Below are 142,758 nucleotides of genomic sequence, written 5' to 3' on the forward strand. Positions count from 1 at the left end.
GGGTGACTCAAGTTTGTCACTGTTCTACCCATGTCTGCAAAAGACTATGAAAGTGCCATGACCATTTTTAGTGAATAGGGAAATTCACAAACGAATCCACAGATAATGATTGACTGTACTTGCATGCTTATTTCTCCTTTATAAGCTCTAAGGTGGTGACTGTCTCTGATGTCATCAAACACACTGCCTGACCTATGGCAGGAATGTGATACTGAAAAGCATTTGGGGAAAATCATAGAAAAATTAAGCTAGACCCTGTCATCAAATTTATAACGTAACATAAAATTTGTTGCCCACCTACTATGTGCCAGATCTAAGCTGGAAGCAGGCTATAAAGCAGTGAAGAAAATGAGAGAATGTGGATAAGATTATGAAGACTAGCAAAAGGAAGAAGTAGCAAAGTCAAAATGTGAAATTTTTGAAATATAAAGATGATTCTGCAGATTGAGAACTGAAAAATTACTATCGCTACCTTAGAACAAACTGGAATCAAAAGGACAAAATGACAGTTGGCCTAAGGTTTTCAGTGAGTACTACTTATTCTTTACTTGTTTCCAAATTTGGGAGCCCCTTGTTTCTTGTAATGTGAAGCCAGTAGTTACCTGTTAACTGTTAGCATATTAATAATAAACAGTGGAGGCCAGGCGCAGTGGCTCACACCTGTAATCCCAGCACTTTGGGAGGCCGAGGCGGGCGGATCACCTAAGGTCAGGTGTTCAAGATCAGCCTGGCCAACATGGTGAAACCCCGTCTCTACTAAAATACAAAAATGATGGCAGGTGCCTGTAATCCCAGCTACTCAAGAGGCTGAGACGGGAGAATCGCTTGAACCCAGAAGACAGTGGTTGCAGTGAGCCGAGATCGCGCCACTGCACTCCAGCCTGGGTGGCTGAGCTAGATTCTGTCTCAAAACAAAAACAAAACAAAACATAACAAACAGTAGAAAAGAAAGAGATTGTGGTTAATAAAGAAAGCAATACAGGTGGAAGTTTAAAAATCTTTGCTGTGTGTTTTTGTCATTTGATATTGAATATAATCATGTTTTGAGATACTTCATAACAAAAATCACCTATTATCATTCACTGGAATGGAAATTGCATATATTGCTTCTCATTCATTACCTTAGCAGAGCTTGGTTGTCTGGGTTAGCAAATTGGTGTTCTAAGATGTGTATGCTCTTTTATTACAAAAAGAATTTGGCAGTTCAGCAAAAGGGCATGTGAAAGACTTCTGTTAAAAACCAAAAGGTAGTAGTTAAGACTTCAATTCAGATGAATAAAATGTGGGCTTGTTTCATGTCACTCACTCTCAGGCAATGTGTTGGCTATCAGATCCAATGGAGTTTAACCAGTGAGAGTCCCTGCCCTCCTCTGCTCATCCTTTAGTCAGAAGCCTGTCTCTTCACCTTTCTTGGGAAAGAAGAAGACAGGATTTTTACATACTTTGCATTTAATTTTCTTCTTTCTTTCCTTTTCTCTTGACCAGTATTCTCCAGAAAAATATTCTCCCATGTCCCTCTGCTTCATTTTTGAGGAAAAAAAAAGGACATTCATTGTGTCTAAGAAGAAGCCACTCAAACACTTAGGTCCAGGAAAAAGCAAACTTTAAAATTTGAAGTAAAGTTGGATGTAACAGAGGCCTCAAGCTGAAATGTCAATTTCTGAATTTTCCAGAATATCCACTAAGATCTCTACTTCTTCATCCCCCTCTGGGACCACACAGAAGATACCAGAAACATTATTTTTGAGTTTCATTGTTACATTTATCTATCCCAATAGTATGACTGTGCCTTATTTCAGTTTTCCAAATGCAAAGCGTTCCGGCTAATTAGTGGGCTGGCCTGGGAACCTACTGCTTCTAATACTAGTTCTAGGGGAAAATACATACTACATTCAAAATGGCTGTAACCATTGGTTAACTTGAATAAATGTTAGAAATTAACTTGGCCTTCATGTTAAGAGTCATTATCATCAAGTCTGGGTGCGGTGGGGCACGATTGTAGTCCCAGCTACTTGGGAGGCTGAGGTGGGAGAATAGCTTGAGCCTAGGAGTTCAAGTCCAGGATGGGCAACATAGTGATACCCTATCTTAAATAAAAAAAGAATCGTCATCAACTACTGACCTTTTGCCATGTATGAAGGTATTTGCTATGGGGACACAAAGACACACCTGTCCTAACAGTCATACCTTGGAGATATTGCAGGTTTGGTTCCAGACCACCATAATAAGGTGAGTATCACAATACAGTCAGTCACATGAATTTTTTGGTTTCCCAGTGCACATAAAATTGTTTACACTATTCTGCAGCCTATTAAGTGTGCAATAGCATTGTGTCTAAAAACAAAATGTACATTCCTTAATTAAAAATACTTTATTGCTAAGAAATGTTAACAATCATCTGGGCCTTCAGCAGGTCATAATCTTCTTGCTGGTGGAGGGTCTTGATGGCTGCTGATCGATCACGGTGATGGCTGCTGACTGATCAGGGTGGTGGCTGCTGAAGGATGGGGTGACGGGCAATTTCTTAAAATAAGACAACAATGAAGCTTGCTGCATCGACTGACTCTTTCATGAAAGATTTCTCTGTAGAATGTGGTGCTGTTTGGTAGCATTTTACCCACAGTAACGTGGAATCAATCCTCTCAAACCCTGTGGCTGCTTATCAACTAAGTTTATGTAATATCCTAAATCCTTTGTTGTCATTTCAATAATGTTCACAGCATCTTCGCCAGGAGGAGATTCCATTTCAAGATACCACTTTTTCTTGTCCATAAACACCAACTCCTTATTTGTTCAAGTTTGATCATGAGAGTGCAGCAATTCAGTCCCATCTTCACGCTCCACTGTTAATTCTAGTTCTCTTGCTACTTCCACATTTGCGGTGACAAGTCTTGAACCCCTCAAAGTCATCCACGAGGGTTGAAATCAACTTCTTTCAAACTCCTATTAGTGTTGATATTTTGACCTCCTCCCATGAATCACGAGTGTTCTTAATGTCATCTAAAATGGTGAATTCTTTCCAGGTTTTCAGTTTTCTCTACCCAGATCCATTAGAGGAATCACTATCAATGGCAGCTATAGCCTTATGAAATGTATTTCTTAAGTGATAAGACTTCAAAGTCTAAATTATTCCTTCATCCACAGGCTGCAAAATGGATATATTAGCAGGCATGAAAACAGTAATCTCCTTGTACATCTCCATCAGAGCTCCTGGGTGACCAAGTGCATTGTCAATGAACAGTAATATTTTGAAAGAAATCTCTTTTTTTTTTTCTGAGCAGTAAGTCTCAACAGTGGGCTTAAAATATTCAGTAAACCATGCTATAAACAGATGTGCTGCCATCCAGGCTCTGTTGTTTCATTTCTAGAGCACGGACAGCGTATATTTAGCATAACTCTTAAGAGCCCTAGGATTTTTGGAATGGTCAATGTGCATTGGCTTCAACTTGAAGTCACCAGCTGCATTAGCCCCTAACAAGACAGTCAGCCTGTCCTTTGAAGCCAGGCATTGATCTCTCTTCTCTATCTATGAAAGTCCTGGATGGCATCTTGACGCCTTCTTCCACTTGAAGGCTGTTTCATCTACATGGAAAATCTGTTTCATGTAGCCACATTATCTTAGTTTGATCTTCTGGATAACTTGATGCAGCTTCTATATTGACACTTACTGCTTCACGTGGCACTTTTATGATGATGGCTTCTTTCTGTAAATCTCATGAACCAACTTCTGTTATTGTCAAACTTTTCTTCTGCAGCTTCCTCACTTCTCTCATAGAATTGAAGAGAGTTAAGGCCTTCCTCTGGATTAAGCCTTGGCCTAAGGGAATGTTGTGGCTGGTTTGACTTTCTATCCAGACGATTAAAACTCTTCGTATCAGCAATAGGCTGCTTCACTTTCTTATTACTTGTGTTCACTGAAGTAGCACTACTAATTTCCTTTGAGAACTTTCCCTTTGTATTCATAACATGGCTGTTCGGTGCAAGAGGACTAGCTTTCAGGCTATCTTGGCTTTCAACATGCCTTCCACACCAAGCTTACCCATTTCTAGTTTTTTATTTAATGTGAGAGATGTGTGACTTTTCCTTTCACTTAAGGTTAGAAGCCACTGTAGGATTAATTGGCCTAATTTCAATATTGTTGTGTCTCAGGGAATAGGAGGCCCAAGAAGAGGGAGAAAGATGGGAATGACTGGTTGGCGAACAGTCAGAACGCACACATTGGCTGGGTGCGGTGGCTCACACCTGTAATCCCAGCACTTTGGGAGGCCGAGGCGGGCGGATCATGAGGTCAGGAGATCAAGACCATCCTGGCTAACACAGTGAAACCCTGTCTCTACTAAAAATACAAAAACTCAGCCGGGCGTGGTGGCACACGTCTGTAATCCCAGCTACTTGGGAGGCCAAGGCAGGACAATCACTGGAACCCAGGAGACGGAGGTTGCAGTGCTCCGAGATTGCACCACTGCACTCCAGCCTGGCAACAGAGTGAGACTCCATCTCAAAAACAAACAAAACCACACACACACACAGACACACAAAACCATATATTATCAAGTATCGGTTAAGTCTCACACAGACATGGTTCAAACATCACTTAAGCCTTAGATGGATATGCTTCATGGTGCCCCAAAACAATTACAACATCAAAGATCACGGATCACAAATCATAACGAATATAATAGTAATGAGAGTTTGAAATATTGTGAGACTCATCAAAACGTAATACAAAAGACACAGAGGTACATGCTGTTGAAAAAAATGGCACCAATACATTTGCTTAATGCAGGGTTACCACAAGCCTTCAATCTGTAAAAAACACACCTGTGAGGTGCAATAAAGTGACACACAATAAAACAATGTTATGTCTGTATCTAGGTGGAGAAGTCAAAGTAGCAATGAATGCCAAGTAGGCAGAAAATATAGCAAGTGCTATGAGAAAAGGTGCAGTTCAGAAAGGCCTCATGATGGTGACCCTTGATCTGATGACTGGAAAGTTAAATTTAAGTACAGAGACAAGGCAAATGGCATGGACAAAAGTACACTGGTGGGGATGTGCAAGGCCTATCAAGGGAAGTGATTAGATCAATTTAGTTGTAAGAGGACTCTGTTGGAAAGTAATGACCCTGAAGAGACGGGTAAGGAACACACAAGTCTTACAAGTAAGCCCAATGAACAATGGGGAAATAATAAAGATTTCTGAACAGGACTGTGTGGGCATAGTGTTATTTCTGTAATATACTGTAATCTAGCTGCAGTGTGCAAGGAAAGACTAAGAACTTGGAATCAATTAGGTCACAGTGTGAAAGGGACGAAACCTACCAACAATCCATGGATGAGTTCAAACGTGAAAATTAAAAAAAAAAAAAATATATATATATATATATATCTGGAGCCAGGTGCAGTGGCATGCATCTGTAGTCCCAGCTACTTGGAAGGCCAAGGTGGGAGGATAGCTTGAACTCAGGAAGAGGCCAGCCCAGGTAACACAGCAAGACCTTGTCTCTAAAGAACAAAACCAAAAACCACTGGAAAGCATTTCCATGGTGAAGATATCGCAGTCTTTGTTCACGGCTATGAGGACCAGTAAACACTTCTGGAATAAGATCAGTAAGGTGTATTGGTTCCGCATCACGTCAGAGGAAGGTTGCCCTCAGAAGAGGAAGAACGGAGTAAAGAAGGGAATCCGTGAAGAGCGAGGCACTAGAGAGAAGTGTGCTTTGGGTCCATTTTAGGCTTAAAACAAATATGCAGACATGCAAACACTAGAGTAAGTTCTTTAAGTGTTTTTCCTGGAGAAATAATTTGTTATACTCCATCATAAAATGTACATTCTTTAGAGAGCTGAACATATAATAGAAATATAAACATACCCGATCTTCAGGTCAGCCTTCCAAAGTTTTATAATATTTGCAAAGCTACCAACCTTTGACATTAAGAGGGAAAAATTCAATCTCAGTGATTGAAACATCAAATTCTGATCCATTGAGATGTCCCTAGACCAATTCAGATAAATACAAACTTACCTGTTAATACTGTTGAGAGAAAAATACTTCAAAACCCATTTATGTAAAAACACGACCCACTTTTAGGACGATGCAGTTCCTATTCAGAGAGAAGGGGTTGGCTCAGATAATAGTTTCACATTAATCCTTACAACACTCCTGTGAGGTGGGTTTAGCATTAATCTAATTACCTTCGTTCGACAACGAGAGGCAATACAAGCAAGGAACTGTCCCAGGATTAGAGTAAATCTAATGAAGACATCTGAAATCACAGCATTTTGGGAGGCTGTGAGCCGATCACTTGAGGTTGGGAGTTCGAGGCCAGCCTGGCCAACACGTCGAAACCCTGTCTCTACTAAAAATACAAAAAAATTAGCCAGGAGTGATGGCGTGTGCCTGTAAACTCAGCTACTGGGGAGGCTGAGGCAGGAGAATCACTTGAACCTGGGAGGCAGAGGTTGCAGCGAGCCGAGATTGCTCCACTGGACTACAGCCTGGGTGATAGAGTGAGACTCTGTCTCACCCCCCCGCAAAAAAAAAAAGTTGAGAGGTCATAACAAATACAAAAACTACACTACAAAATTGTTTTCTCAGGCCTTTTCTCTCAGTTGTCTAATTGTATTTTCAGATGGAAGCAATACAAATTAAAACGCAGCTGAGCCATTTCAAGTAAAATGGATATAAAGTTGTAGCACCAAAAAAGCTGAAGCCAAAAATATCTTCATTTGCCATACAGGAATAGTACTTTGTGATGTTATATGGGAAGCTATGCCGATACCCAGCATAGAGATAATAAATCTGGAGTAGTCTCTGGTGCCACTACATTATTTTCTAGGGCAATATGGCCAACTTCCATTACTCATGGGCTGAATATTTTATCTTTTGTTTTTTTTTTGAGACAGAGTTGTGCTCTGTTGCCCAGGCTGGAGTGCAGTGGTGCGATCTTGGCTCACTGCAACCTCTACCTCCTGGGTTCAAGTGATTCTCATGGCTCAGCCTCTGGAGAATCTGGGACTACAGGCGTGTGCTGCCATGCCCGTCTAATTTTTGTATTTTTAGTAGATGAGGTTTCCCCATTTTGGCCAGGCTGGTCTCAAACTCCTGGCCTCAAGTGATCCACCCACCTTGGCCTCCCAAAGTGCTGGGATTACAGGTGTGAGCCACTGTGCCCAGTCTGAATATTTTATCTTATACTGTTTACCTCTTAAATCTAGCTCTGCTCACTAGAATTGCCTGTCAACATTACATCGGGATAGAGAAAACTGGTGACACATCAGCTAGTTTTGCTATTTATAGCTGCTTTGATTAAATAGGTTTAAAGCTAACAAGTAGTTTTGGACTACCTGTGGAGCTGATTTTCTGCATAACTTCCCCAATATAAAGTTAATTAATATTAGACCAAAGATGACACAAGATTTTAAAAGAAAAATAAAATTTCAATTTTTTTCCCACAAATGTCTGCAATGTAACACATCTTTGTCTAACGTATTAGTTGTCACAGGAGACATTTGGCTGACAATTTAATATAAAAATTTTCCTGAGAAGTCTAGTTTACATGAACTGCCAATTCCTCTACCCCCGAACCCCTTTAAACATACAGATAAAGGATAATTTGTGTCAAAAAAATACTTAGAAGTCCATCTTTCGATTGGAGGTTCTTACACTTGTAATTCTGTTTTAGGGCAATAAAGTTCCCAAAAGTGGTCTCCAGATGCCCAACAGGTCCAGTCCTCATATTCATGGGCAAAGAGTATTTCCCTTCTACTAAGTTTAAAAGACCACTCAAGGCAGATCTTTCTACAACTGCATCATGGGGAGATCAGCAAATACTACTTTGTTCTTTTCAGGCTGAGAAAAACACCTGAGTTTTCGTAATTTTTTGAAAACTGTAAATATAAAAGTTCTCTTCAAGAGAAGCACCACCATCCTCATGACCTGCATTACACATCAAGGGACAGAACAAATATTAACTAAATGTTTACTTCAGGTTAAATGGTCCAATAAATCACATTTGCCTTTAACAATGGGGTAAATTTTGAAAAATCCAAAGGAAATAAAAGGGAAAACTATCACAAACTATGAAAAAAGAAGTCTAGGGAAATTGATAAAAACAGTCCAAGAAATGCAGCGGAATGTCATAATGTCACAAGGAGACTCTAGAGAAGTTTTCCCTGATTTCCATTAATGCTTAAATGATCTGCTGATGTATAAATTATCTCCTGTCCCACAAACTGAAAACAAGTCACAAAATCCACATTAGAATATAAGTTTTTTAATTTTTATAAATAACTTATCTGTTACAAAGATAGTTTACCCAGCTAAATCACAAAACCATCAACTCAAGATATCCAAATTACGTTTTATTAATAAAACAAGTAAAAACTGATTTATCAATCTTCACATAGAACTGCAGATGAAGCTGAAAAACAAGGCCTATTTTAAAAATAAATTGCATCAAACGTAAGGGCTTTGGGTTTATGGTTTAATTACCTAGGATTGTCATATTTCTTCCCATATACAAAATGCAAAACCTGAAAGTTAAGGCTCTGACATTCATAGAGATCAACTGTAATAATCCCATTTAAAACACAGCCACTTGCAAACATTTACAGTGGGTGATAGTCTATATTATCTTCCATCCTTTGCTCTATTTCAGCACTTCCCTTAGCCCCATTCTAAGCACTCATATAATTTCATAATTCTGTCTTTTTAAATGCATACTGTTATTTCTTTTTCTTGATTTCATTTAGTTATATACATTCCTGATCATCTGAATATTTATTTTCCTTACAAAAATATATCATCAAAATAAAGAGATGCTTGAGGTTGCTTCAGTGTTCAAGTTTGCTTGTTTTTCTTTTTTTCCAGCTTTTCTTCAGTTGTCCTAAATATGGCTAGCCTTGTTTTATAAATACACATGATACTGTCACCAAGTCAGGATTAGAAATGGACTGCCCCAACAGTAAAGCATTTAAACTTCTCTCCAAAAAAAGGGCTGTAGGTACTGCTGCTGTTGCTGGTTTTGAGACTGTACTTTCCCAATAACAATCGCTTGTGCAAGTTCTGTGGGACACCAAGCAGATGAAGCTTAACCTTGTTGTTCTGTCAGTGGGTTAAAAGTATCTTTTAAGCTTCCCTGTGGAAGACAAAACACTGTGTTGTGTCACCCACTGCTCAAGTCAATATTTAATGTGACCTACAGACATCACTTCTGTAATATCATCTGCAATTCACTGTGCAGCATCTGCCTGTCTTCACACAACATTGGAACTCATGAGGGCAAAGTACAGAATAAGTAGAGGAAAGTTATTCTGTGCATAGTTTCATCTCATTAATGCTTTTTTATTTTAAGGCATTGCTCCTCTCAGGTAAGGCTTAAAAAGGGACATGATCGTGCTTAATTACTAAAAGGAAAAAAGAAAATTAGTTAACAAAAGGCTATTACACTATACATATAGAAATATAAGAAAATAATCAAGAAGAAAAATCACTTAAAGCAGACTCAAGAGATCTGTACAGTAGGAAAAGCTTTGGGGTATTTCACTGCACATTTGTACAGACAATGCATGCTGCTTTCCTTTGCATCTTTAGCCCCTAGATGCTGGCTTCACAGAGTGCAGACATGTTCAGGGAAGACAAAGACAAGGCCAAGAGTACCACAGATTTCTGAAGTTCTTCCCCTATCCAATGGCACTATGCGGCAGCAAACAGTTCTTAAATAGTTAAACCTTGTTCCTTTTCTTCGTGTATGTAGTGTTTCACTGAAAGCTTTACAAATAAAACAAGCTATCATTCTATTCCTTCCTCCTGTCAAAATTCAGTAGTGACATGAGAGGAAAAAGGTATTGGGAACACCTAGGTGTTAACATATTGAGAATTATCCATAATGGGACACTGGTAACACTGTACACAGTTAGGCAGTGGACAACCAAGTCTTTCAGCAGATTACTTTTCATGTGATGAATTTCAACTGCTCATGACATTATACTGAGGTATTATTAGCTCTGTGGGCTGACATTTAACATTAGCACAACACCATCTTCTCACACCTTCAATTTGACAAAATCCTATGTAGCAGTGAAACTTTTTCCCGATGACAGACTAGTTTCTTGAACTTTAGACGTGGTTTTAGAGAAGATACAGGGCCATTTGGCTCAGAAATGCCTTGGCATCTCACACTGTTCACAGCGAATTAAGGCTGGATGGTTCAAAAAAGTACAGGCAGTACAATTCCACTGAGCTCCCTCATCATCTTCCGTGTCTTGAGTCTTTGGTGTTTTGATGATGGACCTTTGATCTGTAAGAAAGAAAAAAATTATTTTATAAGTAAAAAATCACAAAGTCTAAAAAATTACAGGCAACTTTAAACACCATTTGTAGTGCACAGCCTGAAGCAGCTTGCTCCCCAAATGAAGCATCTAGCTGACACTGACACACATGGTTGATCACTACCAACCTCTATCTAGTTGGCACTTCTCCCTCTGGGAAATACAACATGAACATGATGTAATCACCTCCAATCTCCTTAAAGGAGAAAACAGCATCATTACCTACAATTTATAGTAGAATAAAGGGTATCTAATAGCAAAGATTCCCATAATACCACTCAAGATTGTAAAAAGCTGTCCTACTGCAAAACAATACTGTCACTGTACGTAAGTCTCATTAGAGTTTTGTTTCCCACTGCAGTAGTATTTATATTTGTTTTCTACCAGAAAGGGCAGTTTTTTTGTTAATTCATGTTCTCTATCTGCCAAAAATGTAAGCCTTGGATGACACAAATAAAATATAAACTAGTATCTAACGTCTTATTCATAGACTCTGGAGAAGTAAATCTATGTAAAAATTTTACCATACTTTATTTTTAAAAATCACATTTGGTATGGTAGAGTAGAAAGAACACCAGAATTGAGAGTTGTGAGAATGGAGTTCTGTTCCAGGCTCTGCTACTAATTCCTGAATATTTTGCTCTGTGATCTCAGATAAATCATATACATTCTAGTCTCTTTGTTTCTTACTTATAAAATAAAGGTTACTGGAACTCTAAGAGACCAATGTTCTAGAATGTTTATATGGATAGTGGTATCTTAAACACAGAGAATAATTATATTCCTCAAAGGTTATCTCTAACAAGCAATTACATTTATAAAACTACTTTAAAAAATGTGGGTCCCATAATGAAATTAGAACAGTATTCCTACAAATTAATTTTGGGAGGTTTAAAGTAAAAGGAGCATGCATTGTTGAATTTTTCCTGTCAAGGTTATTAATTTGAAGAATCAAACCTATGTTAAAACAATGTATATTAATATGCAAATTCCACCTACCCTACTGATAACTTTTCTATTTTAAAAGAGAGACTATTGTAACAAGTAGATAAAAATATGTAAGTCAAATTTTATGACAAATTTTAAATAATAAAGTGATATTTGGTACTTTGTACCCCTTTAGCAGCACCTTGCTTACTCATTATACAGAAATTTTCTTGCTAAGTCCTCAACTTTAGGTGTTGGCTTTCCATCGTCACAATTTTTGCCACATGCACAACCAACTTGAATAGTGTTTATACAGTATTTTCCCCAAACTGAATAATTTTAAAACAAACATTGAATTAAGTCTTATCCTAAGTAAAAATACCTAAAAAAAATCAAGGGTCTGACAATACCAGTTACTACGCCCTGAAACAACTGAAAAGAAATACAGTTTAAAAAACTTTGACTTTTTACCACGTAAAATCATTTCACATTCCACATCTGGGAAACATTTTCTAGAATAATTGTTTTAATCTGGGGATCCATCCTACTTACTAGAATTTTGGTCTCAGGCATTAGAAAACATTTTCACCTGACACGTTTTTAGTAAAACCTTGTTGATTCTGTTTAACTGCAAAGGTTAAAATTTTAGGAAGAGTGACCATAAGGAAGTACCTTTTTACACTTCAATGTATTATTAAATGCCAGCATCTTTTTGATTATTTAAGTAATATCTAAGGCAATCAATAAAGGAGCTATAAAATTTTTTTTAATGAAAAATCTCCAGTGGTTTTTTAATAATCTCACTTGGTACTTAGAATTATGATTTTTTTTTTAATTAGAGGTGTTCAGAAACTAAATAACCAAAATTGGAAAAAAGAGGAAATTAGATCACAAAGAACGGTCTAAACACATTTAATTTTAGCTGTTAAAAAAATCTCTACATTGTGAAGCAGAACTGACTTCAAGGACTAAATTTCTATTCATGAAGTTAATGTGTATTTTAGCCTTATTGCAAAAAATTACTGATTCCTTATTTCTCCCAAAACAGCCAGCATACAAACTTCTATCTTTCATGTAAAAACTTTTAAGTAATGGATGTTTTTATTGGACCTTTCTTACTTATTATGGAAAATTTCAAACATACATAAAAGTAGAGAGGACAGCAAAATGAACTTTCATGTACTCATCCCGCTTCAACAACCGTCAAGACCAATTTTATTTCACTTATGTGAAATAACAGATTATTCTGACGTAACAGATTACGTTGAAGCAAAAGAAGAACGTTTTCATAAGAAAAAATTCTTATTTTTCAAAGAGTCGGAAGATTAAGGAAACTCATTCAGTGTCTGAAAAACACATCTTGCATATTTTAAATAGTGCTTATACCGCTGTCATCTCTATTGCTTTATTCAATTAACATCCAAATAGCATCTAGTCTCTGAACATTTGCTTACTGTGTCAAATACCCTAATCTCACTCTGATCCTCTGTAGTAACTTTTCATTGTATTCCACCTATATTTAAAAACATTTAAATAAAATATGAGGACAGAGCTACGCCTAATTATACATAAAAATGAAGGAGGCTGGGCACGGTGGCTCACACCTGTAATCCCAGCACTTTGGGAGGCCGAGGCAGGTGGATTATCTTAGGTCAGGAGTTCGAGATCAGCTTGACCAACATGGAGAAACCCCGTCTGCACTAAAAATACAAAATTAGCTGGGTGTGGTGGCACATGCCTGTAATCCCATCTACTTGGGAAGCTGAGGCAGGAGAATGGCTTGAACCTGGGAGGCAGAGGTTGCGGTGAGCAGAGATTGTGCCATTGCACTCCAGCCTGGGCAACAACAGCGAAACTCTGTCTCAAAAAAAAAAAAAATAAACAAACAAACAAAAATGAAGGAGAGCACAAAAATTAGAATGTGAAAAGAGAATGTGAAAATTCTTATAACAAACTGAAGACCAGTAATATACTAGTTCTTCTTTGTTCCCATTTCTTTTTCTTTTCCTGCAATAAAACTTTATTGACAAAAACAGATGGCAGGCTGGATTTGGTCCATGGGTCACTGTTTGCCAGCCGCTCGTCTAAAACCCAATTTAACATGGTATTCCTACCAGTATGTAAGCATGTGGACAATTGCCTGATTCATAAAATGTTTTAATTTTGTTTTTCTCAACCTCTCCTTTTCCTCCCCTACGTAAGGCACTGAATTTCTCAATGACTAATAACCATACTTTTTTTAGGGTGTCCTGTTCAGCTTCACAGGAAAAATGTACATTTTCCTATCCATAATTCATACTTTCCTAGTCCTACAAACCTTAATGTTTCTTATGAAGGAAGAAGTAACCCAAATAATTTTTATCTCTGAAGATATTTGAAAATACAAACATATGTAGAACAAACTGTAAGTCGGGAGTATTTGTTGCAGCACACTAGTGAGGATGATGTAACACTATGAGTGCTGACCTGATTCACCACGTGTTCGCTGACTTCCAGAATTTGTGTGAATGAAAACTTGTTTTGCTGTCTTTGTTTTGTTTCCCCCACAACTTTATTGATACATAGTTGACAGTTAAAAATTATAAGCTGTACAACTTGATGATTTATGTATATACTGTGAAAAACTTACTACAATCAAGTAATTAACATATTCAGCACCATGTCATATGGCTTATCTCCCTACCCCCCACTGTGGTGAGAACACTTAAGATCTCCTTTAGCAAATTTCAGTTATATAATAAACTACTGTTAACTACAGTCACATTGTTGTACACTAGATCTCCAGAGTGTATCTTATATAGTTGAAACTCTGTGCCCCTTCGACCACAATCTTCCCATACCCTCTTCTCCCAGCCCCTGGTAACCACCGTTCTTCTGTTTCCAGGAGTTTGACGTTTTTGAATTCTACATATAGGTGAGATTATGCAGTATTTGTCTTTCTCTGGCTTATGTCACTTAGCATGACATCCTCCAGGTTCACCCATGTTATCACAAATGACAGGATTTCCTTCTTTCTTAAGGCTGAATAATATTCCACTGTGTGTGTACCTCTCACGTTTTCTTTATCCATATACAGACATTTATGTTGTTTTCATATTTTGGCTATTGTGAATAATACTGAAAGGAAAATGAGTGCAGATATCTCTTTGAGATACTTACTGCATTTCCTTTGGATATATGCTCAGTAGTGGGATTGTGAGATCATACAATTTTAAAGTTTTTGAACTTGCACACTGTTTTTCATAATAGCCGCACCAACTTACATTCCCATGAAAGTGTACAAGGGTTCTCTTTTCTCTATGTCCTCATCAATGCTTGTAATCTTTCACCTTTCTCACAGTAACCATTCCAATAAGTTTGTAAGGTGGTATCTCACTGGGTTTTAATGTGCATTTCCCTGATGATTAGTGAGGTTGAGTACCTTTCAATATACCTGTTGGCTATCTGTATACTTTGAGAAATGTCTATTCTGGTCCTTTGCCCATTTTAAAATCTGGTTATTGGTTTCTATTACTATTGATTTGCATGAGTTCCTTATACATTTTGAATATAAACCCTTTAGGAGTTAGACAGTTTGTGAATATTTTCTCCCTTTCTGAAGGTTGCCTTTTCACTGCTGATTATTTCCTTTGCTGTGTAGATGCATTTTAGTTTAATGTAATCCCACTTGCCTATTTTTGCTTTTGTTACCTGTACTTTTGGTGTCATATCAAAACTATCACTGCCCAGACCAGGTCAAGGAGCTTTTCACCTATGTTTTCTTCTAGGAATTTTATGGTTTCAGGTCTTATGTTTACATTTTTAATCCATTGAGTTTATTTTTGTATACAGTGTGAGGTAATGATTCAATTTCATTCATCTGCATGTGAATATCCATTTACTGAAGAGACTATCCTTTCCCCATTGTGTGTTCTTGGCACCCTTGTCAAAGATAAGTTGACCATAGATGCATGGATTTATTTCTGGCTCTCTATTCTGTTCCACTGGTCAATATGTCTGTTTTTATGTCAGTACCATACTGTTTTACTATAACTTTGTAATATTTTTAAAAATCAGGGAATGTGATGTCTCTAGCTCTGTTGTTCTTACTCAAGATTGCTTTGGCTATTCAGGGTCTTTTCTGGTTCCATATAATTTTAGGATTTTTTTCTGTTTCTGTAAAGAATGTCACTGGTATTTTGACAGGGATTACATTGAATCTGTAGACTAATTTGGGTAATAAGGATATTTTAATAATATTAAGTCTTCCAATCCATAAACACAGGCTATGTTTCTATTTATCTGTCTTAATTTCTTTCATCAATGTTTTATAATTTTCAGTGTATTCCTAAGTACTCTTCTTCTTGCCATTGTGAATGGGATTGTTTTCTTGATCTCCTTTTTTGATAGTTCCTTGTGTATAGAAACACAATTGACTTTTGTACATTGTTTTTGTGTCTTGCAATTTTACTAAATTCATTTATTACTTTTAGCAGTTTTTGGTGGAGTCTTCAGGGTTTTCAACATATATGATCATGTCACCAGCAAACAGAGATAATTTTACTTCCTCCTTTCTGATTTGGATACCTTTATTTTTCTTGTCTAATTGCTCTGGCTGAGTGATATAGTTTGGATGTTTGTCCTCTCCAAATCTTATATTGAAATGTAATCCCCAGTGTTAGAAGTGGGGCTTGGTGGGAGGTGTTTGGGTCATGGGGGTGGATCCTTCATGAATACCTTGGTGCAGGTTTCTCAATAATGAGTGAGATATTGCTCTGAGTTCATGCAAGATCTAGCTTTTTAAAAGGTTTGGCACTTTCCACGGTCTCGCTCACCATGTGACATGCCTCTGCTTGCTTGCTTCACTTTCTGCCATGAATAAAAGTTCCCTGAAGCCTCTCCAGAAGCTGAGCAGATGTCAGTGACACGCTTCCTGTACAGAAAGCATGTGGATATCGGTGACATGCTTTCTGCAGAACTGTGAGCCAATTAAACCTTTTTTCTTTATAAATTACCAAGCCTCAGGAATTCCTTTACAGCAACACAAAAATGGATACTACATTAGAACTTCCCGTACTACGTTGAAAATAAGTGGCAAGAATGGCACCCTTGCTTGTGCCAGATCTTAGTGGGAAAGCTTTCGGTTTTCTCCATTGATTATATTACCCATGGGGTTTTTATATATGGCCTTTATTGTGTTAAGTTCCTTCTATGTGTGTGTGTGTGTGTGTGTGTGTGTGTGTGTGTGTGTGTGTATATATATATTTTTTTTTTAGACAAGAGTTTCGCTCCTGTTGCCCAGGCTGGAGTGCAATGGTGTGATCTTGGCTTACCGCAACCTCTGCCTCCCGGATTCAAGCGATTCTCCTGCCTCAGCCTCCTGAGTACCTGGGATTACAGGCATGGGCCGCTAAGCCAGGCTAATTTTGTATTTTTAGTAGAGATGGGGTTTCTCCATGTTGGTCAGGCTGGTCTCAAACTCCCGACCTCAGGTGATCCACCCGCCTCGGCCTCCCAAAGTGCTGGGATTACAGGTGTGAACCACTGTGCCCAGCCTGAGAGTTTTAATTATGAATAAATGCTGAACTTTTTCAAATGTCTTTTATACATCTATTAAGATGACTACATGGTTACTCCTTTCATTTTACTTCAATGTGTGTGCTGTATCACATTAACTGATTTGTGTATGTTGAACCATCCTTAAGTGCCAGAGATAAACCCCACTTGGTCATGGTGTATGGTCCTTTTAATGTGCTCCGTTTGGTCTGCCAGTATTTTACTTAGGATTTTTTGCGTCTATGTTCATCAGTAATATTGGTCTGTAGTTTTCTTTAGTTGTAGTGTCTTTGTCTGGTTTTGGTACCAGGGTGAGGCTGGCCTCAGGATGAGTTTGGAAGTGTTCCCCTTTCTCATTTGTGGAAGAGCTTAAGAAGGGTTGGTATTAATTCTTGTTTTAGTATTTGACAGAATTCACTCATGAAGCCATCCGGTTCTGGACTTTTCTTTGTTGGGAATTTTTTTTTAAATTTCTAAATCCATGCTGGATATTTGTTGGGAGATTTTTGATTACTGATTCAACCTCCTTATTTGTTATTGGCCTATTCAGGCTTTCTAATTCTTCTTGATTCAGCTTTAATAGGTGGTATCAATTTTTTGTGGATATTTTTTGGATAGGAATGTATCAATTTTTTTCTAGGCTATCTAGACTGTTGGCATAAAATTGTTCCTAATATTCCCTTATGATCCTTTTATTTCTGAGGCATCTGTTGTCTTCATTTCTGATTTTGTCTTTTTTTCTCAATTTATCTAGCTAAGGGTTTGTCAATCCTGTTGATTTTTAAAAAAAACCTCTTAGTTTTACTATTTTTTTCTGTTGTTTTTAAATTCTCTATTTTTGCTCTAATCCTTATTATTTTCTTCACTATGCTAACATTAGGCTTAGCTTGTTGTTCTTCTACTGATACCCTGAGGTATAACTGAGATCTTTCTTTTTCTTTTTTAATGTATGTATTATCTCTACAAACTTCTTAGTACTGCTTTTGTTTCATCCCATAGGTTCTAGTATGTTATGTTTTCATTTTTGTCTGAAGATACTGTTAAGATTCCCTTTTGATTTCCTTCTTGACTCAATGATTATTCAAGACTGTGTTTAAGTTTCCACAAATTTTATGGTTTTCTTGCTGTTACTGATTTCTAGTTTTATTCCACTGTGGTTAGAAAAAATACGTGGAATGATTCTTATCTTCTTAGGTTTGTTTAAACTCATTTTGTGAACTAACATATGATCTATCCTACAGAATGTTCCGTGTGTGCCTGGGAAGAACGTATATTTTTTTGCTGTTGAGAGAGTTCTGTGTTTGCTATATCCACTTGGTTTAACATTTTGTTCAAATCAGCTGCTTCTTTATTCATTTTCTGCCTGGATATTCTATTATTGTAAGGAGGGTATTGAAGTCTCCTACTATTGCTGTCAATTTCTGTCTTCAGATCTGTCAATATTTGCTTTACATATTAATGTAGTCTGATGTGGGGTGTGTATATATTTATAATTTTTATATTTTTCTGTGGAATTGATCCTTTTACCATTATACAATAATCTTTGTCTCAACAGTTTGACTTAAAAATCTATTGTTTCTGATATAATTATAGCCACTTTTGATTTCTTTTAGCTACCATTTATATAAAATCTTTTTCCATCCCTTCACTTTCTGCCTATGTGTGTCTTTAAACATGAGTCTCTTGTAGATAATGTATTATTGGATCCTGTTTTTATTTTTCTTATTTCATTTTAAACAAAACGTTTATTTAAATAAGAAGCCTTGACTTGAAGGGAAAACTTTCTAGGATTCCTTTTTTTTAGAGTAATTTATCCCTACTTAAAGACAGATTGCCCTACATGTAACGGCTATGTACACAAAAGTTATAAAATTGTCCTTGGCTTTACAGTGATAAATGAAAAACATGAAAATCCTCCAATTGAACAAGGTATGTGGTAATTTTTTTGTTGTTGTTAAAACAGTGAGAGCAAAATAACTTACTAGAATATAAAGAGCTGAATGAACATGCCACTAATGGAGAAAGGGGGTATTTTCACAGAATCAGTATTTTTTTCGCATCCTGTCTCCACTTGCTGTCAATCAAAACACACCATTGGCTGTTCGGTTTGAAGAAAAAAGCAGTATGCTTGTGCACATATACCAGTTACTTCACGTATAACAAACGAATGTGGAAGGCGGAAACAAAAGAATAGAGAAAACTATACTGTAGTAGTCAGAATGTGGTGGAACCAAATTGCAGTTTTCTAATTGAGAATGTAATAATCTTGGTCTTTAAAGAACAGCGTTCTGGAGTAAAGAAGCAGGTTCCCTTTTCAGTAGACACCTCCCGCAGGCTGTTGAAACACATCAATTGTATCTTCATCTTCCATTTCCAACTGTGCAGGTGTGTCTGTTCCACTGATTGGTTGCCCATCACATCGGAATCTGATCTGCCTGACAATCCCCGTTGTTCACAATAGGCTTTCATTAGTTTACTAAGTGGTGTCTGCCTCTTAATCTTAAACTGCACCACAGAATCATCCTGTCCCCACCACCTTCAAATTATTATGATTCTTGTTCTCAGTCTTGACTCCTTCTGCGGGCTTTTCGTTGGCCATGGCGAGCACCAGTCTCCTCAGCTGCTGCTTCACAAAAGAGGTGGCGGGTCCGCACCTAACGAGTACACAAGCAGCAGGAGGAGCAGCAGGAGGTGACAGCGGTGGATGAGGGAGAGGGTGCGTGCACATAATGGGCTCCCTCCCCTCCCACTGTGTGCGCCAGCACGAGCTGCTGCGGCCTCCCATTGGCTGCTGCCAGATCCTGTTTTTAAAATCCATTCATACAACTCCTTGTGAGTGGTGAGTTTAATCCATTTACAGTTAAAGTAATTACTAATAAGTGAGGACTTAATATTGCCAGTTTGTTGCTTCCTGTCTATTTGACAACTGTTTTGCTCCTCTTTTCCTCTTATTGTCTTCCTTTGTTATTCGATGACGTTTAATCATGATTTACTTTGATTATATTTGGTTATACTCTTCTAAGTTGATAACAACTTAACTTCAATTGCATACAAAAATACTACTGCATCTTCACAACCTCCACCCTCCCACACTTTTGTGCTCTTGCAGTTTTCTTCTTTTAATATTATGTATCCAATAACACATTTTTACCTTTTAACTTTCTTATTAGATTTGAAAGTAAATTATATACCACAGTTAAGTGTTAATCTGTAAATATGTCTATATTTTTACCTTCAGCAGTGATATTTATGTACCTGTTTCCATTTCTACACACATTTTAATGCCTGGATCAAAACACACAGATATACTTTGACATGTCTTAGTTTGGTGTGCATATATTCTGAGAATATCAATGATGTAAAATGATAGAAGGTAGAAAACTATTCATCTGGAATTTAGGGTATTTTGACTACTTAAAGTTATATATAAATTAAACTAAATATTCATGGGTTGGGGGGGGACTTCCCTAAGGTATCTTCCTTATCATTTGTCTAAAGTTTTAAATGATACAAATTTTTGTACTTAGTAATTGTTTTTTAACCAAGACTTGCTATTATTGGTTGGGAGTACACAGTGATTCCTAAGCTCGTGCATATTACTTTAAAAAAGGTAAGAATATTACATCTTTGCATCCTTCCCAACCCCAAGCATGTAAATGAAAATAAACAAACATCTTCTTAATGAATTCATTTAAGAATGCCAAAGTTTGAAGCAATTCTAGAGAGGAAGGTTGCTGAACAGGAAAAATTTTCTAAAATTTTGCTTTTCAAAAGTAACAGTTTTCACATTTAATGGATACACTAACCTTTGGGTTTTGGTGGCACAGGACCTACAAATCCAATATTGTCATAAAAGTTATGAATAGCGCTGGGATTAAAATGTGGTCCTGAAATATATAAAAAGTAAATACATCAATGCTTATAGCTCAAAAACAACTTTACTTTTTAAAACAAGTATTTCTTTCTAAAAAAAAAAAAACACACTATAAGAAATGCTTTTCATTTATTTTGCCCCTCTAATCTCGAATTACACGTAAGATTTCAAAGCATATTTCAAATATATTATCTTAGGTATAATGTAATACTCATAAACATGGGTAAGTGGTAAATTGTGAAAGAAGTCAAATTAATGCTGGTAAGACATTAACAGAAGTAGAAGTAGACCCCTGTTCTATGTGGCAAGTTAAAATAACTTAAAATTAAAATGTAATTTTAAATGATCAAACACGGACTTAAGCAACTAAAACAGCTTTACCTCAAGTAAATTTAAAAACCTTGCACTAATGTAATAGAATGGTTAAAATTTTACACAAAAAGAGTAGTTCAAGGATTGTAGTGTCTAGAACAGCACCAACTTTTGCTCTTTAGAGTTAAATTATGGCATTTTTCTATGAATGTTTAAAGATAAATAGCTTAATCAACATTTAAAAAGAATAAAAATAATCATCTTCCAGTTGAACAGATTCTCGGACACAGTCCCAAGTGTGATTAAAGACTTCTCTTTTGGTTAGATTCCTTCCCCTTCCTGTCTTTTCCATTTTATATCTTTTTATTATTTATCCAACTTCAGAACTAGGTTTAAGTGATAACATTTCCTTTTAGTTCTCTATGGAACTGAATTAAATTGTAAACATTATTTACTATAAGAAATCATTGCTTGTCATTAATAGCTCAAGTATAAGAAACTATCATTGTCTAAAGAATGTATAAACCTTATTTTTATTATCTTCTATATTTTATCAGTTAAGATAGTGCCATTGAGATGGGGGTGACTTTTTAAATATATTCTTAAAAGTCTATCTGGCTCCAAAGCCACATATTCTGAGACAGTAAGATTATGATTGATAAGTCTGTTTTTAGCCACAGGAAAACTGCTGGTGAATTAAATACGATGAATTTCAGCTACGAATACACTGAACTTTACCTCGGGCTTGAAAAAGATCAATTTCTTTGGTTAAGCAGTCAATGTCAATCTGGAGTTGTCTATTACAACTTCTCAACTGCTGCATTTCTTCAAGCTGAAAAATAATTCTATGTAAGTAAGATTTGCACTGAATTCTTAGTCATTAGTTAATAAAGAATGGAGTTTGGCAGGAGAAAGTAAGGACGAAAAAACAAGAGTTAAGAACATCTGAAGAAAACTAGATAGAGATATTACACTTATGTTAGATGGCCTACACTCATGTTCAAGCACAGAGATCACAATAGTTACATAAGACTTACAGAAGGTATCTGGGATATAGAATTTGATCTTTTCAGGCGCCTTCGAGTTAGATTATTTTCCATTTCATTAACCTCAGATTTTAATTTATCCAGCTTTTTCTTTTGAATCTCAAGTTCTCTTTGAAGTCGTTCCATTCTGGCCTTCTGGTGTACCAAAAGAGCTGCAACACATATTAGTAAACATGAGGACCCACCCACTTTAATCAACTAACCTTTAAGCAGACTTGGAAAAACAAACAAGAATTTGTCAAAAATCCCAAAGCTACATTAAAACAAAATATTGTAAGTTTAGGCATTTAAAATTTCAATTTTTTTTTTTTTTTTGACACGGAGTTTTGCTCTCGTTGCCCAGGCTGGAGTGCAACGGTGCGATCTTGGCTCATTGCAACCACTGCCTCCCGGGTTCAAGTGATTCTCCTGCCTCAGCCTCCCAAGTAGCTGGGATTATGGGAAATTGCTACCACACCCCACTAATTTTGTATTTTTAGTAGAGATGAGGTTTCACCATGTTGGTCAGGCTGGTCTTGAACTCTGGACCCCAGGTGATCCGCCTGCCTTGGCCTACCAAAGTGCTGGATTAGAGGCTTGTGCCGCCATGCCTGGCCAAATTCCAAAAATTTTAACTGAAAAATTGTTTTTGTTATTTAAACAAATGCCACTTTTTAAATGTTTTCTAGGATTTGGAGAAATTCACTTTATGAATGAAGACAGCATTTTCAGGCCACAGCTTCTCTAAAGGTTTTCATCTTTTTAATTAACCTACTTACTGTATCTAATTCATATCTACCCTTGGAAAGGACAAGCTCTCTTATTTCAGAGTTTGTCATGTTTGGTCTATGAATGAAGCATTCTAATATGAAAATGTTATAGATACTTTAGAAGGGAATGTAGAATGGGTTGAATCCATTTTGATGTATGCACATAAATGTTAACATTAAATTATCCCAATTGCCACTTATATTTTTGTATATTCAGATTATATTTTGTGAAAATATCTTCCAAGATCTTTAAAGAAACAAAATAAGCAATCAATCCTGCAGCATGAATGAACTACTTGGGAAACCATAATAAACTACAAATACTGGTATATGTTTTTGTGATCTATCCCTGGACATGTATTTCACCCTTTAGGATACTGGACTGGAAGTGAAAATACTTGAATCTACTTTTTATAAAGAAACAACATGGGATGATTCTACCTTGAGAAAAATAAGGCAGATTTGGAAAAGAACTTTAAACAACCTCTAGAAATAAAAGTCACTGAAATGAAAAAGCCAAACAGATTACAGTAGATTACATACAAAGACAGTTGGTGACCTGTCAGATAGATGTAAGAATGTTACCCAGAATGCACAGATAATGTGACAGAAAACATGAAAGAGTTGAAAGGTCTCACATACATCTAAGAAAAAAATTCCAGGCTGGGCGCGGTGGCTCACACCTGTAACCCCAGCACTTTGGGGAGGCCGAGAAGGGTGGATCACCTGAGGTCAGGAGTTCGAGACCAGACTGGCCAACATGGTGAAACCTCGTTTCTACTAAAAATACAAAAAGTAGCTGGGCGTGGTGGTGGATGCCTGTAATCCCAGCTACTTGGGAGGCTGAGGCAGGAGAATTGCTTGAACCTGGGAGGCAGAGGTTGCGCTAAGCCAAGATCACACCACTGCACTCCAGCCTGGATGACAGAGTGAGACTCCATCTCAAGGGGGGGTAGGGGGAGACAGAGAGAGAAAAGAATTCCAGAAGGGGACAACAGAGAGAATAGACAAGAGGCAAGATGTGAAGAGATATTGGCTGAAAATGTTTCAAAATTGAAGGGAAAAAAGGAAGTAACAAATTTTAGAAGATAAAATAATTTGTTCACCTAATTAAATTATCCAAGAATACAAATGAATAAAGGTATTTCCAGACAAAGTCTGGGGAAATTCAACAATCACAGATAGCTGCTGAAATAACTATTAAATATATGTTTTGATAAGAAGGAAATTAAATACAAAAGAATGGAATAAGATGGGTAAATCTAAAAAAAAAAAAAAGGTCTGACAATAAAACAAAGGAAAAGCCTATGGCAGGGCAGGGGAGCAGCAGACATTGTCCAAAACAAAGTGAAAATAAAATATTGGAAAAGAATAACAAGACACTGGAAGTGCAAAAATCAGAGGTGAAGTATTCTAAGGTCTTGAAGATATTTAAGAAGAATACACTTAAATGTTGCTAAGCCAAATATACATGTTCAGTATTTAGGGATCTGTACTAAAGGAAGTTAAAACAGAATGTGCAGTTTCTAAATTAAAAGACAGAACCTAAGGAGAAATGAGGGAAATTTAATTAAACCTAGATAGCAGGAAAGGAGGGGATAAAGGAAAGAAATACAAAACAAAAACCCGACAAGGATAATTCCAAATATACTAGAAATCACAATGAATGCAACCTAATTAAAGGCATCTGTTGAGATGAGATCAGTAGACTGAATTGTAAAACCTCAGCTATATGCTGCTTATAAAAAAACAGTCAAAACATAATTAACTTATCTATTATTTTAATAAGTTGAGGGTCTATGTGTTAGATGTTGTTGTAGGCATTTTGGAAGTCCATGAACAAAATAGGAAAAAATCCTTGCCCTTGCGGAGCTCACATTACCGTGGTAGCAGAGATTGGGGCCAGGGAGTAGGGCAAGAGAAAGACTCTAAACAAAGGGTAAACAGGTAGGCAAACTATGGTCCATGGGCCAAATCTAGCCCACTGCCTGTTTCGTCATTAAAGTTTTACTGGATACAGCCTTGCTCATTTGTTTACTTGTTGTCTATGGCTGTTTCCATTTTACAACAGCAGAATTAAATAGTTGTGACAGATTATGTGGCCTACAAAATCCTAAATGATTTACTATCTGGCCCTCTACCAGATCATGTAGAGCCTTGCTGACCATATTAAGGACTCTGAATAAAATGGGGATCTATCATAGCACAGACAGGTTCAAAATAAAAGGATTCAAGTAAAATAAATATCTTGCACTTCAGGCACTACTCTAAGAAGCATAAGGTAATAGCAGTCAATTGCTGGAAGTATCTGAAGACTGTGGTGCACTGAAGGCAACAACAAAACCCAAACCCAGCTCCACTCCTGACTAAATTGATGCAATGCCTCATAATAATAACCTGAAAGAAAAAGAGATGTCCTCATTTCTGGATATAAATACCATTTACTTTAGTCTCCTCTGTTCCTTTACACACAGTGTGTGGCATTCAATAAAAAATTATGAGACATACAAGCAGGAGAAAAATGGAATTCATCATCAAGAGATAAAGTGATCAACAGAACTATACTCAAAGATGATGCAGCTGGAATTACCTGACAGAAAACTTAAAGATTTAACTATGATTAATATGTTAAAGGATCTAGTTTAAAAGGTGGACAGCATGCAAAAAAGAGATTCACAATTTGAGGAGAGAGGTGGAAATCATGAAAGGGTCAAATGCTAGAAATAAAAAATGTGGCTAGAAATAAAATATTCTTATCAGAGATAAAGAATTCCTTGGACAGACTTAGCACACTGGACACAGAAGAATCAGTGAACTTGACAACAAAAATTACCCAAACTGAACACACCAAGAAACAAGTGAAAAAAAGAACAAAATAAACTTAAGAGTTGCAGAACAGTATCAAACAGTCTATGTGTAATCGGCAAAAGAAGAGAAAAAAAGGCAGGAGAAATATCTGAGGCGATAAAGACCAAAAATTTTCCAACATTAATGAAATACAACAAATCACAGATCTAAGAAGCCCACAGATCACCAAATAATGCTAAAACAAAACACCTAGACACATCACAGTCAAAGTGCTGAAAACTAAAGAAAGAAAATCTTGAGGGCAGCTAGAAAAATTTCATATAATTATTTCAGAAAAAAAATCTGACTTTAAGGCAAAACATACGAGATAAAGATGTTCTTTACTTAATGATAAAAGGAAAAAATGCTAGTATACAACTCTGCATGGAAAATCATAAAAATAATTTATTTTCCAACAAATACATCATAAAATCTATTACATCATAATAAAAACAAAAATCTAATTTATTTTCCAACGAATACATCATAAAGTATACATTCCAGGATAAGGTTGAGCATTCTCCCAGTCACAGCTCCACCAGCAATCCCCAATCCCATATTCCTAATGTTTCTATCAAAACAAGAAAGTAAATTATAGAGTTTGAGAGATACACAGAAGGCCAATATTAGTAGGAGACAGAGTTTAACAGCAGGCAGAAATCTGATTCAATGATGATTTAGGAGACTTGAAAGAGCCACAGTTGCTACACATATGGTTGTCAGGTGTTTTGAGGTTAAAGAGTAAATTCTTTATAATATTTCTGAATAAGTATTGCATCCTTAGAAATTCACAAAGGGGTTTTTGCAATGGCTGAAGATGTGGCTTACCTTTGGGAGTAAAGGCAAAGTATCTCTTATGATTAGTCTGAAGCTCTAAAGTAAAATATTGCAAATCCATTTACAATTACTTACAACTTATTTATGAGGCATTTCTTTCCACTTTAAACAAAATTTTAGAGTTATAATGACTGTATTACTTAGAAATGACATACCTGGTTGGTTGACTTGTCTAGGTATGGCTGTTATAAACAAGCTAAAAATGCTATGAATATACTAGGAAAGTGGTTCTCTATTTCTTAGCAATTTTTTCTTCTAAGTGGCTGAATTTTTATGTGTTTAGTTCACTTTTCATTTGTGGTTTGAGATTTTTAGATAGGAATCTGAGAAAGATGAATTACAGGGGAAAAAAGGGGTCAAAGTGAATTTCTAAAAATCACTGTAAAAATTCAGCAAAAGTCGAAATTCTTCTCTAGCTGTGAGTTTTGTCTGCAAGTTTAACCTTGAGTATACAATACCCAATATTTGTCCATTATGAAACAATGTGATTAGACTCATTATGAAACAATGTTAGTAGATAATTAAATAGCAGAGACACTTTTGCTCTAATTAGCCTCTACTAAATGAAAACATCTTCTGTCTCCTGAAACCCCATAAAAATGAGGTTTGAATGGAAAAGGTACAATCCACCAACAATTAAGAAAAAGAAGGCAATTAATTCACAATAGAAGTCAACAAGTTTCTGGAAGGCTAGAAGCAGATGAAATGACAGCCGAATGAAGGAGTGGAGAAAGCTGAAGTCTCATGGGCAAGGAGGCTGCTGTAGACAAAATGGCAGCTCATCAGCCCTGCAGAAACCTTGACTTCGGAAAATGCAGGTAACAACAGAAGGCAGGAGTTAGGAAAGGGCCAGAACACAGAGGCTTAATTAGCTATCCGTATATGGAAGAGTCAACCTCTCCCCATCCTGAAGGAAAGGTAGCTGTAGGTTTAAGGATCACCTCATAGTTGAAGAAAATCTGATATGAAGGCAGGTGGATCATTTGAGGTCAGGAGTTCAAGACCAGCCTGGCCAACATGGTGAAACCCCATCTCTACTAAAAATACAAAAATCAGCCAGGTGGTAGTGGCGCGTGCCTGTAATCTCAGCTACTCAGGAGGCTGAGGCAGGAGAATCGTTTGAACCTGGGAGGTGGATGTAGCAGTGAGTTGACATCGCGCCACTGCACTCCAGTCTGGGTGACAAAGTGAGACCCTGTCCACCCCCGCCCCCCCGCCCCCTGTCAAAAAAAGAAGAAAATCTGATATGAATGTGAAAGGTCTGCATAAACAAAGAAAAAAACTAAATCCAGATTAAGTGAAGACAACATAGCGGAGAGACCAGAACTTAAATTCTGATTAATATCATTAAGAGATTTAAGACACTATTGTACCCATAAAACAACAATCTTCTTCGAAAAGGAATCAGAGAACTAGCTCTCGGAAATTAAAAACATCACTGCCAAAATGAAAATTTCATATCTGAGTTGGAAAAAAATTTAAGGAAATCTCCTAAAATGTAGAATGGAAAGACAAGGAGGGGCCGGGTATGGTAGCTCATGCCTGTAATCCCAGCACTTTCGGAGGCCTAGGAGGGAGAGTCATTTCAGCCCAGGAGTTTCACCAGCCTGGGCAACAAATGGAGATGCTGTTTCTACAAAAAAACTAAAAAATTAGCCAGGCATGGTGGCGCGTGCCTGTAGTCTCAGCTACTCGAGACGCTGAGGTGGGAGGATCACTTGAGCCTGAGAGGTCGAGGCTACAGTGAGCTGAGATAGCACCACTGTACTCCACAGCCTGGGCAACCGTGACACCCTGCCCCTGACACTGACACAACCAAGAAAGACAGAGACGTGAAATACACTGAAGATGTAACGAGAGATAGATAGAAAGCTCGTTCAGGACATTAAATAGCTGAACAAGAGGAGGTCTAGAAAGAGACAATGGAGAAACCATAGTGGGGATCAGAAAAGAATTTCCCAGGGCTGAAGGGAGACACTAGCCTCTAAAATGGAGGAGTCCACTAAATGTGGGACAGGATGATTAAAAAAAACCCCTATACCATTGTAACATTTCAGACTACTAAAGACAAAGAAAGATCTTAAAAATTTCCAGAAAGAAAAAAAGTAGATTACATACAAAGGTACAAGAATCATACTGACATCAGATTTCCTCAGTGATAAGGAAATCACTATATTTTTCTGTGGAGAAATGATATTCAACCAAGAATTCTATGTCCAGCTAAAAACATGAGGGGATTTCCAGATATTTAAGGACTTAAGAGAATTTACCTCCCAAGTCTCATTAGGAAAATACTTAAAGACATGTTTTAGCAAATTGAAGGCACAAACCAAGAAGGAAGATAATGTAAGATCCAAGAATGGTGACTCTAATTTATAACAGGGAAGAGAAGACTCCAGGAAAAATGAACAGATGGTATCTTGGAGATGCTGAAAGGATATGATAAACGCAGAGAACAACAACAACAAAAGTTAAAAATTCCAAGGAAAACAGATAAATGACTGGGCTTTGCAGTGAACAGATGATGAAGGAATTACAGGTAAAGAAAAAAATATTCAGTATCTTTTAAATCCTCTTTCAAAGTTAAATTTTAATGGATAAAGGTAATCTAAGCATGCAACTCTCTCTTGTGGTTGTTGTTAAAAATAAGTGAGTACTAAGTGAATTCAAGCACCAGGGCTCTTAAACCACTGCTATAAGCATTCAAAATGGTTTATACAGAAAGCTCAGTACTTACCCAACTTTTGTCAGCTCATGAACAATGGAGAAAATTTCTTCGTTACTCAATTTTGAAATTTAAAAAACACACTTAAGTTCCAGATGGTGTTAGTTTTATTAATTTTAGTTATTTTTTACTGTAAATAATGTCAAATTTCTCCAGAAGTTTAAAAACAAAAACACGAGAATTTGCTTACTGATAAAAGACATATGTCATTGGAAAATATACTAGGGACTTGTAGATAACAAAGATTTTAGGCTTGTTTAAATGAAAAAAGAAAAATTTTGCTATTGAAAAACCTAATAGTTACTTACTTCTGGTATCTTTTTGTTTTTTGTCTGTAATGACAATTTTACATGTCTAAATCAGGTACAAGCCTAAGTCATACTTAAGTCATTGTACCTAGGAAAGTACAATGTCAGCTTCTAAAATAAATCAAGATTTTTCTAGGCTGTAACTTTGTTGACAACAGGAATCACATCTGTTTTATATATTACTGTATTACCATAGTCACTTATTTGGTGACTGAGTCATAAAAGATTCAAAGATGGCAATTATAACTTTAAAGCAAACTTTTAATCTATTTTGTCATTTTTAAAGGCAATTTGAAATCAGATCTTGTAAAAGTGCTGCAATTGGGCCCATAATTTGGGCAATAGATGTAAAACAAAAGTATGAGGAATGATGCTTAATCTCTATAATTATTTTTAAGAACATACTAAGAGATGAATTTTACTCATTTTAGCATAACTGGTGAGACCTCTTGCTAGATAATAATTTGCTGGCCTTTATTTTACATAATTAAGATTCTGCATGTAATCTTACAGCATGAAGATATAATCTAAAACTTTTAGACAGAATGAAAACAGGCCTAGAGGCACCAAAAGAGCCTCAAAACAATATAACTGGATGAATCATTATGCGATGTGGGAACGTTTATGGCTTAGAAAGGTTTATATCTTTTTTTTTTTTTTGACACAGAGTTTCACTCTTGTTGCCCAGGCTGGAGTGCAATGGCATGATCTCGGCTCATCGAAACCTCCACCTCCCAGGTTCAAGCGATTCTCCTGCCTCAGCCTCCCCAGTAGCTGGGATTACAGGTATGTGCCATCATGCCCAGCTAATTTTGTATTTTTAGTGAAAGACGGGGTTTCTCCATGTTGGTCAGGCTGGTCTCGAACTCCCAACCTCAGGTGATCTACCCGCCTTGGGCTCCCAAAGTGCTGGGATTACAGGCATGAGCCACCATGCCTGGCCAGGTTTACACTTTAAAAGAGGATATGTTCAAGTTTTGAAGGGATACCATGAGACCAGTTCAATATGGTTTCAAGGTAATACTAAAGAGAAAATATACCGTAAGATTTCTGGGGCTGGGTGCAGTGGCTCACAGCTGTAATCCCAGCACTTTGGGAGGCCGAGGCAGGTGGATTATAAGGTCAAGAGATTGAGACCATCCTGGCCAACGTGGTGAAACCCCGTCTCTACTAAAAATACAAAAATTAGCCAGGCGTGGTGGCGCATGCCTGTAGTCCCAGCTACTGGGGAGGCTGAGGCAGGGGAATTGCATGAATCCGGGAGGTGGAGGTTGCAGTGAGCCGAGATTGCACCACTGCACTCCAACCTGGGTGACAGAGCGAGACTCGATCTCAAAAAAAAAAAAAAAAAGATTTCTGTTATTCTTTTTTCAAAATCTTGGAATATGGAAAGGCTTTCTAAATAAGACACAAAACCCAGAAGCCATAAGAGTAAATTCTGATAAGTCTGAATATGTAAAAGTAAAAAATTTATAAGGCAGAAAAATTTTATTGACTAAGTAAAAGGTAGTAACAAAGTAGAAAGAATAGACTAGGCATTTTACAGAAATAGGCAAGTTCATAAGGTAAGAAATACAAATGGCTGGAAAAAGAACACATGAAAAGATGTTCAACCTCAATCGTATTTAAATATGCAAATTAAGCTCCCAAGAAAAGATGAAAATTTAAATAACCCAAAGCAACAATATACTTTTACCTATTAAACTGACTAGATATACTTTTTTCAACCACCTACAAAATATGATGAGTGGGGAAGGGAAGGAGGAAAGAATATTCTTATAAATGTTGCCCAAAATGTTCCCCATTTATAAGTATGGGAGTATAAACTGGTAAAATCTCTTTAGAGAGAGCCTCAAAACTGAAATTGGTAACATTTATTGGCAGTCATTAGTGTCCTTCCCCACATTCTTCTGGCTCTCTGTCTCCCAGGTGTGTGGTAGAACTGTGCCTCCCTGTTCCTGCCGAATAAGGTGTGGCTGTGTGCTTTGTTTTAGCTACAGAGTAACATGCTCAAGTTGAGGCAGAGGCTTAAGGAGCCGCTGCTATGTTTCCTTGGTCATGGAAGCACAGAGATGGAGCTTCCCTTAACCTGGGTCCCTTGGTGAGGGTGATGGAGAACAGAGGCCACCAGCTAATCTATATGGGACAGGAAATGTGAGCTAGACATAAATCTTTGTTGTTTTTAAGACATGGTTTGTTACTGCAACGTAACCAAGCCTAAATGATACATCTATCAAAATTAAAAACACATATATCCTTGGACACAGCAGTTTCACTCCTAGTAATCTCACAGTCTGCCAAGATACTTGGACATGGGTACAACTATGTGTACACAAGGATTTTTATTGCAGCACTGTTCATAAAAACAAGATTAGCAACTACTTAAGGTCTATCAAGAATGGACTGGTTAGATATTATGGTACACAATACTATGCAGCCATTTCTTAAAAAGCAGATCCTGCTGACATGGAATTCTCTCAAAGAGATAAAGACAAAAAAAGAGACATAATCCTAGAAGAATACAAAATGAACTGTTTGAGAAACTAGTTATCTCTAGTGAGGGGAATTTTTCATTATATACCCTTTAGTTCTGTTTTCAGTTTTTTAAAAAATCAAGTTATGTAGGAAAATATTTTAATGCAATTCCTATCAGAATTCCAGTTGACTTCTATGTAGAAATTGACAAACTGATTCTAAAATTTACTTAGAATTTCAAAAGACTCTAAACAGCAGAGCCTATCTTGAAAAAGAACCAAGCAGGAGAACTCACATGTCCCAATTTAATAATAAAATAATTATAGTAATTAAGACCATATGGTATTGGCATAAAGATCATATAGAACAATGGAAAAGAACTGAGAGTCCAGAAATGAACCCACACGTTTATGGTCAACTGGTTTTTTACAGGGGTGCCAAAATCACTCAATGAGGAGAAAAAGTCTTTTCAACAAATGGTGCTGGGATACTTGGATAGCCACATGCAAAAGAATGAAGTTGGATCCGTACTTCATGCCATGATATAGAAATTGCATCAGAATGGATGAAAGATCAAAGACTAGAATATAAGAACTAATATTATATAACTCTTAGGAGAAAAGCTAGGGGTAAATCTTCATGATCTCACCTCAGAGTTAGAAACTGTTTCTTACGACACCAAAAGCAAGAGCAATAAAAGAAAAAATACATAGAGTTTGGACTTCAGCCAAATAAAAAACTTGTGCTTAAAAGACACCATCAAGAAAGTGAAAGACAATACACAGAATGGGAGAAAATTGCAAATCATGAAAGGGACTTATTTCTAGAATATATAGAGAACTCATACAACTTAACAATAAAGATGAATAACCTAATTTAAAAGTAGGCAAAGGATATGAATAGGCATTTCTCCAAAGAAAATATGCAAATGGCCAGTAAGCACATTGAAATGATGCTTGACATCATTAGCCAATAGGGAAATGCAAATCAAAATCACAATGAAATACTTTGCAGCCACTAGGATGGCAACTAACACAAAGTCAGATAAAAGCATTGTTGAAAATGTGGAGAAATGAAAACCCTCACACACAGCTGGTGAGAATACAAATCACTTTGGAAAACAGTATGGCAACAATTCCACTGCTGAAAAGGTGGAAAAAAAACAAAATGTCTATTAACTGATGAATGAATAAACGAAATGCAGTGTATTTATATAATGGTGTATTTGGCCATAAAAAGGAAAGAACATGTTGCTACACCATAGATGAGTCATGAAAGATCAGATTCCATTTTATATCAGGTGTCCAGAATATGTAAATTTATCCAGAAAGAAAGTAGATTAGTGGTTGCCTAGTGCTGAGGGTGGGGGGTAATGGGATAGGGAGATGATAGCTTACAGGATATGAGGTTTCCTGTAGAGGAGATGAAAGTGTTCTACTGGCTGGGTGATGGTTGCACATATCAGTGAATAAACTAAAAATTGACGTACACTATAAGTCAACTGCACTGTATATTAACTATATCTCAATAAAGCTGTTAAAATAATGACTAAACATTTAAAAAATTTAAAGAATAGATTTACATAACTTAATATATTTTTAAAAAGTGTACTGTTCTCACATTTAGTGAATGTCAGACATATTGTAGAATATGTACATATTATATAATCCCACGTGTTCATAGACCCATGTGTATAGTGTGTTCCTGCTTTAAGAACAGTGTGTGTATACACATATATACACACACGTATGTGTATGTGAATATAAAGGAAATGAATGTAATCGGAAGGGGAATATAATGGGAAGAGGACTGAGTGAATATAATGGGAAGGGGATAAGTAACTGCTAATGGAGAATACCTCTCACAGTTAAATAAGGGAAAAGCTGGAGGAAGTGACAGGTCAAAGGTTGAAAGGAGACACATTTTTATTGCATTTCTGTTTTTTAAAATTTCTTTTACTGTGTTATTTTCATAATACTTTTTAAAGGTATTAATTTAATGTAAGAAATAACCAGCTAGTAGGTAGAGCTCTCCAAAACCAGAATATGCTACCTTAGGAGGCAGTTTGTGTCTCATAAGAATTTAAAGTACAGAATGGATTTACACTTGATAGGCTGGCTGGGTACATGGACTGGATAACCTTTGGAGTAGAATTCTTCATGCCCTTTAAAGTCTCTTCCAATTCTGACATTTACCCAAATTAAAAAGGTATTTAGTCTTAAGACTGGGAGGAACCTACAAGTAGTAGGGCTAATTTGAAAAAAATATTCTGTGAGTGGTCCAATGTCAACTAATCTTAATTACTGAGTTTATTATTGTTATTTTAGAGACAAAGTCTTGCTACATTGTCCTGGCTGGTCTTGAACTCCTGCACTCAAGCAGTCTTCCTGCCTCAGACTCCCGAGTAGCTGGAACTACAGGCACATGCTACTGCACTAGGCTTTTATTTAATAATGTGATTTCAATGTCAACAAAGAACAAAAAGACATTTCCAATCAAAAGATACATAAAGTTAAACAAAGTACAAGTTTTAGAATCTGAACTAAGTAAAATTATACTTCCTTTTGAAAAGAGTATCTTGCTCACTGAATTTGTCCCACAATAAACATTTTTTATTAAACCTCATTAAAAAGAAATGCGTTGTGATTTGGATAGGTGTACTAGTGAAAAATGGTAAGGAATGAGAAACACAAAGTCCCAGAAGCTAATTTTCAACTCATAATTTTTCTTACTTGTATTTCTATTTTAGGTTCAAAGTCAAGACTACTGCTTAACACTATGGTAGAACTTTAAACATAACTGAGGAAAAACCATATTAAAGTATCATTAAAGATATTTATGATTTTATATATGTAATTTTTTTTTCTTTAAATAATAAAAACAGTTTACCAGCTAAGTCAATACCACAGATGGAGTTCTGTGGAAATTGTATTTGGCAGCAATGTTAGTTTTTCAAGAGTTTCTGGCTTCTGTAACAAAATAAGAAAGTAGGCCTTTTTCTCTCCACCATGAAAATTTGTTGGAATGCTTTGTCCTCCATACCTATAAAAGTTGCCAGTGTTATAGCAGGTATACCACTATGAAGACACTAGAATGTCTCAGAATATGCTGAATGATAGTTTTCAACATTTTTTGGAAGCTAGAGTTGGGTGGTATGACTTAAGGGGAAAAAAATGTAGCTATATGTGACCACTGACTACCAGTAAGAAAATTTCACTTCTGTATTTGTTTTTAATGGGTAAAATAAGAATTTTCTTCATACCTATAAACTTTAAACTGAAAATTTCTCTCCAACCTTAATTTGTTCTTTCCACTTTTGTCTCTGATTCCTGTAGTACTTTAAGGAATCAAGTTTAATTTACTTCCTTTAGGAAGGATGGTGGTGCTGACAGACTTAGTGCTGAGATGAGTGGGGTTTGATGTTTCATTAATTTACTTCTTTTGTTTCTGATCACTCTATAGTAGAGGGTGTATCAAACAATATACCTTTCATAAACAGAAATTTTCACTTTTGACAGTTTTTATCACAGTATTTTAGATTTCAAATGGTAGATTAAAAGAAAAAAGAAAAAATGCATTTTGGTTACCAAATTTATATATGTATGTATGTTCCTTTCTCAATTTGGAAAAAATATTTTCCTATTGATTCTAGTGCCTGGCTCCACTTAATTTTTCTACTCTAAAACAGTATTTCCAGGAGCATTAGAAAAATCAGTTTCACTGCAGTAGACAGAGATATTTCTTTTCTTTTTCTTACCCATACCACTCAGAGTTTAGAAAAGATCCTTGCTTAAAGATCAGGATTACTCAGGCCACCCCGTTTAGTAACTGCACAGAGTGTCTGTGAACTATGTAGGGTAAAAGCAGAAAAGATGCATTTTCCAGCAAAGGCCTCCTTTGTCTTGAATTAAGTGAATGAAACACTAGATCAAGATTGTGTCACTGAGCCAGGCACGGTGGCTCACGTCTGTAACCCCAACACTTTGGGAGGCTGAGGTGGGCGGATCGCCTGAGGTCAGGAGTTCGAGACCAGCCTGGCCAACAAGGTGAAACCACGTCTCTACTAAAAATACAAAAACTAGCTGGGTGTGGTGGCATGCGCCTGTAATCCCAGCTACCCAGGAGGCTGTGGCAGGAGAATTGCTTGAATCCGGGAGGTGAAGGTTGCAGTGAGCCGAGATCGCGCTACTGCACTCCAGCCTGGATGACAGTGAGACTCCATCTCAGAAAAAAAAGACTGTCACTGGGTGATAGGTCAATCTGGATCAATACCAGTTCCATAGTAAACAGAAACAAGGAGAAGAAAAGTTGGAGAACAGTACCAACCCCAAAACAGTGTGCACACACAGATAATGCAAAACTATGTAGTCAAACAAATGTTATAAAATTCTGTATGTATATAGGTATGTTTAAAGGAGGTGATTATCAAGGTTGTTAGAGCTGTCTGAAGGCTGTTAAGCAATTTGAGTGGCAGATTCTGGAGAAACCTGCTTTCTTGGTAGGCTTTAATTTAAGCTCTCAAACCAGAGACTTTTCTCATCAGAAAGTTTTTTTATTTTTACTTTCAGGTGTCCTCCGAAAGTGCTCTCTACTTCTATCCAGGGTGTTACTTTGTTTGGAGTTTTTTTTTTTTTTGAGACGGAGTCTGTGTTGCCAGGCTGAAGTGCAGTGGTGCGAACTTGGCTCACTGCAACCACTGCCTCCCAGGTTCAAGCAATTCTCCTGCCTCAGCCTCCTGAGAAGCTAGGACTACAGGTGCATGCCACCACACCCAGCTAATTTTTGTATTTTTAATACAGACCATGTTGTTTCACCATGTTGGCCAGGATGGTCTTGATCTTTTGACCTTGTGATCCACCCGTCTCGGTCTTCCAAAGTGCTGGAATTTCAGGCGTGAGCCACCATGCCCAGCCTCAAGTTATTTCTACTTGTTATTATCTATTTACTGTGTTATCTTTCCCTATGGTTGCCTTTTTTTTAAAATTAATGGTTTTTTAGCTACATCCTCTCAAATTGAGGCACATGTGGCCCCCACAGTGTTGTACCATGGGCTCTAAGTGAAGCTACAAGATACACTTGAAATATCTTTTCAGAGGGTTTATTATGAAAATCTGGAAAGAAAGACATTATATCGTAGGGGTTAAGATCGTGGGCTTCGCTAACTTCCTAGTTAGAATTTTTTTTTTTTTCCTTTAGACAAAGTCTTGCTGTCGCCCAGGCTGGAGTGCAATGGCGTGATCTCGGCTCACTGCAACCTCTGCCTCCTGGGCTCAAGCGATTCTCCTGCCTCAGCCTCTCCAGCAGCTGGGATTACAGGTGTCTGCCACCACGCCCCGCTAATTTTTATATTTTTAGTAGAGATGGGGTTTCACCCTGTTGGCCAGGCTGGTCTTGAACTCCTGACCTTGTGATCCACCCATCTTGGCCTCCCAAAGTGCTGGGACTACAGGCGTGAGCCACCGTGCCCAGCCTCTAGTTAGAATTTTGACTCTGCCGCTTGTCCTTTGACAAGTTACTTAACCTATCTGTTCTTCAATGTTTTAATCTAAAAAATAATACTAGTGCAAGTAAAAGGGCCGTAAGGTTTGCCTTTTATGTTTAAGGAAGAGAGTAAGAAGGCCAGGAGGGCTGGAACACAGTGAGCAGGTGGTAAGCAAAAGGAAAAGAGCTGGGGGGAGAAGCTGCTCATCCTGTAGGGCTTCATAGCTTTTACTCTGAGTGCAACAGATAGTGATCATGTGCAGAGAAGTGATATGATCTGATCCATGTTTTTAACAGTATCTCCCTGGATGCTGAGTTGAAAGAAGACTGCAAGGAGGCAAGGACGAGAACAGGTAGGTCAGTGCAATAATCCATTTGAAAGGTGATGATTGTTGAGACCATAGTAGTGATGATGGGGGAAGTAAGAAGTCACAGGCCAGGTGTGGAGGTCATGCCTGTAATCCTAGCACTTTGGGAGACTGAGACAGGCAGATCTCTTGAGCCCAGGGGTTCAAGACCAGCCTGGGCAACATAGGGAGACCTTGTCTGCAAAAAAATACAAAAAGTTAGCTGGATGTGGTGGTGTGTACCTGTAGTCCAGTTACCAGGGAGGCTAAAGTGGGAGGATCACTTGAGCCCAGGAGGTTGAGGCTGAAGTGAGCCGTGAACATGCCACTGCACTCCAATTTGGACGAAAGAGCGAGACCCTGTCTCAAAAAAAAAAAAAAAAAAAAGGATAGGAGGAGGGGAATTGAAGATAGCAAATTTAAGAAACACTTTATTTTCACATTCTAGTTAAACATGAATATCTTTTTAATATCACTAAATATGAATGCCTACTTTACTTGAAAATTTCCCTTATCAAATTATCTTCATTAAAATTTGCTACTTAAGAATCAGCAACTATCCAACCATAGGAAACCTGATGTTTTGATGGAAGGACTGGAAGAGAAGATAACTTTGGGAGAAGAGGAGAAATAAGTTATAAGTGGAAAAAATAATAGTATATAACATTTATAAACTGCTGAAACTAAACAAAAATGTTTGTAGTTAATCACAGATATATGGAAAATAAAAGTTTTAACACAATTTCTAGGGCAATTGAAATCACTCATGCACCCCTAATATGCACACACACAGATACATGCACACGCACACCTAGGATTCACTTTCTTAAGTCTGGGCAGAGCCCTGGGTACTTTATTTTTGAGATGGGGGTCTCGATATGTTGCCCATGCTAGAGTGCAGTGGTGCCCTGCAACCTCAAACTTCTGGGCTCAAGCAGTCCTCCCACTTTAGCTTCTGAGAAGCTAGGTCTACAGGTGGGTGCCACTGCGCCCAGCTGATTTTTTAAAGCTCCATGAAAAATAATGGAATTTGAAAGGACCACAACCCAGCTTGGATTAAGAATCACTAGTGTAGCTGTTTAAAACATAAAATAAGGCAAAGCAATTAGGACCCCCTAAGAGACTCAGCAGTAAAATCACTATACCAGAAATGTAAAAAAGGATGAGGATATTAGTGATAGTAGGGGCTGCATGCTGCCTGAGGGTGATGTTATAGTATTTTCCAACCTACAGCTGATACATGAAATGATTCACTGCAGATACATATATGACTAAGATATGCCCTTACTCTAAAAGACTCAGTTCATCTACAAACCCGCATAAATATTCAAGAAAATGAATAACCTCCACCTTCTTATCTAAATGAATTTATTTAACAGTCCTACTGAAAATTATATAACTTGAGGTTAGATAAAACATATGACAGAAATTTCTCTATTTGAATTAATACAGACATAATGTAGTATGCCAATATCAAATAGTCTATTTCAGAAAAGGATAATCAATTGAAATAGATTTGAAAGTAATGTCCTTATAATTCCATATAAAAAGAAATATATTAACCAACATTTAAGGGAGAATGAAGGGGACAAATATCAGGAACAAGATTCAAACTTCTCTTTGAGGTAAATTATTCTAATACTTACGCAGCAATAGACTTAATATAAAATAAGACTAAAATGTTGTATTAGAAAAATGAAGAATTTCCCCCCACCCCAGAGAAGGGTCTCACTCTGTTGCCCAGGCTGGGGCAGAGTGGTATGGTCATAGCTCACTGTAACCTTTGAACTCCTGGGCTCAAGCAATCCTCCTACCTCAGTCTACCGAGTAACTGGGACTACAGGTGTGTGCCACCATGCCTGCATAATTTCAAAACCTTTTGTAGAGACGGAGTCTCCCTATGTTGCCCCAGCTGGTCTCAAACTCCTGGGCTCAAATGATCCTCCCATCTTGGCCTCCCAAAGCACTGGAATTACAGGCGTGAGCCACCAATCCCGGCCAAGAATTACTTATTCTTCAAATATCTGGTCAAAGAAGGCAAATTTACCATATTAGTGAAGAGAGTCAACTAGTCGCTTATTAAAACGTATTTCTAGGAATTTTTATTTACAGAAAATTTAAAGAGAAAGTCAGCATCACCACAGGTATAAGATTAACTGAAAAGAAAGTGTTATAAACATTAACAAACCAACAAACCAGATCTGGTTACTCTGAAGAGGTGATAACCCAATTACTCAAACTTCCAGTTTTATAATAATGAAATAAAATTAAAATTAAAATGTATATATATAATACTCTCAAATGTTACAATAACATCATTTGGAGCAATATTTAAACAATGAAATAATAATGCTAACATCCATTTCTGTTGTGAAATCAAATGTACACCAACAAGCCCAGCATGGAAAACCATCCCACCTTTAGTATTCATATTACCTTGTGTGTAGGCAGCATCATCAGATCCCATACTCAGTTTCCGTGTTTCACTTATTCTATCCACATGTGCTAACGTAGGGTCCGTGAGGTGCTGAATATTCTCGGTTTCTACATAATGATCAGGATGATTTAGAAGATTTGTAAGTTCAAAGGTAGGGGACACCACCCCTGGTGAAACTGCAGGGGGCTTATTGGGAGAAACTGTAATTTTGAAAGTGTATTTCGTATTGGGCTGAGTGACTACCACTCGAGGAGAGGTTGCAGAGTTAGTGCCTATTGCTCGACTTTTGGGAGGATGGTGATGAATAAAGGCAGGACCCATGCTCACTTGCCCAGACATGTTCCTAGAGGCAGCAGATGCTCCAGAGTTTGTGGATATGAAGAGTGTGGGCTGATTCCGCATGACCTGTTCATCTCCTGTGGTGGCATTAGCTGAAATATAGACCTTAGGTTGACTACGGGACATCAGCTCATCCGTATTTGGGGGGCTGGCAGCTATGTAAACAGTGGGCTGATTTCTGTTTAAGGTCTGGCTGTTGACTGAAGAGGAAGTGCTGGCGGTTCGAGGTCCAGAAGAACGCAGTTTTGAAGAATTATTTCTTTGTGGGGGTTCAAGTTTGATTTCAATCTGGTTTTTTCGAGGCCCTGTTGAAATATTCTGAATGTTATATTGGCTATGGGCAGAAGACTGTGAGCTACCAGATGAATGAATTGTTGGTGGTTGTGAAGTAGTAGGTGAACTGATTGGCATGTAGACATGAGAGGTCTGGTGGCCTTGCTGATTTGGCTGTTGAGATGAGGTATGTGACAGAGGATTAGATGCAGGACAAGTAGTCCAGGGACCAGGCTGTGAAGGTTGATAAACTTGCTGAGGGTTCATGGGATTAAACTGAGATACCCAGCCAGAATGCTGTTGTGTCTGTCGAGTTGTACCACCAGGAGTTGTAATGTAAGGCCTAATATAGATAGAATTTCCCTGTGGACTGTTAAGTACAGGTGGAGGTACACCATGTATGTGCAAAGATGTAGGAGTATTACGACCAGTCTGGATATTTGGGGCTAAAGTTACCATAATGGGATTAAATCTGGGAGTTTGTTGAGAAAGGCTAGATGTTCCTTTGCTGCCTAAGTGAAATCCAAGATGTGGTGCTGAATTTGAAGCGCCAGAAGAACTGGACATTCCAAAAACATTAAAGCCTTGAGGAACTTGAGCTGGTGCTGTCTGTGGCTCCTGCTGAAATAGTTCACTATTGGACTGGCCACCTTGAAGTTGTCCATCACTAATGCTGTGCGTTAGAGTCCTACTTCCATTCATCCTACTTCCTTCTCTTCCATGGTGATAAATGTTCTGTGATTGCAAGTCCAAGTTGAGAGAAGTCATGTGATTGCGTAGACCAGAAATTCCAGAATCATCTGAAAAATTCAAGTCTCCTTCACCATAAAGATATCTTGTACTCTCCTGAGAGAGAACAGCACAGCAGGCATCCAGGTTATTATTATTCTATGAAAACAAAATAAATTGATTGATATTAACAATCAGAAGCTAATGCTTATATCTGCATCTCTACAAATACATGATTAACAAGTGACTGGCTAATACAATTATAACATATATTTGGATATTTAAATTTGAGAAGTATTTTTATGCAAATGATTGAATTAAAAATCCTCACTACTAATGTAATGGAAAAGCTCTCCCTGACTAACAAAGTGAATCAAATCATTGTTTCACTTTAGCAGCTACAATGGATAAAAGGAGTAAAATGGATTCAGACAGATATAGTAAAATTATAACCTAATTAAAAAGGCAATTTTAATGTTGAACAAAATATAATTATTCAAGTTTATAATTAAGTTTAATTAAGTATATAATACTGTACTAAACATTTTTTAAAAAGCTAAATGGAAAAATATTCTATCACTGTTTGATTGATATATAGCACAATGTATCAAGTGCTATACACATTTGTTTAAACTAATAAATGTTTAAAAAGTTACATTTGTAACATTTAAAGTTCTGAAATTCATGCCAGTCATCTCAATCCTTCACATGCTTCCTCTTAACTTGTGTAATCTCTCTCTCTCTCTCTCTCTGGAGGCTCAAGGTAGCCTCCAGAAGAACTAGTTCCTATCTCTGCCTTTAGATAACATCATAAAAATCTACTTTGGAGCGGGGGAAAAAAAAACCCTCAGATTGTTTTTAAAGAATTCTCAAAAGACACTGACTAACCAGTAGTCATAAATCATCCACAAAAATGTTTGCCAAACACATACTATATGCATAGCACTGTGAGCCTGTGGAAGAATCAAAGACATATAAAACCAAACTTTTCCCCTAGAAAGGGAGACAAACCACAGATTTCTGAAAAGGTAACGTGAGTACATGCCAAATATTAAGTGGTAATGAAGTTCAACAGAGAATTAATATAGTAGACTACTGAAGAAAGGACTGGGTTAATGAGGAAGGTATGGCCTGATGGTTTTCATAGAATATGTAGAACTTGAACAACAACAACAACAACAACAACAACAACAATTCTTGGTGAAGACAATGGCACGAGTAAAGAAGAACATAAAGGTGAGAGTTAAGTAAAAGCATGTTCCAAACAAGATGGCTGGAACAGATCTGGCTGGAGCTAAAGATTTGTATTGAAAATATTGTCGAACAAATTGTTGCAAAAGCAGATTGGAATTAAATAACGAAGGAGTTTTGAAAAACGAGTCACGCTAGAGTTTGACTGTATTATAAGCAATGAGGAGAGCTACTGAAAGTGGATGAACAGAGAAGTAAAGACAAAGGGTATTCAGGGAAGAGAAGTCTATTGATACTTAAGATGAATAAAAAGATGAAAAACCTTTGGCAAGATGACCAGTTAGAAGGCATAAAGTAACGAGAGTTTGATAATGGAAATAAATTTTAAAATAATACAAATTGTTAACACAATTTGGCCACAAGAGAGAAATAATTCAAATAAGCCTGGAAGATTAAGAATCTGACAGAAAGGAGAGTTTTAGACTTAAGAAAGATGAATAACCAAGTTAAAATGTCCACAGGCAGTTTGATATGAGATAAAATCATATTAAGAAAGAAGTGGACTAAAAAGGCATCTTGATGCCTTGTTAAGGAAATGACAGTTCACATTGTTTCAACAGGTAATATAAAAGGATAGTGAGCAAGGTTTGACTTCCCCCTTCCTAAAACCAACAACTTAAATCTCTCATGGTAGAAAAATCCTTTTATCCTACTAATAACTCTGAATTGATACATATTAATTTTTCAAATAAACTTGAAAAACTGATCACAATCTTTATCAACGATTCCTATTATAATTAGATCTTATCTTTTGCCAAACCTGATTGGCGCTTTTTGCTTTAAGTTAAATTTATTGTCATTCCAAGTAAATTCTTCTTCCTTCTAAGCCAAAGCCCGGAGACTTTATCTTCCTCTCACCTCCTCTCTGTCATCATTCTCAATTTAAAATTTACATTCCCTACCAAATCCAATTCCACATTTCCTTTGTAAAAGCTTGATACTCATATTTAGCCTTCCTCTTTAATTCTCTTGAGTGCTCAAAAATTCCTTTAATCCTCTGTAATCTCTGTAATTATTCAATATGTTCATATTAAAAAGCAATATTCTAGATCAGCTATGCCATAATTTATGTGCACTCAAATTATTTACACTCTACAGACATTACTTTCTTAACAGCAAAACATAAAAGAACTTACAGGGGTTTTATAAGGTTACATTAGGACAAAAGGAAATGTACTTATTAAAATTTTTATTTTAGAAAATTTATATATATACAAAAGAGAGGAAATATGATAAACTCCCACATACTTATCGCCCATCTTTGTTCGTCTGATGTATATGCCTCAGTTACTCCCCCTACCAAACCAGATGAAGTCTCAGACATTAACTCGTTTTCATTTGTAAATACTTCAATATGTACTGTAAGAGACAGGGACTTAAAAACATAACCACAATGCCATGATCATACCTTAAAATTATCAATAATTCTTAGCATCACCTAATATGCAAATAGCACTAAATTAAAGCATAAAAATGTCTTTGTACAGTTAGTTTAAATCAGGATCTAAATAAGGCCTACATATTTCATTTGGCTGATAAGCCTTTTAGGTTTCTTCTAATAAGCAGCCCCTCCCCTCTTTTAAAATTTTTTCTAGCCATTTGTTTGTTGAGAAAACTTGGTATTTGTGTAGTAGAATTTCCCCTATTCTGGACTGCACCCCGTGGTCAATCAATCTCCCCTGCATTTCATTGTAAACTAGTAGCTATATCTAGGGATGTGATCAAGTCCATGTTTGAATTTTTGGTGACCATCATAGACGTCCACTGTCAAATCATACAAGGAGACACAGCAATGTTTGCCTGTCTTTTTGTGATTTTAAAACTGACTGGTAGATTCAGATGTTGTCAGCTTGATCCAACTAATGATTTTTAGCAGCTATTGATGATCACTGCTTAGAAACACTATTTCATTAGGGGTGCTAAACAGTAATACTGGAATGTCCCAATTATAAGATTTTGGCCAGGTGCAGTGGCTCACACCTGTAATCCCAGCATTTTGGGAGGCCAAGGCGGGATGATCGCTGGGCCCAGGAGTTTGACACCAGTCTGGGCAACATAGTGAGACCCTGTCTCTAAAAAAAAAATCTTGTTTTTAATTAGCCAGGTATAGTAGTACACCTGCAGCCCCAGCTACTCAGAAGGCTTAAGTAGCAGGATCACTTGAACCCAGGAACTGCAGTGAGCCATGATCATCCCACTGCTGCATTCCAGCCTAGGTGAGAGCAAGACCCAGTCTCCAAAAAACATAAAAAGGATTTCATCTTCATTCTTAGCAGCAATTCTTCCTTGAACACTTGCTCTCTTCAACTATTTGGTTACATTCTGCACAGAAGAGGCAGGATAAAAAAATTCTTTTCACCAGTTTTCAGAATAATAAATTTGGTCCCTAGCAACCTCCAAAGGTGACTATGATTTATTTTTAGTATCATTATAAACTCATGTATCTTTAATATTTTGATGTGTTTCAATCAGTTTTGGTCATTATGTCCCCTCTTCAAGTTACTGGGAACAGCTTCAAGTTGGCTCCTCGGTATATGACATGAATCCAGTAGTTTTTCAAAGCTTCTCTGCTTTCTGGTATGACAAGATATTCCAGCTTATCATGTACATCTACTCCAGACTTGCAATCAGCCATTTCTCAAAGCAGCCCTGGTTACTTTTAGTGAGAAAGGGTAGAGGACTCTCTTGAAGTGTATCAAAAGGGGTGGGATGTGAGTTTTTAAAAGGTGGAAAATCGCTGCTTTTTGGTATACAGCCACAAATCTGCATTCTCCTCAAAGCTATAAAAACGTCCGAATCATGAATTCCAGTTCCTCTTTCATTTTTCTCCAAATTCCTGCACAGACACAGAAATTACAGATACCCTATGGCATTCATTCACTCCTTTAACCAACATTTACTGAGCATCCATTAGGCAAGGAGAAAGGAATATGATCGCTGATCGCAAGAATCTCACAGTCTAGTGGAGGAGAATAACGTGAACACAAATGAAATGCAGCATGGTAGGTGTTATCATAGAAATATGGATAAGGACAATGGGTGAAGGTCATCTGAGAAGGTTCTACTAAGTACATGGCACTTAAATATTAAGTGTTGCATATATTGAATGAACAATACTTAATGCAGTACTTTGAAAGGAAATACCAATTTTAAACTTAGATTCAATCGTCATGTTGAGAATTTAAAAACAGTAAAAAATTAAGTTAAAAAATCAAAGTGAAAACTACGCAATATTTTCATATTCTTCTAAGTTTTAAGATTTAATTACCAAATATAAAAATCAACTTTAAATTACACCTGCTGGCTATTAAGTTATCTTACAGAATTCACAGCAGAAGGAAAAGATATGAGTTCCAAAAAGAGGGAACTGTGCAACAGATAAGAGAACAACAGACGATAGACACTTTTGTTCTCTCCCTGACAAGCAAGATGTTTAAAAAGAACACGTACACAGAATTGGTAGCATGGCATGACCCTTTACTAATTTTAAAAAGTTCTGGGCCGGGCGCAGTGGCTCACGCCTGTAATCCCGGCACTTTGGGAGGCCGACGCGGGTGGATCACGAGATCAGGAGATCAAGACCATCTCGGCTAACATGGTGAAACTCCGTCTCTACTAAAAAAATACAAAAAATTAGCCGGGCGCGGTGACAGGCGCCTATAGTCCCAGCTACTTGGGAGGCTGAGGCAGGAGAATGGCGTCAACCCGGAAGGCAGAGCTGGCAGTGAGCCGAGATCCCGCCACTGCAGTCTGGCCTGGGCGAAAGAGCGAGACTCTGTCTCAAAAAACAAACAAACAAAAAAACGAACAAAACAAAACAAAAAAAAGTTCTGAACCAGTATACTGTAGGAAGGATCTGTTAAAAGTACAGAAACCCACCCAACTGAGAAACGAAGAGCAGCCCCAAAAGAGACGCTGTCATTTAGAGGTAGCTTAATTTGCCCGTTTAAAAATACTGCTCTAAATTTGGGAAAACTTGCACCCCACTTGAAACCACAGAGGAAGGAGCTCTTCCTATTCCTTTCTTGTCAGATTTCTTGTTATATCAGCTAAAAAGCACATTACCTGGATACCCTAAATTATTATCAACTCACTTTTAAAAAGTGTGGTCTGTTTCAGGCAAGCAAAATATTTCATTTTAGTTAATACCAGGTGTTGGAAAGCATGCTAAGTAGAGGAGTTTGCTTTTGTAAAGCCAGATTAACATAGGGAAGGTGATATTACTAGATGCCCAAAGGAAATGGAAAACCATTCATTTTTAAATTTTGGGTTAAAGCTCAATTATTTTATTTTTAAACAGGTAATTTATTGACACAGATTAAAACAATAAAAAAAGATACCTGTTGAGAAGTCTGAGTCCTAACTCTGTTCCATTAGGCCTGTTCCCTCTAGCCTACTATGGATAACCATCTTTTATTAATTTTGTTTTTAATTCTTCCAGTATTTCTTTATGCAAACAGGGACAAATAACATGGATGCGTAGATATTTATTTGCCTTGCTCTGTCTATATACTCTGCACTGCATCTTGTTTTTCTTAACACATACTGGAGATTATACTTTAAGAGTACATTAGAGTGCTCTATTTTTTTTGAAAATATTTTAAAGTAATTCTACAAAAGGCTCTATGTTTTACTCCCAGTTAGAGTATTTCAAAATCTCTATATCTGTACTATATGTAGGGAAATGCTCTGGACAGTTCTTTCAATACGAAGTCGACAGAAATTTATCAAAGAACTTACAGTATCTTTCTGTTAGTTTTTTAATAACCTACTGAACAGCATAGCTTTATTTTACCACAAAATTCTCTTTTATTTGAAAAGTTAGGGAGAAGTTACTTGAGATTATTTTTCCCCACTATCTCTGCTCCTTTCCCACACTTTAACTTCTGACTCCATCTTTATTACATGTTTTTATTCTCTCATTTTTTTCACATTCTATATTAACAAATGTAAACTACTAATTCATTTACCAAATATACCTTATGGGTCTTCTGCTGTTGTTATTCCTTTTAGTATTGGCTGCTAACATTTATTGAATACTCATTATGAATCAGTTACCCTATTGCTTGTTTTATCTACATTGTCAAATTTAACTCTCTGTGTAGTTTTTTTATTCCCACTGTACAGTGGAGGAAATGAAGGTCAGAAAATGAGGGTCAGAGAAGTCAATTAAGTTACTGCTAGTAACTGCCAAAACTTGAACTCAGTTTGGTTTATCACCAAAAGATATGCTCTTAACCATTATACTATAAGAAAAGGCATTGCTGGTGGGAGAATTCCATGCAGCTCAGGATGACTAGAGCATAGGGTATGAACAGGAAGGGCCAGACAAAGATCAGGGTGTAGAAACAGCCAGGATTCCAGATCACAGACCTTGTATGCCCTAGTCAAGCTATATGAGCTTCATTCAGAAGGGCACAGGGAACAATCAACAGGTTTTAAGTGTGTGAACAGCTCTGCACTCTGGCAGAAGAGGATAGATTGGAGAGACCAAAACTGGGTTAGGTAAAGGCAGGTAGACCAATTAAAAGGTGATAATGGTGATAAGGGTGTGAACAAAATGTAGTCATTATTATAAATTATAGATTTGATAAAAATTTCATATAATTTCAAACTTTAAAAATCACTTCAAGAGTAAGTATGCTTGACTGAGCCCCAGATACTTTTTGTTTTGTTTTGTTTTGAGATAGGGTCTCTCCTGTTTCCCAGGCTGGAGTGCAGTGGCGCGATCCCAGCTCACTGCAAACTCTGCCTCCTGGGTTCAAACAATTCTTGTGCTTCAGTCTCCGGAGTAGCTGGGACCACAGGTGTGGGCCGCCACACCTGGCTAATTTGGGTATTTTCAGTAGAGACAGGGTTTTGCCATGTTGGCCAGGCTGCTCTTGAACTCCTGGCCTTAAGCAATCTACCCGCCTCAACCTCCCAAAGTGCTGGGATTATAGGAGTGAGCCACAGCACATGGCCCCAAATACATTTCTGATACAAAGATTTCCAGTTTAATAAAATAGGAAGGCACAACTATCACTCAATATTTGGAATTGTGAATTTCTAAAATTGTGTATACTAAGAACAATGTACAAATTAGAGGATTAGTGATACTAATTGGAAAACTTACAAATTAAATTTAAAAATATAAGAACAGACTTTTTCCCCCCCTTTGGGATTGGGACCTTAGGCATTGTCTAGTCAAACTCTTATTTTACAGATTAAAAAAACCTAAAGCACAGAGGGTATATTCTTTATCAGATATGATTGGGGTGCCCATTTAGGATTATAACCCAAGTTTCCTGACTCCTTAATCATTTTTCTCACTTCCATACTAAGATCTGAAATTAGCTCTCCTGGCAGAACAGGTGGGAGAAAAGTTAAGAAAGCTCATATCTAGTAAGTACAGATATTATCAATGCTTTATATTCAGATCTCATTTAACTCACACATCTACTCTACAAGTCAAGTATTATCCATACTACAGATGGGTACAGAAAGCTCCATCTTGCTAAAGGCCACATGACTATCAGACACCAAAGCTTATCTCTTTTCATCATAATATACTAACACCAACAAGAAGATAACCTAAAAGAGTTTTTCTTCCAATGTTTAAAAAAATACCAGGTTTGTATTAACAAATTCAGAAATCATCAAACACTGACCTGTAACATGCACCTGGATACAACAACTTCAGGTACTTCAGGGAATTTTTGTCGCAGGTCATGTAAAACCTGAAAATCAATTTGGTGGCTTCCTTGGGCCATTCGTATATTGCCTGATCAGGACTATTTGTACAGTAGGCAATTCTAGGCCTTAGTGGAAATAGTACTCATCTCTTCTGTCCAAGCATTTTCTGTGAAAGAAAGAAAAAAAATTTTAATGAGAACTGATTATAGAAGGAATATTGTTGTGGATTTAAAATTTCAGTACAAAAGAATATGTGCTTTAGCACTTAACATTATAAACTATAAAAATATTTAGACCTAAAATGCTTTCCATATAGTTATACTATCTTTTTAGTATAAACTCTGATGGTAAACTTTTATATTGTCTAACTCCTATGTATTTATATGCTCTATAATGGCTGAGCCAAAAAGCATTCAAGTAAGAAATTACTGTCAAAGTTGTCTTCCCAGATTCTTTTAAAAAGGGAGAAGAAATAGTATCACTGATTTTTTTTCTTAATGATTACCCCAAGGTGAGTAATCTAAATTCTTAAAGTTTGGATAGTGAAAAAATTTGGTACTACAAATGACTCTGTTTTGTCTAAAACTTAATGATTCAAAACCCAATGCATTCAATATTTTGCTTTATCTTTCAAATATACTTAATCCTTAAATGCACAATCAATTCATTCTCAGGAGCTGAGTAGCATTTTATTCCCTCTGCTTCTATTAAATCAGTATTTTTAAAATACTAGTATTTCCCAAGGGGTTTGATTTAATTGGCTGAGGAGTGAGCAGCCTGGGCATATGGAGTTTTGTAAGATCCCAAGGTGATTCTAATGTGTGGTCGAAGTTGAAAACTACCCACCTTATTTTTATTCCTATTGTTTCTAATGTAAACCATGTTTAATGTTGAAAAATCTTTTGGGGATATAAATAGGAGATAAGTACATTAGCCTAAATAAAATATTAAGACATTTAAAATCATGCTATTTGAAAATACCTTTCATTAGGACAAATTTCATAAGAAGACAATCTCTTTAAAACTAATTTCTTATCTGCGGTATTTCTCTTTTTAACCTCGTTAACATAAGCCTAAAAATACAGGTCTATATATTCCATGAATGTAGAAATTTGGTCTCTTTTATTATTGTGTATCTAGCGTTTTATAAACAGTCTTCAGCATAACAGTAGATATTTAAAATAGTTTTGAGATTTATAGAACTCCTCAGTGCTCAATAAAATAAGTGCTCACTTATATAGTAATAAGCCTTTTAGTTTTTTATCATCACTTGATTAAATTGTACTTAATTATTTTGTTTATGTGGCTTTAGCTTAGCTACATCTCATGGATAAAATTACTGCCACATCAAGTTATTTGCATTGTAGATTTTCCAAAAGTATTTCTATGTAAATACACACACACACACATTTTCGCATTCAAAAGTAGTGTTTCTATAAATGGGTTGCAGGAGAGAAAGTACTAGAAATTAGTAAAGGACATTTTAAATAATTTAAGTGGCGATAATCATGCTATAGAACTGCTCATTTTAAGGAAGCCTTCCTTGACTCCTATCAGCTCATTTCTCCCCCATCCCCCAATTTTGGGCTAAAACTCCTGGAAAGGGTTGTTTATATGTAAGTGTCTTCACTGCCTCCCTCCTTTCTAATCTCTTTTAACCTACCCCAGTCAGGTTTTCATAGTTTTTCTCCACTGAAACTACACTTATCAAAGCCACTATACACTTTCAGTTTATGAAACCCAGTGGTGAGTTCTCAGTCCTCAACTTACTAGATCTCTCTGTAGCTCAGGACCCATTCAACCACTACTCCCTCATTCTTTAAACAATTTCTTCATGTGGCTTCTGAGGTTTATACTCCTCTGGCTTTCCTTCTACTTACTGGCAGATTCTTCTCAGTTTACTTTGCTGGATCCTTTTCCTTTTCTGGACATCTGAATGTTGGTGGCTGGTAGAGTTCAGATCTATGGTTTCCTTTCAACTATATCTACATTCGTCTTCAAGGTAATTTCATTCAAATGTATTGCTTTAAATAATATCTATATAGTGGTGCTTGGCAAATTATTATCTCCAACTCCAATCTCTTCCTTGAGACTAACATATCCAGCTGGCTAACTGACATCTCCTTTTGTGTATCAACTTATTTCAAGCTCAGTATGTCCAAAATCAAACTCTTAATTCCTCCCCCATCCAAATCAATCCTTTCCCAGTCTTTTCCATGTCAGTAAATGGTACCACCATTCATCCAGTTGTTCTTTCTCTCATCCCACATCTAATCTACCATCAAGACTTCTTGGCTTATATATAAAAAGCATTCTGAATCTAACCAATTTTTCCCACTTGTTACTGCTCTTGTCCAAGCCACCATCATAATTCATCTAGACTACTACTGCAAAGGCCTCAATAGGTCTCCCCACCTTCATTCTTTTTGCCAACATACCACTTCTTCCCGTCCCCAGTATTTTCTTTACTGAGCAGCGTGATCTTTGTGAAAAGTAAATCAGAGTCCTCACTTTCCCTGTTCAAAATGCAACGTAACAAAGCCTCTGACTATCTACCACCCCTCTAACTTCATCTTCTACCCTCTCCTTGTTCCCTCAATTCAAAATGGCAGTCTGGTGATTTCTCAAAGAAGCCACTCTTGTTCTTCCCTTAGGACTATCCGATTTGCTGCTCCTTTACTACTGGAATAGTTTTCCCTTAGATCCACCTGCATGGTTCCCTTCTCTTACATCATTAAGAATGTTGATCAAATGTCACTTCTTCAGAGACAGTTTCCCTGACCAATCCCTCTATCTAAATAATGCCATAACTCTTCCCCATCTCCCACCACTGCACCCTCATACTGCTTTTACTTCATAACATGTATCAACACCTGAGATACATTTTATTATCTCTCCATCCCCAAAACATTAGCCCCACGGGATCAAGGACTCTGAAGTTCACGGTTCTATCTCCAGGATCTAGATCATTCCTGGCTCACAGAAGATGCAACACATTTGTTGAATAAAGTGAATATTTTATTATAAGGTTTCTTTATAGTTTCCTTCTACAAGGCTTCCAAAACATATTTCAAATGATCTAGATTTGAAAAAAAATAATTTATACACAATTTGAGGGAGAGGCAAATAGTCTGATTGAGACATATTTTTATTATTTAAAGGAGGATGAACCATGAAAACAAATTTCAACATATTTCATTCTTAAAACAGATACTGAAATCTCTCACCATACTTGCCTGCTTTTCTAATAAAGACTATCACCTACACAAATGATAACATTCTTCAATTGTACAATTTTATTTTATGGGTTCTACTTCCTGTAATGGCTGAGTAACGCCTACCAGACCAAATCTTTCATGAATAACAACTATAAACAGTAGAAATGCATAAAAAACTACCTGAAGGCAGAAACAAATTGGGGGAAGGAAGAAAAAGGGGTCAGCACTTGGAAGAAGGAAACAGCAAGGGTAACTTCCCATTTTTTAATGGCTTTTACTCAGAGAGCAGGTCCCAGTTAGTTTGGGTAGCTAAAACTCAGATAAAAAACCTGCAGTCTTACTTGCTTGAGGAACCAAAGGACAGATGATGGCATGATCACAACAGCTGAAAGCTTAGTGAGTAAATCACAGGAAGGAGAGAACCACAGAGAGGAAGCCCTAAATTCTGTGTATAAACTCTGTATTTATCTTTGATCTCGGAACTATACATATGTGCGACAGATTCCATTCAAGCAGCAAGGCTGAGGTTAAAATAACTGAACTGAGATTTCAGAGCTTATACTTTTAGTGTAGTCAAGTTATCTGGCTTGAAACAGATAACGAACCAAACATCAATACTCACTGGAGCAATATAGAATCCAGAGTCTCCACATGGCATTCATAATGTCCTAAATAAAATCCAAAATTGTTACACATAAACAGAAAAAAACTGACCCATACTCAAGAGAAAAGGCAACCAATGGAGACCAAGCCCAAGATGAGCCAGCTGCTAGAATTAGCACATAAGTATTTTAAAGCAGCTATTTTAACTATGCTGAAGGATTTAAGTGCAAATATGCTTGGAACTCTCAGCAAAGAAATGGAAATTATACATATATAAAGCAAATAAAAATTTAAGAACTAAAAAATAAAATATCTGAAAAAAATTCACTGGGCAGACTTAACTGTGGATAGGAAATGACAGAGTCAGTGAACTTGAAGACAAAGCAATAGAAATTATCCAATCTGAAGGATGAATAGAAAAGTGACTGTGGGCAAGGGGGAGGAGAGAAATAGAACCTTAGGGACCTGTGGCAAGGTATCATAACATACTTGTAACTGGAGATTCAGAAGGAAAGGGGAGAAAGAATGAGGTAGAAAAAATATCTGAAGAAATTATGGCTAAAAATTTTGTTAGTAAAATATATAAATTTACAGATTTAAAATATCAGCAAATCCTGAATAGAAAGAAACAGACGATACATAGACACGAGTTAGTCAAACTGCTGAAAACCAAAAAGAAAATCTTGAAAACAGCCAAAGTGAATATTTTATTATAAGGTTTCTTTATAGTTTCCTTCTATAAGGCTTCCAAAACATATTTCAAATGATCTAGATTTGAAAAAAATAATTTATACACAATTTGAGGGCGAGGCAAATAGTCTGATGGAGACACATTTTTATTATTTAAAGGAGGATGAACAATAAGAATGACAATAATTTAAATGATGACTTCTCATCAGAAACAATGGAGGCATCAGAGGATAGTGAAATGACATAAGTGCTGAAAGATGAAAAAACCAAACTGTCAATCAACCCACATACTATATCCAGCAAAAGTAAACTTTAAGAGTGAAAGCAATATAACTATTTGAAAATGTAGCCTTTGTGAGCAGTAAGTCATTTGTAAGCACAACCCAAACATATTACTGAAACAACTGGTATTTACTTAATTTCAAAACAAAAACCAAGAAATATCTTGTAAATTTACTCTGTAAAATTATTTCTCATAATAAACAGAGACACATTTCCTATGGTAAGATGCAAAATAAACCCTCTCCTGAGAAAAATAATAAAGAAATCATACTTTATGAAATGTTTGAAGCAATAGGTATAAAGTTCTGGCATCTAAACTTCCACCAGCTAAAATGATCTAGGAGGGTTAATTCCTTCTAAATAGTAGCAGAGTATATACAGTACCACAAAACATAAGTAAACATATTGGAAAGGTTTATAAAATGTGCCATATTCTTTCCTTTCTTAAAGATTATGTAAACAATTTTTGATTTCTTAGTAACTATTACAGTGAAGAGTACTAGGCACTGGTTAATGGCTCACTCAGACTGCAAGTTATGCTTCATATTCAGTGCAGTTTACCATAGTGGATGTTTCTAGGACTATAAGAGTATACAAAAGCTAACTGTTTAACACGAGACCACGTCTCCAGATTAAAAAAACAAACAAAAACAAAGAATGTAACTGGATATATAGGTCTTATGAAAATTTGGGCATTTATGAGGCAACTAGATAAGAGTATTTAAAACTGGGACTATCATCATCTATTTATCTACCAACCATACATTTAATGAGTGCCTAGTATGCAGGAGATACCATGCTGGAGATAGTACAAGTATTAGAGTCAATGTTTTTGCCCTGCAGATCACAGAAACTGCTAGGTTCACAATGGTCAACATTCTTTCTATCCTCAAAAAATACACATTTATAATTTAGATAACTGTTTTAACTTGCTCATTATTTTATCTTCTGTCTGCTTTCTTCTGCACTGGGTCTGCTGTCTGCCATCTCTCTTGTGGCTATCACAGCCACTGTTTTTATCTCTTTCACATCATTCCAAAGCAGAGCATGGGAGCATGGAACATTAGAAAAAACTGTAGAGAGGAAAGATCAAGCAAAATAGGTAGGGCCCAAATCATGAAGTGCCTTATAGCCCATTAAAATTTGGGGATTTTATCTTAAGAACAATGGGAAGCCACTGAAGGATTTAAAGCTCAGAGGTAGGAAAGGTGACATGATCAAGAAATCATGTGTGCATAAAAAACGGCTACTGTAAGGAAAAAGGGTAAAAGAATATATGAGAAGACCAGTCAGAAAACCACTGCTGTAGTTCAGCCAGGAAATGGTAATAGCCTGTACGGTGAATAGCAATGGAGACTAGGTAGAGAGAAGTGGAAGACCTTAAGGGATATTTAGGAAGTAAAAATGTATAGAAATTTGGTGATGGATTAGAAATTGGGGCAAAAGCGAAGGAGGTGTCAAAGTTGATTTCTGATTTGCTCAACTGGATAGTGGTCTCATCTCTGAATTAGGAAACAATGGGAAAAGTCAAAGAGTAGAAACAAAGAGAAGGATGACAGGTTTGTTTCTGAACCTGTGGAATCTAGGGTACCTTTAAAACATCCAAATAGAGATATCATACAGGGAGTTGTGATATATGGGTCTAGCGCTCAAAGGACAGATCTGACCTGCAGAGAAAAATGTGAGAGGCATCTGTGGTACTGGCATTAATTAAAACCTGAGTGTGAATGAGATAATCCTACCATATAATTTAAATATATCATTAGTTATATTATGGATAAAATATTATATAGTAATTATTTTTTCACAATGGTCAACATTCTTTCTATCCTCAAAAAAACTGAAGAGCATGTTTAAAGATGGATTTTCAAACATCTTAACGAATTTTTTGTTCAGAAAATATTTTACTGTGGCATTATCCTGTAATGAAACTTTAAAAAATGTTTAAGAAAGAAAACATGTAAACAGTTTAAAAAGCCAGCAAGTGCTATGAAGCTCATTAGGGAAACTTTCCCTGCCTCATGGCTCTACATCTTTGAGTCCTACTCTGTAGAGGTAACCATGGTCAAGACTGAGCTGTTTTTCCACATTCCTACCTATTGTTGGAGGTGGGGCCTGGTGGTGAATGAATCATGGGGGCGAATTTCTCATAAATGGTTTAGTGCCATTTATGAGAAAATAAAGATTTAGCTTTAGAACTCAGTGCCTACCCCATATATATATATATATATATATATATACCATACTTCTCCACTGCTATACTCCTCTGCCCAGTTACTTATTTTACAATTTTTGTTTAATCAATATTCAATGTTTATATTACATCTCCCCCCTATAAATACTGTTAGCCTAGATACTTAGTCAATAACGAGGGATGGACTAAATCTCCAAGGTTCCTTCCTGTAGTGGTATTTAGGGAAGAAAAGTATAATTTTAATTAAAAAAACTGTAGAATATTAATCATATGTGACCAAAGCCGGTATTCAACCAAGTCTGATAAAATAACAAAGCTCTTGCAATTCTAACACTAGGGAAAATGGGGAGAAATGGGAGGGAGGGGACAAGGGAGAAACATTACTATTGTGCTTAAGTTGTAGATTTAGATTAGATGAATTATTTTCTAGAAAACAAGCTGCCTTGATATTAAAAACAAAACAAAACCTCAAAACAATGACTATAAAAATATGGCAAAGTCTGTCAAAGATTGAAGTTAACTGCTCTTGACTAGTCTCCCCTTCCCCAGTACACCAAGCCAGATGGAATAGTTTTCTAAAACTTTCCAAAAAAAGGTAATTTTTGTGTAATTTAAATTGCTCCAAAGTCCAGACAAATTTCAGTTTTCAATTTACTTTAAAAGGTTATAATATAGTTTGGGTATTATCTCCTTTAAATCTCATTCTGAACTGTGATCCCCAGTGTTGGAGGTGGGGCCTGATGGTGAATGAATCATGGAGGCGGATTTCTCGTAAGTGGTTTAGTGCCATCCCCTTAGCACTGTCCTCACGATAGTGAGTTCTTGTGAGACATGGCTCTTCAAAAGTGTGTGGCACCTCCTGTCTCTTGCACCCGCTCTATGTGATATCCAGGTTCCCCCATTGCCTTCTGCCATAGCTGTAAGCTTCCTGAGGTCCCGCCAGAAGCGAAGCAGATGCCCAGCACCATGCTTCCTATACAGCCTGCAGAACCATGAGCTGATTAAACCTCTTTTCTTTCTGAATTACCTAATCTCGGGTATGTCTTTACAGCAATGCAAGAATGGTCTAACACAGAAAACTGGTACTCGGAATGGGGCACTACTATAACGATACTTGAAAATGTGGAAGCAACTTGGGAACTGGGTAACAGGCAGAGGTTAGAAGAGTTTGTAGGACTCAGAGGAAGACAGGAAAATGAGGGAAAATCTGAAAATTCTTAGAGACTGGTTAAATGGTTATAATCAAAATCTTGATAGTGATATGGACAGGGAAGGCCAAGGTGATAAAAACTAAGATGGAAATGAAGAACTTATAGGAACCAGAGCAAAGTCAACCTTGTCATGCCTTAGCAAAGAGCTTGGCTGTATTGTGTTCATGCCCTAGGGATCTGTGGAAGTTTCAACTTAAGAGTGATGATTTAGGGCATCTGACAGAAGAAATTTCTGATGTGGCCTGGATGTTTCTAACAACCTATACTCAGATGTTGGAGCAAAGAAATGACTTAATGTTGGAAGTTATATTTAAAGGGGAAGTAGAACTATAAAAGTTTGGAAAACATGCAGTCTGGCCATGTGGCAGAGAAAGAAAAGGCTTTTTCGGGACAGGAATTCAAGCAGGCTGTGGACTAACCACTTGCTAGAGATTGGCCCAACTGAAAAGGAGCCAAGTGCGAACAGCCAAGACAATGGGAAAAAGGCCTCGAAGGTATTTCAGAGATTTTTGCAGCAGCCCCTCCCATCACAGGCTCAGAAACCAGGAGGAAATAATGGTTCAGGTGGCCAGGCCCAGCCCTGCACAGCTCAGGACACTGCTCCCTGAATCCAGGCCGCTCCAGCTGTGGCTCAAAGGGCCCCAAGAACAACTTGGGCTGCTGCTGCTTTGGAGAATGTATGCCACCTTAAACCTTGGCAGCGTCTATGGTGTTAAGCCTACAGGTGTGCACAGTGCAAGAGTGAAGGAGGCTTGGCAGCCTCCACCTAGATTTCAGAGGAAGTATGAGAAAGTCTGGGTGGCCAGGTAGAAGCCTGCAGCAGGGCAGGGCCCTCACAAAAAACCTCTACTAGGGCTGTATGGAAGGAAAATGTGGAGTTGGAGGCCCCACAGAGTCTCCATGGGGGCACTGCCTAGTAGGGCTGGGGAAAGGGACCCCCGTCCTCCAGACGCTAGAATGTTAGGTCCACCAGCAGCTTACATCTTGTGCTAGAAAAAGCTGCAGACACTCAACTCCAACCCATGAGAACACCTGTGGTGGCTGAACCCTGCAGACACAGGCAGGGCTGCTCAAAGGCCTGTATGCGGGACATGGAGTCAAAGGAGATTATTTTGGAGCTTTAATGACTGCCCTATTGGGTTTTAAACCTGTATGAAGCCTGTAGCCCCTTTCTTTTGGCCAATTTCTCCCTTCTGGAATGGGAATGTTTACCCCATGCCTGTACCCCCACTGTATCTTGAAAGTGAATAACTTGTTTTGATTTTACAGACTCATAGGTAAAGGGGACTTAGCTTATCTCAGACGATACTTTGGACTTTTGAATGAGGCTGAAATGAGCTGAAACTTTTGGAGGACTATTAGGAAGGAATATTTTGAAATGTGAGAAGAACAAGAGATTTTGAGAGGTGGGGCGGAATAATATAGTTTGGATGCTGTCTTCTCTAAATCTCATGTTGAATTATGATCCCCAGTGTTGGAGATGGGACCTGGTGGGAGGCGACTGGACCATGAGGGTGGATTTCTTATGAATGGTTTAGTGCCACCTGCCTTGGCACTGTTCTTACGATTGAGTTGTCATGAGATCTGGCTGTTTAAAACTTCCTCCTCCCTTGCTTCTGCTCTTGCCATGTGACACACTGGCTTCCCCTGTGCCTTCGGCCATGATTGTAAGCTTCCTGAAGTCTTGCCAAAAGGCGAGCAGATGCTTGGCAACATACTTCTTGTACAGCCTGCAGAACTAGGAGCCAATTAAACCCTTATTCTTTCTGAATTACCCAGTCTTGGGTATTTCTTTATATCAATGCAAGAACAAACTAACACAAGCTAACATAAAAAAAAATTCAGAAAAAAAAGGCTATCATTATCTGATGTAAAAATCTAACATGCAAATAAAGCAAACAAAATACCTATATACCAAGAGCATTTACTTTAAAAAAACTGGCACAAAAATTTTGAATAAAAGATTAGGAAACCCAGTGTACAAACTATAGAGCTGGATTTATTACTGGTATCTCAGTTTAAAATAAACTTATTAATGTACTTCCATTATATTAATAGTTAATGGAGACTACTTATACTATTATCTCAATAGATACCAAAAGCACATTTAGGAAAATCTAAGTCTGACTTTTGGGAGAAAAAAACTTGGCTTCAGTTCCAGAATGATAGTGTACTGAGCTAGTTCAGAACCTCTTCTGTTATGAAAAACCAGAAATAATGAAAAAATGATTGACTTTCTTTTGTAACAGCAGAGCTTGCAAGAAAAAAATTCCCTGGTGCCAGAAACAAAGACAGAATTAAAAGCCACTATAATAAGTGTTTAAGTTAAAATACTGTGGTGATATGTGGGGGAGAAGAGTTTGGAAGGAGAGAGAGATAGTTATCAGAACTAGACATACTGGAGCTGTTTAATGCTATGTGGAAAGAAGACACATTATAGGACCACACCAGAAAGACATTTTATTTAAATGAAATAGTTGCATAAAGCCTAGATTCTGGAAGGTCCTTCCTTACTAGAAAAAAGCAGCTAAACCTCTATCCATTGCCACATAGAAGCCACAAGAACTGAAATTCACTAGAGCCACGAATGGGAAGGAAACATCTCCCTTACAAAATTAAAGACACGAGCCTGCACCATGCACAGGTGTGGAATCCAAATTTACACTACAGGTGTAGAAAAGAAACTTAAAATAGAAATTAACAAAAAAATTGGTCTGAGGCTGGTGATACCATAGGATTCCTGGCAGAAACAAAAGCAAAACTGCTATGGAATCTTATTTCTTTAACCCAGGAAGCAAAGGATTTCTAGAGGTAAAAAATGAAAAACAAATAACATCATGTTGAAAATGAGCTTGTGTTAAATAAAATTCAAAAGCACGAAGAAATAATCCACCATGAGTAAAGATCAGGAACACGAATTAGATGATTAATATCTAAGAATGTAAGAGAACAGAACCTGAAAGAAGCTATAAAATAAAAATATTTAAAATGACTGTGGAGATAAAAGGAAATCACAAGATATAAAATGAAAAGGCAAAATTTGAAAAAGAATCAATTAAGACTTCTAGAAAATATACCATCATAAAATGTAACAATCAATGAATAGGTTAAACAGCAGAAGGTACTTGAGACCACAGAGAAAGGTGAATTGGAAGATGGATAAGAGAATAGCAACGAGAAAGCAGCAGAGCTTATAAAGCAATGGAATATACGGAAGAGAAAATGAGAAACAGAATGAAAATACGTACTGCATCTAATAGAGGACTTGAAGAATGATGTGAAAGAATAAGGGAAAGGCAAAATTCAAAGAAATAATGGTTGAGATGCTGACAATATGTTTCTTTATAATATACTGAAAACACACACACACACAGAGTTCTGAAGAGAAAAATAAAAAGAAATCTGCACCTAGATATATTGTAGTGAAACTGCAGAGTACCAAAGACAAAGATTTTATCTTTAAAACAATCAGAGAGAAAAGAACCATAATCTACAAAGGAATAACTAGATTGATGACCTTCTAATTAGTCACAGTAGATGCCAGAAGACAGAATAATACAAGTTGAGCATCCCTAATCTGAAGATATGAAACACTCCAAAACTGGAAACAATTTTTGAGTTCAACAGGATGCCATGAGTGGAAAATTTCACATAAGTACTTAAGACAAACTTGCTTCATGTGCAGAATAATGTAAAATACTGTATAAAATTACCTTCAGGCTATGGGTATTAAGGTGGATATGAAATATAAATCAGTATCGTGTTTAGACGTGGGTCCCATCCTGAAGATATTATATATATATACACAAATATCCCCAAATCTGAAAAAATCCAAAATCCGAAACACTTTTGGTCCCAAGCATTTCTAATAAGGGATACTCAACTTATATATACACATTTCTCAGAGAACATAACTGCAGATCTAATTTAATTTGCAGACCCTATGACCCAGCAATTTCACTTCTAGGAACTGGAGAAAACAGACAATCATGTAAAGACATATATGAAAAGGCCGGGCATGGTGGCTCACGCCTGTAATCCTAGCACTTGGGGAAGCCAAGGCAGGTGGATCACTTGAGGTCAGGAGTTCGAAACCAATCTGGCCAACATGGTGAAACCTCGTCTCTACTAAAAATACAAAAAATCAGCCGGGTGTAGGGGTGGAAACCTGTAATTCTAGCTACTTGGGAGGCTGAGACAGGAGAATCACTTGAACCCAGGAGACGGAGGTTGCAGTGAGCCAAGATCGCACCATTGCACTCCAGCCTGGGTGACAGAGCGAGACTCTGTCTCAAAAAAAAAAAAGAAAAAGAAAAGATACATATGACAAGATGTTTATTAGAATATAATTTATAACATGACAAATTTAGAAACAAGTTAAATGTTGTAAAGTATTAAGTTCATCTAAATGTACTGACATGGACAGATGTTCATTAACACTGTTCAAGGGGGCAGAAGCATATGACTAAACAATGTATAATGTAATCTATTTATATATTGATACAGAGTCTTTACTATTACTTTACACCCATCAAGGCTAAAATGTGTGTGTGTGTGTGTGTGTGTGTGTGTGTGTGTGTGTGTGTGTGTTTTCTTGAGACGGAGTCTCCCTCCATTGTCCAGGCTGGAGTGTAGTGGCACAATCTTGGCTTACTGCAACCTCTGCCTCCTGAGTTCAAGTGATTCTCCTGCCTCAGCCTCCTGAGTAGCTGGGACTACAGGTGCGTGCCACCACGCCTTGTTAGTTTTTGTATTTTTAGTAGAGATGGGGCTTCACTATATTGGCCAGGCTGCTCTCGAACTCCTGACCTCGAGATCTGCCTGCCTCAGCCTCCCAAAGTGCTGGGATTACAGGCATGAGCCACTGCACCCGGCTAAAACGTTTTACACTGAAAACACACTACTTTTAAAAAGTAAAAATAAATTAAAAGTAAATAATAAAGAAGTGGTTATTTCAGTTTTCAGCCATTAGACGGTTACAAATGTCATAATGCTGGTGAATGAAATAATTGAATAGTCAAGGTATCTGTAAAAAATACTATATGCTCTTTTGAAATGACAGGTGCATTTTTATAAATTACTGTAAAAAAATTCTATGGATAGGTGAAAGTCTGTTTGTAGTAAATTAATCATATAAGAGATTTTAATGCTGTAATTCATTTCAAACCAAACAAAAACAAACTCCTAAATTCCACACTACAAGAGTGAATACTCAACACCTGATGTCAAGATCTACAGACGAAGTCTGGGAAGATTTTTTTGCTTTAGATTCATCCTCACCTGCTATGGTGTGAATGGTCACGTCCCCTCAAAATTCATATGTGACATCCTATCCCCCAAGATGACAGTATTGAGAGGTGATCAGGTTTGAGTGTGGAACCTACATGAATGGGATTAGTGGCCTTATAAAAGAGGCCCGAGGGAGCTGAGCTGCCCCTTCCACCATGCGAGGACATAGCTAAAAGGTGCCACCTACGAACCAGAGAGTGGGAACTCACCAGACATTCAGTCTGCTGGTGCCTTGATCTTGGACTTCCTAGCCTCCAGAACTGTAAGAAATAAACTTCTGTTGTTTATAAGCTACCCAGTTTACAGTATTTTGTTAAAGCAGCCTGAATAAACTAAGATTATCATCTTATTTCTGTAACCTTGTTTAATGGTTGCTCATTTTGACAATCCACATCTATGTGTATAAAATGAAGTTGAGTCTCACTTTCAGTTAACCCCCAATTTTAGTCACAGAAGCACTGTGAAATCTTGCCTTTAATAAGGCCATACTAAGTTTTCTACAAATACCTGTTGAATGGCAGTCTCCTACATTTCTATGTGCTAAAGTAGAACTACCATTACCTTTAGTTAGAAGGAAATAAGCATTTGGAATTCTCTAGGACATTAGGAAATACGATTAAGTTAGGAGGTATCAGAACAGATTCAATAATTCAAATTTTAAGAAATCTATTTGAAAACCCAATATATCACTTTGTCATTTATCACTTCTCAAAGAGCCTTTCAATAGCATTTGTTAAGTGTTACATGGAAAAATAAGTTTTTTTTTTTTTTTTGTGGCAATACGTTTGAAAAATGCTGTTACTTAAAGTTAAGGAGGTTTCTTTATTTCTGGACTTTAATATGCACTGTGAATCTTTGGGTAGTGGCAGCAGATGCAATATTTCTCAAATTTAGTTGGGCATGATCCTATTTATCCATAAGCATCTTGAGGTAGGAAGCACACAGGTAAACAGTGTCACGTAAGTAACGTAATCAAAAGACAGCAGTACTTTTCTCTCTTAGGAATTTATGCTAAGGAAGTAATTCAACGTAAGTTTAACATAGCTTTTTTTTTTTTTTTTTGAGATGGAGTTTTGCTCTTGTCACCCAGGATGGAGTGCAATGGTGTGATCTCGACTCATTGCAACCTCCACCTCCTGGGTTCAAGCGATTCTCCTGTCTGAGCCTCCTGTGAAGCTGGGATTACATGTCCCTGCCACCATGCCCGGCTAATTTTTGCATTTTTAGTAGAGACGGGGGTTTCTCCACGTTGGCCAGGCTGGTCTCAAACTCCTGACCTCAGGTGATCCACCCACCTCGGCCTCCCAAAGTGCTGGGATTACAGGTGTTAGCCACCACTCCTGGCCTAAGTTTAAAATAGTTTTCTAACAGTAAAAAACAAAAAAGAACCAAATAGCTTAACTTTTGGAAAGCAGCTTTTCAAACTGTAATTTATTAATACTTGACTATTATGCAGACATTAACACTTATTAAAACCTCAGAAAATGCAAGGAAATAGTCATGTAATATTTGGCAAAAACAGAAAGACATTATCATGTAAATAATTTTCACTGGGGAAAATTTTAAATTGGAGACCAAACAAAAAAGTATAGGGGTGGCGCATCATGGGAGCTTTAATTTATTAAACAATAATGATCTTTAATTAACATCCAAATGTCTGTTAACACATCACCTGGTGAGGGGAATCCTCACCTCAGAATGCAGTCTCTATAGATGTCAATTTGGCAATCTCTATCAAAATTAAAACTGCATTTATTTTTTGACTTCACAATTCTATTTTTATGAATCTGTTTGCAGATACAGTCACACAGAAAACTATATATATTTACCAAAGCATGTTTCTAATGATAAACAACCAAAAACTACTTAAGTATCTGTTAATAGTGATGTGTAAACTATGGTCATTCACAAGAGTATAATGTACTATATAGCCATTAAAAAGAATGAGATGCTAATATGGAATAATCCCCAAGATACAATACTCAGTTAACAAACTACCACCACTAAGTGCAGAACAGTGTTCTGTATTCTCTTACATACAAGAACGCACACACTTTTACATGCACAGAATATCTTTGGAAGGATACACAAGAACTGGTAACGCTGGCTGCCTCTAGGGAACGCAACTAAGGGAGATTTACTCTTCATTATACACCTTCTTGATCTCATAGAAAACACACAAATTTTTAAAAACCTATTTTATTTAATATATTGTTTCTCTAATAAAAAATATTCAATAAAAAGTGAAAATAATGTGTTTTATATTTCATCTTACAATTTAGACTTGGGGAAATGAAGATGCTTCAAAGTGTCATGTAGTCCGAGACTACCTGAAGTTCTAAAATTGAGATTACATTTTATGACATGATTTTGTGACACGATCTACCTTTCTAACATATTAAGGACTTAATCAAAAGTTTTGAGATTTGGCCGGGCGCGGTGGCTCACGCCTGTAATCCTAGCACTTTGGGAGGCCGAGACGGGCGGATCACGAGGTCAGGAGATCGAGACCATCCTGGCTAACACGGTGAAACCCCGTCTCTACTAACAATACAAAAAAAATTAGCCAGGCGAGGTGGCGCGCGCCTATAGTCCCAGCTACTCGGGAGGCTGAGGCAGGAGAATGGCGTGAACCCCGGGGGGCGGAGCCTGCAGTGAGCCGAGATCGCGCCACTGCACTTCAGCCTGGGCGACAGCGAGACTCCATCTCAAAAAAAAAAAAAAAAAAAAAAAAAAAAAGTTTTGAGATTTGCACAATCCAAAATGAGGCTCTACAGAGTGCTTGTTTACCTAATTCTCTTTCGATTTCAGGATCAAATAAACTGATGTGGTAACATAAGAAGGCATACAGATGTACTAATTAAGGTAAGCAGGTGTTTGTGTTCAAAGGGCATGATTCCACTTTGGATAGCAGAAGCTGGGACCAATTAGATGCATGTAATTGAGGTTTTGATGAATGTTATAAAGAAACCAATATCCAGTAAAGGACACTGTAGAGAAATTTAGTTAAATTTTACCTAGACATCTGTCAACACTGAGAAGCAAGCAAATAGAGAAGCAGGATTTAACTTTTATGCATAAATGTAATTTGGACTCCAAAGTTTTAGTGGGTTAAAAATTTTGGGGTTAAAAAACATATACGTGTATGTATGTCTTTTTACATATGTATACACACACAAATATATAAATATATATATTTAATCTCTCACTCTTTATATATAGAGAAATAAAATATACACCTGAAGAAAAGTTAGAAAATAAGCATTGTTTTAAATGACTGCATAACAGTCCATCAGGTCAATATATCACTATTTAGCCAGTCTTGTAAACAAATAACTAAGTTGTTTCGAATTTTTCTCTAGAAAGCTACACAGTTTTTTGTACGTGGACCATTTCCATATTTAAATTATTTCCTCAGAATATGACTTTATATTCACAATGTCAAGGCAACAATATGAAGGTTAGCCTTTAGATTTTATCTTTATTTTACAAAGACTTAAAGGGGTCGTTCCCCACTTGATTTTTTCCTAATGCCTATGTAATATCCTGCTTGCTAGCACTAAATTAGTGTTTCTCCATTCTGGATGCACATCTAAATCACTTGGGGAAGAAACTGATAACAATGATTATCTGAGGAAGAAGAGGGAATCTGGGAGAATAGGGGCTGCGGAGGAAGACAGGAGACTTTCTCTTCACTGTACATCTTTTTGTGCTTGTTGAATTCTGTATTATATTCCTGTGTTACCTAGTAAAAGAGGGAAGTAAGGGGAAGGAGTAAGGTGGAGAAAGCATCATCAGCAGCAAAAGCAACCCAGCAGCAGTAGCAGCACCTACAGAGCTTTGAAACGCACAGTCCAAAGTTGGGGAGGTAACTCAAACCTGATAATGAGTTTTAGAATTTCTGGATGTAGGGCCTACACACGCATCTCTGTTACTCAAAGTAAAAACAAGATACTCCACCAGTAACTGTGATGGGAAGTCAAGGTAGAGAACCATGGAATCAATAATTTCATTTTACAAGGCTGATGATGTTCAAAACAGGTAAATCTTAGAGCAAACAAAGTTCAGTATGTAAGCAGGAGGGAAAAAAGGTGCCCAAACCTTAAAAGCTCCTTAAGATTTAAGATATGGTACAAAAACGGCAACTTTCCTCATCAAGAAAAGGGTGTGTTTCCTAGACCAGCATTTTTTAGTTTGGTCTGTGGACCACCTGAAACAAAATCACTGGGCTTCATCCTGGACCTATGGAATCAAAGTCCCTAAGTATAAAGGCCAAGTATGTTCACTGATTCCTCTTTGAATCCACTGTGATGAGCCCTCTCATGACAACTGCTTATCTGAATGTTTCTTCAAGTAAAGTTTACTCCAGTTCCTACAAGACTTCTAGTTGATAACACAGTAAATGAAAGGCAGGGAAGGGACTAATAAAAAACCAAGATGACTATGGTCAAAGGATCACATATAAGAGGTGCTTATAGTAAAGTACTGATTTAAGGAAGGAAAATAGAGACGAAGGGGGTGTGGAATTTCATCAGTTTAAAAAACTGGGTGAAAGGCAATGAAATAAAAAGATTATTAAAATGAAGTCAATTACCAACAAGCCTGTAACAGGAATGGTTAGAAACTTGTATGTAACTTGATTCAATGGGAAATAAATAACTGGGGGAAGAAAAAATTACCTCTATTAAGTATACACAAACAGGTTCTGCAGCTACTATATATTTAAGAGTGTAGGAAAATGCAGTTGTACAATAAACACATATGGATCACCATAGGTCAGCTAAAAATGAAGCTTATTATAAAATAAAAGCTGTTTTTGGGCAGGTAAATTTCTGAAAAATCTTTTACTATCAAGAAGGTGCCATACAAAGTAAATGGTGGAGCAAAGCTAAATTCCCAGAGATCTAACTTTTAAAAATAAAAGGAATAACTAGTAATGTATCTCACATAAACTACTCAATTTACATAATTTAAACTTGACAAAGTATTGCCTTTACTATTAAAATCTTAACAAAGAAAAGGAACCAATGACTAAATAAAATGTTACTCTGAGACAGGCATAAACTTTCCTGAAGAGTAGTTTCTTAAGAGTAGAACTAAAAGAACCAGTATTCTACCCTAGCCATGCATGCTTCTAAAATTTTCTGGTGAAAGAACATGTTACTAGTTTAAAACAGAGATAACCTAAATATTCAACCTCAGTTCCATAAGTGCACACTGTCTTATCTAACTAGATGAGACAATTATGATATAATGTATATAAAACAGTATTTGATACATAGTGATAGCTGGTTAAGTATAAATTCTAGGATTCCATGGGTTCATTTATGAAGTTTAATATGCTACTTACTTGCAGTAACTTCTTGGGCAAATCATTTAATTTCTGTGCCTCAGTTTCCTCAACTATAAAATAGTGATGATAGAGTAGCTACTTCATAGGATTGTTAGGAGAATTAAATGAGTAATCCATGTAAGATAATAAAAAGAGCACATAGTAAGTACACATGTAAATAAAATATCAATACTATCATTTCATTCTTCGTAAAATGGAGAAAACAACTTAAAGAGCTTCAAGGATTAGTGACAACATAATTAAAGCCAATTGCATTATATCTGTCCTGCCTACAGCAAAAAGTACAAACTGGTAGTAGTAGTAATTATTTATTCTAAATATCATGAACTTCCACGAAGCGCAAAGGAACAAAACCTTACAGGGCTGCATATTACCCTGGTTGCAGAATATTGTAGGAGTGGATTGAGCCTTTAAGGCCTTCTTTTTCAATGTATATGGGACAAAAAACTTGCAGTTGGGAAAATCTGACAAAGCTACATGACAAACTCAATAGTACTAGGTTGTGCAAAGTGCTAGATAAGTGGCATAAACTGTGTTATAATAGGTGTTTAAAGGGATCTCTCTTGGCTGAGGAGGAAGTGGGAAAGTACTGAAGCATAGCAACTTAAAGTATAAAAGAAGTAAGGCAGATTCTGGGGATTGTGTCACCTGTCTTGCAGGAGGAAGAAAGGAGGGACAAAGAAGAAAGAAGGTGATTATGAAGAAGGTACTCAGGATGGGGGGTAGTTACAGGAGAAGACGAGAAGATGAATGAAGGTTTCAAGATATAGTGGTCTTTATCCGAGAAGACCTTGAGATACGCTAATGCTAATAAGGTTTTAATATATGTCAAACTATATATATAAACATCATTTTACCTTTGCCCTGTTCTTACATAATTATGAGTTTTGCTGGAACAAATTTAATTATGTTAACAAAGTAAGCTGGGCATGGTGGCACATGCCTGTAGTCCCAGCTACTCAGGAGGCTAAAGAAGGAGGATCCATTGAGCCCAGGAGTTCAAGGATGCAGTGAGCTATGATTGTGCCACTGCACTCCAGCCTGGGTGACTGAGATCTTAAAAAAAAAAAAGAAAAGACATAAAATATGGTTCATGCCGAATATCAAACAGTAGTAGGAAGAAATACATAAAGTTCACTTCTCAAACGCATTAGGATTCTTCCTCAGCTTGTGTACAAGAATGTAAGAGAAGATTTTTCCATTTCAGCATATGCTAAAAGCAAATTCCAGTTTCCAAAGTAACCACTAGAGGTAATAATTTTTTCTGTAAATCATAAAATCCTGAATTGGACAGAATTCTAGGAAGTTATCTTGTAAAAGTGTAATTTAAGAGATCTGAAAAATGCCTTGTTGCACAGTCGTCTCCTTGTTAGACTCCCTCTTCTCCCAGCCAATCCTATTTACCTCTTAAAAACAAGCCCTGGTCACAAAGAAAATTCTTCACGTGAGAAATACTAGTTCCCAGCTGGGTGCAGTGGCCTACGCCTGTAATCCTAGCACTTTGGGAGGCCGAGGTGGGTGGATCACCTAAGGTCAGGGGTTTGAGACCAGCCCAGCCAACATGGTGAAACCCTGTCTCTACTAAAAATACAAAAATTAGCCAGGCGTGGTGGCAGGCGCCTGTAATCCCAGCTACTTGGGAGGCTGAGGCAAGAGAATCGCTTGAACCCAGGAGGCGGAGGTTGCAGTGAGCTGAGATTGTGCCACTGCACTCTTGCCTGGGCGACAGAGTGAGACTCCATCTCTGAATGAATGCATGCATGCATGTATGTTAGCTCCCAAGCAGAGAGACTATTTTTCACTGGTGTATCCTAACTACTTGGTGTATGTCAAGTGGATGCTCAGTAAATATTTGTTGCCGTAAGTCTCTAAATAAACATCAGAATACATATAGCTTTTAAAGACTACTGTAAAAAGTGGTTATCTATCTCCCCAAACTCAAGCGTTTCCCTTAACCTCAGATGTGTCAGTGCTGCTGTATCTGTTTTGAAAACGTAAATATGTTCCATCACAATTGATATGAGAGAACAATTTGAACATTAAGTGAATTTCGCTGTAATTTCATTTGTAAGAAACACTAGGTGAACACGGAAAGCCATATTGAGCTAAAACAAGCAGCATATGAATATACAAAAAGTAAACAAGAACATACCTGAAACATTTACCAGCTATCACAGCTTAACAGATCTGCACGTCATTAATCACACCCAGTCACATTACTGATTTCAGAAAACTCTTTCTTTACTACTTTTTTTTTTTTTGTGAGATGGAGTATCGCTCTGTCACCCAGGCTGGAGTGCAGTGGCGCGATCTCAGCTCACTGCAACCTCCGCCTCGTGGGTTCAAGCGATTCTCCTGCCTCGGCCTCCCGAGTAGCTAGGATTACAGGCACGTGCCACCATGCCTGGCTAAGTTTTTGTATTTTTAGTAGAGATGGGGTTTCACTGTGTTAGCCAGGATCATCTCAATCTCCTGGCCTCGTGATCACCCCGCCTTGGTCTCCCAAAGCACTGGGATTACAGGCGTAAGACATGGCGCCCGGCCTCAACTACTTTACAATAACTCACAAGCTGCAACTCTTCCTGTGCTCCCTCCCATAAGCAAACTTTAGGTCTCATTCAGGGAAAAGTACAATATTCATTGTAGTATTTACATATTTCTTATTTTACATATTTCTTAATTTATTTAACATGAATAAAATTGTTATCTTTAAGATTTTTTTTTTTTTTTTTTGAGATGGAGTTTTGCTCTTGTTGTCCAGGCTGGAGTGCAATGGTGTGATCTCGGCTCACTGCAACCTCCGCCTCCCAGATTGAAGCGATTCTCCTGCCTCAGCCTCCTGAGTAAGCTGGGATTACAGGTGCCTGCCACCGCCCCCAGCTAATTTTTTTGTATTTTTAGTAGAGACAGGGTTTCATCATGTTGGCTAGGCTGGTCTCGAACTCCTGACCTCAGGTGATCCACCTGCCTCGTCCTTCCAAAGTGCTGGGATTACAAGCATGAGCCACCATGCCTGGCCTTATCTTTTTTTTAATGTTCACAGGTGATGTTTCCAAGTGTTACAGCCATAATTCCTTTTTTTTCCCATAAGCCCTGTGTGTTTTTTTGTGTGACTTTGCATAGCATGGTGATATTTAGGAACATGCCTCTGGCTCAACAACTGACTATTAACATTAACCTCTCCAGGATGCCAAATGGGATGGCAGAATGTTTCGACCTATTTAGTTGTCAATATGATGCTAACAGTTTCCTTTTCTTTCTTTCCTTCTTTCTCCTTCTCTTTCCTTCTCTCTCTTTCTGAGACAGGGTCTTGTTCTGTCACCCAGGTTGGAGTGCAATGGCACAATCATGGCTCATTGCAGCCTCAATCTCCTGGGCTCAAAGGATCTTCCCTCCTGAGCTTCCTGAGTAGCAGGGACTACTGGTGTGCAACCCCACAACTGGCTAATTATTATATATTTTTTGGTAGGATCTCCCTATATTGCCAAGGCTGGTCTTGAACTCCTGGACTCAAGTGATCCTCCCACCTTGGCCTCCCAAAGTGCTGGGATTACAGGTGTGAGCCACTGTGCCTGGCCCAGATTCTTATTACTAATTACAATTTCTCTCTCCTGTGAATTGGCTGACATTATCACACTGCCATGAATTACTCTTAAATAATATCTTTACCACAGAAAGAAGTGTTGATAATGCAGTCAGAATAGCTGGATGATGCTATAATTTTAAAAATTAAAGCAAATTTTAAAACCTTTTGACCTCAATGAACATTTCAAAATTAAACATAAAATAAGAATCATATTACCTAAGTACATACACTATTTAAATACCTTTTACGTTATTGACATATTATACAAGTATCATATCATATACCAGTTAGGTAATACTTGGTGCACTTCAGATTTAATTAACTTTAAAAGAATTTATAAATGTTAATTTAACATAAAGTTTTAAAGTTTACTTTTTATAGTAAATTACTGGAATTATATTTCTTGGAGCATGATGTTACAACTCTATCTAGGCAAAGCAAACTTAATCTCCATTTAAGATAAAAATGAGATAACTATAATCAATTTTTACCATAAACTTTATCACAAAACAGTTATAATACTAAATCATTTCACACAGATAACCAGTTATCTGCAAAAATAATATAATCCAAATGCTACTTATTTTAAGTTAGCTATTATGTTCAGATTTAGAGTGATTTAAAATTTAAAGGGAGAAAATGATTATGTTACTAAAAACTAGATTTCTTAATTTTATAAGCCTACAATAATTTACTTTCTAAAGAATAACAATAAACATTAATAAATAAAGTAGCATAATAATCCACACTACTTCCTCTTAAAGAGAAAATTTCCCATTTTGTCATTTAATGCACTGCCTCAAGGCCATGAATGCTGACAATTTCTGATGGTTAACAGGCTTACCAGTTATAAGTTCTTCTAAAAGGAATGTGCAAGTCGGCCACACTTGGCAATTTATGTACTGTGGTTTTGTGGTAGGTACTACATTTTCTAAGGATCGAGAAAAGTGCAATAAATCTAAGACGGAATGGTTATACTTCATCAAAACATATTATATAACTGACTACCTTTTGTGCATTTTATAATTTATACCTCACTATTGTTTTGCAATACATTATCATTCACTGCCCTCTTTCACTCTAATTTTTGGATAATCTATCCTGTGCATAAATATCATCTACAAAAGAAAACAAGAGCTAAGTATGATAATAAGTTCCTATTTATGGGTAAAAGGGAAAGAGGATAAAAGAGAATAAAAGCACTTAAGGAACCAATTTTCATCTTACACCAACCATAAACATTTATAACAAACCAATTCACTGAATGATGTGTAGAAATTTTAGTAAGTTGGTTAAATATTAATTTAAAATGGCACCTTAATATTCAGAGAAAGTTATAAGAAGTATCACCAGCTGGGCATGGTGGCTTACGCCTATAATCCCAGCACTTTGGGAGGTCGAGGCAGGCGAATCACCTGAGGTCAGGAGTTCAAGACCAGCCTGACCAATATGGTGAAACCCCATCTCTACTAAAAATACAAAAATTAGCTGGGCGTGGTGGCAGGCACCTGTAATCCCAGCTATTCGGGAGGGTGAGGCAGGAGAATCGCTTGAACTCAGGAGGCGGAGGTTGCAATGAGCTGAGATCGCACCATTGCACTCCAGCCTGGGCAACAAGAGTGAAACTCTGTCTCAAAAAAAAAAAAGTTTCACCAACTGATCTGATCCCCATGCAGTTTCAATCCCTTACTTGGTCCCATGGTTTTTCCTGTTGATCTCATATAACTCTGCTCATGTTCTTTCTAATGTCATGGCCCTCAGCTGACTTTTTCCCATAGGGGACTACTGGCCAGCTGCTAAGGGAGAGGGGTGTGTGTGTGTGTGTGTGTGTGTGTGTGTGTGTGTGTGTGCGCGCGCGCGCATGTGCGGGTGTGTGCACTAGGAGTATGATAATTAAGTTCACAAGTTAGACAAACTGTACACGGATATTTGCTACTACTAATAAAGTACCAGAGTTCTAGCTTTCTATCCATCTATCCATCCACCCCTTCCTCCCTCTCTTCTTCTATCCAGCTATATGAATTAAAGCATCTAATCTAGAAAAAACACACATGTGTTTAAAGTGGTATAAACAAGAATGGTCACCCCAGCGTGTGCTTCTAAAAACAACCTCAGTGGCCATCTAGGAGGAATAAATAAGTACATTATTGCATAGCCACACTAAGGAACACCATGCAGCTTTTTGTTGTTGTTGTTGTTGTTGTTTAGTGGAATATATCAAAATAATTATATGGACAAATATATCCAAATAATTATATGGACCTATAAGACATTACTGATTGAAAAAAAATCAAGATGCAGATTCCATGTATAATAGCTTTTGTGTAAAAATAAAGATACACAAAAGATGCATTATATTAAAAAGCTGTTAAAAAATGTTTTGTCCTTTCCTATGATGCTGAAAACAGACGTATTTTAAACGGATATTTTTATATGATTGTATGGGAAAGATTCTGAAAGTATACACACACTAATTATTCTGGAGAGGGGGCTGAGTAGAAGCACACATGGATGGAAGGTATTCCAAGGAGGTTTAGTCATCTGTCCCAATTTTTATAATAACACATATTCATGCATTACTATAAAGTTATTCCTTATATATTTCTCCATAACATTACTTGTATTCTGATATGTAGATGGAGTAAGAATAGAACAGAATGAGTTATCTGAAAGTACCTGTATTAGCCAACCACAGGTACTTTCAAATAACTCAAAGCCTGTGTTGTCTATGCTGAAACTGTTATGGATGTGCAGTTCACAGCTGCAGCACTGACCAATTATCAGGATGCTTGATAGATGAGATTTACAGTTACTTTCTAACTTAAATGTTACTTATGAATTTATATATGTAGGTCCATCCATGATTAATCATGTCTAAGCTTAGTGTCATAATTTGTAATCCTTGGTTAAAACGAAGCCAGGTGACTTTTTTTTTTTTTTTTTTTACCTAAAGGCTAACTCAAGGTGAACTATTTATTACTCAAGCACTCAAACTGACTAAGTATTACACATCTACCAATGAGATGGTTTAATTAATTAAAGGAAAGAGGTAAGGGGTGATAGAAAAAGAAGTAGGCTTATTGTTACTATTAAATGTAAGAGTCTCCCAATAAACAAATATCTTTATGGAAAGTTATTGGACTATCATACACAAAGGTGGACAAGACACACTGTTTTCTCTGAGCCTAGAGTATATAATCACTTTGGTTCAACACTATGAGCCAAGTCCTGTGCTAAATGCCTTAAACATGTATTATTTCAGTTACTTTTTATAATATTCCTGTAGTGAGGATTAAGTGAGAAATTGCAGGTAAAACTCTTTACACAATGCCTGACAGAGTAAATGTCCCTTATCAGGGATTACTACTGCCTAACCTCTAACTTCATCAATTCAACCCTCACTCTACGGTAGTCAGCTTTTCAAAAGATTCACTGACTTAACACATACCAGTTCTGAGAAATCTTGAACAGATTCTCATTGCCTACTAAAGTCCAAACTCCTTCATCTGACATTCAAAAAAACATGACATAGCTCCATCTCCCATCACACCCCTCCCTATCCAACTATTCTCTATGCACACTGGACTGCTCACAATTTCTATATTAAATATTTACATCTCCATAACTTAGAAATACTCTTGCTGCTTTCTCTAAAGAATTCTATCTATCCTTCATGGTTCAGTAGAAACATTACCTTCTCCACAAAGCTGATTCTCTCCAGTACTCTTAAGTGTGTTGTATGCATCTCTATTATGATACTTTCATATTACTTGTCTGTAAGCTCAGTAAAACAAGGTTTATTAATTTCTACATCCCTGCTGTGTCCATTTACATTGAATAATGGAGAAAAATTTCACCATTAATAGCACCACTGAAAATAACTAAGATTTGATATTCATATGTAATTCCTTCTTTAATTTCTACTTCAATTCACGTAACAGTGGTAATGACCCTAACTGGTAGCTCCCTTTCCAGCTCTAATTCAACACTCAGTGACACATAATTCTTTAAACACCAATCAAATAATGTGGCACATAATCAGTGACCTAATGCTGACTAAATTGCCAGACATTAAATTCATTATGCATTAATACCGCAGGAAGGGATGTAAGGAAGGAGTTAAGCACATGCTAGAATATTAGGATTGCCTTTTAAATTCACAATTGGGACACAAAATTCCTCTTCAGTTTTGGGTAATCTCTAACCTAGATGAACTGAACTTTAAAATCAAAAGACATGTATGATTATCTACCCATTTAGTAAATAAACTCATCTTTCAGGGATTAATTCTGTTTCTACATCTATATAAATTGGCAAAAGGAACAAATATCCTTAAAAGCCAATTGATCTTGGCCCTCTAACCATTCAAGGGTAGCTTTCTCTTGGTTAAAATCTAAGGCATTAGGAAACCTCAGTTTTTGGTTTTGCTGTTACACTCCAGGATGACTCCGACTATTTGTAACTTCCTTGGCTGGTTTCTTTTGGGTAATCAAGTAAAAAAAATAGCAAATATTAGTTACACACTTAGTTTAAAAATATAACTAAATTCTTCAGGTAAAGTACTATAATACATTGCTCGGTTCTATCCAGAAATAATACGTCTAATTTCCAATTACTGAAGAATATATTATCCTTTTTTTTTTTTGAGACGGAGTCTCACTCTGTTGCCCAGGCTGGAGTGCAGTGGCGCAATCTCAGCTCACTGCAACCTCCGACTCCCTGAGTTCAAGTGATTCTCGTGCTTCAGGCTCCCAAGCAGCTGGGACTACAGGCACACGCCATCATGCCTGCCTAATTTTTTTGCATTTTTAGTGGAGGCAGGGTTTCGCCATGTACGAATATATCAACTTTTTAGGTAAAGGCATTAGTAGTGTAGAATAGTTGAGGATCTCAGGAAGAGGGAAGTAGTTTCATTAATTGAATTCCCTATACTGCTTGTAGTCAATATAAACCTTTTAAAGGAAGGCAGTTTTGTTGTTGTTGATGTTTGTTTTTCAATTTTTTTTTGTATGTTTATAGGGCTTCACTCAATAGCATTTCAAATTAATGTTTATGTTTTTGCATTAGTTTGCTACTACTAGCAAACAAGTTAAATTAGAAATATTCAGGCAAAAGGTATGTTAAACTCAATACTAGCTGCATGTTACCTAGATGTTAGTGTTACTATACTTTAAAGCAAGATGACTATAAGTTTTGAAAGTCAAGTTTTAGTTACTATAGATTTAATAATAAGGCAGTTACACAGGCTAAGCTTGACTGGTGCCATGGACTTTAGCATACCTGGAAATAGAAAAATTCAAATTGTAGCTGTTCTTGGTTGGCCCATTGCCATTTTTGCAGCTTACAAATTGTTAATTAAGTAACTGCAGTGAGCTCATCTCTACAGGATACTTCTTTTCCAGGGCAGGTCCAGGAACTGGGTCTGGAGCCTTGAAAGCAGAAGAGAAACTAGAGTAAACTAGAGGTAGGCAGAACAAGAAATGTGACCAGATAACATTATGAGATGTAATAGCAGTAAGGTAGTCCCCAAAGTCTCTCACATAAAATATTCTGAAGGGAAAATGGGTCTCTTAAATTGCAAGTAACCAAAGGATGCTGTTTACTTTGGTTAAGTCATTCTTTTAACCTACCCAACACTATTCTGGACTGTCAATTCCAGGAACTCAAAACAGTAGTTTTTATGAAATCTCTAATGTCTTTTAGCAACAGACTGTCCAACAGGAGACCACAGAGTAACTCTAACAGAAAGAGAAAAACAACAACAAAATCCAAAATTGGAAATGTAAAGTCCTCATTTTCAGGTCATTTTGCTCTTCCCTTTCACTATCATATTTCCAATCATCTTCTAAACGCTCCCCTAATTTCCTATGATCAATTCCCAAGGGTTTCTTAAGAAATGCTTTAGATACATCCAAGCAATGAACTGAATGTTAAGTTCCAATTTTTAAAAATACTTGGTAATTCTTAAAGAGGGAGGCAAAGAACAGCTCATAAGATGTGGTTCTTAACCACACTGGAAAATCTTTTTTTCCATTACCAAAATAGATTCAATGATTTAAAAAAAAAAAAATTTTTGTTAGGGCCATATAAAACAAAAACCAAAAACAAACTTGCAACTACGAAGGTTACAGAAATAATAGGATATTATGAATGGTAGAATGTTGTACTATTTTGATTACTAAAACCTGGAAATGATGTCCTTATGCTTGGTAGGCCGGTACCCTTAGGAATTTCTCTAAGAAACTAATCCCACAGGAGTCAAAATAAATAGAATTTTCTGCTGCTCTGAAATTATCATAGATATTGTGAAAATTGTAATAGGACAAAAAAAAGTAGTGAAGACGAAGATCCAAAAACTGAATTCCCTGCATTTCCAGTAACTAGCAATATAAACAGCAAAACAGAGTAAAAGTAGTTTTTGCAAAAATGTAAATTTTCCATCTATTGTGATGGCACATTGTAGGACAAAGAATTCTGTGAGAGAGAAGTCTAAGTTCAGATCTGACTTCAGTATGGCCTTGAATTTAAACTGCAGAAATCTCCCTTTTATTAAATGGAATATCACTACCCACCCTGATGTACTGTCTATGAGATTTAGCTAAAGTGTATGTAAAGCACCTAACAGTGTGGCACATGTAGGCATTCAATATATTTTTCTGCGTTATTAAAGAATGTAACACATTTTCTTGTTCCAAACGCGGGTATACTTAAGTTTTCATTTTCACAAATGCTAAAGCAACAACTAGGTAGCAGGCTTTCGGTTTAAATAATTCAACCATAATCACATTCTAAGACATGTAACTGATTATCTTCCAGAATAGCCACAAATTGAGTATATGACAGAGGTCAATTTTGAGAGCTGATGATAAATAAAAATATAACAATTTATATTTAGGATATAAAAAGAATTAGTAAACAAGAAGACATGTAATTCTTCTCTAAGTATAAAACACTTCTGTCAACACATCTCTTGTTAAAAAGTTATATATAGATCTGGTATAATGCTTTTTAAAAAAACATAAGAGCAATCAATGCATGATATAATTTGGTCCTTAAGTTAGGAAATGTTTTCAGGGTAAAGAAAAGCCGTATATATGGGCAATAATTTTCCTCTTACTGATAGAACAGTGGGTTCCACACAAAATTATTATTTACCAAATATGGCTCAAAGATCAGATTACACCCTCTCTAAAATTACCAAGTAATAGAGCAAGTATCACAAGCCACAAGGAATTTTAAAAAATGATTTCCTTATAGTCGTTTTAAGTGTATTCTCTACCACAACTTTATTTTAAAATAGTTTTAAAAAGTTAACATGGAAGTGTCTTATTCAAAATATACTAAAACTTAGATGATAAGACTGAATTACTGTATTCTTCAGAAAGAAGGGGAAAGGGTATTTAAGTTTGAGGATTTCCATTCAGTAACCCATATGAATAGGCTTTCAGTTTAAAGACCATCAAATAAAAAAACCACTTCAGATAAACCACTACTTTTTAAATTTTTTAACTAGTCATCATACTGAAATCTCATTACTTATAGTATATTTCAGTTGATTCTCTTGGCTTTTCCAGGTATACAATGTTATTTACAAATTATAATGAATTTGCTTTTACTCTTTTAAAAAAACATATTAAGTAATTTTTACTTATTATCAAAACTCCAATAAGCAGCAGAGTTAAAACCAGAAATGTATCTGTAGCTGTCTAATCTCATGTCCGAGGTTCCTTCTTTATTGTACTAGCTTGACATTACTAATAATTTTCTTTCTGAAAACTTCTTTTCCGGTCAACACTGTGCATTCTAGTTTCTTAGAATTCTTATTTCTATGCCTCTTATTAATGTTTGCCAAAAGGATGTAGGTGTAAAGTTATAACATTCATTCTCTCTCTTGTTCCTCTGGCATCTTATTTACACTCACAGCATAATCTAAGGAGAATCTCCTTTAAATTGTAGTTTAAGCTTTTATTCTACTTGATGAAACTTAAAAGATTCTGAATCACAGATTTGATGTTGAAAGGAGCCTTATAGATTATCTAGTCCAACACCCTTATTTAATAGAAGAAAAACATAAAGTTCAAATAATATGTCAGTAGAATCTGAATAAAAGTTTAACACAGAAAAAAATTAGCAATTACTTATGAATCGTAAAGTAAATGCCCACATTTACATACAATAAATATAAACAAAGCAATTAAACAAATTTCAAGAGTCATTATTGAGGCCGGGCATGGTGGCTCACGCCTATAATCCCAGCACTTTGGGAGGCCGAGGCGGGTGGATCACCTGAGGTCAGGAGTTTGAGACCAGCTTGGCCAACATGGTAAAACCCCGTCTCTACTAAAAAGTACAAAAATTAGCTGGGCATGGTGGTGCACACCTGTAGTCCCAGCTACTAGGGAGGCTGAGGCAGAAGAATCGCTTGAACCTGGGAGGTGGAGGTTGCAGTGGGCCGAGATTGCACCACTGCACTCTGGCCTGGGCAACAGAGATTACGTCTCAAAAAAAAAAAAAAAAAAGATTAATTATTGGGCCATGCTTCTTTCCTGTTAAAAAATACTTATTCCTACTTCTAAGAGACTTTACTTATATGACAGTGTCAATGTATGAGTCCATTTATTAAAGTGGATTTAAAAATTACAGAATGGCAGAGAAAAAAAGTTAAAACCTACTTAATCCTACATATTTATGCATTAATTATATCCTAGATTTTCTTTTTTTTCTTTTCATTTTTTTTTGAAATGGAGTCTCACTCTGTCACCCAGCTGGAGTGCAGTGGTGTGATCTTGGCTCACTGCAACCTCTGCTTCTGCAACCCCACTTCAAGTGATTCTCCTGCCTCAGCCTCCCAAGTAGCTGGGACTACAGGTGCGTGCCACCACACCCAGCTAAGTTTTGTATTTTTAGTAGAGCCAAGTTTCACCATGTTGGCCAGGATGATCTTGATCTCCTGATCTCGTGATCCACCCGTCTCGGCCTCCCAAAGGGCTGGGCTTACAGGCGTGAGCCACCGCGCCTGGCCATATCCTAGATTTACTAACAAAATTACGTTATCTGTGCTTCCCACGTGAGTTGATGTCTTGACCCAGTCCAAAAGACAGAAACAGCATGGACTGCTTGCTACAGCACTTAGAACAGTGCCTGGCACATGGCAGCTCCCATTGCTGCTAAACAATTACTACTCTAAATATATTCACATTATAATAAATATAGCCATAGGAATGATTCAACCATACAGAAAAGAATCCTGCTACAAGGTGAATTATCTCACTCTACCCCTTTTATTCTGTTTTCCAGGTTTGGTTCCATGAGTAGGATCACAACCCTCACTTATTTAGGCACACCTTTCCAATTGATAATTTCTGTTATCAATTCAGAAACACTTCAAGATCTCAACATCAGTCTGTTAGGCTCCTTGTAGGTTGCTGTTAAGCTCCTTCTAGGTTTCATTTTAAAAGGAAATTTTACACTCCAACAACTTCCAAGCTTTCATGTGAAGCAAAAATATGTTGTTTCTTCTTAATTGTACTTATGTTTAAACTTAAACTCTTCCAAAACTAGTTTCCTTCCTCAACTTTCCATTTTTGTCAGAAGTAGCAATTTCTTTTCAGCCTGAAAAGTGAAGTTACCTTAACTCTTCTCTCTTCTCTTTCTTTACCTTTATCCAACTCCTTGAAATCTCATCCATTTTGTAATTAACATTCCTTAAAATACAACTTCTAAGACTCTCCTCAATGGTTATTACAGTCAATACAGTCCACAATTACTTCCATAGTTCTGAAATAAAATGTTAGGACAAGATTTTTCCATGAAGCTTCATATGGAAACTCATTTGGTGGTGGCAAAAATCTGAGTTGAACTGATGTAAGGTTATTTACAGGCTTGATTTAGCCCACTTACTGTGAATATTTTCACCTTCACTGCAGAGATATTAGTGTCTAGTTACAGGATGATACCTCAGACCTTGCTGGGAGAGTTATGTAATATACAATATACACGTCACCTTTCCCAAATCCAAAAATGTTTGAATCCCAAAACACAGCTGGCCTCAGAGTTTCAGATAAGGCATTGTGGACCTGTATAATATTATTCTAGGAATCCTAATTTAGGCATCCTGTACTTAACTTTCTTCCTGATACTCTCTCTTACCTGACTCCATGCATCTCAGCTCCCATACCACCAAGTTCTATTATTTTTCTTTCCAGTGTCTCCTGCAATTCTACTGTCTCTAACTGCTTACTACCCTATCCCTATCATCTAACATATAAATGACCAGACCCACTGCTTAGCTCCCTGCCAGTCTTCCCACCCTCTGTGTAAGTATAGTATAAGAGATTAAGAAAGTTTCCTATATAACCACTTTAAATATTTCACTCAATTGCAGAGGAATTTAATAAACTGAAACAGATAAATAATAAAGAGAAAGGATAGTGACTGTGGTATTACAAGTTGAGTTTCTGTTATCTTTTTAAACAGTTTATCTACAATTGTGAGCTAAGAAGAGTTTGACCCTTTTTTCTAAACTGGTTGAAACTTTGAAATTTTCTATATTAACATATCTATTCTGTAACTGAAACAAAACAAACAAATGAACAAAATTGGCAAGTCTCCTTTCCTGTTTATCACTTCGGCTAAAACCCCTCAGTGCGGTTTTCAATGCCTTCTCCAGTTTGGTTCCACTAGATCAGGGGTCATGAATCCCTCTGGCAGTCTGCAGAAAGCTACAGAGTCCCCCCCTCAGAGTGGTTTTAAATGCATAAAATACAATATGTAGGATTATAAAAAAGGCCAGTTTTACTAAAATATAGTTAATTGTTTTTGAAAATATGGTTTTAAATGCATAAAATACACATTACCAAGAAAACCAATTATACTGAAACAGTTATCAAGTGTTTTTAAAAACCTTGTGTGATATATTCATACATATGCTTCTTTAGTAATAATATAATAAAATCTAGTGGGAGTCTAATAAAAACCATAATTCTGAAGTAGTAATATGCATAAATTATAGAGATATCGACAACTGTAATCTGAAATATCTGTGCTTTTTCTATTAGTAATACAAGATACAAGATACAGGTACTGCTGATACTACTGTAGTCTGCCGCTTAAAATCTTATTAAAAGGAAATGCTAAATTTCAGTTCAAAGTTCATAAAAATATAAAGATGTCACTTTTTTTTTTAATCTAAATGCATGTAGCCCTCTAAATTCTATCCCTGGATCCCTTCAGGGTCATGCAGATTAAAACTACTCTATTAAATTCACCTGCTTCTATTTCCCAGCAGTCCCCACACCCTTAGGAATCTGGGCAGGCCTGTCTGAACATGTTCAACCCACACTTTCCTTTCTTTGCTTACTACACTACTGCCCTTGCTTAGAATGTTGTCTTCACCTTGAGGCTTATCAAAATCTTAACTACCTATTCAAAACCAATTCCAATTTCACCTTCTACTTGAATTCTTTTTATCCTGCTTCAGCCCACATGACCTTTTCCTAGAACTACTAATGTAGCTGTAGGTCAATGCTTTATGATTCAACATTTAATTATTCTCTTACATAGTCTACTTCTGTGTCTCTTCATCTAAGTTATAAGATCCCTGGAGACATGTGCTATGTGCTTACACATAGAACGCTGCGTATACATAATATAGGCACATATAAACTACTCAGCAAGTGCCCCCAATAAATCAAGCACAGAAGATCATCTGTTTGGCAACTTCGAGTACCAGAAAATACATCAAGATAAGCCAAAGTTCCACTAAGGAGTTAAAACAGACATAAATTAGGCTTATAGTTCACCTCTATCAGAACCTAGATACTCCTATTTAATTAAGAACCCAGAAGCTTATTTACTAGGCAGCAATGAATTCCAAGTAATAAATTAAGGAAGGAGCACTAAAGTCAGCACAAGACAATGATTCATTCCAAACATATTGGTTAAGCACTACTACATGCCAGGCACTGTTCTAGAGTCTATGATTCAGTTCTCATATAGCAACTTAGTGCCAGGCCTTGGACTAGAACCTGGGGTTCCTGACTCATTCTGAAGCTCTGAAACAAAAAGTTATTTCTATCTTCCAGAAAAGGTTTAGTATGCAAGGTAAAAGTGGGGGAGGGGAGGAGGTCTTACTATTTCAGAAAGCAGCAAAGTATGTGAAACATTATAAAGAAATAGATTTGGAGGTATGAATATCTACATTTATCTACACAAGATATATATGATATATTGTAAAATCTCTATAAAATCTCTAAAATAGATTTAGGAGTAAGTTTCAATCATTTTATGTACTTACTACCTAAGACTACTAGATGAATGAGGTGTTACTCTGCTTATTAGTATTTTAATCACAAACACTTCATAAAATTGTATTTTTCTTCAAAGAGCCCTGCCAAGTTGCTTCATTTATTTGATATAAAAATAAAAAACTAGGCCAGGTATAGTGGCTCATACCTGTAATCCCAGCACTTTGGGAGGCCAAAGCAAGAGGATCACTTGAGCCAAGGAGTTCGAGACTAGCCTGTGCAACACAGCAAAACCCTGCCTCTACGAAAAATTAGAAAAAAAAAATTAGCCAGGCATGGTGGCTGGTGCCTATAGTCCCAGCTACTTGGGAGGCTAAGATGGGAGGTAAACTGAGCCCAGGAAGTTAAGGCTGCAGTGAGCTATGACTGTACCACTGCCCTCCAGCCTGGGTGACAGAGTAATACCCTGTCTCAAATATATGTATGTAAACATATATGTTATGTATATACACATATATATTTTATATATATAATACATACATACATATCTATATATAAACTTTTCTACCAATCTCCTGGAGGCGAGGTAGGGTGGGGTGGTAGTAATGATGGTAGTAGATATTATTCTAAATAATCTTAATCTTTTTCCCTGGGGAAACAGACCAAAAGAGGATAATGAGAATGCGGGTAGGAAATGGGGAATTGGTCTCCACAAATTTCAAGCTCTACTGCTGACTGTGACTAAAAAAAAATTAATTTTCCTAAAGGGAAGTTCTTAGACTAATAGCAATGGAATTCAGTGAGCGAGTGAGGGAAGGAGGGAGGCGGAAGGGAGGGGTGGGACTGGAACAAGTAAACTAATAGCCTGACAATACCATGCTGGCAACCTAAAGTCACCTTGTCCAAAACTCAACTCACTGCCTCCTACTCACTAATGTATTTCTCTGTTAATTATAAATGACATGCTTCTGAAGCTAGAAACCTCAGAGTTCTCAATTCTTTTCCTCTCCACATATAATCAATGGCAAAGTTTCACTGATCACTCTCACAAAAATTTCTCTATTCCACCACAATGTCCTTGTTCAAGTATGTGTTATCTGGGCAATCACCTAACACCATGACCTCTTGTTTGACTGCTTGTTCTACTCTTAAGGTTTTCTTTTTTTTTTTTTAAGAGACAAGGTCTTGCTCTGTTTTCCAGGCTGGAGTGCTGTCGTGTAATCATAGATATGCAGCCTCAAACTCCTGGGCTCAAGTGATCCTCTCAACTCAGCCTCTTGAGTAGGCAGGACTACAGGTGCACTTTACCTGCCCAGCTAGTTTTTTATTTTTATTAGAGATGGGGTCTTGCTATGTTGCCCAGGCTGGTCTCAAACTCCTGGCTTCAGCAATCCTCTTGCCTCGGCCTCTCAAGGCACTGGTATTACAGGCCTCATGCCTGGCTAAGCCTTTCTAAACTGTATTATACAGTGGTAACAAACTTGGCTAGCTTCCTAAAAACTGGCTGAATCATGTCACTTTCCTCCCTAAGAAAGGGAAGAGATTTTGTAGAGATATGCTGTAGTGAGTTTCAGCAGAAGGTGCTGACACTGACATAGGGAATAATGAAAAAAAGGCAAGAGAGAGGAGACCTGAGGATGAAGAATTTAGAATAAGTCAGAAAAATCAGGCAGAGAAAATGTTGGGAAGAATGGTATCAAGAAAGCCAAGTGAAGAGTTGTAACAAAAATGATCATAAAGTTTAAAGTTTATTATTTTTATAATTTTATAGCAATAAATTTTCTATTAATAGCTTACATTTACTAAGTGCTAGGCACTAGGTCAAATGACTTATAATGCATAAACTCATTTAACGCTCCCAATAATCATGTGAGGCAGGTACCTCTATATGAGACACAGTTAACTACACAGTTCTGTCCTACTAGACAAAGAATTATTTTATACAGCTCCCTTTCCTTATTCCCTGAGATGCTTAATGCAAAGCACTTAAACATTCTTACTATGTTGGTGTCAATAATACCAGAGAAAGACATTCTTCTTACAAACTTTACTAATTTGCCATGGACTAACACAATATATGTATCTGTACACACATACAGACATATGGACATACACACACACACACACACACACACACACACACACACACACACAATGAATCTGGAAATAAAAGAATATATGGTTTTAAAAATACCCAATCTCCTAATATTTAAATCTGCATTGGAATAGTAAGGGCTAAGGGTATTTTTGTCTTGTAAAGCTCAAAAGTGGAAAGGTATATAAAAATACTGAACAGAAACTTGGCCTATACATCTACCATCTACCTGAAAATGGGCAGAAGGACTGCGTAGAAGATAGACAGATTAACATTCCTTTCTTTTAAAATGTGCACAAGAAATTTCCTAGGAGACATGCTATTATGGACCCAACTCTAAACCTAGCCTACCATTTGCAATGTGTACTCCATTCAACACAAGAAGTCTGGGCCAAAGTTTAGACGAATTTGCAGAAATCCATAGGGAAAAGAGAAAAAAGGAGGCAAAAGGTACGCCTCACTAACCTTGGGTTGGTGACAATGCTACGTACGGGTGCAATCTCTAGGGCTAGAATGCTTGTTTGGAAGCATCAGAAAGACATTCAACCACAACCTGTACTCCAGAATCCCAAAAGCTCATTTACTTTCTAAAACAATCAAGTTTACTAGCTTTAAACTCTAATAGTCTGTGTCCATTCATTCACAAATATTTACTGAGCACTCAAGTGCCAAGGTATCGTACTCATGCTATAAAAACTGACATTTGGTGGGAGAAACTGAAAAGTAAACAGATAATTATAAGACAACATGGTAATCTTGCAATGGGGGTAAATAAAACAAAGTGCTAGAAAGATATAAATTATCAATAAGGAAATATTATTGGAGCTAATAATCAGTTACGACAGAAAAAACTTGTAGCATTTAAAAAATTTTCCAAATTACATGAATTTAAAGTAAACATGATCAGAGTGGGACTGAGAAGATATGTCTTTCTACAAATTCTCTGTGACTAAGAGTGACCTGCTCCCTTTACTGATGTATTTCTGGCTCTAAGCCTCTCCTTGCTAGCTATTTTACATTCCTGTTTTTCATCTTTATTTTTCACTTATCTCTCTGGCTGTTTTTATCTGTAAGATAAATGTTGCCACAGAAAGTCATTCGGGCACTTAATATCTGTGTCAAACCCTTTCCACAACATGTAGTTACTTCATTTTATAAAGATTTAGAGCAAAGCTCTAAAAATTAGTAAGACACTATTAGATGACCACTGTTAACAGCCATTTACCTATCAAATAAGTATGATTAAGTACATATTAAATATCCATCCCCAAATCACCTCCCAATCACAAAATTTCTGTTGCATTTCATGTCACATACACAGCAGAACTAATCCAAATTTTCACAAAGCTCTTTCACATGTTAGAAGAGTCTGGCTTTTTGCTAATAAATCTGAAATTACAGTAACTAGAAAGCAGTCACGGGTATAGTTTTAAACAAATGCCACCATAACTTCTTTCACATCAACTCCACTGATACTCCCAAATTCATATTTCTATTCTGAATCTCTTGCCTGAATTCCATTATATTGAATGAATTGCCTAGCTGATATCACTGGTTATATGTCTAAAAGGCATTTCAAAGTTAACACGTCCAAAAAAAAGGCTCCTGATTGCTCAGTCTAAACTTGCTACTTTACCACGGTCCCAAACTGAGTCAATAGCAACTCCATACTTCCAATGGCTTGTGCCAAAAATCCCTTGTCATCCTTGAATTCTCTTTTATGCCTCAGATCCAATTCATCAGCAATTCCTTCCCACACAGAGTTTGAAACATATCCAAAATCTGATCTGTTCTCACCCTTTCCTATTACTGTCCTGGTGCCAGCCACCATCATCTCTTTAAGTATGACAATAATTTCTAATGTATTTTCCCTGTTTAAATCTTTGCTCTATCTCCAAAGTCTACTCCACACACAGCAGAGTGAATATTTAAAAAGGTAAGTTAATACTAGCTACCACCTTAAAGAAAAGCCATATGACCATATCAATTGATGTACAAAAAAGCATTTGACAAAACTGAAGACCTACTCATGATAAAAACACTTAACAAAGTACAAATAAAAAGGGAACTTTCTCAACTTGATAAACAGCATCTACAAAAAACCTACAGCTAACATATACTTAATGGTGAAAGACTGAATGCTTTTCCACTAAGATCAGAAACAAGCTTGTCAGCAACCACCACTATTATGAAACAGCATTGCAAGTAGCAGAGCAAGAAAAGGAAATAAAAAGCATACAGACTGGGAAGAAAAAAATGTAAATAACTGTCTCTATGCACAGGCACATCAGAAAACCCAATGAATCTACAAAATAAACCTCCTAAAACTGATAATTTAGCAAAGTCTCAAAATATAAGATTCACTGACAGAAATCAACCAACCATACTGCCACATATTAGACATGAACAATTGGAAATCAGAATTAAAAACACAGTATCACTTACAATTGTTCTAAAAAATATATATCTAGGTATAAATCTAACAAAACATGCACGGGATTTTTATGCTAGAAACTAAAAAATGCTGACAAAAGAAATAAAAGAATTAAATAAGAGACATACCATGTTCATGGATTGAAGACTCAACAAAATAAAAATGTCAATTTCCCCGAAACTGACATTTTTATAGATTCTAAATTTTACATGGAAAGGAACTAGAATAGCTAAAGCAATTCTGAAAAAGGAGAATGAAGTTGGAGGAATTTCACTATCTAATTTTAAGACTTACTATATAGCAATAGCAATCAAACAGTGTGGTAGTGGTGAAGGGACAGGCACAAAGATCAATGGAACAGAACAGAGAATCCAGAAACAGATCCTCACAATTACGGCTATCTGATTTTTGACAAAGGTACAAAAGCAATTCAATAAAGGAAGGACAGTCTTTTTTCTTTGGGACCTAAGGTTAGCCAGTGTTCTCAGACTTGACAAGAAAGGCACAATCCATAAAAGAAAAAATGCATAAAATGAACTTCATTAAAGCTAATTTTTTGCTCTGCAAAAGACCCTGTTAAGAGAATATAAAGACATGCCACATACTAGGAGAAAGTATTTGTAAATCACGTATTCAACAAAGAACTTGGATACAGAATTTGTAAAGAACTCTCTAAACTCAACAAGAAAACAAAACAATTCAATTAGAATATGAGCAAAAGACTTGAACACATTTTGCCACAGAGGATATGTAGACAGCAAAGAAGCACATGAAAATATGTTCAACATCATTAGCCATTAGGGATATGCAAATTAATGGTCACTACATGCTATTAGACTGGGTGAAATAAGAAATACAATACTAATACGGGGGAGGATGCAGAGAAACTGTAGGTTTCTCACATATTGCTGGTGGGAATGTAAAATGGTACAGCTACTCTGGAAAAGTCTGGCAGTTTCTTATTTAAACATACATTTATCACGCAACCCAACAACTGCACTTTTGGGAATTTATCCTACAGAGATGAAAACGTATTTTCACATAAAATCCTGTAAAACCTGTTCACAGCAGTTTTATTTTTACAACCCAAAGGTGGAAATTCCAAAGTCAAACTGTGGTATATCCATACAATGGTAAACTCTTTAGCATTAAAAAGGAATAAACTATTGATAAATGCAACAATTTGGAAGGATCTCCAGGGGATTATACTGGGTGAAAAAAAAAAAAGCCCATCTCCAAAGGTAACATCATGTCTGATTTCATTTACGTAACATTCTTGAAGTGACAATTATAGTGATAGAGAACAGAAGCAGATAAGTGGTTGCCAGGAAGGAAAGGTGAAACTTAAGGGGTAAAACAAGGGAGTCTCTTTATGATGATGAAACAGTTTTATAACCTAATTGTGAAAGTCACATGAATTTATACATATACATAATAATGTTACAGAACCACACACATACAAATGCCAATAAATAAATAATGTTCTAAGAAGTGAGGGGTGAAAATACAAATTAGATTTTATCTTAAAGCCCTTTGGTGACTTCCTACCCCATCCTGAGTAAAATCTAAAGTCCTTATCACAGTCTAAACACCCTACATGAACAGCACACAGTTGGATATCATCTATCCTACTTCCACCCCCCAACCCCCCTCAGCTCCAATTATATTGGTCTTCCTGCTCTTAGAAGATGGCAAGCACATCCCACTTAAAGGCCACTGCAGTTGCTACTGCCTCTATTTTCATTCATGTACCTGCTCAAATGTTATCTAATCAGACAAGCCTTCTCCATCTCCTCCATATAAAGTGAAGTCTTCCTCTTTCTCCCTCCATAGAATCTTAAAATCAACAAACAGAACTCAAATGTCTTCCTCATCTGTTGCAACCCTGGTCTGTTCTGTATTGGTGAACATCACCATCACAACTATGCACCCAGGGCATGTGTGATCTTCACTGCTTTACGTCACATTCAATATTTCCTTCTCAAACACATTACCTATTCTTAATTACCCCATCATCAGTGCCTTAATTTGGGTCCTAATCAACTCTCAAATAGATACTTATATGCCTGCCTCTTCCTCCCAAGCCTGGCTCTTTTCAAAAGTATTTTGTGCACTACAGCCAGAGAATCTTTCTAGAATGTTAATTTAAGAACTTGTCTTCCATCATTTGAAGGATGAAGTTAAATCTCCTTTATGGAGTATACAGGTATCTTGATGCTCTTTTTTCTAATTTTCCACCTCAACTTCCAGCTAACCCACCACTGGTACCCAACGTACTGCAGAACTACTCACAGTTACTGTGTACATGGGGACTTTCCTACCTCCATCTTCCATGCATGGTGTTTCTGTCTAAAAAGACCTATCTGCAGCCTGTAACTCTCTTCCTTGCCTTGTCACCTTTCCTAGATTTCCCTGTCATAACCTTTCATCCCTTACTGAATAGGAGATACTGCCTAATCCTTATCCATAGGAGACACTACCTCCTATAGATTCCTAAAGTATTTTATGTTTAACCCCGTCACAGCATTTGTCACGGTATATCACATGTGTTTGTATATATGTCTCTTAAGGACAAGAACTGTATCTTACATATCTGTCCATCCCTTTGACCTAGCAAAGTACAGGCACACAGCAGGAACTCAAAACTATTGGATAAGTAAGGTAGTTTGAATAATAAAGAATGTAGAGGCTGGGTGCGGTGTCTCATGCCTGTAATCCCAGCACTTTGGTAGGCCGAGGTGGGCCGATCACGAGGTCAGGAGATTGAGACCATCCTGGCTAATACGGTGAAACCCCGTCTCTACTAAACATACAAAAAATTAGCCAGGCGTGGTGGCATGCGCCCACAGTCCCAGCTACTTGGGAGGCTGAGGCAGGAGAATTGCTTGAACCTGGGAGGTGGAGGTTGCAGTGAGCTGAGATTGCACCACTGTACTCCACCCTGGGGGACAGGGCAGACTCCATCTCAAACAAAACAAACAGAATGTAGGGATGAGACACAATAGAAGAATGAGTAAGGCAATATTTCTTGGGTTAGCCAGCTATTCTGCACAAGCATGTCATACAGGACATATGAAATACGCTCTATGGAGTTTCTGTTCTTTCGATTATGTGATATTCTACAAAAGTTGATATACTGATAGATAGCTTGGTTTGGTTAAGATCACCACTTCAATCTTCTACCTAATTACTTCAACTAGGTAATGAACTAACTTCAATTAGGTAATGAACTAATTACCTTCAACAAGAGCACTTCTTGTTCCACTTGCAAAATTACAGCAATGGCTCTGTCATCCTTTAAATATATGGCATTGTTCATGAGGGGAAAAATCTCATGAAGAGAACGAGTATGTCTCATGCAGGCCAAACAATTACCTTAGCTAGACAAATCTCAAAGGGCATTCAACATGTGTCAATGCACTTTTACATGCAAAAAAGCAGAATCGCCATATGCGGAAGTGGGAATTTTCTTCTGAAATCCCCATTTCCATGTGCTTATTTTTCCATTTCCTATAAAATCATCCTAAGAGTGGCAAACAGTACTTTAGCCAAGTACAATTCAGGTACATGCTAATCATGGGGTAAACAGTAGTCACTCTCAATGCAAATTATAAAATATCTGTATTTCTAGCAACTTTTATTTGACACGGATCCCTTGGATGCTTCCTTGAGCACATTTTCTCACAATTCTAGTAACTACTTAACTGTGACACCTACATACATCTGCAACATACAGCTGCTTAACTTCTGAAGAGCAGACGCTGTTTATCAGGTCACTAATTGCCTTTTAAAAATTAACCAAGTTGCCAGGCTCAGTGGCATGCCATACATAGTCCTAGCTACTTGGGAAGCTGAAGCAAGAGGATGGCTTGGGCCTAGGAATCGAGACTGGCCTAGGCAACGTAACGAAACCCCCATTTCTAAATAAACAAATAATAAATCAATAAAATTAACCAAGCAACTATGCCATAATTTGTGCTCAACAATTAAATGGAACATTTGATCTGCCTTAAATTTTTAAAAAACAACCATCTTGCCTATATATTATAATGATGACAACCCTAATGGAAACCTATAATCAGGAAATGCTAGTATAAAAGAAAAGCGTAAAAGACAAAATAGTCCATAGGAGAACAAGAATGTGGAAGCAAATATCTATATAATAGGCTTTATACCACAGATCTGAATATTAATATTTAAAGGGCAGTTTCTCCCACTTACATTTTTATGCAATTATTAGCTTTGCTGAACACAAGATAAACTATTGCAAACTACAAAAAAGCAAAATTAATTTGCTGACCTAATTATTACTGATATTAAGTGACCTATTCAAAAGGATTTGAAAATGTTAGGTTTTCTAAATAATGGCATTTGATCAAAACAAAAATCAAATTTCTGTGCATAATACTTCACTCTACATGTTGACTTTTCCAACAGCAAAAGCTAAAAACCGCTTTAAAAAACAAGGCTGAGGATAGGCGGATCACCTGAGGTCAGGAGTTCGAGACCAGCCTGGCCAACATGGTGAAACTCCATCTTTACTAAAAATACAAAAATTAGCCAGGCAGGGTGGTGGGTGCCTGTAATCCCAGCTATTCAGGAGGCTGAGGCAGGAGAACTGCTTGAACCCAGGAGGCGGAGGTTGCAGTGAGCTGAGATTGCGCCACTGCACTCTAGCCTGGACAACAGAGCAAGACCCCGTCTCAAAACAACAACAACAACAACAACAACAAAAAAAACACAGGGCTGAAAAGGCCAACATGTACCTTATAATTCCTTCTGCCATGATAACATGTCATTTATCCAATGATTAATGTTTCAATCTCCTATTTGTGCTTCTGGTTTTATTTTACAGATTGCACAAAAACTGCACACGTGTAAGATTAAAGCATATTTATTACCTCTAGGCTAAGAGATTTCATGTATATACACTACAGAATGTTCTAAGCCTATGAACTTAATAAAATGCAATGAGTTTTTTAAACTGTCTTTTTTTTTTTTTGAGATGGGGTCTTGCTTTGTCACCCAGGCTAAAAATTTTTGTCTTAATCTACCGAGTAAACCAGTGTAACTATTGTAGAATATTTTGCTGTAATAATTAGTATTGAATGCTATTTGTATAACTAATATTTTAACATAATAATACCATTTGTTTACTCTTCCTGGTACTATAGCAATACAGATAACTTATTAACGAAATACAAAACCATTGCTATAGCTTCTGTGAAAACAGGCTGGGTGTGGTAGCTCACACCTATAATCCCAACACTTAGGTGGGAGGCCAAGGCAAGATGATTGCTTGAACCTAGGAGCTCAATACCAGCCTAAGCAAAATAGGAAGAACCCTTCTCTACGAAAAATAAAAAGTAAGCTGAGCGTTGTGGTGCGCATCTGTAATCCCAGCTACTTGGAAGGCTGAGGTGGGAGGATCGCTTGAGCCTGGGAGGTCAAGGCTTCAGTGAGCTGTGGTTGTGCCACCGCATTCCAGCCTGTTCAACACAGCGAGACACTGTCTTAAAACATAAACATAATAGAAAAGTACAAAGATCATTTTACACAGATAAAGTGGCACAAGTTTTGTAGTATTATATTAAACCTCATATTTAAGGTGTTTTCAAAATCTTATCCATGCCAATTTTCTAATGCTTTTCCTACAAAAGAACTATTATTATAGATTTGTGGACTAATTTCAAATTGAAAATGCAGCTTTTCCCACAGGAACAGGCAAGAAAAATACAAAGAATTAACAATCCGTATGTTTATTTTGTAGTTAAAAAAATGATGATGTTTTGTTTGTTTCATCTTGGTCTAAGGAGTTACAGTAAATTAAAAAGTATAGAAATTCTTTTTCATTCTATTTGTTGAGGAAAAATGAAGTGGACAGATACCTTGAAGAAAAAACCTAACAAAGCAAAATTCCAAATGTAAAATTACTTCCCATTATTTAAGCTACATATCCTAATGTAACTAGAACAAGAATTCACCTGTTCTATGTAAGGTAGGTATTACTATATCCATTTTTCTGAAGAAAACTCCTTGGCTCAGAGAGTGTGAATGATGTCTAAAACCACATAGCTACAGTCAGCAACAGAACTCAGATTTGAACTTGGGCTCATCTGATTTTAAAGCCCAGAACTTTTCTTATTATACTTCATTGACTCCCAACATGGTAAAATTAAGATATTTAGTTAAAGAGGTGGGGGCTGAGAAGCTGAAAAATTAACAAAGAGATCAACTCAAAATCAAAAGCAGTATTTTCCTAGCCTGGGCAATAAAGGGAGATCCTGTCTCTACAAAAAATTTTTAGAAATCAGCTGGATGTAGTTACGCACACTTGTAGTCCCAGCTATTCAGGAGGCTGAGGTGGGAGGAAGGCTTGTGCCCAGGAGTTTGAGGTTGCAGTGAGCTATGATTGTCACTGCACTCCAAAAAAAAAAAAAAAAAAAAAGTAATATTTTCCACAGTTTAAAGCCAGGTAAAGTCTCTTCTACCCCTATGGCCCCAGTTCATATCAGAATTACTGCTTTTGTTGATTTCTCTGACTAAACAAAAGTTGCCTAGCCTGAGGACAATGTTCTGCAAGGTCAAGTTGCTGAGTTCAAGTTTTCATCTGCATTGGCAAGTATTTTCTCTCATTGATGAGGAATGGAAAGTCACTGCCCTGAACTGCCACTGGCTCTATACTGATGAGCCAAGCAATATCTCTGGCCTGCTTCACTGGCAAACTGACAGGAAGCAAACTTGTGATGTGGTCAATTTTGCTAACATTAAAAAGGTAAACATTAAGATATTAAAGGTCAAAAATAATTTTCCTTAATATCAATGTGAGAGTAAAACTTTAAGCTAAAATTCAAAATAATATTAATATTATTTAATGATTCAGATGATGGTTAATAAACTGGGGAATAAAAATTTATAGATCAAAAATTACTCTTTCCCATACACTTTAATGGATTATTTTAGACAAGTCTATTATTAACAATCGGCATTCACATATTTCTACCAGAATCTCTGCTAAAATCTCCATTCCTATACTCTTGCTGCTTCTCTCTCTCTCTCTGCAGGACCTTTCCAACCTCTACTTTATTATCTGGCTTCTGTGACTTGTACTAGGAGCACTGGTACTAGGCCGGTTTTTGTTTTTCTTCTTAAGTGAAACAAGAATTCCATTTTCTTTTAACAAGGCAATTAAAATACTACAAATTCTTATACTGCTCTTGTCTCTTGTACTTGTTTGTAGGTAAATCAGACTTCCTTTCTGAAGCTACTCAAACTGACACCTTGCAGGAATTATTTCTGTCCTGTAGTAGACAGTTATTGTTCAAAACAAGCAAAGAAACAAAAAAATTACAAGAGTATAAAATATTCAGTTGTATGTATTTCTATCTCATTTCTAAAGTAGTACTGTGGCACACCAAATACTAAAATGAAATACTTTTCCTCCTATTTGTTCATATTTGAATATAAAGCACACGATACATGCTTTGTGGAGAACTTTTTAAAAATCCAAGAAATATTTTGGATAAATGACTGAAAGCCTCATAACCTGACAGAAGTCTTAAGCTTGGGGAAAGCTAAAATTACTATTCTTTAGGTAGAGGATAACTTACAACAGAACAGGAAAGAGTTGACTGGTACTAAGATTTAAGCATTTGAAGAATAGTTACTGTGAAGATGGGAGGTGGGATGCTGGTGGGATGTTTTCACTTTTCAGTGAAAACACCAGTATTTCCTGTATCACAGAAATGTAAGTAAATGACCAAGCTATTTAATCCATAAAACCAGGACAAACCTACACTTTCATTGAAATTATCTTAAAAAGATAAGGTAAACTTGTTCTTTAACAGTTAAGAGCAAATAATTATTCATAAATTTTCTTCTACTTTTAAAAACTGCTATATTACTTTTTCACTTTGATGCCAACAACATCATAGAAATAGGTTAATGAAGACTAATCTAGCTACAAATAATTGATTTCTTCCTCTCAATTTCTAGAATTTTTTTGAACTTTTGGCTAGATTCAAAAAATAGCATTTAAAAGACTTTGCATAATGATATCTTATTCAGTGCTTAAAATTAAAAGTAGAGATTCCAGTGCAGTCACCTTTCAGACTCAGGAGTTTACTACAAAAAGAGCTGTAATTTACAGAAAAATATCATTAAGAACTATTCGACATTTAACACACAGTATTTCTTGAGCTCTTAACTACAGGCCAACCACTGAAAATAATGTGAAGTAAAGACTGAAAGGAAGACATGTTCTGCCCTTGAGGTGCTGTTTCGTGATCTCCCAGTCTAAAAATGAAAATAAGTATTGCAACTTGCATGGTTATTCCACTTTTCCCTTAAAAATCCCATTCACAATTTGAGTTACTTTATCTTTGCAAAAACTTCTCTTAATAATTTGTATGACAGATTCTTTGAATTAACAAGCAAAATAATGACAAAAAGCAAACATTTACTCTATACTTACTATGTGCCAGGCACTGTACTAAATATTTTAAAAGTATTTACATGAATTGGAATTTTATACACAATTTGTTGTTTCCTTGTTAAAATGCTGAGATCCAGCTCATCAACCTATTCAACAAGATATGACACGATGTTCCTTCACCAGAAAAAGAAAGGTATCGTATCCATTTTACACAGAAGAAAACAAGCTCAGAGAAGCTAACGAATTGTAGCTGGTCCCAAATCTAGTGGCAAAGCTACTAAGTGGCGAAACCAGGATTCAAAACTCCAATTTTCTATCCAGCCATAAAACAGCTTTCTGAAATACTAACAATAGGAAATCGCTGTTGAAACTCTGTGACTTTGAAGTACAAATACAATTGTGTTCTGAAATTTGAAGTGTATTCTTAAAGGAAAAATTTTATGGATGGGATAGGTTTTGCTTTTTGAAATCAAGGATAATACCCATTACACAGTTTTTAAAAAGATCAATAAGCAATGTTCATTCCCTAACTCCCTTTTCTGTTTTATTTTCCTGCACAGTACTGTTTTGTCCCAGGCATATTACACTGTACTCATTTATTAAGTCTTTTACCACTAAATGTAAACTATATGAAAACAGCTATTTTTGTCTGTTCTTCAATACGTCACCTCCAGCATCTGGAAGAGTCCCTAGCATATAATAAGTGCTCAATAAATATTTCTGAAATGAAGAAAAGCTTGGCACACAGTAGGCATTCAATAAATATTAGTTCCTTTCTCTTTATTATGCAGGATATCACTCCCTGGGTACCATATTCTGAACTGGAATACATGATTAGAAATGAAATAAAATTTCTTATTAAAGTTTTACATTACACATGAGTAAGGCAAATCAAAAAGTCACATTCAGCAAAACCTCACTTATGAAGCATAAAGGTAAGGGGGTGTATGTAAATTAAATTTTGAATAAATGCACTTTTAAGTGCCAAAACTTTAATCAATTTTCATAGACATCTTTTATTCATATAAACATACACAATTTTACTTGGTGATAATTCTGACTTGGATGTCCTGAAACATCACTTGTCAGCTGACACTTCTCACTGTGCTCACTCCTTTTCTAAGGAATAGGAAATAAAGTAAACATATTCTGTAAAATGAGTCAATAAAAATCCAAGTGAAAATCCAAGTGAAACGCATAACCTCAATGTAGGAGCTGTGCGATCATTATTCTGGCATCTTTTTCTTTTCCTAGGAGGCTGAATGAACGTAGGTTAAGTACCACTTACTAGTAAACAGGCTGTTTTGAGAGATGGGATACTTAGAAAAAGATAGCACCCTCTTAGCAATCTCTAATTCCTTAGTTTTATCAAGATCAGTCAAGTTTAGTGATTAACTAAAGAAAACATAAAAAGTATAACTCCTAAGAGTACTTACTCAGGTTTTTTAGCTTTCTGAGTAAGAAGCGTCCTTGATTTTTTAGGACCAGAATCATATGAAACAAAATGTTAAAATACTGTTAAGTATTCTGGAAATATGAGCCAGAGGCAAAAACATATGAACATGCATACATTTAAATTCTATATGATTTCAATGTCTCCAAATTCTTATCATTTTAATACAGAGGGTTTTAAATAAGATGACATATATAGAGCGTCAGAACCTATGAAAAGGTTCAGAGACAATCTCCTTCGTAGAGTTCAGCATGATCGTTTTCCTGTGCTTGGCAGCCACCACTACCCACATGTCCACATTCCTAGCTGCCTAAAACTTTTCATCTAACTCTCTGCTAGCATCTTATCCTCTGTCTCTCCTCCTTATTACTGTTTTGCCCAATCTTCACATGTGCCTCTGTTATTACCTCATAATCCTTCTATTCTAGAGAGACCCAATATTAGATCAAATAAAGATGACATAAGTGAAACAAAGGAAAAGTGCTACTAGTGTTCTCTGGGTCATGGGAACCTGGCCAGAGAGAGATATAATGGAATTATAATTTCGATTTTTCAATTACAGTTTAATTTATGAACTTTATATATTGTAAAGATTATCAGGAACTTTTCCCCAAAATATCTACAAGAAGGCAAAAATTCTGAAGTATGATGATAAAAAATAAACTTTTAGTCTTGATCTGTTTATATAACTCAAAAAAATGCTGTTTTAGAAAATACACATTCCTCAAGGACTTTTTTTGCAAGTAACTCATAGAGTAAAACAGCCTACATTATACTTATTTTTCAAAATGCAGTAAGTTCACAGATACACATATGTACATTTCACTCTAAACAGTATTTTGTGAAAAGAAATTTTCCTTACTGGGAAAACTACGGATGTAGAATAAACTTCTATTTCTGCCAAGACACAAATGTAATAAGACATTTACCCAAGTGTAAGCTGTTAATACTGAAGAAGCAATTCTCAATACTGACCTAAGTGGGGATCTGCCCACATAACTGCGGAGTTTAAAAACCTCATTTCATTAGGCATTTGGGAGGCTGAGGCGGGTGGATCACCTGAGGTCAGGAGTTCGAGACCAGCCAGGCCGTCATGGTGAAACCCCATCTCTACTAAAAGTACAAAAATTAGCCGGGTGTGGTGGCGGGCGCCTGTAATCCCAGCTACTGGGGAGGCTGAGGCGGGAGAATCGCTTGAACCCGGGAGGTGGAGGTTGCAATTAGTCAAGATCATACTACTGCACTCTAGCCTGGGTGACAGAACGAGACTGTCTCAAAACAAAAAACAAAGAAAACAAAAACAAAATTTAAAAAAAAATCGTTTCCCAGTCTTAGCAATACCCTTAGCTGAAGGCAAGTGCTTTTTTCCACTAGAGGACCAAGCGTAGGTGTGATTTCAATCAAACGGGATTAAGTTAAAATTTATTTTTCAGAAAACATGTATTTGATGAGGTTCTGATCATTTTATCAACTTCTTAATGAGTCACTAAAGCACACGTTCTACTATGAAATAGTTAACTAAAGGGGGTTCAATAGTAGCATTTCATCAGCGTCCTTAAGAGAATACTTTTAAACTCAGGAAAAGTTATTCGATGCACACAAGAGAAGAAATAATGGAGTATATTCAGGGGATAACTTATTCATCTATAATTGACGTATTCAACTTTCAGTTTGATTCTTGAAAGATTTAAAACTTAAGCACCCTCTATTAGAAACTGATTAGACTTATGGGGGAAAAACCCAAACAGAAGTTCTGAATCACTGGAATTTTTGTTCTATTTCCTGTTAACACATTGATAGTACATCATATTCGTTCCATACATGTTTTTTAAAAGCAGCAGAATCCTTAAACTGTACCCTAATTTAGCCTATAGCTCATGTATCTAACAATTCTTCCCATTGTTTCTAATTAAAATGCTCAGCCAAAGCCTACAACAAAAGAAGAGCAAGTCTTCCTTTATTAGAAACTGCCATGGTTTCAAAATTTAAAGTGTCAAACCGTCAAAGTTTAAAATCGTGATTTCATTGTTACAAAGAATGTAAAGATATTTTTTAAAAGGTGTCAATACTCTGCTACCGTATGAAGAATGTGGTAAGCAGAAGTGAAAAAACTGAAAGCAAATATTCTACTCCATGCCCACCAAAATTCCCGGCCAAATCTGGAATTGCATAATGATCATATAATCTTTAGAGTATGCTAAAGCGGAAACGAAATTCCTTTTCTAAAATGTGAATCAATCTGACCCCAAAATTAGACACTTTACAAACTTACCTAAAACAGACAAAATGGATGCAAAATTATATTGCCGTACAGTTGCTCTGAATACGATCTTAGCGTTCAAGAACTTTCCAATGAATAAGGGCACTCAACAGCCTGCACTGGGGGCCTGAATTTCGTGAACTACGGAGAAACCTCTGTGAAGCCGCAAATTCCCTCCACTCTCCTGGAAACCCCTCTTATCAGAAACATTTGAAGAATTTATCCACAACAATTAAGCTGACTTGAAGAATGGAAACCTAACATCTCAAATATACTATATATGGAATGAAACATGGCCAAACACATAAATACAAACTCACACAGTCTCTGACACTTTGGTGTACAACTCTGCCTGAACATCTCACAGCATCAGCAACAGATCCACCTGTCACCTGTTCAGCACCGCCAAGAGACCCTTGCAGCCTCCCTGACTCAACCACAATCGCAGGGTTTGAGGTTGATGGGACCGAAAACTAGAAACATCCAGTGAGATCTAAGGGGCCACATATTCATAGCAGGGCTTGCCCCCCACTTCAAAGACGGCTGCAGAAAACCAAGATCGGCAAGGGAACGATGTTCTCCCCCACGCCCGACCCCCCACATAACTGCCCCGTGTCTCTCCCCAAAACCCCCGCCCTTAAGTCATCTTTAACTAGACCTCGGCTCCCCAAAAGGAGATTTTTCCTCCCCCGCCCCCACCTCACACATGCCTGGGGGCAGGTCGGGGGCGCCGACGCAGGGAGGGGCCCTCCCGAGCCCCTTGCGCCCTCCCCCACCCGGGGCTCTCCCAGGCGCTTGATTCCAATGAAGCTCCCCCTCCCCCCCGCACGGACGCCCCGGAGCCCAGGCCCGGCCCGATGCTCCCCACCCCCCCACCGGACCGGGGGACTCGGGGGGCCTCCCTCTCCGCCTCGCCACTGGGGGAAGGAAAGAGGCGGAGGGAGGAAGAGTGCAAATTAGAAGCGGACGCCCCGCACGGGCCTCGCGAGGCGGCAGAGCCCCTTCCAGACGGAGGGGGGTGCGGGGCGATGAGGGGAGAGCCCGGTTGGGGATCCCGCCGAGGCCCGGCAGCGCTGTCGGCTTACCCTTTGCCGCCGCCGCTTCCCCCTCCTCCTCCTCGGCCGCCGCCGCCGCCTCTCCCACTAGGGCAGCCGTCTCCACCGTCGCCGCCGCCGCCTCCGCCACCACGGCCGCCGCCAGCGCCGCCGCCGCCTCCGGTTCCACCCGGCAGGGGGGACACCTCAGCCCTCCCTCCCTCCCCGCTCAGCCCCCTCCGCTCGCCCGCCGCCGCCAACTCCCTCCGGCCGCCGCCGCCGCCACCACTCCTGGCTGAGGGGGAGGGGAGGGGGTCGGGCTGGGTCGCCCCGCCGGCGGCTGCAGCAGATCAAAAACGACGGCTGGGCGGCGTCGCCGCTCCCCGATCCTCGGCTCCGGATCGCTCGGCCTCCCCACCTCCCTCTGCCCCCACCCCCCTTGCGCTCGCCTGCCCTCCCCCCACCCCCCCAGCTCTCGCTCGCTCTCGCCGCGGCTCCGCCAGCCCAGTCCGAATCAAAATACTGTCACACAATATGGCGGCGCAGCGGCCGGCAAACACCGCGAGATCTGCAGCCGCGGCTGAGGCGGCGGCTGTGACGAGGCCTCCCCTAGCCGAACGGCGGGGGAGCAGCCGGCGGCGGCGGTGGCGGCCCGGGGATGCTCTTCCTCCGCCCTGTACCCCTCCCCCGACACTCGCACTCTCTACGCCCGTCTGGCAAGGGCTGGAGGGAGGACGCGGGCCGCCGCTGGGGCCGTGCGAGGGGGGCGCCGGTGCGGGCAGCCCGGGGAGGGCTGGGAACCCCTTTCTCGGCCTGGGCCCCCCATCCTTGGGGGTAGGGTGCGGGTTCCACCTCCCGCCACGGGGGCCGCTAGCAGTTTGGGCTGAGGGAAGAAAGGAACTGAGCTCGCGTCCCGGCTGCACCTCGCGGAGGGGCTGGCCGGGTCCGGAAGCGGGTGGCGGGACTTGCGGGGCTGCCGGCGGCGCCGCGCGGGTGGGGTCCGGGGGCCCGGCTGGACCCCGGGGCGCTGCGGCGGCCGAGAGGAGCAGGTGGGCCCGCGGCGGAGGCGGAGGCGGGCGCCGGGTCGCTGCGGGCCGGGACACACCCCCTTGGAGCCCGACCGCACCGAGGCCGCTGGCTAACGGGAGGGACCCGTGCGGAATCGTCCCTGGAGTGTGCGGGAGACGTCTTGGGAGCCTCACAACTGGCAACTTCGAGACTTGAAAAAAGTGTCGGCTTCTGACTTTTCTTGAGCAGTTGAGGGGGAGAAAAGAAATCTAAATGCTGCGAGGGTTTCGTTGTTTAGATTTTATTTTAATTGCACGTTCCTAGAAGTCCTAGAAGCAGAGCCAAAGACTAGCTTTGCGGGGAGAGGGGGGGCTTTCAAGTTTCTATCTCCTTAAATAAATATTTGTTTAGTGTCCCCCTAGGGAAAAAAAAAAAGCGTGTTTAACACTCCGACGTTTCTCACAATGTAAAATATTTATTTAAAAATTCTAACGCTTCCATGGTGTCCAAAACACTAGGGCATTTTTCTGTCCCTGTCCAAAATGTCCATATCCCTGCCAGTTTCTTCCTTGAAACAATTCTTACTCCCGAGAAAAATCCTAAAGGACCATTTTTATACTTTTATTTCCAGTGTGAGCACTGTAGCTACAGTGAGAATTTTTTTTAAAGCATCTTTTAAATAGTAGAGCCTTCCTCACAGTTAAAGTTCTTTCTCCCCAGTTCCTTTTTCCTCATTCATCCTTTAAAAATACCTGAAGTCTGGGCTATAGCACCAATTCAAATACTTTGCCACTTCAAAAGCTGAAAGAACTTAGGATTTACAATATCGGAATTTAATTATTCTCCATTGGTGATATCATTAAGAGAAGCAAAAGTAAAATTAGGATTTACAAAATTGGAAAGATTCTAGTTTTACTGGCGAGAAGAAATCATTAATACTTTATAGCAGTTCTCTGAGGAATTATTTCCATACTCAATGATAAAATAATTGATTAAATAATTTTAGATTAACTGAATCCATTAAGTAAATTTCACTTGTCTTTGAAACCATTAGAAAGTACAGAGCCAACAATTGCTTTTGAAATGGTAGGATAATGTATTTTACGCAAATTTTTAAAAAATTTTATGGAATGTACATGTACGTATTTTAATAGAAATATAATGCTTTATAGATTATAGGTGTGAGTAGGTCAAGTCTAAAAACCAGTGGGGGGCAAAGAAGGTATGTATAACAAATACATCCTTGCACCAGCAGTGATCTATCTAGTCATGAGGAAGCATCAGACAAACCCAAGTAGAGGAAAATAAAATATAAAATAACTAGCCTGTATTTTAAATCATGACCAATGTCATAAAAGACAAAGACTGCAGACTAGAAGAAACTAAAGACATGGTAACGAAATGCAACATGTGACCCTGAACTGGATCCTTTACTGGAGGAGAAAAATGTTATATAGGACATTATTGGGATAATTGGTGAAATTGGAATATGGGCTGTAGATTAAAGAATTGTATCAATGTTAAATTTCCTGAACATCTTTGCATGAGAATATCCTTGTTTATAAGCAAACACACTGATATATTAAGGGGTAAAATAACATGATATATATGATTTTCTCCCAAATGGTTCAGAAAAAAATAAGGTACATACATATACACACATACACACATCTCTGTTATACACATATACAGAAAGAAGAGATTGATACAATTTAAACCTTGTTGGTGAATCTGGGTTATTTTTAAAATAAAAAATTGGTGAATCCGGATGTATTTGTACCGTTCTTGCAATTTTTGATAAGCGTGAAATTATTGCTAAGTAAATAGTTTTTAAAGCCCAAGAGCTTTAAACTTCAGAGAGTTCCTTTATCTCACTAAGAGGAGGACTGTTATGAGATGGAGAGATGATAGATCCTTTTAAATGGAACTGTCCGTCTGTTCTGAGTAACCAGAATTTTGGTCATTCAACCTTTTCTTCTTCCTTATTTAATCTATTTGAATTTGGGACAAAAATAGTTAGGAATCTTTGTGTATTTGGTAAATGTGATTTCTGTATTTATTGATTCAGTAAATATTCGATGGCTTTTATCCTCAAGACTGGAGAAAATAAAAAGGAAAAAACAAGACTGTGGCTTTCAGGTGCTCTCTGTAGTCATTACAGGAAAAAAAAAAAGATCCTGGACTACGTTCAAGAGCTTTTTAGTCTAGTATGGTCCTGATACAGTAGCCACTTGCTACCTGGGGCTGTTTGAATTTAAATTAGTTAAACAAAATTAAAATTCAGACCTCCAGTTGCACTAGCCACATTTCAAGTGCTCAATAAACCATGTGTTCCATCTGTTCTGTCGAACAGGGCTTGTAGTAGAACAGACTGCACTATATAAATAGCATTGATGCAAGGTAGCTAGCAATAAATACCATTGAAACTTAGGGGAAGAGGGATTACTTTGCACAGGGTGGAAGTGGAAGAGATATCAGGGAAAGTTACAAGAAGATTGCATATAAACAGTTGAAAGTGAAGCAAAAAGCAAGAGTATTCCAGGCAGAGAAAACGTGCACGTAGCAGAAAAGGGACGGATATCTGTGAGAGCACTTCATTCTGTGTATCTGTTAACAGAAGGTAGGTAGAGGAGGGAGGGTAGGGCTGTATGAAACCACAAATGCTGAGCTGCTGAGCCTGGACTGTTCTCTAGGCAATAGGAAGTTTATAAAGGTCTTTGGACAAGACAACATGAACAAATGATTCCTTAGGAAGGATAATCTAGCAGGTACATGAAATAGATTCGGTTCGAAGGCACAAAGACCAGATAGCACTGTAATAGCCCAAATGAGAGATAATGGAGAGTTGATATAGTGTGGTCTATTGCATGTGTTTAACTTTAAAGTTAAATCCCAATCTGTAATGGCTTAAGTAATGAAGAATTTGATATCTCACAAATTTGGAAATTCCAAAGTAGCATAGACTTCAGGTCTGAAAGACTGAGAAACTCAATGATATCATCAAGGACCAGGTCCTTTCCATTTCTGCTTTGCTATCTTGGGTGCAGGCATCATTGTCTGGTTAATAGTAAGATGGAAGATGGTAGTGGTCATTCCAAGCATCCAAGCCATAATGTCCAGAAGAAGAGAGATCATCTTAAGAGAGGGAAAATGTTTCCCAGAACTGCTCCCCATACCTCCTGACTAAATTCCCTTCCCTTCCTCTCGCATCTCCTAGGGGTTAGTTGGATCGCATGCTCATTCCTGAATCAGTCCCTGGTCTACATGGTGGAACAAGTGTCAGGGAGTCAAAGATGGAGAAGTAAGAGTTAAAGATGACTCTGAGGGTTTGAGCCAAATGACTAGGGAACAAGTTATGGGAGGAAAGAAGATGATTTTTGTAACAGTCCTCAGTTTGAGATGCTAAAGAAATGTCCAGCTGCATGTGACCAGCAGGTGAAAACATGGCACTGAAGCTGAGAATGACGATCAAAGTTGAGGATGTACATTGGAAGTCATCTGCAGAAAGAGAATAAATAAAGCCATGAGATTGCCAAAGGAGAGGAAGGGTGACCAGGGCCCACAAAGCAACCCTGGAGGGAGAGGTGCAAACAGGGAAGGCATGGTCAGCAAGCTAGGCAAACCTGGGCCATGTATTGTACAGAAATCAGGGGCAACAGATAGAGTTTCAGGAAGGCCAACAGTGTTAGGAGCTGTGGAGAGAGAGGCTGAGGTGGGAGGATCTCTTGAGTGTGGGAATTTAAGGCTACAGTGAGCCATGATTGCACCACTGCATTCCAGCCTGGGTGACAGAGTGAGACCCTGTCTCAAAATAAATAAATAAATAAATAAAAATAATAATTAAAATATATCTGCATGTATTTTAAAATATTAGGTGGCAAAGATTGAGGATGGTAATCTGATGGAAGTGTAAGGTTAAAAAACGTCTGTTTAGGCAGGAAATAAGAAGCCACGGCCATGTTTTTAGGCTGAGAGTAAAATTCAAAGGTGAAAGATTACGAGTACAAAAGGATGAGATAATGGATACAAAATTTCAGTTAAATAAGAGGAATAAGTTCAAGAGATTTATTGTGCAACATGGTGACTACAATATTGTACTCTTGAAAATCAGAGACTAGATTTTAAGTGTTCTCACCACAAAAAATAACTATGTAAGGTGATATGTTAATTATCACAATTCAGCCATTCCACAAGCTTGTGTTGTACAAGATATCGTGTTGTACATGATCAATATATAGAATTTTTCACACAGCAGTAGAGAGGTTGTGGTGGCCTCCATCCTCTCAAATATGTGAAAAGCAAAGAATTTTAGGGGTTTCAAAACACATGGAGGCAGGGCACAGTGGCTCATGCCTGTAATTCCAGCACTTTGGGAGGCTGAGGCAGGTGGATCACTTAAGGTCAGAAGTTTGAGGCCAGCCTGGCCAACATGGAGAAACGCCATCTCTACTAAAAGTACAAAAATTAGTCGGGTGTGGTGGCACACACCTGTAATCCCAGCTACTCAGGAGGCTGAGGCATGAGAATCGCTTGAACCCGGGAGGCTGAGGTTGCAGTGAGCTGAGATTGTGCCACTGTACTCCAGCCTGGGTGACAAGTGAGACTCCGTCTCAATAAATAAATAAATACAAAAAAAAAACACACATGGAAAGGAGATATCAACTGATGTGATGTGAAGGAAGTGCATCATTCATTCATTTTTATCTTATTTCTTTAACATAAATGAGGTAATTTATGTGTGCATGCTCTTATGTGCACAAAATGTGGTATGTATGTGTTGTGTGATGCCACTGTGGGAGGAAGCACCCGAAGTTGTTATGAACAATTAAAAATTTTATTTCAGAGAATACTAACAGTGGGGTCCATGAGAAATCAGCAGTCCTGTTCATCTACTCAGTTACCCTTTGAACCAGGACTAGACTTGAAAACAGAAGGAATTAGAATGAGCTAATCTTCTCATCTCTCCCTTCCTTTCATGACATATTGTAGTCTCTTTCATAAAAATCAGAATGGTGTTGGTCAGCATAATTGGCAATTATTTACAATCTGTCATAACATCACCTATCTTTAAGCTGAACTTGGGTGCTCAATACATTTAAGATTCTTCTTCACCTTTGGATAGCTATCAAACTGTTATTTAAAAATTCTGTTATCTTCCCAACTGGCCAACAATGATGGTTTCCATTTTTGAGACTAGGTTCCAATATAAGATATTAGAAAATATTGCTAAATGTAGAACATGGCATATTGATACGTGGATGTAAAGCCCAAATGTGATAGGAATTTGGGGCATAAAAAATTTACTAATTATAAGCCAGTTACTACCACTAGCATTGATAGTGGTACCATTACTATTACTACTACCAATTCACAACTAAAGATAGGGAGGTTTAAGAGGTTAAATAACTTACATAATCTAAAACAACTAGTAAATGAACAGTGGGGCTTTGAATAGATCTTCTGACCCCATACAGTGGGTCCCTTCACCATACCACCATGCAAGACATATTCTCTGTGCTTTAACAATTTTCAAACAACTATTAATGGCAATAATAAAACAGGTAGACAGTTTAAGAGGAACTAAGTTACTCTGGGAGTTTCGAGAGGAGAAGACCACAGGAGAGGGTTATTGGAGGTGATATTCCAGATGAACCTTGAACAAGAGTTGAAATTTCAATTGACAGAAAAAACCTGAGGGCATTTCAGGTGTCTGTGACAGCTGGAGAAAAGACCAGAGAGTCAGAAAAGATAGAGCATATTTAGGGAACATGAAGTAGCTGATTTTGCAGAACTGTAGGAAAAATGTAGGATAGTGGTGGGAGACAAGACAAAGCAGGTAGCAATGTGAACTAAATTTGGTAGGTGGAGGTGTACTATTCAAGTTTAGTGAACGATGGAACATAATTAGATCATAATTAGATCTATGCTTGATCTACCCTCAATTCAGGTGGAGAAGGAAGAGAGAGGAAGTAGGGAGACCATGGAGTCAGTCATCACTCGGCAAAGGTATGGGGAACGCAAACACACTTGTGGCAATAAAAGGAAGAGTGAGAAGCAAGATAAATTTCCATGGTAGATTTTTCCTTTTTATCACTTTAGACAAATGAAGGAAAATACGGGGTGAGGGAGAAAGGTATCAAAGAAGACTATGTGATTTTGAGACTGAATAATGGAGAATTGTTACTCTATTAACAAAAACAGTGAGGTAACGTAGAGATATTGCTTTTGATGGGAATAATGAGTTAGATTTTTTCATGTATTGAACAGTAATTTTAGTTCTCCTGGGGGCCTTCTTGAGCCTTCTCTGTCATTCAGATGTAAAAGGATGAGAGGCCAAACTTACAGAGAATGCAAATGGTCAATCAACGTACAAAAGACTTCAGCCTCATTGGTAATCATGTAAATGCAAGTTTTTTTTTTTTTTAAAAGAATATATTATTTTCCAGCCTATTACATAAGGTTGAGAAAACAAATTAGACAAACTACTCGGAAATAAATTTAAGAAAAATATGGGATTTGTAAGAAGAAATCTAAAAAGTCTATTGAAAGACAAAGCTGGAGATAAATAGAAATAACATATACTTGAATAGAAAGTTTTAATATTTTAAAAATGAAAATTGCCCCCACATTTATGTTTTTTGTTTTTGTTTTTGTTTTGAGATGGGGCCTCACTCTCACCCAAGCTGGAGTGCAGTGGCATGATCTCCCTTTACTGCAACCTCTGCCTCCCAGGCTCAAGTGATCCTCCCACCTTGGCCTCCTGAGTAGCTGGGACCACAGGTACGTGCTGTCATGCCTGGCTAATTTTTTTGTATTTGTGGTAGAGACGGGGTTTCACCATGTTGCCCAGACTGTTCTCAAACTCCTGGGCTCAAGCAGTCGGCCCATCTCAGCCTCCTAAAGTGCTGGGATTTCAGGTACGAGGCACTGCGCCCCACTCCATGATTATAAACTTAACTCAGTCACAATCAAAAGTTGACAAAATGAGTTTAAAAGCACCTGGATATTTTATTAAGTGAAATAAAATAACCAGGTTGCAGAACAATGTGTATAGCATGCTATGATTGCTGTAAAGAAAGGAAAAATCACACACACACACACACACACACACACACACACACACACACACACACACACAGAGTGTGTCCTGGGAAGGGAAATGGGCAACTAAAGGAGAGACATCTCATTTCGTCCCCTTTCCTATTTCTGAATTTGAAAATGTAAACGCATTATATATCAAAATTAATGAAATCAATGAAGAATAGCTAGACCATTTTTTTTAAAGAGGAATAATTGAGGCCAGGCGCCGTGGCTCACGCCTGTAATCACAGCACTTTGGGAGGCCGAGGCAGGTGGATCATGAAGTCAGGAGATCCAGACCATCCTGGCTAACATGGTGAAACCCCATTTCTACTAAAAATACAAAAAAATTAGCCGGGTGCGGTGGCAGGCGCCTGTAGTCCCAGCTACTTGGGAGGCTGAGTCAGGAGAAAGGTGTGAACCTGGGAGGTGAAGCTTGCAGTGAACGGAGATCGTGCCACTGCACTCCAGCCTGGGTGACAGAGCAAGACTCTGTCTCAAAAAAAAAAAAAAAAAAAAAAGAGGAATTATTGGTGTTGGGGTGGGGAGGCATTGGTATGACATACTTGACCACACAAAAGACTTGTTACAAGGATTAAATGAATGAACGTATGTAAAGGGCTTGCAAAAGTATATGTAAAGCATATGTAAAGTATATGTAAAGCATATGTAAAGTATATGTAAAGCAGCATATGTAAAGGCTTTGCACATGAAGTGTCACACTAATATTTGTTGCTATTATTGTCATAATCTTGATATGTGTACTATATGACTTAAATGCCATCTATCATGAAGGAATATATCAATAGATTTTTACTATATGAAGTTTAAAAACTTTTGGAAGGGAAAAAATAAAAAAATAAGCTGAAACACAGCAAACGGGGAAAATAAACTTAGAACATATATGATGAGCAAGGTCAGTCATTCCACAAATTTTTTTTAGTATCTATCCTGGGTCAGGCATTACACTAGAGGCTGGCTATATACATGGTGATTAAGAAGATGGCCTGGCCCTCATGGAACTTATAGTCTACAGAAACTAAGAGTTAATATTCTTAATATGCAAAAGGTTATTAAAAATCATAAGAGAGAAAAACCCCATAGAGCACAGAGAATTTTTTAAAAAGAAAATATCGGCTGGGCATGGTGGCTTACCCCTGTAATCCTAGCACTTTGGGAGGCTGAGGCGGGCGAATCACGAGGTCAGGAGTTCAAGACCATCCTGGTCAACGTGGTGAAACCCTGTCTCTACTAAAAATACAAAATTAGCCAGGCATGGTGGCACATGCCTGTAATCCCAGCTACTCGGGAGGCTGAGGCAGGAGAATTGCTTGAACCTGGGAGGTGGAGGTTACAGTGAGCTGAGATTGCACCACTGCACTCCAGCCTGGGTGACAGAGTGAGACTCCATCTCAAAAATAAATAAATAAATAAATAAATAAATAGAAAATATCACTAATGGTTAAAAATATAGGAAAATAAATTCAATCTCTATAGTCAATTTTACTCTAACAAAACAAATAATATACATTTCTTTCTTCATTTGTTTATTAATGGTAAAGATTTTTTTAAAAAGCCAAACTCCAGTGTTGGCACGGTGGAGACAGAGGCATTCTTGATTCCTGGGAGTGGGAGTATAATCAGTGTAAGCTTCCTGCAAGGCTGTTTGACAACATGTATTGGAATTTTAAATATGCAAACTGTTTGACCTCTTCTACTCCTAGGAAGAAATAACTGGATGTATATTTGAAGATGTGTGTCAAAGGATGCTTACCTCAACCTTCCTTATAATAGTAAAAAAATAGAAAACAACCCTAATACATCTTACTAAGTAATGAGTTAAATTATGGTGCATTGGTACAATAAAATAAGATGTAGTGGTTAAAAAGAATGTAGATCTATATACATTGACATGAAAAGATGTCGTAATATAATATTACGGGAAGGAGGTAGATTTCATGACATTGTCAAAAATAGTACGATCCCATTTAAAAAATGTGGATGTATGTCTGAATGTGGGTATGTACAGAAAAAAGTCTGGAAAGATAGATTCTAAAATATAACAGAGTGCTTTGGGGTGGTAAAATAAGGAGTGATCTTTGTTTTATTCTTTGTACCTTTTGGGTCGTATTTTCTGAATTTTTAGCAATGACTAGATTACTAATATGTCAAAATAAAATTATTCAAAATTGTTCCTTAAATATTTCTGAAAAACTCTTTGGGAATAACTTTGGTTTAACCAAAGCCATGATAACTGAAATTTTTATTATTCAGACTCTCAGGTTTTGCACATTTATATTTTTTCCTGTCCTAAGTCAGTAGGGAAACCTTTGTAAATAATAAAATATTTCAAGAATTTGGAACAAAATGACAATCACAGAGTACTGACCTCATTTCCACAACGGTTAAAAGTATTGAAGAAAAAGAAATCTTGAGAGGGCAGCAGACAAAAAAATCTGAGCAGCATTGACTTCTCTGAAATCGGTTCCTTGGCAGGGATGGGGGTGTGGTGGAATGGAAGATAAATGAGGATTTCATGTCTTCCTTGGTTTGCTATTGGCCTTATTGTTCCCCAAACTTCATAAATTTTCCCAAATAGTAGCCTTTAGGGTGCAAGAGAACTACTCCCCTTGTCCATGTCACTCTTCTCCCATCTTGGTTGAATTTCATCTTATTTGCCTTATTATCTGGATATAGAGTTCTCTTGGCTTTGCAACTGTGCTAAGGTGGCAGAAAAATTTCCCAATTCAACCCAGTCTTTTGTGAGACTCGGGGCCTAATGCTGATCATATCTGCAACAGAATTGCTCTGTGACTCACAACACTACCCATCCATGAACAGACAACAAGGATGTCTCAGCCCCAGATCTTGGGGCTGGAGTAGGGGCAGCCTTTGGGGACTATGGGGTGATTGTAAGGAATCTGTGATTTCATATAGGTCCCAAGTTTAGAAAACGAAATCGACAAAAAGACAATTACTGTCATGTGGGGACCTACATTTTGAAACACAGATTAAAAAGGAGTTCTTATTTTCAAAAGTTTACAAACTACAAATTAAGAAAATAAACTCTGCATGGTCTTTCCTATATTTGTATCTCTGTACATGCAGTTTCCCTCTCCCCATCCCCACCCCCAACTTTCCTGCCCTGCTGAACCCAGCAGGGACAGGATGCCCAGCACACAGAAAGTTTTCTTTTTTGAGACGAAGTCTCACTCTGTCACCCAGGCTGGTGTTCAGTGGTGTGATCTCTGCTCACTGCAACCTCCGCCTCCCAGGTTCAAGCGATTCTCCTGCCTCAGCTTCCCAAGTAGCTGGGACTACAGGCCTGCGCCACCACACCCAGCTAATTTTTGTATATATATATATATATTTTTGAGACGGAGTCTTACTCTGTTGCTCAGGTTGGAGTGCAGTGGCGCTATCTTGGCTCACTGCAGGCTCTGCTTCCTGGTTCATGCCATTCTCCTGCCTCAGCCTCCCAAGTAGCTGGGACTACAGGTGCCCGCCACCATGCCCGGCTAATTTTTTCTATTTTTTAGTAGAGATGGGGTTTCACCGTGTTAGCCAGGGTGGTCTCGATCTCCTGACCTCGTGATCCGCCCACCTTGGCCTCCAAAAGTGCTGGGATTACAGGCGTGAGCCACCGCACCGGGCCAATTTTTGTATTTTTGGTAGAGATGGGGTTTTGCTGTGTTGGCCAGGCTGGTCTCGAACTCTTGACCTCAAGTGACTCTCCCGCTTTGGCCTCCCAAAGTGCTGGAATTACAGGCGTGAGCTACCATGTCTGGCCACATAATCAAGTTTTCAACAAGACTGTTTAGTCCAAATCGTATAGCCCTTTAGAACAGCCCACCCACTTCTTTCCCTTTATCTTGTTTCTCTCAGAGCAAAATTCGCACATGAATTACAGAAAAAGGGAAACAAACTGATTGTGGTGGTACTTAAAGGTGGGCGAAGGAGAGGCATTGGTCATCTTCATGTTCCTAGGCCTCATTATTGCTTTACCGACTAGAAGAATTCACAAAATTTTCTAAACATTTCTTTTCCAAAATAAATGTGGAAATGCTTGCTATTGTAAAATGGAAAACCTTATGCATTCTGAAGAACTTTATAATCATAAGTCTGTGTATCTGAATTGGAGGAAAAAATGACATGTGAAGGAAACATTTGTAGACTCCAGTTTCAGCTACTATAGCATTTCTTTTAATAAAAGTGAAAAGAATATTACCTCAGATTTATGAATAACTGCTTTGTCTATGTTACTCTCAAAGTCAGCATTTCACCAAAGAACTTTGTGTTCTATTGTTTTTTTTTTTCCTTTGAACTACTTTTCTTTCCATGTGATAATGTCAGGATTTTTAGTTTCTAACAACTCATCTATTAACAGCAAAGAACAGGCAGGACATTTGAGATAAGGAAGTAATTAGGAGGTGCTTTTATGTATTTAATGGTTCCTAGTCTGAACAGTCTTGTGAGATTTGGATAGGACCCTTTGAAAAAGGAAATGCATTCAAAGTGAAAAGCTAATGCAGGATTTGGATTTTAAGCTTGTGGTGAGCCCAGTAACATAGGTTCATGTAGCAGAATTTGACATTAGATTATATTAATAAGGCACACTCCTACCCCAACTCTATCCCATTTATACTAATAATCAGTATATCAGACAGGCATATGAACAGGAAGAAAGACATTCTATCCATGACAAAACAATTGAAAACATTTTCTGAGTGATGTTTCCAAACTTGGAAAGACTGCAGTACAGTTGGCCCTCTGTATCTGTGGGTTCCACATCCACAGATCCAACCAATTGTAGATGGAAAATATATAATAAAAATAACAATAACAAAACAATGAAAAGTAACAATATAATAACAAAAACTAATACAAGTAGAAATACAGTAGGTAGCATTTACATTGTATTTGGTATCATAAATCATAGATTATAAATAATCTAGAGATGATTAAAGTATATGAGAGGATGTGTGTGACATGAAGATACTATGTCATTTTATATAAGGGACTTGAGCATTTGAGGATTTTGGTATCCATGGGGACTGGAGGTGGAGGTATTCTTGGAACCAATCCTCCCAGGATGCTGTGGGAGGACTGTACTAAGCCACTTTTAAACCAATGATTCTAGTCCTTTAGATAAAATGAGAGGCAATCCTGATACTGGTGTACCTATGCTGTTTTCCATAGAGAAATCGGATGTGTTGCATATTTGTAAAGCCAACTGCTTTGTGAAGTGAAGGCAGTGTGTCGGGACCTAGGCTTTTGCTGTTGTGTCTGCCGTTTCTTCTGTTTTTACCCATCAGTATAGGACCTGCTCCATAACATGTCTTCTTCTGGTGAGCCCGGACATGTCCCACTTCTGAAACTCCAGAAACAGAGCTGATCCAATTAAAGCAGGCACTTTCAGATGGAATTCACAGACTTTTGTTACTGAAGGAATAAGGAGAGCCAGCAGGAAACTGGGCTGCCTGGCAAAACCCACGGTGACCGTCAGTAGAAATGGAGATGTGATCACTATAAAAATGAAAAGCATCTTTAAAAATAATGAGATTGCTTTTAAACCTAGATAAGTGTGAGGAAACCACACCAGGTGGCCATAAAATCAAGAGTACCGTAACCTTAGATAATGACTCCCTCATTCAGGTTCAGAACTGGGATCACAAGGAGACCTCACTGGGAGAAAGTTGGTGAGTGAGAAGATGGGGGTGGAAAGTGCCGTGAGCAATATTACCTGTGCTCAGATATAGGGGAGAGAATGAACACATTCAGTCTCAAACTCCTGAGGACTCCTAAGCTGTGATCCAAACTGCAGAGGTTGTTTAAACAAAATTCCAAATTAAAAAGAAAATTTCCCATTCCTTCAGTGTCCAGCTGAAATGCCACCTCTGTACTCACTCTTCCCAGTCCTCCAGATAGATGCTCTTTTTTCATCTTTTGAACCTTCAGCATTTGCTTTGCGCCTCCCTCGTGGCACTCACCACTCATTGCCATTTAGATCCCCACTTCCCTGACTTCACTGATTCACCTTTACGTTTCCATCTGCCATTGCTCCTTGCACAGGACCTCGTCCATAGTAGGCATAGCAAATATTTCAGTGAAGAAGTAAATGAATATATTGATTCTTTAAATATACCAGCCAAATGCAAAGTTAGGTACAAATAAATCTCTTTTGGATTGAACGAAATCAATACATGTAAAAGTTTACTTTTTTATTGCACAATAATATGTATTTATTACAGAACTTTAAGAAAATACAGGCCAGTAAAAAATTACATATAATTATTCTATCAAGAGAAAGCCACTCTTCTGTATTTTCTTCTATTTGTAAACATACATAGATACATGTATGCTTATATTTATACGCATACATATATTACGTGAACACAAACACACACATACATTTTTCCAACCAAAATATAATAATGGGGTATCCTGCTTTGTAGCCTGTGTTATTTCAGCTTCTGTGACAAGCAGACATCAAGACATGATTAGATGCAACAGTCCCCAACATTTTTAGCACTAGGGACCAGTTTTGTGGAAGACAGTTTTTCCACAGACTATGGGGCAGTGGAAAGGATGGTTCTGGGATGATTCAAGAGCATTACATTTATTGTGCCAAGGCCACAAGAACATTACATTTATTTCTATTATTATTACATTGTAATATATAATGAAATAATTATACAACTCACCATAATGTAGAATCAGTGGGAGCCCTGAGCTTGTTTTTCTGCAAGTAGACAATCTCTTATCAACCCTAGATAATCCTGTCTGGGGTTGGTAGGAGACAGTGACAGATCATAAGGCATTAGATTCTCGTAAGGAGCACACAACCTAGATCCCTTGCATGTGCAGTTCACAATAGGGTTCATGCTACTATTAGAATTTAATGCTACCACTGACCTGACAGGAGGCAGAGCTCCGGAGGTAATAGGAGCGATGGAGAGTGGCTGTAAATACAGATGAAGCTTCACTGGCTCACCTGCTGCTCACCTCCTGCTGTGTGGCCCAGTTCCTAACAGCCCCCAGATCAGTACTGGTCCATGGCCTGGGAGTTGGGGACCCTGATAAGATAAGAATCTGTGAGAAAAAATGGGGAGAAGCTGGGAGATAGATAGATAGATAGATAGATAGATAGATAGAGGAAATAAGTCTGACCCCAAGTGAAGCAAAGAAAGATGGGAAGGTGAGTGGTAATATCCTAGACTGCCATGTAGTGCAGAGAAAGTTCAGCAAGACCTTGAGGAGTACTTTAGTAGAGGAGCTGGGAGACGTGGACTCCTCCGTTATCAGAAGAGTCTACAATTCCCATGAAGGAGACTGCAATAGTAACTCTGTCAGGTTCAATCACTGTGGCCTTGGCACGAATGCAGAGACAGATTTTCGGAGAACAGCAGCGGAGGCCTTTGGGCAATTATACTCCCTGTAGCTGGAAGTGCACTACCAATTAACTACCTTTGATTAGGGCCATGTTTCCAAGCCATAAAATATTCATATATAGGGTTTCAATAAATATTTATGCTTCAAAAATAATACATAGATATTTTAGAAAACCTGGAAAATGAACTGAAAGAAGATAAAATTTATAGTAAGTCTAAGTCTAGAATTACCCACAGTTAACATTTCGATATGTGCCTTTTCAGGTTAAAGTGTATATATGTAATGTTATATGCTTATATATTTGTATAAATACAAAATATAAATACATATATATGTTCATAATTTTCTAGCATTTGGGAAAATGACAGTATCTACTCTTTAGTCTATCTTGGGCATATTTTTGAATACCTATATGAAACGGAACAGGCTGTAAGTTCGTAGAAGCTGATTGAGAGATTTTTAACATATACAGCGATAAGACATTGTATCTGCCGAAGTGATTTTCTGCTTGGATTTTGGAGATAGGCTTAATTTTATACCTCTTCACCGAAGTTATTTTACAAATTGTATATATAGTTTTGTATTAAATGATATAAGAATGTAATGAGCAAATGTGCCATAATCTTTCAAAGTCTACTTCTATTTTCCAAAGTAGTAGCTTAGTGACTAAGCCAATAGCTTTATAAAAGTGATTTATTTTGAAATTATAAAAATAAGATTTTAAAGGTTGTAACATGTTCAGTAAATAGTGTTTGTTGAAAAGTAGTGGTTAAATACATGGAGCTCTTCTTAGTCACAATGCACATGACTAAAGAAGAAATGTTGTGTGGAAACATTCAAATGAAGATACAGTTCTTGTGATATGAAACAACTTTTACATAAATGAAATAAACAAAAAGATTTGAAAACGTGAACTGGTATTCATTGGGTTAGCACCTACAATGATGGGTTCTTATTTCTCCCCACCAAGCTTTCTTGATGAATGCATATGTGTAATGTACAGAAATGACCATTTCATTCCCTTATTAACTTCCTGCTGGCCTTCACTTTAAGAAATTTTCATAGTAGAAAATGTAATCTATATATATGCAGGCTTCAACAACCTCAATGTATAGATAAGATTATAATTCCCTTAATACTCCAGTTTATAATGGCCCCAAGCGCCCACCGCTTGACTGGTAGGCTTTCCAGCTTTCTTTTAGCATTGTTTAGTTCCCCTGTTACCGTCTGCTGGTGGAAAAAGAACTCAAATGTCCCTTGAGGCTAAATTCGGTAACTGCTGGCTTCTTGTTGTGCCTTCTGGTTTTGGTTGTCCTAAGTGCGAGGGATTTGTCCCTGGTAATGTTCAGTTGTTGCTGACCACCCTGCCAAGAGCCTTTACTCTCCTGCAGAGATGTGGCTCCAGCCATCCCAATGTGGACCTCTGCCTATTAGCCTAGTTCATGATAATTCCAAGGGTGAGAAGGAAGATGGCCTCTTGTCGTCATCCAAATTCTACCAGGGTTCTCCCACAGCAAAACTCCCCAAGCTTTGAATGGCATAGCACCTGATATAGCAATTTCAACTTGCCTATAGGTTCATTTTTGCCAAGTTGCATCCAATATGCTTGAGTAGCTGAGTCAGGATTCTCTCTTTCCAGGAAGCAGGATGCAGAGACTGGGATACTTTAATTCCATGATTTAGGTCTTGAAGCTAAGAACCAATGGTATGGACTCCTTTCACCCCCCAGTGCTCTCCTGACCTTCTGCCCACTCTTCCCTGCCATTGCCTCCTTAGGATGAATTTCCTGAGTCTGACATTGGGTCTTTCTTTTAACCACAGTGGAAGGTGTGTGTTGGGGAGGAGGGTGAAGGTGAAGGTGGGGAAAAAGATGGTTCCTAACTGATGACTGACAAAAGGTTATGTTGCATAACACTAAGCTATACTCAAGGATTAACACTGAATCAGGTAAAGGCTGAAGGAAAGAGAATGATCCCGAAGGGTCATTTTCAGTCCAATATTAAATTTTAAAATACCTTACAGAATTGTGTAATTTTACAACTGGAAGGGATTTTAAAGACTTTTTCATCCAACTCCCTTATTCCATCTGTGCAGAAACTGTTGTAACTTGCTCAAGGTCAGAGTTATTGACAGAACCAGTTCTATAACCAAAATTATCTGACCCTGTCAACCTCGCGCCCAAAATTCAGCAAACACATCTTATTAATCAAAACCACTCTGTTCTAGTCTTACTTTTATTAGAATCAAACATACAAACAAGAGCTTTAAAAATTTTTTAAATCAGAATAACTGTTAACAATGTATAGATATTTTAGGATGGATCCCTTACCTGGATTCAGCAGGATTACAGGGATCTATTTTTAGTTTTCCATCTTCCCAGTCCTACACAAGATACTGTTGCTATATTGTTAATACATAGAGACAAAAATTCTTCAAAAATACTAAGAAAAAATGTATATTTCTACCTTTATCCAGAAGCTTTTATCTAGCAACATTTAAAAAAATTTTTCTTTTTTAGAGACATGTTCTAGTTCTGTTGCCCAGAGTGCAGTGGCACAATCATAGCTCATTGTAACCTCAAATTCCTGGGCTCAAGTGATCCTCCTGCTTCAACCTCCAGAGTAGCTGGGGCTACAGGTACGAACCGCCATGCCAGCTAAGTAAAAAAAAAAAAAACAAAACAAAACTGTAGAACTGTGCTGTGTTGCCCAGGTCAGTCTCGAACTCCTAGTCTCAAGTGATTCTCCTGCCCCTGCCTCCCAGTGTTGGGATTACAGGTGTGAGCCCTGCCCCTGGTGCAGTGAAAATGTTATCTAGTTTATCTAGCTTTATTTAGCTTCATTTTAATCTAACAAATACCTGAGTACAGGATAGAATAGGTTTGCCCTAATTTATACCACATTATCAGGTGTATTCACTTTCTTTCTGATGTGAATTATTATTGTTATTATTTTTTGAGACAGAATCTCTCTCTGTCACCCAGGCTGGAGTGCAGTGGAGCGATCTCAGTTCACTGCAACCTCCCCCTCCAGGGTTCAAGTGATTCTCTTGCTTCAGCCTCCTGAGTAGCTGGGACTCCAGGCCTGCACCACCACGCCTGGCTAATTTTTGTGTTTTTAGTAGAGACTGAGTTTCACCATGTTGGCCAGGATGGTTTTGATCTCCCGGCCTCAAGTGATCTGCCCGCCTCAGCCTCCCAAAGTGCTGGGATTACAGGCGTGAGCCATTGCACCCGGCCTCTGATGTGAATTATAATGGCTGCTGGTAAAACCAGCGGCCAATAGACACTAATGTAATTACTATAGTCTCTTGACCAGAATTAAACATTTCAAGCCAATGCTATACCATGACAATTTTCTACTAAAATCAGATAGATTCTTAACACAGTTTTTCTCTTCCACTGTAATGCTTTCATTTTCTGCTATATATGAAATACATAAAAAGGTTAATAGTTGTGCAGTCAAGGAAGAAAAATAACTCCCATATTCATTTAGCATGAAAAGATTCTTTAAGCAAATCCCCAGTCAAAAGTTATGATTGATAGTAATAATAGAGATAAGCATGTTTTTAATTCAAAATTAACATAAGCAGAAGGAATGTACTTTGCCAGTTATGGAATTAATCCCTCTAGCTGAGATTATCTTCAAAATTTTCAAACAGGTTCTGTCAAGTGGGAGAATATAATATCATTTTGTAGAATTAGTGTCTGAAATAAGAAAAATTAACATTTCTTTGTGCGTGTGCATGTGTGTGTGTCTTAGATTTTGTAAAATATCTTCCACATTCTAATTCTTCCTTAGAATAAACTTAAAGAGTAAATACTATAATCTCCAATTTATAAATGAAAAAAAACCTGAAGCTCAAAAAGGTTAAATGACTGTTTTAGGTTACAGGTGTAGTAAATAGTGGAGTCTTTTTTTGTGGTTGTTGAGACAGGGTCCCTCTCTGTCATCGTGGTGTGATCAACACAGCCTTGACCTCCCGGGATCAAGCAAGTCTCCCACCTCAGCCTCTGGGGTAGCTGGGGCTACAGGTGTGCGCTACCACACCTGGTTAAGTTTTTGTATTTTTTGTAGAGATGGGGTCTCCCTATATTGGCCAGGCTGGTCTCAAACTCTAGGCTCAAGCCATTGCCCACCTTGGTCTCCCCATTGCTGGAATTACATGTGGCTGAGCCATGGGCTGGGCCAATAGTGGAGTCTTAATTTGAAATAATGTTTTCTGATTTTATTTTTATTTTTTTCTTTCTCCTTTTCTTCTAATGATTTAAAAACTAAATGTCTTTTCCCAAAGAATGCCATTCTGAGGAATAGCATGCATATTTTCATATACCTAGACTAGTGCCACTTTACTACAAAATGCCATCGTAGCTTTGAATATAATCTCCTGAAATCCTTTAAGATTGCTTAATTTTTTTTCAATTAAATTGTGATTTAGTACTAATGGGTTCTTTGAGTATTTTAAGTTGGTGACTCTACTTTTTAGGCAAAACAGACTAAATTTATAATGACATTGTGAAATATAAAGTAATTGTTTTCAGAATTTTCATAATCCAATGTATTGTCCCAGAAAATAAAATATTTTTTAGCAAATAGGGAACCTGCAGTATAATCAGAAAAAACACTAAGCAGAAATATCAGTATTTCATGAACATCATAAATTATTTTTAAAAGTGGTCCTTCATTAAAACATATATTGGTTTAAGGCCAGGCATGGTGGCTCACCCTTGTAATCCCAGCACTTTGGGAGGCCGAGGTGGGAGGACCACTTGAGGCCAGGAGTTCGAGATCAGCCTGGGCAACATAGTGAGACCTTGTCTCTACAAAAAAATAAAAATAAAAAAAAGTATCCAAGTGTAGCGGCATACCCCTGTAGTCCTAGCTACTCAGCAGACTGAACTGGGAGGATCATTTGAGCCTAGGAGTTCAAGGATGCAGTGAGCTATGATCATGTCACTGCACTCCAGGTTAGACAATAGAGCAAAACCCAATCTCAAAAAGAGAAAAAAAAGTGTGCATAAATATGTATTTAAAAATTACATGAATTGAACATGCTAATTGAAAAAAATTAAAACAATGGCGCAGGGTATGAACTAAAAAGTTTGAGATCCTCTTCTCACCCAAATCATTATTTGTGTGTATGTATCTTGTCAAATCTTTCTAATCATTCATTTTTAAAATGAGAAGTCACAGATATGACTAATAAATGAAATGCGTGATCCTGGATTGGATCCTGAATTTAAAATTGATTCTATATTGATAATGGCATTGTATCAATATTCACTTTCTTCAGAGTGATAATTGTATTGTGATGTAGAAGAACAGCCTTGTTTTTAGAAGATATGTGATAAAGTATTGGGTTGAACTGTCAAGGTGTCTGTGTCTAACCATCAAATGGAGGAGGAAGGGATGGAAAAAGGAAAAGAAGAAGAGAAGGAAAGAGGGAGGAGGAGAAGAGAGAGAGAGAGATAGAGAGGATGAATGAGGGAAAAAGTAACTGTGGAAATTTTACCAATTAGTGAATCTAAGTAAAGAATATCTACATTTTATTGTATTATTCTTGAAGCTTCTCTGATGGTCTGAAATTTTTCGAAATAAAAAGAACAAGAGGGAAAAAAATAGAAGATATCATAACAATGTGCTATAATGAAAATAGCTATTTGGTGCTAGAAATATCTGTCTTCAATTCCAGGCTACGGATTACTTAATAGTCAGGTGACCTTGGCCTAGCTAGTTAACCTCTGAATAATTCAGCTTTACCTCCTTAAAATAAAAGTACTATCTACCTTGAAGCATTCTTTTAAGAATTGTGTGAAAGAAGTCCTGACCTACAATATTCTCAATACATATTGGTTCTCCTTTCCTCTAAACTAACACCCATTTTCTTTAATAATAACTTATGTGAGAACTTTCTGTTTACAGTAATGTTAATCTAAATTATTCAAATCAATTTCTCCTCTCCTTCCCCCAGCTGAAGACAACTAAAAAGGCTGGATATAACATTTTAAAACATTTCTTGAAATATTGAAGAGATGACAAGACAGTAAGACATTTTTAGGCCAAACATGGAAGGAAAATGAGAACCCACAGAGAAAAGCAAGAAAGAAGTCACTTTTGTGTTGACGTCATTTTATAATTCTTTAATATTAGAACCCTCATTTGACAGGCTTGAGGACCTGGAAGACAAAAATCAAAGTCCAGAGCTTGCTCGGAGTGGAGTTTGAACCAGTGATGCCTCTCACAGTAAGCTGAGACTTCAAAGGGCTACAACCTGGGGGTCAACCACAAGCAAGACAACCAGCTCTGTTCAAATCCCCTAGTCAGTTTGAATTGCATCTGACCCTCATGGGCAGGAGCAAGCACAGATCCTTTCTTGAGCAAAGTTCCTTCACTGTAAGCCTCAAATTATTCCTATAAATCCTTTTAAAAACGCATGTGTAATGCATCAAAGATAACCAGGCATGGCCTGGTGCAATGCCTTATGCCTGTAATCCAGCACTTTGGGAGGCCTAGGTGGGCAGATCACAAGGTCAGGAGTTCAAGACAAGCCTGGTCAACATGGTGAAACCCCGTTTCCACTAAAAACACAAAAATTAGCCGGGTGTAGTAGCATGCGCCTGTAGTTCCAGCTACTCAGGAGGCAGGAGAATTGGTTGAACCAGGAAGCGGAGGTTGCAGTGAGCTGAGATCGTGCCACTGCACTCCAGCCTAAGCAACAGAGCAAGACTCCGTCTCAAAAAAGAAGGAGAAAAAAAGATAACCAGGCACAAAGATAAGTATAACTGAGAAGAGTAAATATGACACATTTCAAATAATCAAATGTAACTACCAAAAGCAAATTAAAAGCATAACTAAAAGTTTTGAACTTAGCAGATAGTTTTAACATTAGAGGCAACTAAAGATGAAATCAGTGAACTATAAAGTATATCAGAAGAAATTATCCTGAAAACAACATATAGAAACAATATGAAAGAGGATTATAAACATAAAGGATACTGTGTGAAGATCTAACATAGGTTTAACTGGAGTTCCAGAAGGAGGGGACAGAGACAAGGGAAAAAGTAATATTTGAAGAGATAATGGCTGAGAATTTTCCAGCCATGAATGATAACAATTCACAGATTACAGATGACCAGTAAATCTCAAGCTGGGTAAATTAAAAAAAAAAAAGAAAAAAAGAAATCCTTACTTAGAACCCACTGTAGTGAAACAGTAGAAAACCAATGACAAAAAAAGTCTTAGTACAGAAAAAAAGACAGATTATCTTCAAAGGAGAGATAATGGGGCCAAGTAAAGGCCTAGATAGCCTCACTGGCAGCTCTACTAAACATTTATGAAAGAAATCAGGTCTCTCACAAATTCTTCCAGAGAATCTTGACCCTGTTTTAACCTCCACTCAAGATGAAAACTCTATTCAACTTTGTTTGGGAGGTTTTGGCAGTACAGAAGGTGAGAAGGAAACAGAAAAGTATAATGACTGGAAAGAAGAAACAAAACTGTAATTTACATGATATGACTGTATCTTTTTCTTTACCTGTGTGTTATATTTCACCCTAAAAATGTTTTAACAGCCTTATATTTTCACAACATTTTACGGTTTTTCAAGACACTCTTACAATAATGATCTTATTTGATTGCCACAATTCTGTGAGGAGAACTAAAGTTCAAAGAAGTTGAGTCACAAAGCTGGCCAGTGGGAGAATTTGCACCAGAACCCAGGTCTACTGTGCCTTTCCAATTTGTAGGTATCTTTCTATGGCATTCAATGTAATGACAGTTGTTCATAAAGTAATCCATTTGTTTGGGAACATAATTTACATTATGTGATGTGCTATTGGTTATAAAGTGACACAAAACTATTCATGACCGTGGAATTAGATAGGAGGAAGACTATAACTTAACCAAAGCAGCTGTTTTACTTTGCTTATGAAAAGAGCAGATGCTCAAAGTATATTAGAAGCCATTTATAGCGCTGGTGTTATAGGCTAAATTGTGTTCCTCCAAAATTCATAGATTGAAGTCCTAACCTTCAGTATCTCAGAATGTGACTATACTTAAAGATAGGGTCTTTTCAAAGAGGTGAAATTAAAATGAGGCCATTAGAATAGACCCTAATCCATATAATTGGTGTCCTGAGAAGAAAAAATTTGAACACAAATGGGTACAGAGGGAAGACCCAGTGAAGATACAGGGAGAAGACGCCATCTACAAGCCAAGGAAGGAGGTCTGGAACACATCCTTTCCTCAAAGCCTTCAGTAGGAACCAATCCTACCAATACCCTGATCTCAGACTTCCAGCCTCCAGGACTGTGAGAAAATACATTTCTGTTGTTTAAGTGATTCCAGTCTGTGGTACTGTTATGGCAGCCCTAGCAAACTAACATAGCTACTGACTAAAACAAAAGAAAGGCCATTACTCTCTAGCAAAGTCAGATATAATCAGATACTGGATTTATACAGCAATTCTTAGGTTTTTTTTTTTTTTTTTTTTTAGCTCTTCACTTATAACTTTAAAAACCTCCTATTAATTTTTTTTTCAGGGAAAATAACTTTGCTACTGAGTTTTTGATACTCTCTAGTCTCTATCTGCCTTTTCACCATTGAAACAAATTTTTTATAACATTATATATTGGATCAATTGAGGTTTCATAGTAATTAAATTATTATGTTATAGCAGAATAGCCACTTCTATGATGGTTCTTTTCATATTATCAGATGATGTAAATGAGGTTGTATTATCTGTGAAGTGATCCAACACCATTTTGGAAGATATTATAAATTTCACTTTAACAGAACATGTTAAGCTTACATTTAGGGGGACATATTTTTGAAGAGTTAACATAAATGCTAATTTATTAACTATCTGAAAAGGCACTGGGACCCTGTCATTTGTGCCCTTCTCTACCCAGGCTGAATGTACCTGGAACATTTGGTCTTTCATTCATTAAATTCAACATTCCAGCGGAAAATGCTATTGGAATGTGCAAAGATTCAAACAACAAGCCAGGACAGCTGCATCTGAGACCAGTTCTATTTTGAAACCAGAAAACCCATGCAAATAAACAATAGCAACACACATAAGAAGTGAATTAATGACAGCTTACTGGAGATGACTCAAAAAGAGAAAAATTTCAATTGCACTTTCCAGCCTTCTCTCAAGGATAAAAAGAAGTAGATTACTAATCATCCTGAATCAGATGGTAGATTTATATAAAACAAATTTATACTATATCACAAAGAATAAAAAATTTCAGAACATTTTATACTCAATGATTTTTTTCTAAATGAAATAATTCCATTTACACTTCCCCCCACATTTCTCTGTCAACAATTCCAAAAAGAGGAAGAAATCAGAAGTTTTCTAATGTATTGCCATTATTGGGCCCCTCTAACCAAAGGCCCGAAGTCACGAAGCCTGGCCTGAGAAGGCCATTTCTGGAGTTCTCATGGTTGTTTTCACGGGAAGCAAAGCTCAATGGGAAACTCCCAACTTGCCAACATTTCAATCAGGAAAACTAGTGAAGATATGTACCTAGAGAAGTTAATTTATTCATCTGGCCAAAGAATTTTTATTCAGTCCTCATATATTGAGTAACAATGAAAAAATTTTATAATTAGATTAGGTTATATGGTACTTTTATTAATGAAAGACAAAGGAATTTAATTAAGATTAAGAACATTAAAGAAATTGGTCATACGGTTAGCTATGAAAAAACTCCCGAGAAAGCTCATTGTTGCTTAAGAGTATATTAATTTTAGAAACTTCAGGGGTGCTTTTGTTCCAAATCAAAAATATGCTGGATTTCTTTATATGTCATTTTTATGCTCCTTAATTTACCTATTTGAATACTGTCAACAACATAGTTCAGTGTTTTTTCAAAAATAAAATTTAATGACTGGTTCTTCTTCCATTTAAAACAATTTCTTTTATTCCCTTTTTCAAAGTTTATTTTATTCTCTTTTTCAAAGTAAGGAGAAATTCTAGAAATGCTTGCTGGCGTAGTCTCGCTGTTTAAACTTGTTACTTTACAGCCAGTCTGTTGCTTACTAATAATTTTAATTGCATCAATCACTCATTCTAAAATTGTGCTTTTTATCTTGACTTGTTCAGTTCACATGCACTCCTGATTATGAAAGAGTTTTTTTCTGGTGCTCCAAGTCACTGGAAAATGAGGGAAGTCAGTTTTTGTTGTAAAATATGTACTAAACCATTTACTCTTTACAGAGCATTGTACTAATCAGAGGCATTATGCCTCTGTCTAGTGAATCAATCTGCTTAACATTCTTATACTTACATTCTGCAAACCCAGTCCCTGATCACATCTCTGGAAGGCTTCTAAGATTACTCCTTTATAAAGTTTCTCATTTAGGTCTTAATTTGCAAGAAGTTTAATGAATGTTCATTGGTATGTTGTTTTATAACTTTTCTAATTATTTAGTTCTTATGATCTGTCTTCATAGCTAGACTATAAACTTTCAAGGGTTGGCAGCATGTCTTCTACTATTTATGTGACCAGCAACATCACTGTGATTAGTACTCATTCACCTAGAAATCTAAAATAATATATATAGATTATTATTATTATTTTTCTTTTGGAGACAGGGTCACACATTGTCACCCAGGCTGGAGTGCAGTGCTGTGATCTTGGCTCACTGCAACCTCCACCTCCCCACTTCAAGTGATTCTCCTGCCTCAGCCACCTGAGTAGCTGGGATTACAGGTGCCCACCACCACGCCTGGCTAATTTTTGTATTTTTAGTAGAGACGGGGTTTTGCCATGTTGGCCAGGCTGATCTCGAACTCCTGACCTCAAGTGATCTCCCCTCCTCGGCCTCCCAAAGTGCTGGGATTACAGGCGTGAGCCACTGCACCCAGGCTGGTGTGAGAATTTTGACCTGCTTCATTTCCAGCCTGGGCAGGTTCACTCCTCCTTAGGCAACCTGGTGGTTCTCTGCTCCAGGGAGGTCACCACATGGATGCCAAACTTAGTGCAGACACCTGACTGGCTTAGAGCACTATGGCCCAGATCTCTTGTGCTCAAGTGATCCTCTCACCTTAGCCTCTGGAGTAGCTGGGACTACAGGCAGGCACCACTGTGCCCGGCTTAAAATAATATTTCTACCGATAACATCCAGTCACAGTAAAATTCTGAAGTGTTTTCTGAATAATCAAAGAAAATGTGAACTGAGTTTCATGCTGTAGTCCAATTTTTTGAAATTCAACAATCTTGAATTATAAATGTATGTCCTCATTTTCAGATCCCAGATTATGTTCTCCCCAGTCATTCCAAATAAACAAGAGTTCACTATGTGGTGTTCTGCCTAAAGCAGGAACTCAGGGCTTGTGTTTGATTTTAACAAATTGGAACAAAACCCCAAATAGAAGAAAAACTTTTCAATTTACATCCCATTATTTTGTACTTTGTGATAAACTGTCAAACAGGGAGTAGGCTGAAGTATAACTTTGTTTTAGCTATGAAAATAGGGTTTACCCTGTAAATTTTTAATGTAAAGGTGAAGAAACTTAATTCATTCGTTCAACAGCCAGTTATTTAGCCCCTACTAACTACCATATACTCTTCTTCTTTATTTTTATTTTTGAGACAGGGTTTCACTCCTGTTGCCCAGGCTGGAGTGCAGTGGCACAATCTTAGCTCACTGCAACCTCTGCCTCCCAGGTTCAAGCCATCCTCCCGCCTGAGCCTCCCGAGTAGCTGGGACCACAGGTGTGCACAACGCCACCTGGCTATTGTTTTGTATTTTTAGTAGAGACGGGATCTTGCCATGTTGTCCAGGCTGGTCTCAAATTCCTGTGCTCAAGCAATCCACCCACCTTGGCCTCCCAAAGTGCTGGTATTACAGGCGTGAGCCACCATGCCCAGCCTAAATACCACACGCTCTTCTAGACTCTTGGGATATATAGGAAAGCAGAAGGGACAAAGATTTCTGCCTTTGTGGAGTTTACATTCTAGTGGAGTGGGGCAGGAAATGTAATTAAAAATTAGTAAATCTATAGGATGGTGATAATTGTTATTGAGAAAAACAGGGAAAATAGAGAATATGCGGGGTGAAGGGTGCAGAAGGTGGTTAGGTATGCATCCTCTGAAAAGACGACGTTTGAGCAAAGACCTGCAAGAGTGAGGGATGAGCCATGGGTTCCTGCAAAAGCAGTGTTAAGCCCCTCCACCATCTGAATGGACTTCTCCTCTCAGACAAGGGAATTCCAAAGTTAACCTGAAAAACTAGTTCAGGCCATGGTGGGAAGTGGAAGTTGGACATGCCTCATAGCTGACCAGCATTAACATCAACACAGAGAACTTAAGACTGACAGAACAGTCTCTTTTTAAGTCTAATAAGAAACATTTACAATCTTTTCTCTCTGAAACCTGCTACCTGGAGGCTTCATCTGCATGATAAAATCTTGGTCTCCATAACCCCTTATCATAACCAGACATTCCTTTCTCTTGATTCTAGGCCTTTAGATAATAACCAACTGCCAACCACCTATGACCTGGAACTCCCTGCCGCCACTGTGCCCCCCACGCCCACACCCCACATGCTTCCAGTTGTTCCTTCTTTCTGGACAGAACCAATGTCCATCTTACATGTATTGATTGATGTCTTATGTCTTCCTAAAATGTATACAACCAAGTTGTAGCCCGACCAACTCAGGCACATGTTCTCAGGACCTCCTGAGAGTTGTGTCACAGGCCATTGGTTACTCATATCTGGCTCAGAATAAATCTTTTCAAATATTTTACGGAGTTTGACTCTTTTCATCAACAGCAGCGAGGTGTGTAGTTTCCGGGCATAGGCCCAGCAAGGGGCCCAGTGGCTGGAGTGGACTGGGTAAAGAGAGAGTTGGAAAATGAGGTCAGATCAGGCAGGACTGTGAGTCTTCACATGGCTGCACGTAGGAAACACCTGTGGAGCTTTTAAAGGACTCTAGCCCAGGCCCTGACTCACAGTCTCTGGCTTTAAAGGTCTCCCTGGTGATCTACAAGGGACTTTAGGCCATGGTAAGGACTTTGGCCCTTTTTTTTTTTTTTTTTTTTGTTAGAGACAGGGTCTTGCTGTGTCACTCAGGCTGGAGTGCAGTGGCATGAACATAGCTCACTATGACCTTGTTCCTCTTGGGCTCAAGCAATCCTCCTGCCCTTGCCTCCCAAAATGCTGGGATTACAGGCATGAGCCACTGCACTCTGCCTGATTTTGCCTTTTATTTTGAGCTAGATGGAGGCCATTGGATGGTTTTGAGCAGATACATGATCTATCTTTTAAAAAGAATCACATTGACCAGGCATGGTGGCTCACACCTGTAATCTCAGCACTTTGGGAGACTGAGGTGGGTGGATCACTTGAGGCCAGGAGTTTGAGAGCAGTCTTTCCAACATAGCGAAACCCCATCTCTACTAAAAATACAAAAAATTAGCTGGGCATGGTAGCATGTACCTGTAATCCCAGCTATTCTGGAGGTGGTGGCATGAGAATTGCTTGAACCCAGGAGACAGAGGTTGCAGTGAGCTGAGATTGCACCACTGTACTCCAGCCTGGGAGACAGAGCGAGACTCTGTCTCAAAAAACAAAAAAAATTAAAAATTAAAAAAAAATTACCCTGGTCATGTGTTGAGGGGCAAGAGCAGAAGCAGGGAAGCCATTGCTTTAAAATAAAGCTATTTGTGTGCAGTCTTACAAAGAACTAATGTTAGTTCAAGTGACTCAGCAGAATATGATTATAAGACATCCTGTAAGTCCTGCTATCAATTATTGCTTAGTACTTATAAAGTGTATTTCAAGTTCCTTCATGCGTAGTACAATTGCAGTATTTGAGAAGTGTTCTGGAGTTAAGCTTTTCACTAATTGGACTTACTTTTTCTGCAGTAGTTGGAGTTGGTGAGGTTTTGGGGAACAAAGAGAAAAAGGCCCTTTTCCTGATGTTGTGGCAGTGCCACATCCCTCTCCCTTATCATTCACATCTCAGGGGTCTGGGAGATGGGCAGGACCAGAGAAAAAGGACCTGGTGACAGATGATGGGGCCACAGAAGAGCGATGTCTGCTTGCTGCCGTCTCCTGGAGGGGTGCAGAGTCTACAATGGGGCAGGAGTCCCATAGTCTCTGTGAACTTGTAACTCTGTGCTCTGCTATTTTGCATTGAAGTGAATGGAAAGGCAGAGGCAACCACGATAACATCTACTCTACTAAGCACATCCTGGTGTGGGGACTGAGTGACATAAGGACCATTTTACTGGGATATTTGCACCTCAGGTTCATCATCTGGAGATGATAGTACCACTTTGTAAAGTGTCTTGAGCATTGAGAAGATGGTCCGCATATGGTAGTTTGCATAGTACTAGGCCCATAGTAAAGGCTTAACAATATTTACTGTTATCATGCTATTTCTTTATTGCTTGTGTGTTTAAAAATTTAACTAACAAATCATAAGCATAATTTAATTCTTTGCTTAACATAATTTTATGATCGAATTTAAACATTTCACATTTTTAGGAGTGAATCAAAGCTCCAAATACTATATCGTGAGAAACGATTTAGTGAAGCTTTGCCATATTGAGATTAATGCTTAAGACCTCCTTATAAATAACATGCTCCATGCATAGGTGCTTAGGGCTTTTATTTATGAATCCACTTGAGCAAATATTCAGTACTAACCTGCCTTTTCCTGAATTTCTCTCCACAGGGAATAGCGATATGTGGCAGTTTAAGCATGCACAATGTCTTTATTTTTAACGCATGTAAAAAATAAAACTAGGCACAGTACCACATTGAAAACAAGTTCAGTAACAAACTGACTGAGAGCGGCCCTGTGTTTTGTCTGCTGGCTAGGAAGTTAATATATACATCAGCAGTTTGGATTCAAAGAAATGCCTTTACAACAACTTTTAAAAAGCAGAATTTATTGACCATTTGAAAAAGTCACAATTTTCTAATACTTTCTTTAAAAAAAAAAAAAACACAGAAAACAAAATTTGCTTGTTATATTCCCTTGTAACTTTATGTGTAGGGGAAGCTTATTATTTCTACCCATTTAATATTTCTGGGAGCATTTCTAGTTTGGGCATAAATGTACACAGTTCAGGGCTTTCTCCAGCTTTATCTATTTGTTTTTAAAACAGTGCTTATTGTTTCTCTATTATAAAAGTAATATATGCTCAATATGGAAAAACATAAAGAAGCAAACAAAACTCACCTATAATCCTTTCACCTGTTGACTCATGTCAATATTTTGTTCTGCTTTCAGTCTTTTTTCAGTATACACTTTTTGTGGTTACAGAGTTGAAGGTAAACAATATCTAAATTTTTTTGTTTTTGTTTTGTTTTTGAGATGGAGTCTTGCTCTGTCACTCAGGCTGGAGTGCAGTGGCTCCGTCTCGGCTCACTGCAACCTCTTCCTCCCGGGTTCAAGTGATTCTCCTCTCTGAGCCTCCCGAGTAGCTGAGATTACAGGTGCTTACCACCACTCTTGGCTAATTTTTTTATTTTTCAGTAGGAACGGGGTTTTGCCATGTTGGCCAGGCGAGGCTTGAACTCCTGACCTCAGGTGATCCACCCTCCTCAGCCTCCCAAAGTGCTAGGATTACAGGTGTGAGCTACTGCGCCCAGCCAGTATCTACATTTTTTGTCTCCTTTTTTCCCCTTAATATTATAAGTATTTTCTCATGCTGCTAATAATTCTTCATTTTTAACAGCTGCTAAATACGCCAATGTATATTCGAATCATAGCTTGATACTCAATGAATCCCCTATTGTGATAACTGAGTCTACAGGTTTTGTTATTATAGATAATGCAGTGATGAACGTTTTTGTGCATAAACCTTCTGTCAGATTATTCCCTCCAGACTGGTTTCTGGAAGATGAATTAATGAGTCAAAGCATTTGAAATCTTTTAGGGGTTGTGATACCTATTGGTAAAGTTCTCTCCAAAAAGGTTGAACCAGTTCACACCTGTGGAAGTGCTTCAAAAGATGAATGGCTCTCTGGCTTTAATTTTAAAGGGATTTATAAAATGCTTTCCTCATCCTGTTTGAAGAAGCAAAGTAGAATAATATCAAGTATTACTAGTAACCTAGAAAAATTAAATTACCATAGAAAGAAAATAGTTGTCTTAGATCTACAGAAACAACTTGCATGGAGATGTGCACCATATCAATAATATTTGAAAATAGTTTTTCCTATTCTGTGCATATACTGCATATGGAAGTCCATTGATACCAACTGGAATTTCTTCTAACTCTCAAATCTAAAGACCATGACATTAGTAACTATTAAATAGCAGTGTGTAATTAAGTTTGAAAAACTTGATTGGAACTACTTACTTGATAAAAAGATACTTTTTTTGGTAGTGTATACCTCATTTTTAAAAAAGAATAAATTATTTTAAAGAAACACTAAAATAATTTATAAAATATATTTGTGGTCCCTTTCTTTCCCTGAAAATAAAAGTAAAATTTAGTCGTTTTGAACTTTGTAGTGTATTCTTTAGAGCAGTGGTTCTCAACGTGCGTTCTCAGAGCGGCAGTAGATGCATTACCTGGGAACTTGCTAGAAATGCAAATTCTCGGGCCCCGTGGCCTCATGAATCAGAAACTCCAGGGAGGTGCCAGCAATCCATGTTTAACAAGTCCTCCAGGTGCTTCTGATGCATGCTTGTTTGAAAACCATTGATTTAAGATTTACAAGCAAGTCAGTTTGTCCACCTACCCCAGCCACTTTCACCTGAAGCCATTGGCAACCAGGTTGAGGTATAGAAGGGGTTTTTCTGTCTTATGAGCCTTCCTTATCCTCATGTTTGGAGAAGTCACTCAGTGTACCTAGTACATGGCCATATGTGACAAAGAGGGTATGTAACTATCACACAAGTTTCAGAACCATCTCCCTCTTTCACACCTTATGTGGTGGAAGGATTCCTCGTTGCTTCCAGATTATGCAGAGTCAGTAGGGGCAATAAGTGGAAATGTATAAAAAGCTGAGGAGGAGGTAGATCACTTTGCAGAGGAAGGGCTTAGTCCTACCTCTGGGTGATATGGGAGACCACTCCCCTCTAAGGAAAAGCTGAGTTAAATGTACAAAACTCCAGCCTCCAGGCACAATTGTGAAGTATTTGAGGGCTGTCTTTGGTGCCTTCTAGCTTTCTCGCTTTATCCCCAGGGGTCCCCTGCTTTTGGTCTGCCCATTAGGGTACTGTTGGTAGTAACTAATATTTCCTGGGAGACTACCGCATACCCTGTTGAAGAGCTCAGTGGAGATGACATCATTTAATCCTCCAACAAACCAGGAGAATGTAGCCTCTTAAAAACATGACTTAGAGAGGTCAAATAACCTGCCCAGTGTCACAGAGATATGAGTCAGTGGCTGAACAGAAACCAGACCATGGGATCCCAAAACATGTGTATGTAGCAGGCGCATCTTTCATTTCTATGTGACAGTGCCCCAGATTCCAAAACAGCGCTCTCCTGCTCATTGCAGCACCTCTGAGGTTGTCATCCTCGAGGTTGCTGGCTCTGTGGGCATTAGGAGGGCGTGGGAATGATGGACGTGGCGAAATCACACCAAAGGGAGAGTGACAATAATTCAACTTAACCAATCTCCGGGCTACTTCTATTTAAAAAAATAAAGGCTTAAAGAGGCAGTTCTTTAGATGTTAATTTAGGGTAGTTTTTCTAGCAGTATAGCAGCTAGATGGATAAGTTGCCCTTCAGGCAACTGCCATGAGTTGGGATAGATTGTTTATATTCTTGTGTGTGTGTGTGTGTGTAAAGAGATCATTCTGTGGTAGATATGAATTTACCCAGAGTGAAAATTAGATCTAATTTTTTATTAGATGTGACCTCCTCTTAGTCCTGAAAGCATCCTCAAAACTAAAAAAACTCTTATTGAGCACCTTAAATATGTGCTCGTGATAGGCACTGTGGATACAAAGATTGACTTCAAGAAACTCACCATTTAGTGGGGGTTCTAGAGACAGAACACTATAACATTGTTGGGACCTTGATGGAAATATTCACAGGGAAATATGAGAAAGACAGGAGAGGTACGTTGCCTACCTTGGGGAAAGTCTGGGATGGTTTCCTGGTGGTGGAAGTCACCCATTGGTTTAGTCTTGAAAAATGGATACAGGTCAGCGGGGAGAGGTTGGCAAGAGGCACTCAGGCTGGGTATGTGGGGGACAAAGCATTTTTGGTGTTGCTGCAGCACAAAGCCGGTGGGGATGCAGAGTGGTGAGAAACTTCACTGGAGAGGTTATGATACTTTTAAACCCTGTGTCTAAGAGCATTGGTTTTCTGCTTTGGGCCATAGGAGTCTACTAAATGCTCTAAAAGGAGAAGATACATAGGTCAATTTGCAATTTAGGTATATGCTCTGGCAAAGGAGTGTAAGTTCGAGGAAACCAAATGGGAGGGAAGGATGTTGCAGTTAATCATTGGTGGTTAGAGCCTACTGTTAATACACCTACAAGATTGTCATAACTTGTGTCCTGAAATCTTGAACTATTCACCTCATTGATTTTAGTGATTTTTATTATACTTTAAAAATGTTTTTAAAAAATTAAAGTAATACACACATGTAATTATAAACCAGAGTCCCCTACCCAGCCCTATTCAACTCTGTATTGTTCCCAAAAGTCACCACTTCTCCTTGTTTCTTCTTGTAGTATGCTTGTTTTTTTGTTTGTTTGTTTTTTGTTTGTTTATTTTTTAGACAGAATTCCGCTGTTGTCGCCTGGGCTGGAATACAATGGAGTGATCTCGGCTCACTGTAACCTCCGCCTCCCAGGTTCAAGTGATTCTCCTGCCTCAGCCTCCTGAATAGCTGAGATTACAGGCAGGCACCACCATGCCTGGCTAATTTTTGTATTTTTAGTAAAGACAGTGCTTCACCATGTTGTCCAGGCTGGTCTCCAACTCCTGACTTCAGGTGATCCACCTACCTCAGCCTCCCAAAGTGCTGGGATTAGAGGCGTGAGCCACCGTGCCTGGCCCTTCTTGTAGTTTCTTCTATACCGTCAAATGACATTTTCTGTCCCTACTTTGTGATTTATTAGTTATAGGTATTATCAATTGGCTTCCTGTCATATCATATGAAGATATAACTTACTGCCTCCCACCCTCCCATATTTTTCAATGTATTTGTGTTCCTTTTCTAGTTCCTCTATCCATTTGCATGGATCATAACCTGAAATCCATGGCTTCTACTTTCTACACTCACTCAGCATTAAGCAAGAAGTGCAGGCCAATCCTAGCGGGAGAGCAGAGGGGAGCTGGTGAACGGTGTCACCTGGGGAGCCTTCCGCACTACAACCCCTCAAACATACTAACTGGAGGAACATTTAGTTTATTGAATAAATATCAAATCACTCTTTCTAGTTAGCCACTTGTGAATCTTTTTTAAAATTAAGGAAATAAAATCTTCGTGAAAGGTTTAAAGAATTAAAAAAAATTGATCCCCTAAGCTGTCCCAGCCAGTTGTATATTTTGACCCAGCAGTTAAGAATGCTGTTTTGTGGGCCGGGCACTGTGACTCATGCCTGTAATCCCAGCACTTTGGGAGGCCGAGACGGGCGGATCACGAGGTCAGGAGATCGAGACCATCCTGGCTAACACGGTGAAACCCCGTCTCTACTAAAAATACAAAAAATTAGCCGGGCGCGGCGGCAGGCGCCTGTAGTCCCAGCTACTCGGGAGGCTGAGGCAGGAGAATGGCGTGAACCCGGGAGGCGGAGCTTGCAGTGAGCCGAGATCGCGCCACTGCACTCCAGCCTGGGGGAAAGAGCGAGACTCCGTCTAAAAAAAAAAAAAAAAAAAAAAAAAAGAATGCTGTTTTGTGATGTATTATGGCCCTAAGTGGGTAGGAAGATTTTGGTTTTTGTCTGAAGGTAATAAGAGCTGCTTCCCCCAAGAGTAATGACAACCAATGCTCCTTCAGTGTTGACGAATTCATGTGATTCAATCATAGCTTCAGGATTTGTTGCGGAAAGATGGTAAATTGCTGTTGAATTCCTATTTGTTCTGACTGTTGCCCTAAAATATGATCTGAGAATCAGTGAATAATGCTTTTAATTACACATATCTTCCTTTAATTATTTCTCACCTCATTCTTTTAATTTCTGATTTAATTTCCTTATGGTCAGAGAATATACTTGTGTGATTGAATCCTTTAAAATTTTTTGAGATTTGCCTTATGGCTCAGATTATTATCTAACTTGGTAAGTGTTCCGTATGCACTTCAAAAGAACGTCTATTTTGTTGTTGTTGGGGGAGAATGTTCCATAAATATTAATTAGCTCATATTCCCAATATACTTATATATTATAAATATATGTGATAGTTTTGTTGGAGTCTTCTATATTCTTACTGACTTTCTATTTATTTGTTCTGTTAATTTTTGAGAGGGATTGTTAAATTTTTCAATTATAATGATAGATTTGTATATTTCTCCTTACAGTTCTATCAGGTTTTGCTTCATATATTTTGAAGCTTTGTTATAGATGCATAGACATTTAGGATTGTTATGTTTTTCTGATGAATTGACAACTTCATCATATAAAATGACTTTTTTTTTTTTTTTGACACAGAGTTTTGCTCAGCCGCCCAGGCTGGAGTGCAGTGGTGCGATCTCGGCTCATTGCAACCACCATCTCCCAGGTTTAAGCGATTCTTCCATCTCAGCCTCCCAAGTAGCTGGGATTACAGGCACCTGCCATCATGCCTGTGATCCAGCTGGTTTTATAAGAAATGCAAATTTCCTTTAATGTTAGAAAATGCATTAATGCAATTGATCATATTTTTTTTCCAGCTTTCTTTTGATTAGCGTTAGCATAGTATATTTTCCCCGTCATTTTACTTTTAATCTTTTTATGTCTTTATATGTAAAGTGTATTTTTTTTGTAGGAAACATATTGTTGGGTTTTGCTATTTTATTCAACTTGACAATCTTTGCCTTTTTCTTTATATTCTTCTCTTTTATTAATCACCAATATTTCTCCTGGGAATCTTTGTCTTTTAATTGGGTTGTTTAGGTCCCATTTACATTTATGGTTACTGATAAGGTTAGGTTTAAATTGATCACCTTGCAGTTTGTTTTCTATTTGTGCCATCTGTTCTTTGTTCTCCCCCTTTTTTCTTTTTATATCTCCCTTTGAATTAATCAAGGTTTTTTTTTTTTTTTTTTTTTTTGAGATGCTGTCTTGCTGTGTTGTTCAGGCTGGTCCTGAACTCCTGGATTCAAGTGATCCTCCTGCTTCAGCCTCTTCATCTGGGATTACAGGCATGCACAACTGCACCCAGTGATGGAATTAATCAAGTATTTTTTATGATTTCCTTTTGTCTCCTTTGCTGGATTATTGGTTATAACTCCTCATTTTGTTATATAGTGGTTGCTTTAGAGTTTATTGTTTATAGCTTTAACTCTGCTCAGTTTACTTTCAAGGGATATCTTAACAGTTTGCATGGAGTATAAGAACCTTACAATAATGTACTTCCATTTCTACTTCTCCCTGTCTTTCTGCCATTATTGTTATATATTTTTCACATGACTCTTCAAATATTTTTATAATATTGTTATTATTTGTATTTAAACAGTCAATTTTCTTTTAAAGATATTTAAATAATATTTAATAAGAATAGGAAAAAATCCTATATATTTACCCATGTATTCATTCCCAATGCTCTGCATTCCTTCGTGGAGTTCCATGAATACCAATAATTTGGTATTATTTTCCTCTGTCTTAAGGATTTACTTTAGCATTTCTTGCAGTGTGAGTCTTCTGGTCATGAATTCTTTCAACTTTTTTTTTTTTTTTTGAGACAAGGTCTCACTCTGTCACCTATGTTGGAGTGTAGTGGCACAATCATGGCTCACTGCAACCTTGGTCTCCTGAGCTCAAGCAATCCTCCTGCCTCAGCTTCTCAAGTAGCTGGGACTGCAGGGCATGCCACTAGGCCTGGCTAATTTTTTGTAGAGATGAGGTCTCACTTTGTTATTCAGGTGGTCTCAAACTCCTGGGCTCAAGTGATTCTCCTGCCTTGGCCTCCCAAAGTGCTGGGATTACAGGTATGAGCCACTGCGACTTATGTCTGAGTCTTGATTTTACTTTCATTTTTGAAAGGTATTTTAGCTGAGTATAGAATTCTAGGTTGACAATTTTATAGCTTTTATCAAATTTGGAAAACTTTTGGCTTGTTTTCTCATCCCTGATATGTGGACAAGATGACTTTTAATGTATCCTCTAGCTCAGCGTTATTCTATGTGAGAAGATGAATAGTAAGGGTGAGGAGGGGGTAAGCACCGTGCCGAGGAAATAAAGTGGGCTTTGAAATAAATGGGCTCCTAATCAGGAGTGACTGCATTAGAAAGATCACTCTGACAGTTTTAGTATGGATTGAAGATGTGACATAATAGTAATGACTGTATTTATAAGCATTCCCTCACACTGCATGAGCGTCCCATATATTAAATCGTTTAATCTTCACAACCAACTCATGAAGTTAGTACTGATAACATTCAAGAAGAAAAACTGAAGTTTAGAGAATATAAGCAACATGCCTAAGAAAGAAACAAGAAAGTTGTGGAATCCAAAGTTGGAATTCCAACTGAGATTGTCTGAATCCAGAGCCTGCACTCTGGTTACTATAGGTACTGGAAGCAGATGTTAACTTAGGAAGTATATATAGCAATAGATTAGGTAAGATGTACAATAATAAAGAAGAGGAAGGAATCGATTCGAAAGCTCTTTGATGGAAAGAATTGCTGACTGGATGTGTGGCAGTAAGCAAAGAAAGGCAGGCAGGAGGTCAAACTGATTTCTAGATCTCTGGCTTGAAACAACTTGGATGACTGGTGGTATCATTGAGATGAGGAGCACAGAAGGGGGAAATAGGTTTTGATAAGAAAAACAAGTTCAATTTTAGACGTTTAGAGGTTAGAATTTTGGGGGACATACAGGTGGAGCTGTTAGAAGGGTGATAGGATATGTAATAACAATGCACATCTAGCTTTGATGGAAACTAAATAAAGGAACTTGAGATTCATTAGCAAGTAGCAGAAATTTCTCAATCTTGGGAAAATTGGCATTTCAGGCCAGATATTCTTTGTGGTGAAATATTTTGGGCCAGGTATTCCTGTGCATTGTAGGATGTTTGGTAGCATCCGTGGTCTCTACCCTCTAGATGCTGGGAGCACCTCCTCCAAATCCCATTGTGACAAGCAAAACAATGTCAGACATTGCCACGTGTCCCCTGCAGGGTAGAAGTCACCCCCAGTCAGTTGAGAACCAGTGGCATACAGGTAGCATTTAAAGTCATGGGAGAGGAAAAAATTACCCAGGGTAAGTGTACAGAGGAAGAAGAGAGAGCAAGAACACAGCTCTGGATAATACCAACATTTAAGGGTTGGGAAGGACGAAGTTGAGCTAGAGAAATGGAGATGCTGGAGAGGCAGGAGTGGAGAAAGACTGGTGGAGCTGAAACCGCATGGAGCAAGTTTGAAGGAGGACGTGGTACACAGTCAAATGACACAGAACGGTCAGGCATGGTGAACACTGAAAACTCTCCAGTACGGTTTGGCAATGAGGTTGTAGGAGACCTTATGAAGAGAAGTTTAAGTGGAGTGATGTGGGCAGGAGCCAGATTTCAGTAGTTTGAAGAGTGAGCAAAAAATGAGAAGTTGGAATCCAGGAATGGACTTTGTCTTGTTTTGAATTTAGCTTGAAATGGAATGAATGAAATAGCTAGAAAGGAAGGTAGGGTCCAGGGAAACTTTATTTCTTCTTTTCTCATTTGTTCCTTCTTTCATTCTTTATTTTTATTTTTTGGGATGGGGTTTCATCATGTTGCCCAGACAGGTCTCGGACTCCTGGGCTCAAGTGATCCTCCCGCCTCAGCCTCCCAAAGTGTTGGAATTAAAGGCATGAGCCACTGGTCCGGCCCCCTTCTTTCATTCTTTCATTTGTTTATTCCTTTCCTCTTTCCTTTCACCCTTCCTTCCTCTACCTCTCCCTTTTTTATTCTTTCTGTTAAGATAAGAGAGTTTTATAAGCTGGAGGGAATGATATGCATTGTTATTTCCTAAATGCATCATCTTTTGGTTTACAGATTCCTTTGACCTTAAGTGCCTCCCCTCTTGTTTGGCTTATCGGAATCTTAGCCATTCTTCAAGGCTATCTCAAATGGTACCTTCTTCATCAAAGTTCTCTCTGATCCCTCTCAACTGGATGAGGTCTTCTCCTCCTTCATATACCTGTATCAGTTTGTCCTACTTTTATTAATACATTGCCCTTCATATTATGTATTGTGTTAGAGTTACATATACAGTTGTTTTATTCTCTAACAAGTCATATGTTTTGGGGTACAGGGACAGTATATATTTGTTTTATATTTACAGCCTAAAACTCGTAGCTTATGGTAATGACTCAAAAATTTCTTTACAAATTTGAATTATGTCCCTTTGCACTTCAATGTTTGGAAAACCTTCATGGAAGAAGAGTTCTTATTTTTTCTCTTATGCATTGCGTATATTTATTACAACAGGTACAAATGATATGCTGCTTGGAATGATAATTGTAGTAACCTAGCTGTAGAATTGTAAATATGAGATTTTATACATTAGTAAGAGAAAATACAATGATTAAACAAAGAGACTCAGAGTTAGGACTCAAAATTTTCTTCTTGGCATGTCCCTGCAGGAGATAAATTAGCTTTGCTAGTGAGAAATAATGGTTTTCAAGCTTCAAGTTCTGTTATTGAATTAATTTATATCATTAATACGTTTTTGAAAAGTGCTGTATGTAATTAGGATGAAATGTGTCACAAATCATGTCTCTAAAACTACCTCCAGACTATTTGCAAGTTAAAACTATATCAAAATACTAAAATGAATATGATGCCTTTAATTCTGATGTTTCTGTTTTGACTCAATTAAAGGAAATAGAAAATGTAATAACTAATAGATACTATATGGTAGTACATTTATGCTTTTTATCTGAATAAGAATTCTGCAGCACAGTTTTTTTTTTTTTTAATTATACTTTAGGTTTTAGGGTACATGTGCACAATGTGCAGGTTTGTTGCATATGTATCCATGTGCCATGTTGATTTCCTGCACCCATTAACTCGTCATTTAGCATTAGGTATATCTCCTAATGCTGTCCCTCCCCCCTCCCCCCACCCCACAACAGTCCCCGGAGTGTGATGTTCCCCTTCCTGTGTCCATGAGTTCTCATTGTTCAATTCCCACCTATGAGTGAGAACATGCGGTGTTTGGTTTTTTGTCCTTGCGATAGTTTACTGAGAATGATGTTTTCCAGTTTCATCCATGTCCCTACAAAGGACACGAACTCATCATTTTTTATGGCTGCATAGTATTCCATGGTGTATATGTGCCACATTTTCT

The 142,758-nt window shown here is 37.7% G+C and overlaps 1 protein-coding gene and 1 pseudogene across 7 annotated transcripts; both read right to left on the minus strand.

Moving 5' to 3' along the window:
• Window positions 1-8,349: 8,349 nt before the first annotated feature.
• On the minus strand, window positions 8,350-102,057 carry LOC116463202 (TGF-beta-activated kinase 1 and MAP3K7-binding protein 2). Of its 7 annotated transcripts, XM_058434506.1 has the most exons (9): window positions 101,930-102,057; window positions 77,204-77,352; window positions 68,335-68,415; window positions 49,473-49,663; window positions 40,230-41,730; window positions 22,016-22,176; window positions 21,717-21,810; window positions 20,599-20,679; window positions 8,350-10,299 (listed from the first exon to the last, which is right to left on the minus strand). In XM_058434506.1, the coding sequence occupies exons 4-9, from the start codon at window positions 49,572-49,574 to the stop codon at window positions 10,157-10,159; spliced, it is 2,082 nt and encodes a 693-aa protein (XP_058290489.1). In that variant the 5' UTR covers window positions 49,575-49,663; window positions 68,335-68,415; window positions 77,204-77,352; window positions 101,930-102,057; the 3' UTR covers window positions 8,350-10,156. The 7 variants fall into 7 exon arrangements, with proteins under 7 accessions (XP_058290489.1, XP_032002088.1, XP_058290487.1 ...); XM_032146197.2 differs by lacking the exon at window positions 68,335-68,415; XM_058434504.1 differs by lacking the exons at window positions 68,335-68,415; window positions 77,204-77,352 and having other exon boundaries at window positions 101,930-102,012.
• On the minus strand, window positions 18,765-19,762 carry LOC116463203 (small ubiquitin-related modifier 4-like; annotated as a pseudogene).
• Window positions 102,058-142,758: the final 40,701 nt, after the last annotated feature.

This window comes from Hylobates moloch, unplaced genomic scaffold (assembly GCF_009828535.3).
Source record: "Hylobates moloch isolate HMO894 unplaced genomic scaffold, HMol_V3 SCAFFOLD_29, whole genome shotgun sequence".
NCBI lineage: Eukaryota > Metazoa > Chordata > Mammalia > Primates > Hylobatidae > Hylobates > Hylobates moloch.

Excerpts from the sequence above, each read along its gene's own strand:
- LOC116463202 (XM_032146197.2), bottom strand. The coding sequence starts at position 49,574 with ATGGCCCAAGGAAGCCACCAAATTGATTTTCAGGTTTTACATGACCTG. Across the intron at positions 41,731-49,472 it reads TATCCAGGTGCATGTTACAG|AATAATAATAACCTGGATGC; the intron begins GTCAGTGTTTGA and ends TTGTTTTCATAG. Across the intron at positions 21,811-22,015 it reads CTATATCCCAGATACCTTCT|CTTGAAGAAATGCAGCAGTT; the intron begins GTAAGTCTTATG and ends ATTATTTTTCAG.